This window comes from Poromitra crassiceps, assembly GCF_964638095.1.
Source record: "Poromitra crassiceps genome assembly, chromosome: 12".
Lineage (NCBI taxonomy): Eukaryota > Metazoa > Chordata > Actinopteri > Beryciformes > Melamphaidae > Poromitra > Poromitra crassiceps.
This window is the reverse complement of record NC_139632.1, coordinates 30,799,808-30,921,622: the sequence shown is the minus strand read 5'-3', so window position 1 is coordinate 30,921,622 and position 121,815 is coordinate 30,799,808. Positions and strand designations below refer to the sequence as shown.

The window sequence follows — 121,815 nt, the reverse complement described above, 5'->3', positions numbered from 1 at the left end:
TGTTTTGATATCAGTTGAGAAGAAGAAGGAAACCATCACAGAATCTGCAGGACGTCAACAGAAGAAAAAGATTGGTAAGAAGAAGAAATTCTATCCTAAGGACTGTAATCGGTCTACTTTGAATGATGGGTAATAGGACAATTTCAGTGTTTCATGGCAAGCAATCTGGTTAACCCAGAGTCAATTTTTATTTGAAAAATAGACTCTGGGGACAGCCCTACCTTTTTCCCCAGCTTCCTGTACAGTGCGCCTCTCCTGCCACCGTCACTTCCTTTTCCGCGGCCGTGCTCCACTGTTTACAGTCTGAATAGCAACTTGCACCGCAACTTTCCAGTAATTTTCCACTGTTGTTGTAAGATGAGTTGACGTCTTCTATGCAGTGTGTTTATGCGTTAACGTTATTAGCAAATAGCCTAAACGGACGCAGAAAAGGACCTAGTGATGGTGGCTTTTCCGTCACTTCCGCTTTCCTTTTCGGCTATTCACTAATAACGTTAAAACTGCATAGAAGACGTCAAGTCGTCTTACAACAACAGTGGAAAATTACTCTAAAGTCACGGTGTAAGTTGCTATTCAGACTGTAAACAGTGGAGCACGGACGCGGAAAAGGAAGTGACGGTGGCAGGAGAGGCGCGCTGTACAGGAAGCCTGGAAAAACGGCAGGGCTGTCCCAGATTGAATGACAAGTAATGTACATGCTGCTAAATGTTATTACAGAAAGACAAGAAGAGAAACTGAAGAACAACAACAGAGACCTGTCTATGGTGAGAGACAATTGTTTTGCAATGCATGTGTTGTTATATAATGATGAAATGTTATCTGCAAAGAAAAAGACTGTTTTGATTTGACATTTGTTTGTTTTTAGGTACGCATGAAGTCTATGTTTGCCATTGGCTTCTGCTTCACCGCATTGATGGGCATGTTTAACTCCATGTAAGTGTGATAGTGTTACACAGGTTTAAAGCTATATTTCACTTTTGGTCAGATGTTTACCTGTTTTAATACACGTACACTATTAGCATCAGCACATTCAGCAGTTTGAATATTTTATCAATAAGTGCCAAATGGCATCACTACTAATGACTAGAAAATATTACTTGTGTGTGTGTGTGTGTGTGTGTGTGTGTGTCTTTCTGTATTTCACAGCACTTGTAACGTTATTATACAGCACTTTGTATTACTTTAAGTGAATACAAATATAGTTATTAAATAATGAGAACTCTGACTTCCATTGGAGTCAAATATTCCTTTGAATGTAGAGTGTACGGCAAATGCTACGTCTGCTTTTAAAATTCAGTCCAGTACTTCAAAATGTCAGTGTCGATTTCTCACCACTCTGCTTCTTGTTTTTCGTTTGACTTTCAGTTTCGATGGGAGGGTCGTGGCCAAATTGCCGTTTGTCCCGCTGTCCTACATCCAGGGCCTGTCGCATCGCAACCTCCTGGGCGAGGATTACACGGACTGCTCCTTTATCTTCCTCTACATCCTGTGCACCATGTCCATCAGACAGGTAACCTTCACTGTTTACACCTATTTACACCTTTAGTCCTGGGTTGGTGTCAATGCCTTTAATACTCAGTGAAAGATTTTCATCAAGATTCATATGGGGCAGCAGAGAGCACAGGCCAGAAAGTAAGTTTTGAAATCCATTAATTTCAGCACATGGCAAAGTAATTGTTGAGTCATCATCGTTGGTATTGATCAATAACCCTATGAACCCGCCACAGATATATTATCGTGATATATATATATATATATATACATACATACATACCCGTACGTACGTATGTACGTACACACACACACACACACACACACACACACACACACACACACACACACTGGTTGCATCATTAAAGGTCCCATTCCGTGCAAAAGCTGTTTTTACTTGTAAATGCATATATACTGCTGTCAGCCCTCCCTGTAATGAGTGGTCACACGCTCAGAACTGCCACAGTTGGATTTGTCCCTATCCAGCGTCCCTCTGCAGTCTCCTCCAAGCCACACCCCCAAACGCTTCGTTTGCCCAGAGGGGAATCTGGGGGAATCGGGACGTCACTAGCTTCCTCCTGCATACTGCGCGGGTCTCTCTCACACAAGCTACCTGCACCATTTAGTCTATAGCCACAAAATTAACACTTCTAGCTGGAGCGACGCCAACTGTACGTGATCCAGCAACTGCAGAGGTGCATTCGGTAAGTCTAGGCATTTTGAGATGTCCTCTTTAGCGTAGTACCGTTTAGTTAACGATAACTCGCAACCTAGCGTGCTGGTCCACAGACGCTAATCTGATTGGCCGCTGGGAGCCTGGGGCGGGCTCTCCCTCAGCGGCCAATGGGAACTGTTAGTTCTGAATATATTATAGAAACAGGCCGTTCTTGGGAAGCGGCCAGAAGAGGGAGTGAGAACTCCGTCACAACAAACGGGTTTGCTATATTTTCGACAGATTAATCCAGAATCATGTTTTATGGACCAGAGACACACGTTTTTAAGAGGTTACAGCTGCACGAATTGGGACCTTTAAGTGTTCACATCCAATCTCCACTTGAACCTGCAGTTTCTCATGCTTTATACATTTCTGAACATTGTCACATGACCTTCAGCCAGCAAATCAGATTATTTGTACTTTTCACTTTGCTGAGAGGCAATTTTCTGCTCACTGTCTGCTTGGGGTCTCATGTTTCTCCAGAACATCCAGAAGATGCTGGGTCTTGCACCCTCCAGAGCTGCGACAAAGCAAGCTGGAGGCTTCCTGGGACCCCCTCCTCAAGCAGCCAAGTTTTCCTAATCACCTCGGACAATTTCCACAGTCCTGCTCACACTCTGTGACTGTGTGACTGGGCAGGAGCGATGGCTGGCACAGAGCTGCACTGGAATAAACATTGTTTTGACCTGTTCCAGCTACTGAGTACTGTATCACCACCTGCACACTTCAGTCTGACCCTTCATTGATTCTTGTGTTCATATTTAATATTAATATTTTTTAAGATCCTTTCACTTAGAAATTAGAAAAGAAACAAATTAAAAATCTGTCTTAATTGTTTCCATTTACAATGGGTGAGAATATACAGTTTGTACTTTTTATGCAGCAGATGTCATGTGTGGGACTTGATTATAAATTGACCATTTAATTTTCATCAGTATTATTGCATGTCATTCTCTGCATCCTCTTTTCTTACAGTTTAATAAAGTTTTATGGTCAGATTTTAGTAGTGTGTTTAATTTGGCTCAACGCTGCATTTTATTGGTTAATACCTTTTATTGATTTATGAAAGACAGTCACACACCTACTGTGGCTTCTGTCCAGCGCTGATTCTGTTCTTCATTGTTCAGCTGGTTTTATTATGCAAACGTACTTTGACATCGATGTGAAAGGTGGGTTCAGGCCAGGTATGGTAATAAATAGATTAACCCATTATTTGACTAATATTTTTGTATTTAACGTGATCTCATATTTTTCTATTGAGTTTAGTTTGGATGTTTTGGCATACTGATCATGGTGGTCTGAACCACAGTGACTTAAAGTACTGTTCAATGGTTGTAACTTCAATTGTACTTAATGTGCATAGTTTTAGAAATCGAACAAGGGAGGTGACCGTGAATGTAGCAAGCCAGTGGACATGGAGAACTGTCAAGGAGGAATGTCTTGCCGATAAATGATGAACTGCAACCTGACTCAATCCAGAAATACCATTAAACATCTCATGATCTGTATACACAGTAATAGGAAGAAGTTAACTAATAAAACAGGTTTACTGTATTTTGCAGTTGCATATATATCGGGGCTATATATGAACAAAAAGTAGCCCCTGCAGTTCTCTCTTATATTTCCATTTTTTTTCCTCGTTTCTTCTCGCCCCCAACTTATCAGCTAGTATTCTAGCACGTTTCACTGTTTCTTAAGCTTTGTTTATATGGGGACGTTTTGTTCCAGCTTTTTGGGGGGTTACAGTAAGATAATTAATTCGCCTAATCAGTTGGACCCGCCCACTGTCTTGCAGGGATGAGAATTGACATATCGCATTCCAGCAGTTTTCCCCGTTACATAATAAAAGAGGCGTGTCCTGTCCCGTGTCCCGTGTCCCGCTATGACCTGTCAGTGAATGAATAAATATCGTTCACCTTCGACCAGGGGTTGAAAGCTTCAAACCATTCCGGTGCCACCAACTTCCACGGTCAAGTAAGTTAGCTAGCTTATATTTTCTCACTTCCATTTAACGTTAACTGTGTCTGCTCTTCTTTTACCGCTGTCGGTATAACGTTATGCTGGTGCTTTTCTTTGTGCTAGCTAGCAAGCTTTTATGGCTACACACACCAATGCTAGTAACGCTAGTAGCTACATACATGCAAATGCTATCATGCTCTGACGACCACGCAGTGCAGTCACTGCAGTCGTGTCGTGTGGTTCTAACAAGAGTACCGTAACTGTGTTCTTGCAGATACTTTACAGAGGAAAATGGCCCAGTCGCTCGTTGACCAGATGCCCGGTGCCTCCACGGGGACTGTGGTTGTCACGGATCCCCTGAACTACTGGGGCGGCAGACGCGTCAGCCCCAGGGACCAGACCAACGCGGAGCCCGTGTTTGAACCTGCAACTGGTAAGGTTAACTACAGCTGGTTTTATAGGCTGAGGCCACGTCTCGTCATAGACGCTGGTTTAGCTGGCTCAGCCTGGCTGGGGGCGTGGTCAGGGTGGGGTAAAACCCCCCGTTCTATCCATTCAGCAAAGTTAGAATTTAGCCGATAGCCCAGCCCAGGCAGGCACGATCGGGGATTTAACCACCGCAGTAAACGCACATCTGAGCAGACGTCTTGTGTTCTGCTCTAGAACCCCCAACCTGTAGTTTAGAGCCGCAGCACCGTCTTTTGGTGAGTCAGCCCATGAGATATATGGGCGGTTTTACCCCACTCGCGTGCCAGCCGTTTAACATTTTGTGGGCGTTCCCAGACATGCGGACTGTCTCTATAATGTAATGCATCTCAGCACCCTCTTGTTACATCTTTCATAGATTTGAAAAATGTACTAGCCCCTGTCCAAAGATATGTAAGTCAGTGGCACGTACTGTCTAGACCAGAGCAGTGGTTAGAGCCGCCATGGGTCCTTGAGGGGGGTCCAGGGGGTCCCCACTCCCCAGCAAGAAGGGGAATAATTTATTTTCAATAGTAATCCATCCATAACGTAACACAATTACATTGTATTATTTTGGTCATGCATTTCATGCACTTTAATAAAACATCTAAAATAAAAGATCTTATGAGATGGGGCACCCTGGGACAAAATCTTATCTTATTATCCGTGATCTAATTCGTGTCAGTTTAGGGGTCCTTGACGTGAAAAAGTTGGAGAACCTCATAAAAAAGTTTCAGACCTCTATGAGTCTAGTCTAGAGTCATATAACTTTCAGACCTCTATGAGTCTAGTCTAGTCTAGAGTCATATGAGGTCAGGTTGTTATGTAACTTTCAGACCTCTATGGCTCTAGTCTAGTCTTCTAGAGTCATATGAAGTCAGGTTGTTATCAGGGCCGATTTTACCAACGGGCTTACCCGGGCTGAAGCCCGGGGCCCGGGACATCAAGGGGCCCAAAAAAAAAAAAAAAAAAAAAAAATATTTTATTTTTTGTGGGGGGGGGGGACCCTTGGATGTTTTTTTTTTGGGCCCCCTGTCCAGGGTCTTCGCAAAAAATGTTTTTTTTACTGACGCCATTCAAATTTTTTTGCAGAGTAATAACATCCACTGTGAGAGGGTGTCCACCCGCTATGCCGACCACTCGCAATGCCGACCTTAGGTTTAGGCGTGGGGGGTGGGAGAGGTTAGGTTTTGGGTTAGGGTCTGGGGGAGGTTAGGTTTAGGCGTGGGGGTGGGAGAGGTTAGGTTTTGGGTAAGGGTCTGGGGGAGGTTAGGTTTAGGGATGGGGGCTGGGAGAGGGGAGGTCGGAACAGCGAGAGGTCGGAACAACGACATGGAACCCTGTGAGAGGGCTCCCGAATTTGTAGATGAAATAGTGCAATTCAAAGAATTCATCAAAAACAAAGACAATAAAAGTGTGCGGCACTTGCTTCAAATAATAAGGAACCTGTCATCAGTTTTTCCAAATGTGGATATTGCCTTCAGGATTTACTTAACTCTCCCTGTAACAAATGCCTCTGGAGAGCGCTCCTTTTCAAAACTTGGGCTTGTCAAGAACAGGATACGGTCTACAATGGGACAAGAAAGGCTCACCCACTTGACATTGATGTCATTGGAAAGTGACATTGTTAGAACATTGGACTTCACCACTCTAGTCAAACGCTTTGCCACGGCAAAAGTCAGGAAGAAGACATTTCAGGTACGAACAGACTTGAATACTGCTTGATTGATTTGTGCAATAATTGTGAGAATGTGTGTGTGCACTGTAATAATAACAGCAATAATAAATACTAAATAATAATAATAAAAGTGCTTGTTGTGACATCTCAGTGGCAATGTTTTCTTTCCAATCAGGCTGTTTATGAAAGAACATGATGGCTAAACCTACAGTTTGTGTTTGTAAGTTAGAATGCTGACAGGAGAGCAGGTGGTGACATGAAAGTTAGTGAGAAAAGGAGAAGATACTGAATAATGACATCACAACAGTATAATCCTAATGTTGATTTAAAATGAGATATTCCTTTAAATACGGCTAAAAAGGGTTAAAAAAAACACTCAAATTTTTTGGAGCCCCCCCTTCCGCTTGAGGGGGGGGCCCTGCAGAGATGAATAGCCCAGGGGCCCATGAAGTGTAAAATCGGCCCTGGTTGTTATGTAACTCAATCCCTCCCTTCTTCTTTTTTACAGTACTGTACTACTGTACTGTAGATTGAGGTAGTTTAGTCTGTCAGCTTCATACTGGTGGAACGCTATCACCACCAGCAGCATGCATGTTTCCTCTGTGTCTCTGCAGGGCGTGTCTTGTGTCAGATGGTGCCATGCGGGGCTGAGGAGGTGGATCAGGCCATACAGAGTGCCCACGCTGCCTACCTCAAATGGAGCAAGATGTCAGGCATGGAGAGGGCTCGGGTGATGCTGGAGGCAGCACGCATCATCAGGGTACGACAGTTTGACTGACGGTTGAACTGTTTAGTTCCCACTCACATCGTGAGATAGTCGCCGGGCAGATATCACAGTGTTGCGCAACTAAATGAGATGTACACTCTTGCCAGTATGCAGGATTAGTTGTTCATTAATATACAAATGTGTTGCCTCACTGCTGGCCCATATTTGCACAGAATAACAATTAATAATTTATTGGTTGTGTCCTTCTGTAAACCCTTTTGTCACGTGGGCAAGGAGGACTTGACCCCGAATGACACTGTGATTGCATCATCTTAAAGCTATAGAGAGGCAAAGTGACCGCCTACTTCCTGCTTCAGCACTGTACCAGAGATTTTCATCTGCCATTTATTTTCCCATAGACATTTTGTAAAATGCCTATAAAAATAGTTTTGCTGGTTCAAACCAAACGGTACAGATATATTTAGAAACAGGAGAGATCGCATAACATTTCACTGGGACCAAAACGTTAAAAAAAAATGCGGGTTTAAAGAAAATATTTTTTCAATGTTTTTTTTTGCTTTGGTCCGAGTGAAATGTTCTGTGGTCTCTCCCGATCAAAGCGTTAGCTGAACCGTTTGGTTCGACGAAGTAAAACTATTTGATAAGCATTTTACGAAATGTCTATGGGAAAATAAATGGCGGATGAAAATCTCTGGTACAGTGCTGAAGCAGGAAGTGACGTTCCACTTTGCCTCTCTATACAAATGTAATACCACCAACTACCACCGTGCAATATTTTTTTTGAATAGATACAGTTTTTCCACCTTTCTGCTTTACATCCATTTTCATCTGTTTGCACATTCTCCAATGTAAACAGGAGCGAAGGGACAACATTGCCAAGCTAGAAGTGATCAACAATGGCAAGTCCATTACTGAAGCACAGGGGGACATCGATGTTGCCTGGCAGACCATCGAATACTACGCCGGCTTGGCTCCCACACTTTCAGGTGGGCACGCTGACATCTTTTTTTTCAAAAATGTATAATCATCTCTTTTCTAAATGTTTGTTATCAGATGTCAGAAGTCAGTCGTGCATTGTTGTATAAGCTGGGTTGCCCTGTCGTTTGATGTAGGCCAGCATATGCAGCTTGCCGGGGGATCGTTTGCCTACACAAGACGGGAGCCCCTTGGTGTGTGTGTGGGAATCGGCGCCTTCAACTACCCCTTCCAGATCGCGTCATGGAAGTCCGCCCCTGCCCTGGCATGTGGTGAGTGCGTGCATTACAGCCATGTGGTGTATTATGCATCACCGTGTTTGATACGTTTATTTCTGCCTGTTTTTCCCGAGAACACGTGTCTCTTCTTCTTGTGGACTTTGAAATGCTAAAACAGCGGTGTTGTTGACTTCCTGTCACTGTTAAGGTAATGCCATGGTGTTTAAGCCCTCTCCTATGACGCCTGTGACTGCCGTCATACTGGCTGAGATCTACAAAGAGGCAGGTGTGCCCGAGGGCCTCTTCAATGTGGTTCAAGGTGGAGCAGAGACTGGCACCTTGCTCTGCAACCACCCCATGGTAGCCAAAGTCTCCTTCACCGGTAGCGTTGCAACCGGCAAAAAGGTAGGCGGTCCAAAAAAAAGGGTTACGATTTCTACCGTGACATTGTCGTGCTGCAACTAAAAAGATTGAGAAACTTGCTGCACATTAGCAAAACCAAGGGTGTCTTGTTTGCTATTTATATTGCTCTGAGAAAGAATCAGCTAGCCACCTCCGTGATCACTTTTTCCAACATCAGCTGAGAATATTATCCACGAACCTCACTGAAATGAGCCTTTTTATATTGGCAACAAAGTGCTCTCCTTGATAAGACAGTGTGTCCTCCATTCACTCAGGTCATGGAGATGTCTGCAAAGGGAGTGAAGCCTGTGACTCTGGAGCTGGGGGGGAAATCTCCCCTCATCATCTTCAAGGACTGTGAGCTGGAGAATGCAGTGAAAGGAGCGCTCATGGCAAACTTCCTCACACAGGGACAGGTGAGGCAATCAGGTTTTTGTCTATTGTATCATTTACATAAGACTGCCTCCCTTTTCACATTGGGAGTAACTCATTACAAAAGTAACATATTACACGTAATATATTACATTTAGCAGTAACTTGAATCTCTTGAATCTTGAATCTTAACTCAGTAATATAACTTATTACCAATAGGATTTCAGTAATATTATACCAGTTACTTTGTCAAGTAACACAAGTTACAAATTGAGTTTGTTTATTTGTTTATTTAAAAGGATCCCCATTAGCTGCCGCCAAGACGACCACTCGTCTTCCTGGGTTTATTTTTATTTTTATCAAATTTTAAATAAAGATACAATCATTTCCTAATCAAATTGTCTGTTTTTATGCAAATAACCACTATAGATGAGAATAACAAAGGAAAAGGATAACATTTCGAATTTTGGATTGTTTACACAGACTTCAAGACGGTTGAAATTATTTTTCGGGGTGGTTCCCTCTCATTCTGCTACTGCTGTTATTTTGGGGAAAGTATTGCAAAAGTACTGTAGTAAGTAATGAGTTACTCTACACAGACAGTAATATTGTAAAGTAACGTATTACTTTCAAATGAAAGTAACTAGTAATATGTAGTATATTACATTTTGAAAGTAACTTGCCCAACACTGCTGGCTAGTAATAATCATGACTATTATAGCGCACTTTGTCAAAGCTTGACCCGATCAAAGAGCCTTTTTCATCATTTGTGACCAGTTAAAATCTTGTCTCAATTGGACAGGTTTGCTGCAACGGGACCAGAGTGTATGTGCAACGAGAGATCATGCCACGCTTCCTGGAGGAGGTGGTCAAGAGGGCCAAGGCCATCGCAGTTGGTGACCCTCTGCTGGAGGGCACACGCATGGGAGCGCTGATCAGCAAGCCGCAGCTTGAAAAAGTGCTGGGATTTGTCAATCAGGCCAAGAAGGAGGTGTGTGAATAATCTTTAATCTCATTAAATGAGATCAATCTTTAGTGTTTAATTGCTTAATCGTGGAGTCGTATAGAGAGGCAAAGTGAACGTCACTTCTTGCTTCAGCAGTGTACCAGAGATTTTCTTCCGCAATTTATTTTCCCATAGACATTTTGTTAAATGCTTATAAAAATAGTTTTACTTGGTCAAACCAAACGGTTCAGCTATATTTAGAATCGAGAGAGACCATAGAACATTTCACTCGGACCAAAACCTAAAAAAACAACATAGAAAAAATATTTTCTTTAAACCAGCATTTCTTTTACGTTTTGATCAGAGTGAAATGTTATGCGATTTCTCCTGTTTCTGAATATATCTGAACAGTTTGGTTTGAACAAGTAAAACTATTTTTATCAACATTTTACGAAATGTCTATGGGAAAATAAATGGCGGATGAAAATCTCTGGTACAGTGCTGAAGCAGGAAGTGACGTTCACTTTGGCTCTCTATTTAGCAGGGAATTCAACCTGCACATAACCCAGGTGCTGTAGCACTTAAGTACTTTTCCAAACTGTATCTTCTTACCATTATATACCTGACCTCAAAGCAACTATATCAAGTTCAGCTGTTTGCTTTAGTTATCCTTATTTTTAGTTCTTGTAGTTATTTGACCAATATCTCTGTTTCCTCAGGGAGCAAAAGTGCTTTGTGGAGGGGATCCGTTCACCCCCAGTGACCCCAAACTGAAAGGGGGCTACTTCATGTCACCGTGTGTACTTGGTGTGTCTTTTGTTATATATTTTTCCCAATAATATGATTAATTTATTCTTTTGAAACACAACTACTGACATCAAATAGTTTGAAAATAGCTTTTCTCCCATCTGCATATTTGTTGTTGTATCACACACCATACAGTATGTTACAACACAATCATTTCTGCCAACAGATGATTGCAGAGATGATATGACATGTGTGAAGCAGGAGATCTTTGGCCCCGTCATGTCCGTTATGCCTTTCGACACAGAAGAAGAGGTTCTCCAGAGGGCCAACAATACTACCTTTGGATTGGCCTCTGGAGTCTTCACCAGGTCAGCATCATAAAAAAAAAAACCGAGCGCATGCTTGAATTGGTCATAACTCTGCGGTCTGATGCAACAGCTGATACACAGCAGCACTGACCTTTTGCACTCGGAGATAAGAACGTTATTGGACCTGATTGGATGCAATCCAGGCTTTCCACAAAGCAACCATTAAAGTACGGCAATTACAAACTTGGATTTATTGCTCAAGAATGGAGCATGGTGCGAGTGTTTGTAGCCACAAGACAGATGAAGCCACCTGAGCGTTTTGGCCGTTTTTAGGAGTGTGTTGCCTGCATGCTCTTCACTCTCAGACTCCCTGTTGCCTTTCCTCTCTCCCTGTAGGGATATATCACGAGCCCACCGTGTGGCCGAGAACCTGCAGGCAGGCTCCTGCTTCATCAACAACTACAACGTCAGTCCTGTGGAGGTGCCATTTGGAGGATACAAGATGTCAGGTGGGATATTACTATCAACTTCAGTCTAAGCTCGAAGTCTAAGGGGCCAGAATAGAGATGCGCGGGCTGCAGTTATAAACGCTCTGACCGCGGATATCCCGCCCGGATCATAAACATAAACATTCTGATTAATAGCGGATGGGTTGCGGGCAGGTGAAATGATGTAATTACGTTATCTAGTCTAGGGACGTATTTTAAGCTTAATTTTTCATCAGGCACATGTTAGCTGCCTATTGTTACATAGACCCCCGAAGGACCCAAGGCAGTAGTAAACAAATAGACGGGTTTCTTGTATACAAACATTGGTGGGTGTGTACGCGCGCAGGGACAGAGGATGACGAGAAACGCATCGCGCAGGGACAGAGGATGATGAGAAACGCATCGCGCAGTGACAGAGGATGACGAGAAACGCATCGCGCAGTGACAAGAGGATGACGAGAAACGCATCGAGCTGATCGCCCATTGGTTCAACACAGGTGCATCACAAACCCACAGTGAAGTGTAGAAACTTCAATTTTCTATCTATTCCAAGCTGTCACTGTACATTTTACATAAATACCACCTGTAATGCCTACATTAACAATAAAATAAGTCATCTGAAGGGCTGGGTCATTTGAGCAGTGAGTGTTGGGTGGCGCTAATGCATGTTTTAATTTGTTTACAAACCGCTGTTAAACAAAACTGTAGAAGAAGAAACGCAGCAGTGAGTGTGCTGCGGGGGTGTTTGACTTGTTGACGCCTCACCTGACTGCGCTCGGCTGCTCTCGTCTGCTTTCCAGGCGAGGCGGCCGTCAACTCAAACGAGTGTGTGGAGCATACATGTCTAATGTGTGGAGTGGCTTTCTACCCCGGCAATGCGCGGGCATCTATGTGATGACGTTGCACAGAAACCCGTCTATAGCCACGCAACAACGTCGATGGCCTTCTTTCTTACTCCTTATATGGTCAATGATGTCACCAGAACATCAAACAGGAGTCTCCACTGACATTGGAAGAGAAGATGCGCTTGTATTATTTTCCCATACAGGTCAATCCAGTCTTGATCTAAATTTAAAGCTATAGCGTTAGCCTCGTATGCTACATGGGCAAGTGCTGGACTGGATTATAATACAGCATGGAAGTTTATTTGGAGTCGACGGCAACAGAAACAGTAAGTTCATCCACCCAAATCGCTCATTTATTGCGTTGTGAAATGTCGGGTGCACAGTGGGTACTATAAATAATACGAAATAATTTGCGCGGATTTATGGCGGGCGCATGGTTCATGCATACACGCGGATTAGGGTGGCATAAAAGCTTATCCGCGCATCTCTAGGCCAGAATAGCAAAATGTGATGAATCCCTGTGTGTGTGTGTGTGTGTGTGTTATGTGTAGAGTTGATAGTATCCCACTTTATCGCAGACTGCAATTCGCAGTGAATCCACTTAATTAGCCCTCTTTGCTGGATGAAAGTAGGACAAATCGATGAAATGTCAAGTGCTCCTATTAACGCATCTCATGATGCCCCTTGTGTCTCACCAGGCTTTGGGAGAGAGAACGGCCAAGTGACAATCGAGTACTACTCCCAGCTGAAGACTGTGGTGGTGGAGATGGGCGATGTCGACAGCCTCTTCTAAATGCAAAAATGCACCTCGCCAAATATACAGCACTGTGAACAAAGCTCTCTACACCTCCCTTCTGCTCATGTGTTTAGAAACGGCACCAAATGTGTAACACTCTTTCCTTTGTACATTCTCATGAGAGCGACTCTGTATTTTTCCCATGGGACACATGAGCAGTATTACACCCGAAGACCTAGAGAGAGCTGCCTGTATGAATAGAACCTGTAAGCGTTAATCATCTCACATCTCTCACAACCCCTTTAATAGCCTACTTCAGTCTTCAAGTGAACATAATTTGCGTATTAACATACTACATAAATAAAGGCCCTCGGCCCAGTTGCACAAAGCACCTTAGGTTAAGATTTTCCTTAGAGTCCGAGTTAAGGCGTCCATAAAATAGAATCGGCTGCACAAAACACCCTTAAATCTTCTCCATAAGGTTATAAATGTTAAGGAAAACATAAGCACAAGATTTAAGGGTGTTTTGTGCAGCCGATTCTATTTTATGGACACCTGAACTCTTGACTCTAAGGGAAATCTTAACCTAAGGTGCTTTGTGCAACTGGGCCCAGGTATCAAACACCGACTGATCCTATTCTTCCAACGAAGAAGAGCGTGGTAGTGGGTGTGGTTGTGGAAGCAGAGTCCAGAGCTGTAAGTAGAAATGTTGTGATTTCGACATCCAAGATTTTTCTTAACCTCAACACTACCAGCTTCATATTTTGTATGTTTGAATGAAATGCCACACTCTCGTAACAGACAAGCCTGTCTTTTATTGTCACACGAACACCACAATACATGCATGCGGCCACAACACACTCATGCTGACGGTGGCCGGTGAAAAGTGTCCTCTGCATTTAACCCATCCAGGCATGTCCTTTCCTCCGAGGGGCAGGCCAGGAGCAGTGGTCGCTTTCTCGTACAGCGCCCGGGGACCAACTTCGGATGTTGTCGTCACTGGTCGGATGACGATGACGATCTGATCTTCTGCATGTTTTTAGTGGGGGGGTTATATACGGAGGAACCCCCTGGGGGGTACGGGGAGAACATGCAAACTCCACACAGAGAGAAAGGCCCTTACGACGAGTTAGAACACGGCTCTCTCGAATACTCGATTCTGATTGGTCAATCAACAATATTCACCAGTCATTATTTCTCGACAACCGACCGCTGCTCTGCCACACCTGGATTAATCAGTTGATAAGAGCTTTTTGTCAGCAAACACTACTAATTAGGCCAACCAGTTGCAGCTGTGGTGTCTTGTGTGCCAATTACGAATGAAACCGCTTTGCCGTTGAAAACGCTATTCAAAAATCTATTTGAATAATTATTTTTGTCAGATTATTGAATGATTTAGTTGTAGGCCGTGTTCTAAGCGGGATAATGTATATTGAGGCGGTGATTACTGGGAAATAATGACCTTCAGGTGAATCATTAAGCCCTCCGCTGCGCGTCGGGCTCAATCATCACCTGTCGGTCATTATTTCCCCTGTAATCACCGCCTCAATATACATTATCCCTTACATAGCCCAGTAGGCACTGAAGATATGGGGGGGAACACAACCACAGCGCCCACAGTGTCCCAGGCGAGAATCGCACTCAGGACCTTCTAACTGTGAGGCGACAGCGCTACCGACTGCGCCACCGTACCCCACTGTGTAACAGCTAACCATTTTTTAAACAAAATAAATTGCCTTGTGATACAAGTAAGTAAGTAAAACTTTATTTATATAGCGCCCTTCACAGCACAAATGCACAGAGTGCTTTACATTGGTAAGAAAAGCAATACAATGCAATAAAACTATATATTAAAAAACCAACAAAGTACAATAAAAGCATGGGACAAGACAACAAATATGACAAGTAAAAAGTAAAAGCAGTGATTGTTTAACGATTGCCAAAGGCCTGTATGTAAAAGTGTGTTTTGAGCTGTTTTTTAAAATGGCTTTCTGATGGGACAGTTCGCAGGGCCAGGGGGAGGGCATTCCAGAGCCTTGGGGCCGTTACCCCAAAGGCTCGGTCCCCTTTAGTTTTGAGTTTGGTCCTGGGGACCGCCAGGAGCACCTGGTTGGATGACCTCAGTGACCGGCTGGAGGAGTATGGGAGGAGGAGGTCTGAGATGTAGGAGGGGGCGTGACCGTGGAGGACTTTGAAATCTATTCTGAAGTGTACAGGGAGCCAGTGCAGGGCGGCAAGGATGGGGGTGATGTGACATGATTTTTTTGACTTGGTGAGCAGTCTAGCAGCGGCGTTTTGAATTAACTGGAGTTGGTTGACAGATGATTTGTTGAGAAAGGAGAACAGTGAGTTACAGTAATCGATTCTGGATAAGACATGTACAGACATTTCCAGTTCGGTATGTGATATGATGGACAAAGTCTTCTGTGCCTTTTTACTTATATACTGTATTATTGCTTCTGAATAACAAACAGGGACAATAGCTTTAGTGTGTACTTTGTTGTCACTTGTTTGGTGAAACCTGACACCAATTAAAGCTGCATTCAGCGATGTTTTTGTGTTCAAATAAGTGTTAAATGACTATAGTCTGACCGCAATCACTGAAATAGAGTGTTTGGTCAGTGACTTGAACCCCCCGACCCCCCACTGTCCTCTATCTCTCCTGTTGAAAAAATACATATGGGGCATAATTGGCATTGTTATCTGTCCTTCCGTTTCCCAGAAAATGGTTCATATAGGCCAAAGTAAAAATTTCGTAATCCAATAGAGGGCATGCACACCCACTGAAACACGCCCCCTCAATCAGGAACGAGTGTCAAAATGAGTGTCAAGTTCCTCCCTGAGCAGCAGGTGTCAGTTATCTAGGCTGATTACTGCATTCAAGCTCAGTCTTGCTGTGACTCAGTGGGCGTGACCCCACAGTGACTTCTGCCTCTGACATCACATGCATACCCTCTATTAGGCTATATAATTACCTGGCGATATGATACCACTGAAAGACAACAAACGATAGTACTGAATTATCGCCCAGCCCTAGGGCAAACAGCTGCTACTCATTCCGTCTGGAAACCCTGCCGCAGCGGCCAGGGCAACAGCGGCCGATGCAGAAGCGGCACACTGGAACCGGCCAGCGCCTGGGTCAAACGAGCAACAGCTGCAGACAATCTGACTATACTCTAACGTTTAACCGGAACTAACCAGCACACAAGGAATCTACAGCCTAGTTGGCCCTGTCCTAATCTAATCTTAGCCTGAACTAACAATTAAAAAAAAAAATCTAGCTCAGAGGTTTTCAAAGTGTGAGGTGGGTCTCCCCAGGGGGGCTCCAAAGCCCAAACAGATTCAGGGGAGGCTCAGTGAGTGGGAGTGACTTAGTTTTTATTTTTTTTACTTTTTTTTTACTTTTTAATTATTTATTTTACATTACATAAGTTTTTACATTAGCTATAACAAGTTTTGAAAACACAGAATACTCTGAATGTGCATACCGTACTTTGATTAAAGAGACACTTCAGAGATACAGTACATTTGGAGATGTTTTGTAAAGGCATCTAAGAACTTAGTGAAACTAAGCAACATGTAACTAAGGAGAGGCACCTTTTTCCAAGCTTTGTCTGAGGGGAGGCCCATGGTCTCAGACTTTGATACCTCTGGTCTCGCTAATCTACAGCCTAACCTAAACTATTCTAACCTAGGGCATCCCTCAGTCAATGAAGGAGAACCTCAGCACCCCCCATCCCAGTCCCAATGGGGCCCAGGCCGAAAAATAGACTCAACAGGCAGCCAGACTGCGGGAGCTCCGCCCCGACTGATGCGTGGTGGAGGCTGCACAGCCATTGTGCAGCATGGCCAAGTTGCATGTTTGGCAATTAATGACCTAATTAAAAAATGTGTTAGGTCACCCACAGGGGTGCTCTTTACACTTCCTGAAAAATTCAGCCCGATTTCATGTAAAATGGCATAGCTGTGGCTGAACACAATTCTTCTCCCAGACAGACACTTCACCTTTATTATTATACTGTAGGCTGTAGGATGATGATGAATGATAACCCACCCTTTAAAGAATATAACATTACGAAATAAGAATTGGGAGTTGAAGGTTTGCCTCCTGAACGGATTTACACATACCCCTAGTGGTACACGTACCCCAGTTTTGGAACCACTGAGAGAACATTAAAGTGATAATCCGGAAGATTTCAGTTTTCTTGTCCCTGACGACACCTATGGCCATGAGCAGTAATTGCAGGTGAGATCCAAACAGTGTCACATTATGTGACGTGAAGGCTTGACTGCTGCGTAGGCGTGCGCAGGGCGTGTTCTGCCCAAATCTCCAGTGGGATCATAATAACGCGGAAACAACAGCGGGTGAATGGGGTGGGTGCTGGGTGATGGGAAACACGCCAAGAACTGCATTGTGATATATTTTTGTTTTGTGTGTGTTTGGGGGCGGGGAAAGTGTGGCCACAGACACAAGTTCATAAATGTTGCAATACAGAGAGATGCAAGGGCTTTCATCAATGGGCCATAGGCTCAATCATCATTATGTTAACTCAGTTGATGATATATAGTGACTTTACAGACATTTATTTACATGAAAATCTTCCGGATTATAACTTTAAGATGAAGTAGAAGACAAATGTAAATGCATCTAGTCTACCTTGAGTGAAGGGATCAACAGAGTTAGTGAAAGTAAAGGAAAGTCCTTGGCTGAGAACTGTCTTTTCATCTTCAGCTGTAAGAGAAAGAACGTTTACGTTCGAGGGTGGGATGTCCTCCTTCCTTTCGAGCCTCTTCTCGTCTTCCCCAAAAAGGAGACTTGAAGGTTTTCTTGCGACCATCTTCATCATCGGAGGATTCCCTTTTGCTGGCTGTGGAGAAACATGGGTGTATGATGTTTCTGGGCAAGGCTAAATCACTCCTAAGCTACCTGCTAGGATGTTTTAGGCCAAGTTACGAGTATAATAGCCTATCAATCACAGTTTCCAGCACTCTTCGAATTCACATGCTAATTCCAAAGAATGAATGATTTATTAATCGCCATGCAAATTAGAAGAGTGCTGAGCTAAAAATGTTCCTGAATATGGCACCAGAACGCTGTGACATCAAGTAGGCCTAAAAGAAACATAATTGACTAAAATCCATCATTTTAACAGCCACTCTAAATAAACAGTGACAAGACCAACATGGCAGCCAGGATGAGCCAGAGAATAGCTTTACCTTCCATCTGATGAGAAGCAGACTGTGGTTGACTGGAGGAAGCTCCTCTGTTCTCTGAAGTCTTCCCGACACCACCAACAACCCCTGAGAGGGAGCGAGGGAGATAGAGAGAGAGAGAGAGGGAGGGCAGCAAGGGGCGTAAGTGTGTTGCTGTAGATTTTACAGGAGAGCCAAAACAAACAGCTGCAGCCACATACTATACTAAAGCACAGTAGCTACTTTCACTTTTTTGTGTGTTCTCAGATTGAGAATTTCTATATAAACAATACTGCTACACTTTAAGTTGAAAGAATATGGCAAAGTGAATGATTTTGCCACAAACATTTTCCCAATACAGCCATGCAGAATATGGACATATGTACGTAAACAATTGCAAAACACTAATATTAATACAAATCTTACACTGAAATATAAAACAAGGTCAGAATGAAAATATGTATCTTAATAATAAGAGTAATGCTCAGCACCTGGGGCACGACATGGATGGTCATGTAATTATTCATTTAGATGTTGAAATTCACAACTTACGCTTATTTCTAAGAATCATTCTGTGAACAGCCTCTGTGAATCCGTCTCCAGGAGCTGTGGCATCAAGTAAAAGAAACATATTAACGAAATCATTCGTCATCTTAACAGCCACACTAAAATTTGAGCAGTCAATCAGACCAACATGGCAGCCAGGACAAGCCAGAGAATAACTTCACCTGACACCAAGAGAGAGAGGTTACAAGGGTTTGAATTTAACATGAGCCAATAAGCCACCAGCTTCTGCAACACATTCTCACTCTGACCGCATCCTCTTTTGTTGCTCTGTCACCAACTTTGTGCATCGGATGTTAATGAGCACGGTACCCTTGAGCACAATTCATGTATGCCCACGGGTGCACCATTAAACAAGCGTTTTGGTGGGACAGGGTCTGCGGGGGACCTGGCTGGCCAGGGTCAGGGTCTCCACTGGTTGGGTTTAAGCATTGGGTAGGGGGTCTTAGGGTTAGGCATAGGGGCAGGGGTCTTAGGGTTAGGCATAGGGGCAGGGAGTTAGGGTTAGTCATAGGGGCAGGGGTCTTAGGGTTAGGCATAGGGGCAGGGGTCTTAGGGTTAGGCATAGGGGCAGGGAGTTAGGGTTAGGCATAGGGGCAGGGGTCTTAGGGTTAGGCATAGGGGCAGGGAGTTAGGGTTAGGCATAGGGGCAGGGGTCTTAGGGTTAGGCATAGGGGCAGGGAGTTAGGGTTAGTCATAGGGGCAGGGGTATTAGGGTTAGGCATACGGGCAGGGGGTTAGGGTTAGGCATAGGGGCAGGGAGTTAGGGTTAGTCATAGGGGCAGGGGTATTAGGGTTAGGCATACGGGCAGGGGGTTAGGGTTAGGCATAGGGGCAGGGGTCTTAGGGTTAGGCATACGGGCAGGGGGTTAGGGTTAGGCATAGGGGCAGGGGTCTTAGGGTTAGGCATAGGGGCAGGGGGGTTAGGGTTAGGCATAGGGGCAGGGGTCTTAGGGTTAGGCATAGGCGCAGGGGGTTAGGGTTAGGCATAGGGGCAGGGGGGTTAGGGTCAGGCATAGGGGCAGGGGGGTTAGGCATAGGGCCAGGGGTCTTAGGGTTAGGCATAGGTGCAGGGGGTTAGGGTTAGGCATACAAACAGGGGGTTAGGGTTATGCATAGGGGCAGGGGGTTAGGATTAGGGGCAGGGGGTTAGGGTTAGGCATAGGGGCAGGGGGTTAGAGATAGGCACTGGTAGCCACTTCATTGGGGTTAGGGTTTGGATGTGGTCAGGGAGCTTAGGTTTAGGGTCTCCAGGGGAAGGCTAGGGGCTCCAATGGTGAGGGTTAGTGGGAGAGCAGATCTCCCCCTCCTTCCCCTGGAGACCCTTTTACAAGAGCTTGCTGTTACAATCACAACACAATGACACCTGCCTTTTTACGAGAGAGCATGGAACTCAAAAGAAACAGTCACAAGGCAGCCTGCCTCTCTTCACACATCTACTGTCTGAATGCAGAATAACAGCAGAGCAGAAGTTAACAAATATAGAACCGGCTGCAAAAGTCATAATTGTGTGAAGGTTCTATCGAGGCTTGAGTGTTCATCTTAGGGTTGGGGTTAGGAGCTTATAACTCACATTACATACACATAACAGACATTTCTGAAAATGATTCACTATAAACATACGGAAACGGCCTGGAACAGAGGCCATAGGGGCGCCTGCAAAACGTGAATTACGTCCTGTAAATAACTTATTATCATCAAAGTTAACATTGAAACCAATGGAAAAACAACGAAAATTACTTTGAGGCCATGAAATTTTCACCAAATATATATATATATTTTTTTTTACAATTTCAATGTCTTTGGTCCAGGATAGGATAAAAAAATAAAATGCATGACTTTCGTAAAAAATGGCTGCAAGTCAGAAAATAGCACTTTTTAGACTTTTTTTAATGAGTGAATGGAGGACAGAATGTGTCCTTAGGGTATATGTGATTATTTTGAGTACAGGGTGACCGGAAGTGTCTCTAGGATGAAGACTGTCACACTTTTGTAAAACACACACACAAAAAAACATTGGCCTAATTTCAGACTGTTGGGACTAAAAATCTCAAAATGACCGCTACGCGAATGTTACAAAAGACGGAATCTGTCACCAGGAGGACAGGAAGGTACCAGTAATTTTACTTCCACTCGATTAAAATTTCACCAAAGTAACAGTACTTCTATTTGAGCAGATCATATTATTTGTACTCTTTCCACAGCTGTTCATGTGTTTGTATCCTTATCTCCCTATGACATACCCAACCTCTGTGCTAGATCATTCCTGTTGATCATTTTCAAAATCTTCTTGGTCGCCTCCAGAGAGCGTTGGTTGTAGGTCTGCATCATCTGCTCCACTGTGTCCTCCCTGTCAGCATTCTCCAGTCGGCTCTTTGGGATGGCTCCGAAGCCTTTCAGGGTCTCAGGAGGCTTCAAAAGGAACCACTTGAATCTCTTGAAGTCTTTCTCTGCCAAAGCATCCAGTGTGCTCAAGAGTCTCTCATCAACCGTTGTCATCGTTGCTCCCTGGTAAAGTTCGACAATATTTTCAATTCAAAGGACAATTATACAATTTCACCACTGGGATGAGTAAAGAATAATCTTCATCACATAACCTTGTTATAATCTTTTAAAAGTACTTTCTCAGCCAGATCATAAAAGGTAACTGATAATGTATTTGTTCGATTGCATGATATCTAACGCTTTGGTACAAACACACTGTTATAAAGGCTTCGCGTCAATGCCTATAGGCTGGGTGGCCCCCGGATCAGATTCTGGGCCTTTGGGTCCAGCTAGGTCCCTGGAAGCTGTCCCTGGATGACACATCATGTGATGACATCATCACCGCGAAGATGACATCACAATGCAACCAGTGACATCAGACATTATGTGACATCCGACCAACGATGTCATAATCAACTAGACAATGCTAGACGTCGATGACATCACAATGCAATCTGTGACATCATCGAGGCTGTGACGGGGGTTATGACATCATGTCCTACTTCCAAAGTCATCAAGGATATAAATATGAGCACAGGACAGAGTTCTAGGTTCTGGTCTATGGCTTCGATATCCAGGATTAAGGAAGGGGACAACCAGGATGAATGGAACAGGAATCCAAGGCGGGCTTCAGCCCAAGACAACTTAGAAGGTGCTGGTCAACACCCAGTTGGCCAGCGGGTTATGGGAGAGAGGGGCCTCCATCACACTCTTGCCAGTGTGCCTGCGACATTGCGAGCTTCAAGAACTGAGCCAGGCTCAAACTTAAGGATAGAACAGACGAGTTTGCGTTCTGGCTCTGTCTTGCTGCACTAGCGCCTCCTCTGGCCACCCATTTCTGAAGCTCGACGCTCTCGGGTGAAAAGAAGCGGCTGGCAACTGCACATGTATCGGAGGAAGCTTGTGTGTGTCTACGGCTCTCCCCAGATCGGCAGAGAGAATGGGGCAGCGACAAGGTGGGGCAGCAGGGGGGAATTGGCCAAGTACAATTGAGGAGAAAATGTGGGGGAATCAGAAAACAGATAGAAAGGGGGTAAAAAACAAGATTAGAGCAGGATGATTCCCTTAAACTCTTTATGTTCATTGTATTTCTGTGAACTAGTTAAAAAGTTCTATCTTTTATTGCCTGGATGTAGCCTAACTGTTGTTTGCTGTGATGCCAGTTCTTTTGCCAGTAAATAATAATAACACTTCAGTGGTTGGTTAATACTAAGAATACTTGGTTGTAACCCTCAAGTGCCAGACAGTTAACTTTTAGGTGCCAGACGACAGTTCACCCTAAGCTGTTTTCACACATGCGTACAGGAACATTGCCTGTAAATCAATATCGGCCATTTCCCGGAAGTTCCCTTCACACCTGAGGGCTCACATGTGTGAATATAGCATTAGACCGCTTTCCGGTCATTTACCGGTAAAAAGCGCATGTGTGAAAACGGCTCTAGTGACTTCCTTCGCTGTAATGACTTCCTCTGCGTTTCTCCTTACAAAGACATTTCCTTATCTCTGTTTCATCGGGCGCCAAGTATCTAACCAAGTAAAACTACTAACCCTCTCCCTCCCTTGGGGGAACTCAGAGAATATCCATTTTCCAGCTTTAAAATAAATATAGCCGCAAGCGGCAATACCAGGGGTTCAAGCCTATTGCCTCCGAAGGGGCTTGAATATCTGTCATTGGGCCAAATTTCAGGGATTGGCCCAATGGTATGGATGCTTAGAAAAACAGGTAAATGAGGTGTTGGTTATATCGCCAAACTTTAGTAGATTGGTATATATTTTTTTCTTTCTGAGTAGTGGGTGGGTTTCCTAGCCTATGTGCAAAATTTGGTTACTGTGGGCCTTAGGGTTTCTGAGATATACACGGTTTTACGCAAGGAAAAGAGGAATTAGAATAATAAACATAGCAATTACAATAGGGTTTCCAGCCCCTTCAGGGCTTGAACCCCTAAATATAAAAGCTCCGGTTCGGTTGGTGACGTTTAGGACTAGGAACTGTCGGCCATATCAAACTAAGGGCTCTAAGACGAGTGAAGCTTAGGAAGGGTGTTTATAATGAGGCCTAGGCATATAGCAAGCCTCCAGAAAGAGATGAGGTACAATACACATAAATAATGATTTATATATTTATATATTATAATTGTATTATATATATATTTATATATGTGTGGTGGCCTGCAGAAACCCTTCACATATCGCTGCTGCACATTGTTGAGAATGAGTTTTGCAGTTATTTTGAGTGATTTGGTTAATTTAATCTCCGTAGTACATCATGGTGAATGATTATTTTCACACACAAACAAGGGAAAGTATTTATATTTATGGTTTTGGTGGAAGGCCACTGTAGAAAATACGTGATATGAATTATGTTTAAAGTCTCTTTTTATCATGTTTTACTTTTAGACACATAACAGATTAAAATACTGGTCACTTTTGATCTGAGAGAGGTATCGCACTCATTCAAAAAGTTATATGTAGGGGAGACTTTCTAATTTATGGAAAAATGAAAATGTCAAATTCCCACCAGCCGAAGAGTTTTTGCAGACCGCCACATTTTGTGCACACACCTCTCTGCTCAAAGCAATTATTACACTGTGTAAACTTATGTCGGTTACATTAACCTATTGCTTTACAATTATTTTTCTTTCTTTTATACAGTATCTTTCAATAAAGTCAGGGTCTATATCTTACTTTGAATTCCACAGTCGTTCAGAGTAATAATCCACAATCCAGGGTGGTCTGCTCTCCTGTCACTGGGTGCCGTCTCCTCTGTCTGTATCCCATGTCTGTCCCATACGTCGATGCTGAACCGTTTGTAATTCACATCCAGCCAATCAGAGGAGACTCTTTTTTAAGTCTTGACTGGAAGCCACGTCCTCCAAGGACACTCTCTAGCCAACCAGAAGTCATGTGACATTGTGTGTGTGTGTGTGTGTGTGTGTGTGTGTGTGTGTGTGTGTGTGTGTGTGTGTGTGTGTGTGTGTGTGTGTGTGTGTGTGTGTGTGTGTGTGTGTGTGTGTGTGTGTGTGAATTCTGCCTATCATAACGCTGAGGTGACAGTGACAAACTGACTGCTGTGTGTTGAAAGTTGCTGTCTTAATATCGGAATTCATTTTAAACACGGGGGTACATATGTCAGGGCAAGTCTATTTTCTTTGCAGAGATGTGATGTTTATGAGCAGAGAACATTCAGATTTATTGATGAAAAGTTTTGCTGCCATTTGAAAGGACATTGTGGCAATTTTGAAAAGATAGCCTAATTATTGCCTGGTGGTCAAATGAGTGTTCTTAGTCTACATCAGGATATAGCTACAATGTCATCCATAACTCAACTATTTATTCCACACTATGGGTTGTGGGCGATATATGACGATCTTAGATCATATACCGTTGACAATATCTCTACGATCTGCTATGACAGAGAGATTGTGAGAGTTGTGATATAACAGAGTACACATGTGTTTGCAAAATAAAATAAAATGAAATAAAATAAAAATATTAAAAGGACAAGGCACATATATCACACATCATAGTTGTGCTGACACCATTCAGATACGCCGACTTCTTCCAAACATTCATGTGTGAAGACATTATGGCCTCACAGTAACCATCGTTCTGTTCTGTTCTGTTCAGTTTATTGAAAAAAGGGGACAGAGCATATTACTCAACAATTCAATGTAAATACACCAGGTTTAGCCAAAAGGCTAGTTTCCACCCGTAGTCCCCGGCCAAGGTGTTGCAACAGGCTTCCTAAAAGAATAAAAATAGAAATAGAAGTAAACTGTAAAAACACACAGAGCAAAGCTATAGTGCAAGTTAAAAAGGACACGAGTAAAAAGACACAGCAGTCTCAACAGGTACATGCATAGGAGACAACAAAATAACAAACAGGATAAGCCAAGCAGACAAGTGTTAAAAGCAATTACACATAGGCTACAACAGTAAACAGACCAGACAACACAGAGGGACATAGACAATGTTTACAACCAAATGTACAAACATACAAACGTTGCTTTCAGTGCTGACAGGTTTGTGAGTTGAGTAGAAACTGCTTTAAGTGATGGCTGAAGGATCTGTAGGTGTTGAGATGTGTGATGCGAGTTGGAATAGAGTTCCATTCTCGTGACCCTCTGACTGACCAGGCAGACTGACTGAAAGCACTTTTCCTTTTTCTCCTCTATTAGCCCCCCTCGTGCTGTGAAATGTGCCTGTTTGTTGGTTGATGAATGCTTTGAGTGGGGGTGGAGCCAAGTCATGGATTACTTTATAGACAAGGCAGGTGTTTGTAAATGTGATATTGTTCTCCCAGCTCAGTGTGTTATATTTGTCCAGGATTGAGCAGTGGTGGAAGTGTCTTGGTTTTTTATCTAGTGTTTTGAGTGTCTGTTTGTATAATGATTCTAATGGTTTGCATGTTGTTTGGTTGGCCTGTGACCAGCTTGTCAGACAGTAGTTGAAGTGTGTGAAAATCATGGAGTGAACAAACATTTTAGCAGCTTCGGTTGACATGAAATTTCTGACAATGAATTTTTTTTGGGGGGGGGGATCCCCTGATTTTTTTTAATCCAGAATGCAACTCGGGCAAGTTATCAGATATCTGCACTGATTGCAAAGGGTGGACGAGCTTTTTCATGTGGTGACTTGTGTCTGAATGTGGCTGCGGATATACTGTGTTCACTCCTGAGATTGCATCCCTGCAAATTGTCATGGCAAATTGTTTACAAAAGATGGACAATAAAGCTGATTTTCAAAGTACCTTGAGGATTTTTCAAGTTGTGAATTAAGTTAAATTTCTCTCTTGATTACAAAGGTGGAAAATACAACTGTTTTTAACTGGGTGTTTACTGATTAAATGTTTAAGCTCCCCACAAATGCAGATGTTTTTTTAAATATATATAACCAATTGCAAATTATTACAATTACCAAACAGATGAAAAGTAGATTATTATATTGAAATGTTATTTTAGATTTAGAATGTTAATTTTCTATAAAACACAATACATTTTAATGTAATTCCACAATGTTTATTTTTGGCCCTCGGCCCTCCACCCAGATTGAGTTTTGGCCCTTCATGGGAAAGAATTTGGGCACCCCTGCTCTAGATGATTTGAGAGATGAGATGATGTTTGTGACCTCTGACTCACATATGTTCATTATGGTGAAGGCTGGTTCTATAGTAATTGCTGGACATGCACTAAACTGGTCAACTGAAAACCGTCTGTGCAATATTTGCCACAGAGTCAACAAAGTATTCATTAAAGGCCTCAGCTATTTCAGTTGGATTGGTTGTGAGGTTTCCATCAAGATTAATTTCTAGTGTATTTCTGACATCATGGTGTATTCCTGTTAGTTTTTTTAGCTGCTTCCAGATCATTTTGGCATTACCCCTGGCCTCATTAATAGCAGTAATGAAGAAGTCAGCTTTGGCTTTCCTAATCTCTCTTACCACTTTATTCCTTGCCGTGGCATAATGGAATTTAGCGTGTTGTAGTCTTGACCTGAGGGCTTGTTTTAGTGCAATATTGCACTCCTTCATTAATTGTAGAATTAAATGTGATTGCACAGACAGCATTTTTTGTTAACTTATGAAACTCTCTAGACCCTGAGCCTAGAAGACCATTCAGAAAGTGTATGGGATGTCCAGGTACATTGAAGATAATTGGGTTTTTCTGAGTCATTTTTCAGAAAATAATGCTTGTCAAAATTGTCATTGTCATTTCATTGTCTTTATTTTTTTTATTGATTAAAGTTTTTTTACAAGAAATAAAAAGACAAGAAACCACAATCTACATAAAAAAACAGCATACACATAAGAACCAGATTCACTTCATAACCACCCGCCTCACATGACCCCCCCCCCCCCCACAAACCCACAAAGATATCAGCTCACAGTATACATGTGCCCTTCAGAACATGTCAACCAAGGCAGAATCAATAAGCGGACAGTCTCCACCACACAGCAAAAAACAAAAAACAAAAAAACAGGCAATGCCCATGACCCCCACGCATGGATTCAACAAATGCATTCCACGCCATAATATTTTCTACTTTAGCACCATGCATACAGGCCACCAACATCTCTGTGACAGCCAGGTCCACAGCTGAAGATGCCCATTGTTCAAAAGGTAAAGTATGAGGAGCCTTTCATCTCTGAGCAACTTTTTTTTTTTTTTTTTTTTGCGGCAGTAAGGCCCAGCAACAGCCAACGCCTCTGCCTGAAGGATAAATTCGTTTGATTTTCAAAAGTTAGTGATACTGCATCACAGAATTAGTTTTATTTTTTACTGACTATAGGCATCGATTCCTAGGCTTGCCCACTGCGCAGGCTTGCTACACCCGCCCTGCAGCTCACCGAGCTGACCCTGCAGCTCGCACATACGCAGCTCGGCTGCTGCGTGGCCTCACCTGCTGCTCAGCTGCTGCGTGGCCTCACCTGCTGCTCAGCTGCTGCGTGGCCTCGCCTGCTCTATCAGCATGTGCAGCGCACAATTGCTCAACTTTGCATCACTGATGACATCACTCACTGATGACGTCACAATGTGACAATGTCTATGATCACTCAGTCATGATTTCACAATGCCTATGACATCATCAGTGATGTCATAAGAGGATTTTGCTCTTATGACAACACCTATGAGTTGCCTGGCCCCCCCATTAACTCCGCCCATGCCTATGATATTATCAGTGGTACAAAAATTTAAACAAACAGAACAGACAGATTGCCCACTTTCCCCTTTTATATCTACTAGGCATCTTGTGCCTATGTAATTAGAGCTATAAAATGGGTTAAAAATACAGATAAAACAATTAATCGAGTATAAAGTTAATTTTGGTCTGCATTATTAAAATTTGAATTTAAACAAATAAAAACAGACACCCCTTAATTATTTTGGTTTGATAGGCAAAGGAAATGTAATTTCATTGTACATTCTGTCAGCTGGGTTTACCCAGGCTATCGCTGGCCAGCCTCCTCAGTACATCCGTCCTCAGCGACAGCCTGGGTAAACCCTTTCTCGCCGAGAAGAGCCTGGTGACGCGAGGTTAGGTAAACCCAGCCTCCACGTGACCTCTATCCATAGACCCAGAGCCGTGTAGATCTTAATACATCCATGGTGTAGATGACCAGACCACTCTGACCAGCTCTGGACCACTCCATCAGCCAACCAGCTTACAGAGCACATGCGCAGTGCAACAGAAGGCGTCATCACTGTGTGTCTACATTATTAGCAACCTAGCACGCGATGGCTACCACCAACGTGAATGATTTTTGCAGGTTTTGCGAGAAAATCCTTCGTTTTAATGGCAAGTTAGGCAGCTGCAAACCACTCGAGAAGGGAGTGATTCTGCGCCTGGAGCGGGTTGGTGTGAAAGTGCACCAACAGGACAGCAAATCATGTCGCATTTGCCAGACTTGTTCCAACTTCATTACAAGAGCAGAGGAAACATTGAGTACTCTCCAAAAATGGAAACTGATCGAAGAATCAAGCTCAGAACAAGCGGTAGGAACGCTAACAAAACCACAAGACTCAAAGCGGGAAAGGAAAACGCCTCGGACAGTGAAAAAGAAACTGCTGCTGAAATTCCCATCCCAGAAGCGCCTCCACTCAAGAGGGACAACAACAACGCCAAAGCTCCATGATCCCAGAGGAACCACAACATCGCCGAAGCGCTTCGAGTCGAGAGGGACATCAACAACATCTAATATGCCTGGACAGAGTCTGACTGAGGTATGTCTACCATAGAGCACCAAGGTTAAACAAAATAGACTCACCAAGTCTACACTACTTTTAGATGACAAAGATTGTTTATTTAAATAAATGTCTGTTAAATCACTATCACCAAATTAGCTAACACAATGGTGATTGAGCCTATGGCCCACTGATGAAAGTTTTTATACATATTTACAGTCATATGAACTTGTGTCTGTGGTGACCTTCCAGCGAAAAATGAACATGCACAATGCAAAGTTACAGTTACATTTTAAGTTTAAGTCTAAACAAGTTTAGAACGAGTTGGTTATGTAATTCCTAGGTTTTCAGTTGTAAGTGTAATTCATTAGGTCACTAGACTAGAGGGCGCATGGCGCTTGAGAGGTAAACAAAACTACACTGAGACACCACCGTAGAATAAATTCTGCAGGCAGCCAAGCTGAAAACAACAAGCTATTCACTTGTCTCACTAGTTTTATAACTACAGGTTGGTTAAGATTCCTCCTTCAATGTAAAAACACAGTCTTGTTGGGAAGCTATTAGCATGTTGTTTGTCTCGGGAGTGTGTCAGTTTCGGTCGGAGTAGTGTTAGTGGAGATTGTTTTGTGTTTATGTGTCTGGTCGGGAGCTGCATGCTAATGTGCTAAGGTAAGCGGACCTGGCGAGTTTAATGCTATTAGGTACATGCTAGAAGATACTACAGTAGCTGTTGTTGCGTGGGGTTTGACATGGTGCCTTTGCCCGAAGAGTGCGCATTGAAACTTTGCTCATGACTAAAGGCACATTCCGTACTTTTATGAAAGGTTGCTGTTGATGGATGCTGGATTGAGTTAGACTGACAGGATTGTTGCACTTTTTGTATTATTTTTCTAGTGTATGAATGTTATTGTATATTGAATGTAATTGAAGAGTTTACTGTTTAAGAACTTTATTATTTTTGATATTTTGTTTTAACGGGACATTTCAAATGGAAAACAAACTATTATAGACATTTGTTTTTGATACAATGTTTATCTTGACATAGCTGCATTGGAACTCTGTCTTTCGGCTAGCTATGCTACCCTAGAAAGAGTTATGCCTGCCTACCCTACATAGACTTGCATGCGACTTTCGCTCCCAAGCTGTCTAAATCAGCGATACGGACGTATTTACAAGAGTCACAGAAACATTTCAAAGCCACATACTTGAGAAGAAGGGTTCATAGCTTCTCGACATCGGGGTTAGAAAGCTTGACGCTGCTCATAAATGCCTCTTTTCATCCGAAGGCAGAAAATCAGGACGTGAAGGAGACTGTGGAGAAGCTTAAAGACGAGCTTCATGCAGGCGAGATGGAGTGTCGCCAGGCCGACAATACTATCCAGGCAGAAAATCAGGGCCTGAAGGAGACCGTGGAGAAGCTTAAAGACGAGCTTCATGCAGGCGAGATGGAGTGTTGCCAGTCCGACAATACTATCCAGGCAGAAAATCAGGACCTGAAGGAGACCGTGGAGAAGCTTAAAGACGAGCTTCATGCAGGCGAGATGGAGTGTTGCCAGGCCGACAATACTATCCAGGCAGAAAATCAGGGCCTGGAGGAGACCGTGGAGAATCTTAAAGATGAGGTTCATGCAGGCGAGATGGAGTGTTGCCAGACCGACAATACTATCCAGGCAGAAAATCAGGTCCTGAAGGAGACCGTGGAGAATCTTAAAGACAAGCTTCATGTCGGCGAGATGGAGCGTCACCAGGCCGACAATACCATCCAGGAGCTCAAAGCAAGTTACCATGTCTAATTTTGGGGTTTCATGAACTTAACATCCCTGAAATTAACTCATCTGCTAGCTTGTATTATGTGTGTTGTTATTCTCTCATTCTGACTTCATGCTCTGCCTCTGCTACTTGAACCTTTTCAGACTATCAAACCAGTGCAGTCAGTGGCTGTGGGAAGTGTAGCTGGCCCCCAGTACAAAATCATCATCCCCCTGGCCACCCAGCCCAACGTGCAGCAGATCCAGGTGCCAGGCAGCAGGTTCCACTATGTCCAGCTGGTCACGGCATCCGCAGCCAGCAGCACAGGACACACGGCTGGTCCCAGCAGCACAGGACACACGGCTGGTCCTAGCAGCACAGGACACACGGCTGGTCCTAGCAGCACAGGACACACGGCTGGTCCCAGCAGCACAGGACACACGGCTGTTCCCAGCAGCACAGGACACACGGCTGGTCCTAGCAGCACAGGACACACGGCTGGTCCCAGCAGCAACACCATGCAAACAGGTCACACATGCACACAGACCTCTCCACAGTAACAGTTGCCTCTGTCTCTCCAAATATAACTGGGCCAGATTGTGCTTACAGTATTACAGTATTGCCACTGACAACATGATTCTTATGTCCCACAGCTAAACTTATGGTGGTCAATACAGGAGCAATTAGGATGTCTGCCCCAGTCGTCGCAGCACAAACCATGACACAGGTGACTTGGTTGTTAATCAGATATTGTTTAGGGGGTCCGGGTAGTGTAGCGGTAGATTCCCTGCCTACCAACACGAGGGTCGCAGGTTCGCGCCCCTGTGTTACCTCCGGCTTGCTCGTGCGTCCATACGGGCACGATTGTGGGTACGTGTCCTGGTCGCTGCACTAGCGCTTCCTCTGGTCGGTGGTCGGGGCGGAAGGGAACTGGTGGGAATAGCGTGATCCTCCCGCGTGCTACGTCCTGCTGGTGAAGTTCCACGCTGTCAGGTGAAAAGAAGCGGCTGGCAACTGTGCGTGTGTCGGAGGAAGCATGGTGCTAGTCTACAGCTCTCCCTAGATCAGCAGAGGGTGGAGCAATGACCAGGGCAGCAGGGGGAAATTGGCCAAGTACAATTAATTGCAATTGGGGAGAAAATGGGGGGGGGGGGTCAGTAAAAGACATATAGTTGGTGTCGCGGCGAAAACTCGAATCTCCAAAACAGCAACTTTTCAGGAAGTTAAAAAAAAAAGAAGACAAAAAGTGTGCTACATACACCACGTCGTCAAAGTTGGCACATGTCTTCATTATAGTCAGTTTCCCGCTGGATGTGTCATTACATTTATCAGATAAGATATTAATAATGATTATTAATATCTTACCTGATTAAGCTCAAATTATGTTGTTTATGTTATCAGTCCGATTTGGAGGCACTCTCTACCGGCCGAGCAGCCGCGCATGGGCGCCTCCCTTATGGAGCGCACAGGCATGCACCACTGAAGTTCCAGCAGCGGGGGTGCCCGGATCAGCATGAGCGGAGTTTCCCACTCTCCCAGGCCGATAGAGATGCTCTGTCATGTAGATGAGACGAATCTCACTAACGTAACCATTATTCTTGTCAGAAACCACTTTGATTTGCATAGTTTAAACAAGTTTGCAGCCTAGGGATAACTCGAAAATATGTTATTGATCAGATCTATTTACATCAGAGGAAGCCAGGATTAAACAAAACGATATCAGAAATACACAGCCTGTCTGCCCGTGGTGGGGTACAGACCTGGGTATGGGAGGAACTTTGAGTGACAGATTGAGGGCGAATGGTGTTACGAGAATTACTCAGAAGATCGTTTTAATACTTTTCCATTGGTTAAATTTAGTAAAACCCACACAGACGTGAAGGGTGGACAGTGGCATTGATTTATGACAAAAAATAAAAATGTAAACAAAATGGTCATTCAAGGTCCTGCCCCGACAGTGACGAGATATATATATATATAGATATATAGATATATAGATATATAGATATAGAGAGAGAGATATTATACTGTACACACACATTTTAATTTTGATTTATTTATTCATTTTTTTTAATATTGTCTGTATGAATTCAAAGAGCATTCTGTAACATGTGTGTATGTCCTTGGACCTTGTCAGGTGGTGCCTAAGCCCCTGACATCAGCAGCCCAGGTAGTGACCAGCAGTCCACAGCAACTTGTGATCATGCCTGCATCTCCGCTACCCCAGATCCAGCCCGACCTCAGCAAGCTCCCTCCTGGCACCATGCTGGTACCAGCTCCTGGGGGCGGGAACATGGCTTATCATGTAGTTATGCCAGCACAATATGTCATGCAGGTTAGTGGTGTTTTATCTAATATACTTGGTTAATTGTTCTTGATAGTTACTGTGTGCAAAAGTAGTTTGAGTCTCTATGATATTCCTTAGCTGTTGCTTTCTTTGTCCCTCCTGTAGCTCCAGCAGTCACCGGTTGTGCCCGTGGCCAGCAGCTCGGGTTTTCCAGTTTCCTCCAGCATCCAGTCTCAGACCAGACTGCCCTTCAGTGGGTAAGGAGGCACACACAGATAGTTAGCATTGGAATATACTATAATATAGGTTATAAAATGGCTCTCTCAAATCAAGCAATCTGATTAGCTTACAACTGTCATATATTTAGCGTATACCACTCTAATATACCAGGGTTATCCACCTTATTTTTGGCGGCCATGATGCATCATGGGTGCTGCTTCCTTCTGCTGTCCTCTTCCCCCATTACGTCTAGCTTGACACAAACAGCCCGTCTAATGTACCCGTCAGAGGCAGAGAGTGGGTCACTACCATTGACCTATACAGTATATAATGGACCAACATAGCTCATTGACTTTGACACAGCAAAATGAAGCTCACTTCCGGATATTGTTTGATTTCGTTTGATTGGTTGAATGAATTATGCTACACGGAAGTACGAGGGGAGGGGGCGGCTGCCGGGGGAGTTTCCGAATTTGCCCTGTCTACCTTATCGCCGTAATGCATTATGGGTAGTCAGCTACTTTGGCTAATGTAGGGGCTAACGCTACTTACTTTACATTGCAGTAAAACGGCACTGAATGACCAAATTGATTTAACTTTTAACCATTTCGAGTAACACTGTTTCCATACGGACCCCCAGCGTTGGTTAGTTGTTTATAACGTGACTCTATTTAAAACGTTATAACGTACTCCGGTTTCTGTGCTGAATCCAATGGTCTGAATGGTCTGAATACAGAGAAGGCTTAGGCTTCATCTAATGGTATAAATAACGTTAAATGGTCCGCCATGTTATGGACGTTAGATGTATGGTATCTATATAGTTACGTGTGTCTACTAACATTATTAAAATATCATAAAGTAACGCTATTTTCGCATAATTTGCTCAACTATTACTTGCTACCTGATGCCTTGCGGCACATTGCTGTTCTTATTATCCGATGGTTGTCGTCAATTTTCCTCGAAATGGGGCTATAATTTGGAAAACGGAGCGCGTTAGAGCATGAAAAAGACTTGAAATTGTTTTTTCAGACCATAAACTAATTTGGAAAGTGTTTATTTAAGACATAGACCGAGAGAGAAGTTGGCTCGTTTCCCATATAGTTGAATGGATGTTCCCGGGAGTGCTACACAAGCTGCGACCCCCACTGGCCATTTGAAAGAATGCAATTTCCGCATAGGCATCAAAAATAGGCAGGCTGAATTGGGCACTGGTCACTACCCTAAATATCCTATGGCTCTGGGCACTTTGGGCAGCAGAAAGCAGATGAAAAATGCCAGCGCCGAAGACAGAGAAGGGCCGTGCTGTGTATATTGTATAGTGCTTTACTTCAATGTCCTGATTTTGGAAGGAATAACGTTAAATTTTGATGTGCGAGTCATTAATCTTGGTGTGGCACACTGATTGACAAGCAAAATTGAAAATGGCACTTCATATCAAAAAGGTTGCCGACCCCTGGTCTAAATTACTTTACTTTACTTTATTGATATTTAGCAGACGCCTTTATCCAAAGCGACATACAACCAGGTTATAACACAGTACAGCAATAAGAAAAATACATAACAGTTTTAGCGAACAAATGTATAAACAGCAATTTAAATTAAAACATATTTACAGACAATAGAGCATAGGACAATAGAGCGTAGGAGCTAGAGAGGGTTTACAGGGGGGCAACATGAAGACTGAAAAGATGGGTTTTTAACTGTTTTTTGAAAATGGGTAGTGATTTGGCCGTTGTTATTGAAGAGGGGAGCTCGTTCCACCATTTTGGTGCAAGATGGGGAAAAGTCGTGATCGGGAGCTGTTAAAACCACGTGGGGGGGGAGGGGCAAGGCGTCCTGAGCTAGTGGAGGGTCGGAGTGTGCGATGAGGGCTCTGGAACTTGACCATAGGTTGTAGGTATGGTGGGGCTGTGAGGTGAACTGATGAGTAGGCCAGAACAAGTGTTTTGAATTTGATCCGTGCAGTGATGGGAAGCCAGTGAAGTTCATGGAAAAGGGGGGTGATGTGGGAGAATTTTGGTAGGTTGAACACTAGACGGGCTGCAGCATTTTGAATAAGTTGGAGTGGTTGTATGACAGAAACAGGGAGACCGGCCAGTAGAACATTGCAGTAGTCCAGACGCGACAGGATGAGTGACTGAGTGAGAAGTTGAGCTGCTTGTCTGGAGAGGAACGGGCGGATTTTACGAATGTTGAAAAGGGCGAATCTGCAGGACCGGGCTATTGCTGCGATGTGGGTAGTGAAGGACAGTTGGTTGTCAAGAGTGACTCCAAGGTTTCTAGCTGTTTGTGAGGGAAAGACAGTAGTGTTGTTGAAGGAGATGGAGAGGTCAGTTACAGGACAGTCTTTGCCAGGGAAAAGGAGAAGCTCGGTTTTTGCTAAGTTGAGTTTGAGGTGGTGGTTGGACATCCAAGTGCCAATGTCTGTGTAAATGATGATATCCATTGGTTCACAGCTTGTCAACGGCAGAATCAACCACAAGACTAATGAAACCATGCAACTGTCCCAAGTCACAGTGTCTTAAGCTGTAAGTATAACTGTGGTTGAGACAGTTTATTTTTTTGTCTTTACTAGTGTTATATTTGACAAACCTTTCTATAAATGAAGCCTGGCCGTATCAATGTACATTCTGCTTATATGTATTGTAGTAGCAGCAGTAACAGGCAATGTACACCGGATACGTTACGGCTGCGTTGCAGATCCGGTAAAACTGCCGGATCGACTCTCGCCCATGTTAATAGATGGGCACTACGGAAAAATTATGCCCCGGTTCTATTTTTGTCGGATCCCGCATCCGTCTGACAGATCACATGAGTGTGGGTCTGTTCACAGCCGTACCACATCTGTTCCGGAGGCGGTGTACATTAGCCCTAACACAACAGTGTTCTTAATCTCAGCAAACCCTCCTGTGTGGTTGTAATATGTAGAGTTCTGCCCCCCCCCCTTCCCTTCCAGATACTGTACATGCTTTGCAAATGGAGAGTTCTGCAAGAACTGCAATTGCAATAATTGCTTCAATAACCTGGAACATCAAACGGAACGATTTGAAGCCATTGAGGTGAGGTTGAACTTTGGAAGTTGAGTTGTGTTATTGGACTGAATTGCTTCATGTCAGACAGGTGAAACAGTGAAAATGACTCTGTTTACAGACGTGTCTGGACCAGAATCCAAAGGCCTTCAAACCTAAAATTGGCAAAGGCAAAAAGAGAGTGAGAGACCGTAGACTCCGCAAAGGCTGCACCTGCGAAAAAATGGGTTGCCTAAAGATCAAGTGCAAGTGCTACAAGGTGTGTTTTCTCTTTCCCAGGTTATCTTCGGTAGCAGTCATTTCTTTATTATGCCTCCGCCGGCGATAGCCAGGCGGAGGCATTATGGATCCGGGTTGTCCGTCCGTACGATGTTTAACGCAATATCTGAGGAACGCTTGGACGGAATTTCATCAAATTTGCCTCAAACATCGACTTACACTCAAGGATGATCTGATTAGATTTTGGTGGTCAAAGGTCAAAGGTCAAGGTCACTGTGACCTCTCGAACGCCATTTTCAAGCTTGTTAACGCGATATCTCAGGAATGCCTTGACGGAATTTAATCAAACTTGTCTCAAACATTGACTTGGACTCAAGGATGAACTGATTAGATTTTGGTGGTCAAAGGTCAAGGTCACTGTGACCTCTCGAACGCCATTTTCAAGCTTGTTAACGCGATATCTCAGGAATGCCTTGACGGAATTTAATCAAACTTGTCTCAAACATCGACTTGGACTCAAGGATGAACTGATTAGATTTTGGTGGTCAAAAGTCAAAGGTCAAGGTCACTGTGACCTCTCAAACGCCATTTTCCAGCTTGTTAACGCGATATCTCATGAATACCTTGACGGAATTTCATCAAATTTGCCTCAAACATCTACTTAGACTCAAGGATGAACTGATTAGATTTTGGTGGTCAAAGGTCAAGGTCACTGTGACCTCTCAAATGCCATTTTCAAGCTTGTTAACGTGATATCTCAGGAATGCCTTGGCTTGACGGAAATTAATCAAACTTGTCTCAAACATCGACTTGGACTCATGGATGAACTGATTAGATTTTGCTGGTCAAAGGTCAAGGTCACTGTGACCTCTCAAACGCCATTTTCCAGCTTGTTAACGCGATATCTCACAAATGCCTTGACAAAATTTCATCAAATTTATACTGCCTCTGATTGGCTTATCAACCTAAACCAACCAATCGTCACTCCTCATGCCTAAACAACACTTGTCCGTCATATGGAAGTGGTTGCTTCTATCGGCTACACTTGACAGAATTGTCTCCTCCTGTACTATTCCAGACCGCAGCAGAATCTCTGCGCTGCCTGGGAGCTTTGCTCATGTGTTTCCTCTGGGGAAAGTAACTTGTAGCGTTTGTCGGATGCTACCACGCTACTTGGTCTATAAATGGCTTCGCTACTGAAAACGCTAATTGATTGAAAAGGAGCAACGCTACCACCAAGCTACTGAGAAATGTAATGTAAATAGCTTCGCTACTTGTTTGCAAACTACTGCCCAACACTGCTAGTTCTGCATAAGCACCTGCAGATTTCTCCTTCTTTTACCGACTTTCTCACTAATCACACGGCTGTTTACATGGTAAAATGGTAAATGGGCTGCATTTATATAGCGCTTTTATCCAAAGCGCTTTACAATCAGTAGGTACATTCACCCATTCATACACCGATGGTGGCAGGCTGCCACGCAGGGTGCTGGCACACCATCAGGAGCAATTTGGGGTTCAGTGTCTTGCCCAAGGACACTTTGACATGCAGACTGGAGGAGGCGGGACTCGAACTACCGACCTCTTTTATCCAAAGCAATTAGTGGACGACCTGCTCTACCTCCTGAGCTACAGGCACCCCTAATGCTTACATGCTTTTCTGACTGGCTAGTTGGCTAGTTATTAGCTTAGCTGTTATGGCTCATCTGATCTCAGCTCAGCTGATCATGGCTGCTCTCTCTCCCTCTCGGTAAGATGTTATATCTTTGTTAATGTGCGCATAACATTACTTATTTGGGGAGTGGGAGAAGTCTCCCACTAGTGTTGATGTCCAGTGTGATGACAGAGAAACGTGTGTTTGTTTATTTGCTGCGTTGCGTACAACGTTTCTTAGATGAGGCACACACACAGACGCTTTTGTTTTATATATATATATATACTGTATATACCGTATATATACTGTATATAATCGCATGTGCTGACATCGCCATTGGGATTCTATTAATCGTGCAGCACTACCGGACGCCCACCGGTAGCAGTATTAATGTAACTGTTCATATTGACACAATGGACTGTTTGCATGCAACCTGATGGCTCTCCTGATTCTGATTCTCTCCCTTCATATTGAAGGCACAGAGCATGTGCTCGTCCCTTTGTAAGTGTGTCGGCTGCAAGAACTTTGAGGACAGCGTGGAGAGGAAGACGTTGATGCACTCGGCTCGTGCAGCAGAGGTTCGAGTACAGCAGCAGATAAGAAATATGGGCCGTCCTGTAAATATCAATACAGCTGAGGCCAAGCTGCCTTCACAAATCTCATACACGCTTCTGCGGACCCCACCTGTCATTTCAAGTGGAGGCGGGAGGTAATACTTTTCTCTATTATATTAATATATATGATATATTATTATAATACTATATTAAATGATCAAATTCAATGTATCATGTTTGCACAAAATCTTGAAAAAATAAAGTTAGGAAATATACATATTTGTATACATTCATATTATCTGAATCAATTTAACCAACATACCGTTAACATTTGGAATAATTTCCCAAAGAATTTAGGCCACAAATGTATAATAAAATTGTATGAGACTTATTTAATTTAACCCTGCTTTACCTACAGAGCTGCTGGGCAGGAAGAGAGACATCTGGCAGAGGAGGGGAGGGACATTGTCAAAACGAGTTCTTCAGAAGAGGTGAGGAAAGAATACCATTGTTGTGTCTCTGATGTTGCATCACACACACACTCACTCTGTCCTAATTTTCTATATCTTTCTTTATGGAAACAGAGAGACACCAACGGACCCAAACGGCACCGTTGTCAGCAGTGTGACAAAACATTCACAACACTTCGAAACTTGAGGCATCATCAGAGTGTTCACTCAGCAAAGAGAGCGTACCCCTGTCAGCTGTGTAAGAAAACCTTCAGGTGGTTATGTGACCTAAAAAAACATCAATACATTCACACTAGAGAGAAGCCTCACAACTGTGACCAATGTGGAAGCATTTTCAACCGGTTAGATAATCTAAGAACACACCAACGCATTCACACTGGAGAGAAGCCCTACAACTGTGACCAATGTGGGATCCGTTTCAGGCAGTTAGGCACCCTAACAGCACATCAACGCATTCACAATGGAACGGGCTACTGCTGTGTCCGTTGTAAGAAAATCTTCACTCAGTTAACGCATCTGAAGAAACACCGCTGCGTGCCCGCCCGACCGTTACCCTTAATGATCTCAAAATCAAAACAGGCCCCACCCAGACCCGTTAATATAAGACCCGCTAATATAAGACCCCGACCTGTTAACCCGTGATTAATCACACTCGCTCACTTTAAACCAAACCAAACTGCCACTGTTTCACACGGGAGGCGAATAGCAGTCTTTCTGGCTAGAACGTTAGCATTTAGCAGCAGCTAAAGTTACTATTAAGGTTTAATCCCTAATTCCCAGAAATTGCCATCCAACCCGTTTCCCGGGAAATTAATGACGGGAAACCGGGATTTTTATTTTTATTTTTTTACATGTAGAACATATTGCAGGGATTCAAGTTCTCAGTTGCTAGAAGGATTTCAGTCAATTGGAGTCAGATATGAAATGTGAAAAGTATGTCTATGTTGGAAACTACAGCATACTGATTCAGCTTGGAACACAATCCATGCGTCATTACTGGGTGTTTTGGAAGTTTAGAGTGTAATGAGCGTGATATGTACACACTGTTAGGGCTGGGTATTGGCAAGGACCTCACGATACGATACGTATCACGATACATGGGTCGCGATACGATTGTATCACGATACATTGCGATACAATACATATTGCGATATATTGCAATACTCTAAACAATTTACTCAAAATTAAATAATAGAGCTAAAGATACAACACACTGTGTACCACCGAGGTAGTGTAATAATATGTACATCACCTTGTACCAGTGTTTCTCAAACAGTGGTCCGGACCGCGGATACAAGATCCAAGATACTTGAAGACTAAACCCAACTTGTGCCACTGGAAGAATGAGCTTAAGCTTCTGACTATGTCTCTGAAAGTCATGAAGGACAAGAAAGCTCTGAAGTTTCTGTCCTTGCTGGATAAGCTTAAATTAATCTGAGCTAGCTCTCTCGTTATTTAATTTTGGTATAGGTTTTATTCATTAGTGGCCGGGCCAGCGAAGCGGCAGGGCCACTTATTGTATTTGCCTGTATTATTATTATTCTTCTCCCGGGAAGTTGGACTTCCCATGCATGAAAATAAACCAAAGCACAAAGGTCCAGTCCCATGTCAAATGTCTATGATGCAAATTTGGCGCCAATAGTCCTAATGGTGGCACTACAGCGACCGTCTAAAGTTTCAAACTTTGAAAATTCATAAAAAATCAGGCATACGTGCTACACCTTTGCAACTTTCACCGAAATGTGGGCCCAAATGAGGAGAAACCTTTGTATGCAACCTATGGCCAATTATGAAGTCTAAAGACCGCAAAAACTGTAAAACTAATGAAACCCTACTCCCACATTTTTTCTTCAAACGACACCAAACTTCAGCATCTGCATCGTTAGACTGTCCTACACAAAAGTATCAAACAGATTCTTGATTGGCCAAAAATTGAGCCCACAGTGTTGATGCACTGCCTAAAGAGCATCTTAATTGCCCTAATTACCTAGGGCAATTAGGTTGTATTTGTGATGTCATCAGTCACTCGAGCAATTGTGATGCCATCAGTGATGTCACTCGAGCAATTGTGATTCAAGATTCAATCAATTTATTGCCATGTCAACAAAATTGATAGGAATTTGTCTTGGTTCGCTCTGAGACAAAAAAGACAAGACAGTGCAGCAGCACACCATACAATAACACAAAAACAAAATATCATTCAGGAACAATATCCAGCAGCATCGTAGTCAGCAGTAGTGCATACAGTTTAAAGTGCTATGTGATGTCATCATTGATGTCATAAATGCTTCCTGGCTCACCCTATATAAGTGAAAGCAGTGTGTGTTTTTACACGCAAGCATCCACTCCCATAAAACACCACCAGCAAGCATCCAGTCAGCAATGGGTCGTGCCCGGCCATGACCCATTGCTGTGCAGCAGCTATAATTGTAGTTATTAATTTTATTGTCTTAATGGTCGTTTTTTGTCTTTGTATTAATGCTCATACTGCTGGTTCTGATTGTGATGTTTGATGTGCCTCGTTTGTTTGTATACTTTGTTAATAAAAAAAAACGTTGTTATGGAAACCAGACAATGTCTCGTTGCCTCTAGTTTAACACGTTGACTCCGCGGCTGAATTTTGAATGACTATGTTGTGCAGTCCGTAGCATCAAACTATGCAGTATGCACACTTGAAACATGTCGGTTATGTAGAAACAAAGCGTAAAACTGACAGGGAGGGAAACTTAATCTCGCCTGTGTGCCTAACCAGACTGGCTTCCGCCATCAACACACACGGCCCACGTCATGCGCCAGATTACCGTAAGTGACTGTGAAGTAAGTCTGAGCGCAACACAAAACATACATGGCTCTATGTTGTTCTCAAGCACGGCCCGGCCACGTTTTTACCCGCGCCCGTACCTGTGAATTTATAGAAGTATATTTTTTACCCGTTACACAAGCTTTTTGCGGGTTACATTGGGTAGGTGGTCTTCATGTTAGGGATGGGTTAGGGTCTCCAGGGACAGGGGTCTTCAAGCCCCTAACCTAAAACCAGGGAGAGAGAGAGGGTCACTCACATGAAAGCCACCCCCCCCCCCCTCCACACACACACACACCCACAATCATAGGCACGTCCCGCATCATTGCTCTCTGACCAGAGGATAGCAAATCTTGACAGATGAGCCAGCTTCAGAGTGGATAAACACTTGAAAGCAGTGTCCTGTCTTGTCTGAGGTGAAATGCAAATGAACTAGAGTCACATGATCAACTGTTTCATGTCCTCTTTAAGCCTCACCCCACACCTTTGCTCTGAATGCCGAAGCTTTCCGTCCGTGTCCTTGAAGAGTGACGCGTCGGGTTGCTGTGCTGGAAAGCTCACAGCTTCTAAAGCCACAAGACCTTCAGTAAACCTCTAAGTCGCCGTTGTTCCTGCCTCAGCCCGTGGAGATTAGCGGCGACTCACCTGCGGCCGCGTGCAGTCGAGGGATCGGCCTCTGCGCCTCACGCTCCCTTCATTGGATTAATGACGGGATGGAGAGCGAGAAGATAGATCAGGATGTGTCGGGGCTACAACCTGAACGTTCACCTACTTTACTTGTCTCAACTGGTAGACTGTGTGTGTGCCATGATAAAAAAGAGAATCACTACTGAGTATGATGCACCACTTTACAATAGGGTACACAAAAAGAGTAACTAATGGACAGGTAATAATTAAGTAATGATTAACTATATACTCACAAACTGACCATTGACTAACCATTAACTAATGAGTAATTACTCTACTAAGGAACTAACTAACTAGGCTACTATACTCACAATGTGACTTTAACTAATGATTAATATATTCACAAATTGGCATTTATTAATCATTAACGAACAATTAACTATACTCATGGAACTGACCAACTAATCAGTAACTATTAATGATTAACTACTATATTCACGAGCTGACATTTAGTAATCATTAAGTAATGGCTAACTACTCTACTTAGGAACTTAGATACTAATCATTAACTAATGGCTACCTACTCATTAACTATGATTAACTAGTGATTGACATGATGAATTATTCATTAACTACTCATTAACTAATTATTAGTTTATTAGTAACTACTACATTATTTGTGTACGTTATTGTAAAGGGTTACCCAACTTGGCTATTTCATGATGATCTTATGATTTTGGAATAGTGCTAACTGGTAGATGTAATTACAACAATAGAAGTTGAAGAAAAGGCACCGTGAGGATATAGAGAGGGGTGGGCTCCTTTTAATGTGACAGATACACATATTTTAGATAATTACAATCCACACACACATACACCTCACAAACGTATTGTGTATGCATGTGAGTATTATAATCAAATGTTTTATTGAATTCAAGTACATAATTAAATAATTATTTTCTAGGGCTTTCTTACCATACTGATTTTCCATTATATCCTTCATACTTTTGCCACTGACAGACCTTCCCATTAACAGCTGCTACAGCCAACAGACTCATCAATGCTTTTCTGCGCTGGCCATATGCTAGGTTTAGACCTAGCCGTTTTTTTTCCCCATCACTGATGTAAAAATGAGCTTCCACAGAACGAGAACAAGAAAAATGTTTTTCACATCATTATATATTATGTTACCAGGGTGTTTAATTTCACATACAAATACACACAAATCGCACAAGTTCAAAAAACGCACGCAAACTTCATATAAAAATAAAGACAGAATATATACATGACACAGTTGGTGAGAAATCTGCTTTGGTACTTCATGAAAATGAGACAGTTGGCAGACAAAGAGGTGTTAAAGAGCAGTCAGAGATTAATTTAAGGCAAGTCGACGTTTTCATGTCTAACTAGCTGCAGTTGAAACTGCTATGATGCCCATAATAATCCCAACAGCACTTTGTTCAGAGATGAGCAGCGTTCAAGTTAAAACACCACCGAAGAAGATAATGCACATAGACTTCAAATGAAGCCAATCAGAAGGCATGCCAGCATGCTGTTGCTGTCACATACAAATGAAACAGATGGAGGTGAGTCTGCTTGATGAAGAGCACTTTGAGACGTTCAGCCATCAGTTTCAACAGGATTCCACTTCAACTAATCAGAGCAGCAGCAGCGGTGAGCACCAGCCAATCAGCTTCATGGAACACCACAGTCTTGTAACACCTGAGAGGGCGTAACTGCCTGTGATTATGGCTCGGCACGAGCGGCAGCACCAAAGTCTCCATAACCCAGTGAAGAATTCCCTTTAGTACAGTATGGCTTTCATAGAGAACCAAAGTCACACCCACTTCCGGGGCAAGCATCCAAACCAAGGGATTTCATCCTCCATTTTATTTTCTATAGACATTTTGTAAAATGTTTATAAAAATAGTTTTACTTTGTCAAACCAAGCGATTCAGCTATATTTATTTATTATTTATTTATATGAGGAGAGACTATATAACATTTCATTTCCACCAAAACAAACAAAAAACCTGGGGGGGAAATCCACTAGGCTATTTTTTTTTGTTTTTGTCCAAGTGAAAAATGCTCTATGCCTATGGTCTCTTCTGACTATAAATATAGCTGAATCACTTGGTTTCACCAAGTAAAACGATTTTCATAAGCATTTTACGAAATGTCTTTGGGAAAATAAATGGCGGATGAAATCCCTTCGTTCTTATGCCTAACCAGAAAGTGGGCGTAACTTTGGCTCTATACAAAAGTTGCCAACACTTGAATTCTGTCTGGTTTGCCTTAATGTTGTAGATAGATAAGAATGCACTGCGCTCTCTTTTCAGGGAATCCTTCTCCCAGAAGTCCAAAGTAAAGAAAGAAAACAGTAAATTCCTTCACACATTAAAGTCCTGCCATCATTGAGGTGTATCCGTTACTTCAACTCGTCTTCAAAAAGGTCTGAAACCTTGAGTGTAAACCGAGCGATGTTGCTGTTCTCCTGTGTGAGGGCGTTCCCTTTGTTCTGTGGGCTAACAATAATGCTACGTTTCCACAGGATCCATCCTTTCCACGCGTCCCATTCATTGTCTATGTAAGCAGGCGTGCAATGCATTCTGGTAGCGCCGCTGTGCATCACGTTGGCCGCTCCACATTTGCACACTGTAAAGATGACGTCCAACGTAAAGGTTGGTCCAGAGGTTGGAGGCGAGTGTTCTCCCGCCGGGTGTCACACTTGGCAGATGTTGTAGTAGACGGTGTGCATGTGCCGCTCGTCGTCCAGCAGCTCCGACATGCAGTCTTTGTGCGTGTGCATCTCCGTCATCGGCACGGTGACGCTGTGCGAGTTGTTGGCCGTGTGTGGAGTCCGAGTGCCGTACGACGGTACAGGCTTTGGAGGAAACACACACACACGAAAGTCAACTTCACACAGATACATACTTTGTTTTGTTGAAAACAAATAACTTTTATGACTTTTATAACATAAATGCGTTTTTTTACGCGATTTTTAGAAAACGCTTCAAAAGTCATAAAAGTGATTAACGTTTGTGAAGATTATCCTGCTGAACCCAAATTCGCGTTCCCATAAACTTTTCTTAACCACTATAGTCTCGCTAGTCAGCCTCCTCTCCCTTCCGTCCGAGGAGTTTGGCGCCGCAGGTCTCCATAGTGGGATTGCGATGGGCGGCGCTTAGCGGCAGTGCCCTTGGAAAATAGTTTCAAACAATCCAACTTGCCGTTTTCAGCGTGTAGCAACAAGCTAGCGTGTAGATTTCTGCCGTTAGCTTGCTAGCTATTTAGCGTTGTTTTCACTGAGGGGCACTATTTACAGCCACACCCACGGAGGAGGGAGCGGAAGCCGCTCTGATTGACATGGTCTTAAGTGGGGAGCGGAAATCCGGCAGCGTCTGAAATCGACGCTTCCAATGGGAGAGCAGAGTAGAGCACGGGAGGGTTTATCCCAGTTATGGAGACCTGCGGCGCCAGACTCCTCGGACGGAAGGGAGAGGAGGCTGGCCAGCGAGACTACTTAACCACAGACCTTATTTTATGCATTTAAGTGAAATCCCCATAGACTTTTCCACTGACGAACCAAAATGGCGGCAATTTCTGGTGAAGCCTACAAAAATATGTCATCCCTGGCTGCGGGACTCTATGAGATTCTACTGTCGGTATGAGTGGGGTCTCTCTGGACAGTCCCGGCATCACGAGGGGGCATGAGGGGGCGTTGCCCCCTCACCCAGACTATCCCACCCCCTCAGTCAAGACATGGGCGTTTACTCTTTTTTGTTTGTTTGTTTTCCCAGGACGGCGAAGGTAGATTTTCTTTCCCCAGGATGCCCAAGCATGTCACACCCTACTCTACCTGTGATTGGTTGTGTGTAGGCATGAGGCAGAGCATTTTGTAAAGCAGGCACTTGGTGCTGTTTGATTAAATAACTTGTCTGTAATGATCTCAAAGAGGAGAGGCTCTTTGGAAGAGTGTTATATTGGCATAGCAGGCACAATGAATCGCTTGGTGGCTGTGTCTGTAGCTTGTCTAGTAACGTGTCTGTAATCACGGTAAAATTGCTGAATTGGTGCCTAGATAAGTCAACTGCCCTGCTCGTGTTTTTTTTAGCTGGGAATAGTGCGCTACATTGTCGCCCCCTCTTGGAATTTCAAGAATCTCCTATAGTGGGCTGTAGCCGGGACTGTCTCTGGATCAGAGTCAGACACAAAGTGAACAGGAATGCTTCACCTTCCCCGTGCCGCCCAGCGGGAAGTCTTTCCGACAGAGGTGGGCAATGATCCCGGCTGCCAGTGCATCGCCCAGCACGTTGATCATGGTGCGGAATCTGTCTCTGCAGCAACAGGAGAAGCATCACGTTAAACCAGACTATTTTATTACATTGATTTATTTTGAACCAAAATACTCGGCATTACTCATTAAAACATTGAAAACTAAACATTTTATTTATTGTTGTTTGTGGGTACACATAGAACCCATTTTCATTCAGATATCTTGATGTGATCGGTCAAGGGCTTAGGTCAGTGGTTCTCAAACAGGTCAAGGACCCCTAAATTTACACAAATTAGACCATGGACTCCATGGAATCTGATAAGATTTTTGCTTTTAGATGTTGTATTACAGAAAGTATATGAAACCCATGACCAAAATGGTCATACATTATTATGTTACTTATCTATGGAATTATAGTCAAAATATATTATCCCTTTTTGCTGGAGACCCCCTGGAACGCCCTCAAGGACCCCTAGATCCCCCTTTGAGAACCACTGGCTTAGATCATCTAGTTCAGGGGTGGGTAACATGCGGCCCCCGACCTCACTCAGTGTGGCCCCTGGGTCCATTTCTTCTTCTTTTTTTACAAGGCGGATGTTTTTGGTTAGGTTAGGTTAGACCCAAATCTGTGTTTTTATTTTACTGTACAGCCAAGAACATGGCGCTAATGGCGTTAGCATCGTCCATCCACATACTGTTTAACATTTGGATTTGAGCGAACACTATTGTAACAAACTATATCCAGGATGCACATTGCACAGGCAACATTACTAATCTGATTAATATCACATATTTGGGTGATGTACCTCATCAAATTGCTGTAACGGGCTGTTTTAAAGCTAGAGCAAAGTTTCTGGTGTCATCTGAATGGAATAATTACTAAATTTGAATATGAAGAATATAAATGTTGGTATAATAAACTTTGATTACCAGTCCTTTTCATCAAATTAATAGCTATAATTGGGAGTGATGGTGTTACAGTATAGGCTACTGGTGGCAGTGCACGGTCGCAATCTGGCCCTCTGGTAGCGAGGATTTTTTGTTGTTGACCACTATCATCAAAGTTGCCCATCCCTGATCTAGTTTCATATGATACCAGCAACTTCACTCTAGCTTTAAAACAAATCCGCTACAGCCATTTGTATCACTATGAAATCGTGAGATTAACGGGTGAAATTCCCAGATCGGGAGGACAGCGGGAGAAAGGATTAAGAATAGGGAGACTCCCGTGAAATTGGTAGGCAGGCAAGGCGTCCTACAGAAATGGCTGGGCCCCTGCTTTACTCATATTATCATGTAACAATACATCGCGGACAGTTAAAAATCGAATGTGTATTCAAATGTTTGAGATTCAAATCAATGAGATGAAATTAATCGTGATGCTTTTTTCCACTGTTTTTCTTTTACAAAGAAAAGGAAATATGAATCCATTGCAAAGTTTGTGTTTTGCAGTTTAGAAATAAAGAGATTCTTTAATTTGATAAAGAAAAGATATGAAAAAATACAGTTTGTCTTTTTTTGTCTAAGAAATAATTAAAGGGATGTTTTTCAGTCATAAATTGTCTATAATCTCATTTTGTAAAAAAAAAAAAATCGTATCATGAACTCAGTATTGTGAATCGTATGGAATCGTGAGTTGAGTGTATTGTTACATCCCTAACGCATGCATCGAATCACTTACAGCAGTGGTTCCCAAAGTTCCCAAACCCTTGACTTACAGGACCCAATCAACGGCCACGATGAGTGTGATGTCATCTGGCGGCAGGCCAACTGATGTCAGCACGATCACCATGGTAACCAGACCAGCCTGGGGGATCCCGGCTGCTCCGATGCTGGCGGCCGTAGCTGTGATGCTGCCATAACAGAACATAATCACATATCATGACAAAATATGAGCTAATATGTTCTTGTTCTGGTTGAGGAGAAGAGATGCACTGGTCCTGCTGTACTGTGGCTGGTCGGACTCTTGGACCTCTTAGTCTGGCAGAACCTTACGTGGGGTTCGCTTCGGAGTATACAGGGATGTTGGAATAGAGGTGCTTAGGGGGTGCAGCGCCACCTCCTGGCGGGGAGCTGTAACTGCAAGGCTAAAGGGTTTACTTAACAAATCGATAAAAAAACGTCTATTTTCTCTATTTGTTTTCTATTTCTACTAGCAATTGCACAGATTTACCGCATTGTTTCCTCTCAATGTGAAAAATTTGGCTGATACCGATAACCGATATTAACATCAACATCGGTCAGATGCCGATATGTAAAAAAAAATAGACTAACATCTGCCGATACGATATGATTGCCGATATATTGTGCATCCCTACTTATTTTGTCAGTTTTTAAATAAAACGTGCTTGTTCTCAGTTCAGACAGCAAAATTGTGTCATTATTTCGCGAAATCATCAGATCATCACATGATTCAGAATTTAGAAATCTAGAATAACGAATTGTTTTCAACATGGTGCTCTTTTCAGATAAGCCTGTAGTGGGTTTCTACCTCACCTGCACATTTTATTTTCTGTATACATTTTTCTCTGTTTGACCTTTCTTTTAAAAATGTGCAACTAAAGTAAAGTAAACTAAACACTGAATGACCATAAACGATAGTGAATTATCGCTCGCCCTAGTTTGAGTGCGTTGTTGTCAGTTTACCTGATGGTGACCAGCTGGCCCAAGTCCAGTTCGTAGTCGTTGACCTGGGCGATGAAGATAGCCGCCACGGCCTCGTACAGCGCCGTGCCGTCCATGTTGATGGTGGCGCCCACGGGGAGGACGAAGCGAGCAATCTGCCGGTCCACACTGCAGTTCTCCAACAAACACTTCATGGTGATGGGCAGAGTGGCCGAGCTGTGCAGAGAGAGCCGCAGGTTAGAGAGCCGGCTCGCTCGGGCCACATCTAAGGTCACGTTCACACCGGGAAATCCGGTTGCTTGGGTCGGGCCAGATGCGAGCCGCGGCTCTGTGCAGGCGTTTAGCGGAGGAATACGGTAGTTCTACGGTTGGGAGGAAATGTAGTGCCAAATAAGAGGGCTGTTTGACGCTAAAGTAAAGCGATGAAAATTGTCAAAATAGAGCGTACATGTACACTGACATTGATTTGTTTAGGTGAGCGTTCTTTTAGGTGGCTAAGTTACAGGGAAACAGCTCTGAGCCTGATGCATTGAGAGCGTCGGATCTCCAAACACGGTGCGCGATGGCCCTGACTGTATGCAAGTACCTCATAGTGATGGGTCCAGAGTGCTTTACCCAGTACACTGACTGTATGTAAGTACCTCATAGTGATGGGTCCAGAGTGCTTTACCCAGTACACTGACTGTATGTAAGTACCTCATAGTGATGGGTCCAGAGTGCTTTACCCAGTACACTGACTGTATGTAAGTACCTCATAGTGATGGGTCCAGAGTGCTTTACCCAGTACACTGACTGTATGTAAGTACCTCATAGTGATGGGTCCAGAGTGCTTTACCCAGTACACTGACTGTATGTAAGTACCTCATAGTGATGGGTCCAGAGTGCTTTACCCAGTACACTGACTGTATGCAAGTACCTCATAGGACCCCACTTCAAACAAACCCAAATGAGAACAAAACTCATCCTTCAGGCTAAAACTACTCTTCCCAGCATGCCGAGTGGCGCCTGCGTCTGACCTGGAGGAGGTGGCCAGGGCGACGACCATGGCCTGCAGCAGGCCTTTGATGAAGGTGAAGGGGTTCTTGCCGGTGAGGATGAAGTAGAAGAGCGGGAGGAGGATGAGACCATGGACGAACAGCCCGGCCATCACTGTGATCGTGTACCAGCCCAGCTTCTTGGTCAGCGTGCTGGGGTCCTGCATGTCCAGGATCTTACCCGCCACCAGGAAGATGATCCCGAACGGGAAGTACCTGATGACAGAGATGCATGTCTTTTTTTAATATATATTTCCGATTTTATCCCCAATTGTACTTTGCCAATTATTCCCCCTGCTGCCCCGGTCGCTGCTCCACCCTCTGCTGATCTGGGGAGAGCAGAGACTAGCACCATGCTTCCTCCGAGACATGAGCAGTAGCCAGCCCCTTCTTTTCTCCTGACAGCGGGAGCCTCACCGGTAGGACATAGCACGTGGGAGGATCACGCTATTCCAACCAGTTCCCTTCCCTCCGAACAGGCGCTCCGCCTCCGACCGACCAGAGGAGGTGCAGCGACCAGGACAATACCCTCAATCCCGCAGACACCAGCCAATTGTGCCTGTATGGACGCCCGACCAAGCTGGAGGTAACACGAGGATATGAACCGTCGTGTTGGTAGGCAGGGATTGAACAGTCTCCTAAGTGGACGTGGCAGTGGCGAAAACTCCATGGCACAGATACAGGAAGTGACTGGAAGTTTGGGTGTCTCTCTATATTAAATGAAAATTCCAGTTTCTTTACACCCTGGACCTTATTTCCAGCTTTAAATATGATTTTTAAGTCACCCTGACAACTATGGTTTGATTAGGATCAGCAGAAACGATCATCAGTTTTGAACTGCGACCTGAAAACGAGGCATCTGAAATGATTGTATTTATGTCTTGTCAAAAGCTTATTCCTAGGCTAGGCTAGGCTGCTACACAACAAACTGAGTCTACTATGAGCTGCCCCGGATGTGCTTCTCTTCTTCTAGAAGAAGAGAAGCACAGAAGAAGAAGAGAAGCACATCCGGGGCAGCTCATAGTAGACACAGTTTGTTGTGTAGCTAAACCTAGCAGATATGATCTGATTTCAAGATTATGGACGATTCATTTGAATTCATTTGCCATCTGTATGGAATCACGTCATATATGGATTACAAACAGCAGCGGGAGATACAGCAGGAGCTGCGATCTACGTGACGGACAGCAAACTGCTGTCAGCAGCACGGAGGTACGTTACATCGCAAATGTTCTCTCTATGATATAATAAGCATATGAGCATATGGGTTGCGAGATGATTTCCAGAATGTGTGAAATTGGTCTAAAGAATATGTGAACTACAAAATGTGTGAAATACAATTTAACCACATTTTAACCGTAATTGTTTGTTTTGTTTACAGAATTCTCATGTGCACACCAACCCAACGTTTGTATGTTTCAACCACCTCCGGGGATATTGGGGGTCATGAGGTTCCGGCACCGTTATTTTGGGGATTGGGAGCTGAAAAGTTTGGGAACCCTTGGTATAGATCAAGGGTGGGCAATCATTTTTCCTGGGGGGGGACATGAGAAACCCAGATTATTGCCAAGGGCCAGGAAAATGTTGTCATAACATCTAATCTTATCACTAGATGAAGTTATAGAAAAGATACTGTGCACTTATTCTTCAGAATTTATTATATTGAAAGTCTCATTCAAAGTTTTTCTGAGACCTCCCGGGCTAGGCAGAACCATCATGAGGGCCGGTTCTGGCCCCCGTGCCATATAGTGCCCAGGTATGAAGATTGTTCTTCATAGCCACAAATAACAGAATAGAGATGATTGACAGGGTTCCTACACGCTTTCCATTTTAAAATTGCATATGTATTTCTCCAGGCAGACCTGTGTGGGTTTCAGCTCACCAGACAGCAGCATTGATAATCTTCATGACGCACTCGTTGATGCACTGACACACGTTGACCAGCGGGGCTCCTCTCTCGCCCATCCTGCCTAGCAGCAGACCTGCAGCAAAGAGCGTGGAAGGAAAGAGCCGACACTGATGCATTTTTGGAAACAGACGCTAGAGGTGCTGCGCTAGCGCCAAAGCAGCACCGCCGCCATATAGAGCAGGGGAAACTACGTCAAGTCTGGCCAAGCAACGCAAGGCATTGTGGGTAAATACAATAAACTCCTGTACACTAGTGCCACTCGCCATGAACTTCAATGTAAACTAGCGGTACAAAAAAAACAGTCATTTATGAATGGTCATTTATAAATGACCCAAAGACAGCATGACATGATGATACAGTATATTACAACTTCGCCGGCCATAGATTGTGCAAGTTACAGTACATCGAAAATAGTAATTTGATCCATCTTCAGTCATGTGACGATCATGTCCCTTATGTGACCTAGTTAGAGCCCGCTGTCCGCCTGGCATTTGAGTAGGGCTCTGCACTGTGGGTATTTTACAGTGGACTATATAGTGAATCAAATTAACAGTTGAGAATTCGGACAGTAGTACAAAATGGCCAACACTATATAGTCCACTATTTCTGGAATAGGGACCAGTTTCGAACAGGGCTAAAGACTCTTGTGATTTGGTGCTATATAAATACAACTGACTTGACTTGATATTTTCATTTGGGCGTTCAGGCCCAGCAAGGGCAATTAGTCTTTCTCACGCATGGTGGCCGACTAGCCGGCCGGCCCCACCCCGCCCCGCCCGCTCACCCATGGTGGCGGAGAAGATGACGATGCCCAGGACGTTCATCTGGTGGCTGGTGCCGGCGCTGGTCTTGTAGGTGATGTCTGGAGCCGGGGTCAGCTCCAGGTACACCGTCCGCCCGGCCGGGTCAGCGTCGTCAGGTATGACATACACGAAGTTGGGCTGCACGGTTCTGGTCGGGAGCCGCAGAATGGGAATCAGGTCCGTTTTGTACTGAAAAATGAAACCAAGAGGAGAAGACCAATCACATTTCTTTACGTTTAATATATATATTTTAAGACAGGCTGGGTGATAATTCAATATTATCATTCATCGTCCTTCAGTGAAATTATATTGTGATATGAAGATTATATTTTAATATTGTGACACATTTCTGCTGTCTAAATTGATGACGACAAGCAAATGTTACTTAAAAACATATAAAATTAGGTATGGTAGAAATATTATTTGAAATGTTCTGTTTTGTTTGACATCACACCTAACATAACCATTCAGTTCAATGAGATAAACATTAATTTGATTATTTAACATTATTGTGCGCACATAAACCATATCGTGATATATATCGAGAAAAATCCTTATGATCATATATTGATTTAAACCATAGACCGTCCACATTTTCGCAGATCCAGTTCCATAAGAGAATTCCCCATTCAATTTCTCCATAGATGTTTTGAAAAATCCTTATATAAAGAGTTTTAAGCCTGGAACCAAGCCAAGCAGCCAGCCACTGAATCGTGACCGACCATAAAACATTTAAACAAAAAATAAAAACAGGGGGAAAAGATCGAAAGTATATTTTTCACACTTTTTAATTGTTGTTTTGTTGTCATTCTGTCAGCCTAGCTCTTGTTATATAGTTTCCTTTAAAATGTGTCAGATAGATAAATATCTTTGTTATTAATCATTCCACTAGTGTCACATTTTTCAGATCTGCTTTGTGCTGTGAGAGCAGTGAACTGGAAACGTTTGGTTGCTGGCTGTTGGCTGACCTGTTGAAACGTGGCCTCCATGATGTTGGATGGGACCATGTTTCTGTGAAGAGAAGGGCAAATTATGAGGAAAAATACACCTCCAGCTGAAAGTTTCACATCTGAATCCACCAATCACGTGCCTCTTCTGTCTTCATAAAGCCATGTCATAGTTGGTCATGTCAGTGGCCTTTCAGTCGACTCCATTTCATTTTCCTGCAAACTGTCAGATGTGATTGAGACTGGAGAAGGAAAGCTAAATATGATGGAATAAAAGTGAAGATAATAAAGTTGGCATGATGTTAGGGATGCACGATATTGGACTTTTTGCTGATATTTTCCAATTCTTTTGGCAGATTGCCAACACTGATAATGACACGTTCTGGTTTTTCCAGTACAAACTCGGCAGCCTTGAAATCACGCAAATTGAGGGAAAAGGTTTTTTTGTGATTTTTTTTTTTTTTCGGTTTTGTTTTCCGTTAGTACACAAAAAAGAGGATGAACTATCCATTCCACATAAAACGCAGACGTTTTTGGATCAGTAAATAGGTGTATTTTGTAAGATAAAAATGGACAGAGAGAAGTTACTGCGCTCTGGAGGCGGCTGGTATTTTTATGTTTATGTTTATTTGCACATTAAAGGAAAACAGAAACAAAATAAAAAATGTTTACAACATTGGAGAAAAAAACATGTGCAGGTGAGATAGAAACCCACTACGGGTTTATATAAAGATCTCACCTCAAGAGAAAAACATAATAATACAAGTTACTCAATTAACATTGAACAAACATTACAATGCAATGATAACTCAGATTAGTGAAAAAAAAAAAAAAATCAAAAAAAAAAAAAATAGGAATAAAAAAAGAAATAAAAATGAGAATGAGGTTTAGACCTCTCTCAGAAATGCCATAGCTCACTCAGTGCTAAATTTACCAGACATTAGAAAACCTTTTAGTTTCTTTTTGTACACAGACAGGGATAGAGAAACAGTCAATAAATGTAAGTTTGAATTCCATATTTTGGCTCCATGATATTTTAACGAAAATTGACCTCTGGATGTACGATACAATGGTATATTAAGGTTATTGCTTTGTCTAGTAGGATAAGAATGAATTTGTGAATTACAGATGAAAAATGATTTACAATTTTCTGGTAAGTCAGTATTCATGTACTTCAATTTGAAAATGAAAATGCAGGTTTGAAAAATGTTGATATCAAAAACTGACATCACACCACATTTACAAAAGCCACATTTATTCATTGGCATGCGGCAGTTCACTGCCGAGTCAGCATGGTAGATCGTGGGGATGGGGGGTGCAGCTTTCTGTTTACAAGAGCAGTGTTGGGGGTACCTCGTTACAAAAGTAACATATTACATGTAATATATTACTTTTAGCAGTAACTCAGTAATATAACTTATCACCAACTAGTGCAGTGCCCGTTCCCACCCCCATCCCACACTGCACTCAGTCAGGTTCCCCTAAGCGCACTCCCCAACTGTGGCTGTAAAGCATAATAGGCTACTCAAAATTAAAATGAATTGTTAACATTACAAGGGTTTTATTTTGAAAGAGCTAAAGTGGATGACCTACTTACTTATACATTCTGGCTGACTTGACGCAGTATGCACCTGCCGCCTGGCGCTTGTGCATGCACCATGAGAGAGATGCATGCTTTGTTCTGTCGGCATATTCCATCAATGTAAAGTAATTAACTGTTAAGAACGCTGAATTTCAGCCTGTGGGAATCACTGAATCTCACTGACTCATGGTGGGAAAGGGGCGGCAACTCAGGAGGAAGAGAAGCAGGGTCGGAAAATCGTGCGTTGGACCACCGCCAAGATTTATATCGCCATGGCGTGCAGAGCCATCGCGTAAAAACCCACCTCACTTGCAGGGTCGCTCTATCAGCTAAACGGCCCGGCTTGGCAACTTTTAGAGTGGAGAAAATGCCACTAGTTTGTGGATATTAGTGGGATTTTTGGCCAGTCTAAAAGGGGCTTACCTTTCAGGCTGATTTTCTCTGAATGTTGAGTTTAGGTGTACTAACATTCAAATAAGCATATCTTCTTCAATTATTTTCAGATTTCAACGTGTGACACATCAGTTGAAAGCTTACAATCTGCACTTTCATAATCTATAAAAAATTGAAAAATGACCTCGGCCCACTTTGTACACAGATTATCGGTGCCTGTCGCAGTATTATGCGCACCCCCCCCCCCCCCCCCATTTCAGACAACATGAAGTCTAAATATGCCATATTTTATTTATTTATGTAACATTTTCTTTCAAAACAGACTTGGATGATGCTCTCCCTGAGACAATCCTGACAATGGCCACCACAACCAGTGCAAACCAGTGATGTCATTCATGCACAAGACATCGCTGGTCCACAACTTAACTCAAATCAACTCTCAATAACTGTTCAACTCAATGAATGCCTGCAAAACTGTAAACAGGTGTGACATCATGCAAAATAAATCTACATTGTTTTTCTGTGGAGTGTCCCTTTAAAGGTCAAGAGGACGATGTGGACAACCTGGCTCATGAGGTTGTTTACAAAGGGGGTGGGGCCTGTGTGTGTGTGTGTGTGTGTGTGTGTGTGTGTGTGTGTGTGTGCGTGTGTGTGTGTGTGTGTGTCACGAGACCGGCGGTCTGCAAACGTGCGGCAGGCAGCACAGATCACTGTCTACGCCGCCATTCACTGCTTAATCTGTCAGTCACCTGCCCACCGGGATTACTAAAAATAGACTAATCACCCTGTCCTTTAATTGGATCGCTGTGTGGTGTGTGTCAGAGCCGTGTATATAAGAAGAGTCGCGACATCTACTCCCTCCTCACTGGCATCACCTCCCGCTCCCTCCATAGACTCCAGATGGTTCAGAACTCAGCCGCCCGCCTGCTCACAAACACCTGGTCCCGTGACCACATCACTCCTGTCCTCCATTCCCTCCACTGGCTCCACGTCAAAGAACGCATCAACCTCAAATGACTCCTCCTCACCTTTAAAGCCCTCCACAGCCTGGCCCCCCCTTATCTGACTGACCTCAGCTCTGCCCAGTCTCACCTGATGAGGTCATATAATAACAGCTGTCCCTGTCTCCAGCTCTGCCCAGTCTCACCTGATGAGGTCATATAATAACAGCTGTCCCTGTCTCCAGCTCTGCCCAGTCTCACCTGATGAGGTCATATAATAACAGCTGTCCCTGTCTCCAGCTCTGCCCAGTCTCACCTGATGAGGTCATATAATAACAGCTGTCCCTGTCTCCAGCTCTGCCCAGTCTCACCTGATGAGGTCATATAATAACAGCTGTCCCTGTCTCCAGCTCTGCCCAGTCTCACCTGATGGGGTCATATAATAACAGCTGTCCCTGGTCTCCAGCTCTGCCCAGTCTCACCTGATGAGGTCATATAATAACAGCTGTCCCTGTCTCCAGCTCTGTCCGGTCTCACCTGATGAGGTCATATAATAACAGCTGTCCCTGTCTCCAGCTCTGCCCAGTCTCACCTGATGAGGTCATATAATAACAGCTGTCCCTGTCTCCAGCTCTGTCCGGTCTCACCTGATGGGGTCATATAATAACAGCTGTCCCTGTCTCCAGCTCTGTCCGGTCTCACCTGATGAGGTCATATAATAACAGCTGTCCCTGTCTCCAGCTCTGCCCAGTCTCACCTGATGAGGTCGAGCAGGGCGTCGGCTGAGGTCATGACTGGCCCACCTCCCAGCCTGTTGCTGTCCATCTCCGTGCCCACGCCGGGCTTGATGATGATGACAAGCACAATGCCCACCACCACGGCAATGAAGGTGGTCCACAGGTAGTAGGTGACGGTCAGGACGCCCATCCTGCAGCACGCTTTGGACTCCATCGACGACAGACCCGACATCAAACTGAGGAGGCAACCAGAGACCACTGAGCATTTTCTTATGTTCAACTTGGAGAGGGCAGAACTCAAATCAGTTCATGAACAAACTGCACAGTCTCACTTCATTTAGTGAAATGAGCTCGATCTGTGAAGCTCAGCCTCCATGTTTCTGACAGGAATCCAGTTCAGACCAGGTTCTTCCTCCAGTAAAGGATTCTGGTCCAACAGCAGGAACTAGACTGGATTTTTTCATGTGAAAAACTTTAGTGATTTTTTTATCGTTCAAAGTCGAGAGACACGGGGAAGACTGAGAGAGACACGGAGATGATGTGCATCAGGTCTTCAGTGTACCCAAGATGTTTGGTTTATAGCCCACGAAGCCACCATGACCACCAGGACGTTTCACAAACTAAACGTACAGCTTTTTCCACCAGAGCTATCGAGGCTCTAAACTCCTCCCTGTAGTCCCCTCCTGTACTGTATGTATTATGTACTGTTCATGATCATTTGTGATTGTGTGCTGTTGTTCATGCATGTATTGTGCTGCAGAGTTGAAACATGCTATACCAAAAACAAATTACATGACCTTGGTCGTGTGGCTAATATACAATCTATCTATCTAGCTTAACGTTACACAAAGTTACACGCTCAAGTCCATGTTCGTCCCAGGCTTCACCCAAACATTTTACCTCACAGAATCCTCCTTTTACAAAAGGTGTTCGATCACCTGACCAACTCAAAGGCTCCTGCCATGTGATTTGATGTGATTTGACGCCTGTCTGCCGTGTGATTGGACGCCTGTCTGTCATGTGATTGGACGCCTGTCTGCCGTGTGATTGGACTGTTGTCTACCGTGTGATTTGACACCTGTCTGCCGTGTGATTTGACACCTGTCTGCCGTGTGATTGGACGCCTGTCTGTCGTGTGATTGGACGCCTGTCTGCCATGTGATTGGACGCCTGTCTGCTGTGTGATTGGACGCCTGTCTGCCGTGTGATTTGAGCCTGTCTGCCTTGTGATTGGACGCCTGTCTGTCATGTGATTGGACGCCTGTCTGTCATGTGATTGGACGCCTGTCTGCCGTGTGATTGGACGCATGTCTGCCGTGTGATTGGACGCCTGTCTGACGTGTGATTGGACGCCTGTCTGCCGTGTGATTGGACGCCTGTCTGCCATGTGATTTGACACCTGTCTGCCTTGTGATTGGACGCCTGTCTGTCATGTGATTGGACGCCTGTCTGCCATGTGATTGGATGCATGTCTGCCGTGTGATTGGACGCCTGTCTGTCTTGTGATTGGACGCCTGTCTGCCGTGTGATTGGACGCCTGTCCGCCGTGTGATTGGACATCTGTCTGCTGTTTACCTGGATGTGATGAGAGGAAGGATGAGCATCTTCAGCATCCTCATCAGCAGCTCTCCAGGAAAGGAGAAATAGATCTTCGCCTGGAACGAAAAAGCACAAAATGCCCTAAAGAATATCTGTCTGCTGTGGTCATTTCACTGTCAGGTGAGATCAGAGGTGAGACCAAGTCTACTCTGCTCCAGTCACAAGTCTACTCTGCTCCAGTCACAAGTCTACTCTGCTCCAGTCACAAGTCTACTCTGCTCCAGTCACAAGTCTACTCTGCTCCAGTCACAAGTCTACTCTGCTCCAGTCACAAGTCTACTCTGCTCCAGTCACAAGTCTACTCTGCTCCAGTCACAAGTCTACTCTGCTCCAGTCACAGGTCTACTCTGCTCCAGTCACAAGTCTACTCTGCTCCAGTCACAGGTCTACTCTGCTCCAGTCACAAGTCTACTCTGCTCCAGTCACAACTCTACTCTGCTCCAGTCACAAGTCTACTCTGCTCCAGTCACAAGTCTACTCTGCTCCAGTCACAAGTCAGTCTCTCAAGTCTTGAAGCACAAGTCTCAAGTCAAGTCCCAAGTCGATTACAAGTCAAGTCCACGTCATCAATGTCAAGTCTCAAATCTAAAGGTAGAACAGCAAGACAAGCCAGAACAATCTAAATATCTAGGACTTTTCGATGCAATACGGATTTAATATGATAAAAAAGTTGGTAAGATCATCATGAGTTTGATTTCTATAATCAGTTTCAACTTCAATGAATTCAATCATTAGCTACATAAAATTCAGAAAAAAGTCCCATGCTTCAGGTCAAATCTCGTACAATTAAAACGGAATCAGATCAGATCACAGCCTGCTATGGGCCAAATGTGCCTCTGTAAAACATTTCTTCCCCTTTTACAGATTTTTGTCATTTCTGCCTTACTGTGTGTGCACAGCTCCCCCAAATCCTCCAGAGTTTAAAGAAAGCCACAGGATATATATTTGATCTGATTAGAGAATAAAGTGTGCAATTCCTACGCATTACATTTCTGAGTAATCAATGTCCAGTACCATCTGTTCATAGACAGATGACAGGCCCCTGGGCCTGGACACATAACCCCCCCCCCCCCCCCCCCCCCGCCCCCCTCAAAGCACACATGCACAATAACCCTCTAATTGTCGATGAAGTTATGGAACATTTTGTCAAAATAAAGGGTTGTGGCCCTAAGACAGGGGTCCTGTGTGGCCCACGCTGGAATCGCAAAAAAATAAAGTAAATAGCCAGCAGAGGAAAGCCAGCAGAGGAAAGAGTTCCACAATATGCTCCTCAACCATTAGTACTATATAAATCTACTGTACATCTGTAGATAACAACATTCGGTCTGATGTGTCATTATACCAGACAGAGACATTACTTGAGACTGATGATTTTGGAGTTGCACTCAACCTTGCCCTACTCAGGAGCCACATTGACATTTTATATACTAGGCAACTTGCGCACTAGGCACGCTCCATTCCTAGGCTCGCTCGCTGCCTGTGCTCACTAGCTCGGCCTCGCCCGCCCTGCAACTCACCAAGCCACTTTATGGCTGTTTAAACTCAATGAACGTTGACATTACTGCTCGATGCGGACAGCCACGGAGGCAGCCATTACCATTTTGCCAGCGGCATTCCTGATTGGCCAGTTACGATGTCAACTACGAGGCGGGTCACTGATTGGCTAGTCTCGCTGGCCAGCCTCCCCTCCCTTCCGTGAGAGGAGTCTGGCTGCACGGGAACAGGCTGCTGGCATAAGCCCTCCCCTGCTCTACAGCTGCTCTCCCATTGGAGTGACTGTTTCAGTGGCTGCCGGATGTCCGCTCCCCGCTTATTACAAGCTCTGTCATTGGCTCTGACCATGTCAATCAGAGCGGCTTCCGCTCCCTCCTCCCTGTGTGTCGCTGTAAATAGTCCCCTGCCGCCGCAGTGAAAACAACAATGCTAACTAGCTAGCAAGCTAACGGCAGAAACCTACACACTAGCTAGCTCGTTGCTACACGCTGAAAATGGCAAGTTGGATTGTTGGAAACTATTTTCCAAGGGCACTGCCGCTAAGCGCCGCCCATCGCAATTCCAGAATGGTGACTAGTGCTGCCAGACTCCTCTCATGGAAGGGAGGGGAGGCTGGCCAGCGAGACTACTGATTGGCTAGAGCACTTTATAATTTCTGAAAACACCCTCTCAAGGCTGGAGGCCAGACGGTCTGGTAGAATGAAATGAAATGTGAGTTCACGTGACCGGCTGGTTTACCAGGCTAGTTTGCATCCCCCTCCTTTCTCAAACCAGGTGAGTTTATGAGATTCTCAATGTCAAGTCAAAACAGCCCAAAATACGGAGGCTCGGTCCTTCGCGCGGCCGACGCGGGTTCGAATCCGACCGCGGGTTCGAACCTGACCTGAGGTCCTTTGCCGCATGTCATCCCCTCTCTCTCCCCACCTTTCCTGTCTGCCTACTGTCCTGTCTAATAAAAGCAAAAATGCCCCAAAAATAATCTAAAACAAAACAAACAAACAAACAAAAAGAGCCCAAAATGTGAGCTGGTGACAGTGTTTGACCCTAAAGTGCCTGAAAAGAAACTTAAAAGGGGGATGCATTATTCGGCATAACAGATTTTGTATCTGCCGAGATTTGCATCCACCCGTTTCTAAGTCAAAATTGTCCAAAATATGGTGGGGATGCAATTCTCGGGGGGGATACAGAATTCAGCATGACATCTGTAAGCTGGTAGGTTGATGATTTGAGATGTACAGATCCACAGCAGACAGACAGATGCTCGTGCACAAGACGACACGAGGATGCTGCATTTCAGAAAGTATCACAGTGACCTCCTGTCCCCTCCCCCTCCTGTCCCCTCCCCCTCCCCACTAGTCACTCCCAACCAGTTCTCACTCTCAACTCAAATATGGTCAGGACCCAATAGCGTCACCTTTTAACACACTGGGTCTGGGACCCCTTTTTACTCATGTTTCAATGTGCAGGGTAGTCCAATAGACTTCTATAGAAATCCCACAACATGCAGGTTAGTCCAATAGACTTCTATAGAATTCCCACAACATGCAGGGTAGTCCAGTAGACTTCTATAGAACTCCCACAACATGCAGGGTAGTCCAATAGACTTCTATAGAAATCCCACAACATGCAGGGTAGTCCAATAGACTTCTATAGAACTCCCACAACATGCAGGGTAGTCCAGTAGACTTCTATAGAAATCCCACAACATGCAGGGTAGTCCCATAGACTTCTATAGAAATCCCACAATGTGCAGTCCAATAGACTTCTATAGAACTCCCTCAACATGCAGGGTAGTCCAACAGACTTCTATAGAAATCCTACAACGTGCAGGGTAGGCCAATAGACTTCTATAGAACTCCTACAACGTGCAGGGTAGTCCAACAGACTCCTATAGAACTCCCTCAACATGCAGGGTAGTCCAATAGACTTAGAACTCCCACAATGTGCAGGGTAGGTCAATAGACTTCTATAGGACGCCTACAACGTGCAGGGTAGTCCAATAGACTTCTATAGAACTCCTACAACGTGCAGGGTAGTCCAATAGACTTCTATAGAACTCCCACAACGTGCAGGGTAGTCCAATAGACTTCTATAGAACTCCTACAACATGCAGGGTAGTCCAATAGACTTATATAGAACTCCTACAACATGCAGGGTAGTCCAATAGACTTCTATAGAACTCCCACAACATCTGAAATCGATGCCAGGGTAGTGTGACAATGAAATAAAACACGGTGGTCAGTAAGGGCATTTACATTTGCCTTGGAGACCGGGGTTTGATTCCCAGTGTGTTCATATTTCATGTCAAAGTCTACATTTGAACTATAAGCCATATTTCATGTTTTCCTTAACTCTAACATTTCACTAACCTTAACCAAGTTGTTTTAGTTGCGTAACCATTCCCCATTCACCCCCATGTTAAAATGCCCGACTTTGTATGTTTGCTTGTGTAGGCTACAGCCTGGTTCAAAACACTTATATCTTTAATTTCACCTTCAACTGTACGGGGGTGAAATTTTATATCGCTCGCCTGCTTAGAGTAAAATAGACAATAGAAAAGACAATGCTTTAGGGGTGATTGAGAGCTTGCCTATCACGGACCAATGGCAGGCGGACTTGCGGCTCTGGAAAAGCCCTCGTCTCGTGCCGTCTCGCACGAGCTGTGCAAGATGGTGACGGCCACACTAAGCTTCAAAACGGGAGTTAAAAAACCAATGGGTGACATCACGGTAGCTACGTCCATAGTATTCACGGCCCATGGCTGCAACCTATTCCACATCTGTCTACCTGCCCAGGTGTGACATACCTGTGTAGAGAGCGAACTTCCCCTCAGCATAAAGCCCAGGATGCAGCCGGTGAGCACGGCCAGCAGAGAGAGGCTCAGCAGCCCGTTGCGCTTGCAGAATTTTCTCAAGCGCCGTTTGAGGTCCGTATCCCGGAGGAACTTGTTGAAGCGGTCGGCCCTGGTTTTCCCCGCATCTCCCGGAGCGTACGACGAGCTGTGTTCGGAGCGCGCCTCCTCTTCCCTGGTCGGTATCAGCAGCTCCTCCATGGCTCCCAGTTCTCCTCCTGGCAGAATGACGAGCCGTGAGAGCATCAAAGACAGCCTAACCTTTTCCACTGAGGGGATTAAACCACCAACCTCCAAGGAGACTTAGAGGGACTAACAGGCTTACCGGTGTGGAATCAAATCCCACACGCCTTTGTTGTTGTAGGTGGCGTCCGGCCGTGCTGCTGCATCTGGACCATGGGTTTTCAAAGTCTGAGACTGTGGGCCTCCCATAAGACAAAGCTTGGGAGAAGCCTGCCCCCTTTAGTTTACTTGTTTAGTTTCCCTCCGTTCCTGGATGCCTACACTGGCATGAGGGGGATGAGATGACACAATTTTCAGTTTTGGGTGAACTATTCCTTTAAACAGAATCTCTAATGCAGAGCGGCTTGAGCAAGAGAGCAGGTCGAGGGTCCGGCATCTTGCTCAAGGGCACTAAAGATGACCAGGACTCACCGCTCAGACACACAGTCAGTCCCAGTTTGCATATTGGTTGCTGGATCGAATCCCAGACTGATCAGCTGCTCTGAAGCCCTTCAGCAAGGCACTCCACCCTCAGCTGACTGGCTGAAATGGTCCACTCCCAGTCGACTTTACCTGGAGAGATAAGACACAATCTGCACAACAACTTGACCAACAAAAGTTTCAACAAGTTAAATTTAAGCATTTTTAAGAAGAGGAAGATTATGAATGCAATTTAAGTCATATTTCACATCCATACTGGAAGGGGGGGGGAGTACAAAGGATATGAAGGAAAGTCTGACTCCCAAAATTACTTGGAAAGTAAAATAATTTATTAACTTTAATGGATGAATAACAGTTTTGCATGGGAATTTTTTATGAATTGCTTACAAAGTGTTTTTATTCATTAGCTAAAAAAGAAATGAGGAAAAAAGACCAGGAATAGCCTCAATAAACCACCAGCTTTTGTTAACAAGCAGCATGTCTTATTTGCTGGTTATATTTGCAAGTTAAAATAAATTGTTTATAAAGTTTAGGATTTAGGGAAGAATTATTTTGAGAAAATTACCATTAAGGGTAAAAGGCAAATTGTGTGCTTGCCATACACAATGTAGGCAATATTATAAAAGTGTATAAATTAACTGTTTAACATTGATTTTCATGATTGTTTTGTAAAATACCATTAAATGTCCTCAGATGATTCCTAACTTCAACACTAACCAAGAGCGCACTTATGTTTCCTGATAAATAGATAAAGCAAGATTTAATTTAAAGCGGTCACTACTTCCCAACAGAGACATACTGTATGTGAAACATTGAAATATGAGACAAGGTGGAGAGAGAAACAAACACAAGACACACCAAAATGACACAAACGGTCAAACATACAAAATCCTTCAAGATCACAATATCATCACATCATAACTATAACAGCTAGTGGACGTCTTGACCAGTGTTTAAAGGGCTCCAGTGTGTTTACTCACAAGTTCATAACTTCTTGTAGCTGCAGAAAACACAGTGGCAGTTATTATAACTAATCTGAACTTCAAATATTTATATAATTCAAGGACAAATATGATTATTGTGGAGTTTCAGTGTCACTACCCGCAGTATTGTAGCTGCTACCAGGCGGGTTTCCAGATTTTGAATAAGCTTTGGTGATTTGAATGATATAATGCTAACAATGTTGAGTCATAAGGTTGAAACAGCGGGATTACCCCAAATTAACTTAGGGCTGGACGATAATTCAATATTATCGTCTTTCAGTGGAATCATATCGTGATGATATGAGATATTTTAATATCGTGACACACATTTCTGCTGTCTAAATTGATGATGACAAGCAAATTTAACTTAAAAACTATTTTAAAATGGAGGTATGGTAGGACTATTATTTGAAAATTTCAGTTTTGTTTGACATCACACCTAACATTACCATTCAGTTCAATGAGATGAACATTAATTTGATTATTTAATGTAATTTTACATACATGAACCATATTTATATATATATTATATTATTGATATTGAGAAAAATCGTTTTGATTATTGATTTCAACCATATCGTCCAGCCTTAATCTCTCCCTTTGGAACTCAGTGGAGGTAAACAAAAAAGTGAACTTAGTGTAAATATGTTTTATGGAAGCTATGACCGAAAATACGGTCGCATCGCACCAACAGATTAAAAAAAACACTCCTGCGTTCTAGAAAACACACCGATCGTCTTCACTAAAGGCAAATTTATGGTTGGCCGTTCACCACAGGAAATAAATAGGTTCTGCTCAGTCAGCGGAAAAGGATTGTGGGGCAGAAAAAGCAAATCAACAACAGAACATTTACAAAAAAAACAAGGTCAGTCTCCCTTTGGTTTAGCAGCGATCGTGCACGTGGTGCCGCCGTGACTCCCTGCGCGGCGCCCGGCGGTGTCACCACTTGACGAGGACGAGCGCGGCCAGAGAGCCATAGCCCAGCACGAGGAACAGCACTTTGAGCAGCCGGTCCCGCTTGTCCTCCAGCTCGCGGGACAGGATCTCGAAGAAGGTGACGAAGAGGAAGGTGCCCGCAGCCAGACCCTGCAGCACCACCGACACCAGGCCGGCCGCCAGCGTCTGGGCTGACTCGATGCCCGCGCCGACCAGCATGCCCAGCGGGATGGTGAGGCTCACGGCCACCGCCAGCTTCACTGCATCCCTCATGGACAGAGCGGCTTTGGCCACGCTCACGCCCAGCGCCACGGCCGCCAGCGTCTCGTGCACGGCCACGCCCAGGAACAGGCTGCCCAGCTTGGCACCGTCCTCCTGCAGGTACGGACGGACAATGAATAAATATGACTAAAATGGCGTTCATGAGGTCACAGTGACCTTGAACTTTGACCACACAAAATCTAATCAGTTCATCCTTGCGTCCAAGTCGACATTTGAGCCAAATTAGAAGAAATCCCGTCAAGGTGTTCCTGAGATATCGCGTTAACGAACTTGGGAATGGCGTTCGTGAGGCCACAGTGACCTTGAACTTTGACCACCAAAATCTAATCAGTTCATCCTTGCGTCCAAGTTGACATTTGAGCCAAATGTCAAATGTCAATGCCAATGCAAGGAATTTGCATTGCAATGCCATATGGCAACACCATGCAATCATTATCTATCAAGTTGACCGATATGAAGAAGTATTATTGCGATAATAGATTTTGGTCATATCGCCCAACCCTACCTGCAGGCCGAGCGCCAGGCCCTCGAACACGGAATGCGCCGACAGAGCAAGGACCAGGCTGGCCAGCCGCAGAGGCCCCGCCCCCGCCAGCTCTGCCGGGCTGAAGTGGGCGTGGCCGTGGCTGTGGCCGTGGCGCGGCGGGATGAAGGGCGTGTCGTACTCTGAGTCGCTGCCCGCCTCCGAGCCGCCGCCTGCGTTAAACGTCTCCAGGTCGATGAAGGACGGCTTCTCCTTCCTGAAGGTCAGGACCACCTGCTCCACCAGCACTGTGAGGAAGAAGCCCACCATCATCATCGTCTCTGCCACCGGGTAGTCACTGCTGATCTGCAGCTGCCGGAACACTTCGTCCACCTGAGCAAAGATACACAGCTTTTTCACTTATCGTCACTGTGTCATACTCGTGACACTCGTGTCATGCTGAGATATCGCGTTGACGAACTTGGGAATGGCGTTTCGTGAGGTCGCAGTGACCTTGAACTTTGATCTTCGACCACCAAAATCTAATCAGTTCATCCTTGAGTCCAAGTCGACGTTTAGATGAAATTCTGTCAAGGCGTTGCTCAGATATCGTGTTAATGAACATCGGACGGACCTGGCTATCACCGGCAGAGGCATAAAAATAAGAATTCAACTGAATGAAGAGGTACCGGTAGTTAAGGTACGACATGAACAGAACAAAAGAGGGGCTGAACTGAGAAGGTGTGAAGAAAAGATCAGCATTTCATTGATCAAGCTCTGCAGTATATCGGCAGTGGTAAACTTATCTTAACATGGAAAATTATTGATCAATCTAAAATGATCTATATATGATCTAAAACTGACGTGATAACAAAACTCAAACATAAGCCCTGTGAGAAAAAGAGACAAGGTTTACCCGCATCGACCGTGAGAAGAGTTTCTACTGCAATGTATTTATAACTCGCATTGTTTTGCGTGGTTTTAGGAACTCACAGGGTTTGTAACTTAACTTGCAAAGTGTGTGAGAGCCTTCTCCTTTGAGAGAGAGCCTGGTGACGTGAGGTTAGTGTGAGCCTGAGCTGTCAAAAATGTGACTGTGGCGTATTGGCTGGCTCGAGGCCAATCCCGGCGCTTGAATCCTGCGTAGGCGGGTGCAGGGCGTGTTCTGCCCAAAACCCCAGTGGGATCCATAATAACGCGTCCCTTCCCTCTCGCACGGTGTCTCGTTGTGTCACCTTGTCTCTGACGGCGGGCAGCAGGGCGTTGAAGCAGGTGGCCAGGAACACGCCGCCCCCGAAAGCGTTGCAGAGAGCCAGAGGCTTCCTGTACCTCTGGGCCTTCTCCTGGTCCACCAGCAGGAGGCGCACCGGGACCAGGACCCCCGTCAGCATCAAGCCAAAGACCCCCAGCAGGCATAGCAGCTTGGCTACCAGGATCTGCATCCCCACGCTCTCTGTTCATACCAAGGTTATTATTGTTAAGGAAAACTAGGGGTGAAGAAATAACACTTTTGTTAACTAAACGGAAATCAAATATTTGGCTTTACACACGCGCACGCACACACGCACGCACACGCACACACACACACACACACACACACACACCCACACAAATGATAATGACAGAAACACTGACTGACACACATCTTTTATAGTTGTCTTTTGTGAATAGTTGTTCATCTGACGTACTGTAAGTCCCAAAACAATGGTGTGATGTTTTGTTGAGTTTTTATTACACAATACTTCTTTTTTCCGCACAATTTTTTTGTGCCATTTTTATCCCCCATTGGTGCTAATTTTAATGTATTTATCCTGGTTGCTGCTCCACCCTCTGCCGATCTGGGGAGAGCCGAAACTGGCTCCATGCTTCCCCCAAGACATGGGCAGTTAGCCAGCCGTTTCTTTTCACCTGACAGGGGAAGCTTCACCGGTAGGACATAGCACGTGGGAGGATCACGCTATTCCAACGAGTTCCCCTCCCTCCGAACAGGCGCCCCGAACGACCAGAGGAGGCACCACATCAGCAACCAGGATATTGCATGTTTTGGTGAGGGGTTCCTATATGAAGGAAACCCCCAGGGTACACGGGGAGAAGATGCAAACTCCACACAGAAAGGCCCTTTTGACGACCCCACCCGAGCGGTGGGCACTCGAGGACATGCGGACGGGCACGCACTCCTTCAGCGCTCACAGGTGGGAATCGAACCCAGGACCTTCTATCTGTGAGGCGACAGCGCTTACCACTGCGCCACCGTGCACCAGTGCACCTTACACAATACTTTTTCTGACCTTTTTGAATCTCACCCGACAAATATCGCATATTACATAAAAGACTAAGAAGTTAAATTAAAGGGGCCATATTATGCATTTCTTAATTTTGTATCATATATACGTTGTTACAATCTTGGATGGTCATATTAAACATGGGCTAAGCTTCAAATAAATATGTGAAAGTGTTTTAATGTTACCCCCATGAACCCCCCCTCTCGCCCATGAACTCTCGTAGACGAGATGACATGGATTTATGCCGATTTTGTGCGAGAACCATAGTTCTAGTGACGTCAGTAGGACTTGTTACCATGGTGATGCCAACTTTGCCAAGCTTAGCCCGGGCCCGCGGCGCGAGCGCCCTGCCCCTCCCTTCCCTGTTCTGACATGCCAGTAGACTGCCGCATTTCAATCTAGTATTAAACATACTATTGGTTCATGTTGGAATAAAAACACTGCTTTATCGATAAATATGCACCATTACTACTACAAAATGAAAAAATAATTTTGAAAAAGACCGAAATAACAACTTAAATCGAGCTCTGTTTAGAGGGGGGAAATCAGCGTCAGGCTGCTTGGAGGAAAACGGCACACCAAAGAAATCGTCACTCCTCGACTTTGAGAGGCTGTGAGGAGTGAGGACGCTGTGTTTGCTCCAGCCAAACACAGCGTCCCCTCCGTCTCCCTCTCCCTCTCCCTCTCTCTCTCTCCCTCTCTCTCTCTCTCTCCCTCTCTCCCTCTCTGCATGATTGTGGTTTGCAGTGGTTCTCAACGTGGGGTCCGGGTCCTCTGTCTGGGCAGAGGTTTGCGCAAACAAACTTTCACCCCGCTGCCCGCCTTGAGTATTTTGGAGGGTGGGGGTTCTTAAAGGGACAGGACCTAAAAACAGAGCGTTTCATACAGAGGCTGAACTGAAGGGGGCAGTGAGAGCCAGTACAAGATAAACTGATTTTTTTAAACTATGAATGATGCAATAAGTTACTCTACTGGAGGCCAACAATAAAATAATAATACATTATATTAGCAAAATATGGGCCCTTTAAACCACTTAAAAAAAACAAATTGAAACGAAAAACTGAAAATAAAGACAAAAAGACAAAACTAATGTGAAACGATAATAACCTTGGTTCACACCACAGCAGCTACAGCAACCAGGCTGGCATCACACACAGCGCTCCTCAGCTCCTCTGCTCTCCACTGGTTTCTACTGCACTCCTGACATGGTGCCAGTGTGTACCCAGCTGTTTACACTGGAAGACAAAGTCGTGATTTGATTTGATGTGATTTATTGTGGATTATAAAAGACAACACAATCCAAGGGATAAAACATGTGAAAGTATGAACACTTATTTCCAACATCGTCCCTGGTCTTATAAAAACAGGACATACAAAGACATACATCATAAAAACAATACAGGTCAATCAAGTGTAAAAGAAACAGACACAATCAACGCAAGTCCTAGAAGAACCATGACAATGTTAGATTCAGAGAACTACTCAGAAACACAAGTCAAATTAAAACAGAAAAGATAAGCAGAAGGGAAATCTACATAGAACCTTATGAATCAGCCATGCTTTGGTTAACCGCTTAAAGCTATGAAGGGAGTTGGATGATTTAATAAGCAAATCCAAACTATTCCACTCTGAAGCTCCAATGTAAGAAGAGAAGAGGTACCCTTATCAGCCAGACTTTTAAATCGGAACAAACACAAGTTAGCAATACTAGATCTAGTAAAAACACTATGAGCTTCCCTGACATGCATAAAATAATGAACTAAAAACTCAGGGACAGCAGCATGGATGATGTTGTGAACCAGGCTAAGTCTGGACAGAGTGGTGAAAATGGTCTTGAAAATGGCCCTTGCCAATATGTGACCGGGAGCTCAGATTAAATTACCCTCATCAATTTATTTTGAGCCGTCTGAAACCTGCCTTTGAGAAGTTTAGTTCAACTCTCAAACCAGGAAGTGCAAGCAAAGTCAAAGTGACATCAAATTAACGAGTTGGCTAAAGACTCAAATTTAATCTCTATCGAGAAATTTGGAGGTTCTAGCTAAAAATTTGGTCAAAGCTGTGACCCTACTTATTACTTTGTTGTTACTTTGTTTGTTGTTACTTTTGTTGTTCATGACAAGTCATGATTGTGATGTTGAAAACTAAGAGAAGTCAGACATCATACAACAGTAGGGAACAACTACTTCCCTGTCCACATAGTGGACAGGGAAGTAGTGCGGAGGATAAACCAGTTTTCCCTTGTTATTGTCATCTCTAGTGGTTATTTGGTTATTTGCATAAAAACACACAATTTGTTTAGGAGATGATTGTATCTTTATTTATTTATTTATTTTGTGCTTTGATTTAAAAAAATCAATTTGTAACTTGTGTTACTTGACAAAGTAACTGGTATAATATTACTGAAATCCTATTGGTAATAAGTTATATTACTGAGTTACTGCCAAAAGTAATATATTACATGTAATAAGTTACTTTTGTAATGAGTTACCCCCAACACTGGTCTTAATTGGCGTGAGAATTGTTTGGGCAGAGTGAGCATGTGAGATTGAAGGTGTGTCCCAGTTGGCAACCCTGTTGACAGACTGTTACAAAATCTATAACGATTCACATATATCTTATGTATTGATTCACATATCTCCATTATGTCTTATATGATTCACCTATCTTTTATGTCTTATATGACTGTACTTGTATTTTAACTGATTTGTGAATAAACTGAACTGAAATTGTGACCACACCACAGGCGACAACTGTCAAACCAACCAGAATGTACAACTTCCTGTCAAAACATGCAAAAATAAAACCCTTACTACCACGCTCCGTAAGTGTATAGTCTTTTTTTAGAAAGTATTTAAGCAGCTGTTCGACTCCAAATTTAACCAATGATTGTAATGAGTCTTAAAACAGGGTTTGTCCCTTATTATTCGTACATTATTAAAGTCAAAGTATCCGTACTTCCTGTCTAACTCTAGCTAGCCTGACATAGCTAGCTAATGTTAACTATCGTTAGCTTCCCAGCAGCAGCTGAAGGAGCTAGCTAGCTGCGACATTCAGAGGGAAAACGACTCTGTTATATCAACCAATTCAAATACGCATACACTTATGAAACAACAAACATCGATTGAAGTTAACGCCTTGTTTACCTTTACCACTCTGTACGCTCCCTGTAGTGTTACTTCCTGGAGTGACGTCACTCAGCAAGCATTCCGGGACGCTGATTGGTGCGTCTCTGACATGCGCAAGGTGAGGGAACCCCTGCATGTCCACAACATGATGGATGAACTCCTCAATCACAACAGAAGCTGACTGCTGCCTTTTATAAAATGTGTCATTAACTCCCTTGGCTCGTTCAGTTTCCACCTACACTCATTTTACACACACACACACACACACACACACACACACACTTAGGGGTGTAGTGGTAAATATAGAGGTGGGTAAACTATCCTCCCTGCATTGATTGATGTGTCTTCAGCTGACCTAAATTTAACAACATTCAGTGTTGTACATATTAGTTCTCCCTTTAAAATACCCTATTTGTTGCTTTTATTACAGTTCATGAGTGACTACTTTCAATAAACCACACGTTTCTTTCTGAAGAGAAATCTGTAAACATGTTAAGTGTGAACTTTGTATCCTATCTAACAGGGATGAAAAGTCATGGATAGTGAAAACGGTGACAGAAATGGCAAACACAAAATCATTCACTTAAGTGCCCTATTTTGGAATGAAAAGGGTGACTGTTACCTAAAGGAGACTAGTTTGCATCCCTGATATAAGAAACTTGTGTTTATAGGTTAATTTTCTAATTATAATTAATATTTCTAATTAATTGATTAACTGACATGTAAATGCACTAGTCACACCACCACACATTTCAGACTTTGGAACACCAAAACTCCAAATATGAACGGCATTCCACATTCCATTGTAGTTCCTTATGAAGCAGATATTGTAGAATATTTCAAGCAATGTTTGTATTGCTTTGACGTGTTATGTTGCTTGTAAAGAATGGATGACTTTGGACACCAACAATTACCGTTAATCGCATTTACTCCTTAACTTCAGGAAAATGTGTAATAGCCACAGATATTTCAGATGTTTGTTACAGCAGATTCTCAACAACCTGAATGAACAACCTTAGAGAGCTGCTTGGCTTGAAACAGACTGAGCAAGCCTGTGAATCCACACAAAGCCTCCAAGTCGTCCTCCAGTCAGGAAGGAGGGAGACGATCTGAATGAGAAGCGTAAACTGGTTCCACAACAAAACACCTTAAACGTTTTCTCTTTAACTATGACACTTGGCACGCACTACTCGATGGTTGTCAGTCGTCATCAATCTGCTCTCTTCAGATACACAAATTGCAGTCTTGGAATCTGGAGTCTTTGGGGTTTTCACACTATATGACTGAGAACGACAGGGGATCACACATTAAAAGTCTTTTAATCTCTTTAAGATCTTTTAATAAAATATGTTTCACCAGGAGAATCCCCAACCAGTCCACAAACCCAGTCTCACACAGGTCTGCTCACGGCATTATTTCTAAACACGCAGACTCCCAACAACATATGGGTCATTCTACACAACTGGTTCAAAGAGTTATTAAGTCAGAGTTATTAAGTTTAGTGCCATCTCAAATATTATTTTGGGTTTCAATAGATAATAGAATGATCTTAGTAAACATCTAAGATTTTTAAATTAATTTTTTGGTTGTGGGAAAGCAGTTTGGACCAATCTGGTATAATGGCCCATATACTTTCTCAGTCAGACCCCTTGCCTGCCTGCAGCCTGCTGCTGTTTGGTGCAACCGATTTCATTTGAAGTCAAACTGTAACTTAAGGTGTTTTGTGTTTTTACTGGAAGCTTTAGGGGAGCTGGTGAACAAATACTACAGGAGGCTCCGGTGCTGAGACACAACAGACATAAAAACAGGAAGTTGTAAAATTTAGCAATTCTCCTTTAATTCCCATCATGTCCACAGTCCTGCCTGCCGCTGCAGCAAATAACTCCCATTAATATGATTCGCCCCTGCGCTACACTGCAGTACAACCATGGCTCTCCTGCACACACACACACACGCGCGCACACATCCATGTCCATCACAAACACCTGAACCTTGAACAGGCTACTGAAAGGAAAATGCATTTAAAGTTGCACTGTGTAGTTTTAGGATGAAAGAAAAATAGTTTGCGAACATGTTTTGAATCTGGTGGCGTTTGCTTCAGACCACTTCGGCTTCAGATCCAGATCCAGATCCACCTCCCTGTTAGTACACTTTATTTATTCATGACTAATGTGATAAACTGTTGTTTTGCTCAGGTCAGAGGGTTCAAAAAGTTCTTCCTAAAACTACACAGAGCAGCGGGAAGTGGGGAGGTGTTTTGGCTGATCTGGTTCCTGAATCGGGAGGAGGCCGCTCATGCAGTAAATATTCAGTGATGAAAAACTTCCATTTTGTCCCTTGAGTTGCAACGATACGAATCAGAACGAAGGACAGCCGGTCTTCTGCTTCTTCTTCCTCTTCTTCTTCTCCACACACACACACGTCTCTGTGGGACCTGCAGACAGAGACAAGAAGACCACACGCTGTCAAACACCCAAATCAACCCATCACTGCTGTTCATTCTTTGTCAGCTAACAGCCCACAGAGACACTGGAAACAGATCCGACACAACGCGCAGGCAGTTTCCTTTCGGTGTCCTTGTTAACAGTTTAGAGCACCGATCACACCGGCCGCGACCCGTCCTGCAGCGATAGTTTCTGCGTCTGATCTATTTTTGACGCAAGCCGCGAGCGGCCAGGCATGAAGTCAGTACAAGTTGTTTATTGTTTATTGTTTATTTAGATCCCCATTAGCTGCCACACATGGAAGCAGCTATTCTTCCTGGGGTCCACAATATAAAAGTTAAAAAAAAAGACATACGGTACATTTGATGGATACAATTATTCAAATACAGTTTGTACAACTTAATTCATGAAAAAATTAGGTAATGCTATGTAAGCTTTCTTAAAATATAACCACAACCCAACTATGGTTGCTTTTGATTAAAACAGTTTACAGATAAACATTAAAAAAAAAAAGTAATAAAAAATTTACGAATACCGACACCAAATTCAGATTCACATGAACCAATGTTCAATCAATAGACTCTTTTTAAGATGTTTTTTTAACAGACTTAAAGACTGGGTGTGTCTCATACCATCAGACAGCTTGTTCCATAATGCAGTGGCTCTATACATAACAGATTTTTGAGTAGATATTAAATTTGTGGAAGGCAATACAAGTAATCTCCTAGACACTTGTCTTGTTGAATAATCATGAATATCTTCAATATGACAGATCCTAGAGTATAAAGATGTAGGCTTGGCCTGTATACAAATTTTATGAAAAAAGGAGAGAAGATTATAAGAAAGCCTATCCCCAACCTTTAACCACTGAAGCTTACTTATGCATAACATTAACATTAGCTTTGACAAACAAAAGCATTAACAAGCATTAACAAAAAGCATCAACATTTCAACACAAATTCTTTTTGTGTTAGAATTTCTAACACAAAAAGCATTAACATTTCAGCATCTAAATAGACACTCCTTGTTTGGGCATGAGCTCATTGAGTAAATAGACAATTTTTTTTTTTTTTTTTTTTTTTTTAATATTAACACGTTCACTGCCATTGACGAGATATCTCGGCTTACAAAATCCAACGGTTGACTGCCAATGACGAGATATCTCGGCTTAAATTTTTTTTTTTTTTTTTTGACGGTGGGACGTGGATCAACGCTCCCCACGTCTCCTATAAAAATATTGGAGCCACCAACGTGTACAACCCATTCCACCGACCCACTAAGTGGCGACAGTGTTCTCCAGACTAGAGGAAGGCAAGCAAAAAGCAGTGTGAGGAAGCCATTCTCATGAAAATGGATTGGCGAAAACGCTTTCACTTTCGCGCTTGGGAGCTGGCGGTGGGGGTTTGCAAATTTGCATAATAGATTACGGGTGGAACACACTTTGAAACACGCAGCATAAATAAGACCAGAATCGCAAAAGCTTCATCAAAGCTCTCAACACAAACCCCAAGAAACGAGCGAGCCCATCCAGACTTGCCCAGCGGCCGCCAGCAGACAGGCACAGCAGCAGCAAAGCAGTGAGCCTGGTGACGCGAGGTTACAGCAGCAACAGAAACGAGCTTGTGACACGCCCGCTGCAGCCAAGAAGAACACACACGGAGGGAGGAGTTTGAAGGAGAGGGGTGTTTCCTGCTGTTATGGAGGAAATTACTGTTCAAAACTATTGTTTAGATGTCTGACGTCTTACTGATGCCAAAAATGAATGGTTAAAGTGACTGTTCTATCGAATTTCACAAAAAGCCGTTTATCTCAGAATAAATTTTCAGACGCTGAAACCATGCTGTATTCAACTGCTAATGCTTACATAACTACTAACTCTACAAACTAACTCTTTTAGACAGAGAAAGCACACATTCTATTAGTTCTTTTGAGATATTGTGTGTTCACAAAATCCTAACAGAAACGAATCCTCGGCTCTTGAAAGATGAACCAGAATCCTCAAAAAAAAAACCTTGGCAGAAGCTAACTACAGTATTGAAAAACGGCTGGCAGTGAATGTGTTAACTGATAGACCGACAGCAATAACCGAACGACGACGTTAGCGACGGTTAATCAATTAACGGTTAACCGTTGACATCCCTAGTTTTAGCTACATTAAGTACTAATTTATTGTGTTCCACCCATTTAGATACAAGATCAAGTTCACTTTGCAAACCGAGCGGTGCGGAGCAGAATAGAGTGCTTCTGGTGTGAATGGCCAGGCTCCTGCTCGACGTTTCCATTTCATGTGTGTGTAAGGGGCCCTTTACACGAGGACAGTTTCTGAAAGAAACGACACAATAGCGTTTCCTTCACACCTTTTCCTTCACACCTTCTCCCTGTTTACATGAGCGCTGTTGAATTTTTAAAACGCCGTAATGTACATGCCAGGTCGCTAGGTGGCAGTGTGATCACCTTATTCTTTACCCATACAAGGACGCTGGGGCATGACGTAATTTCGTAATCGTCTTTCCGGTTTTTAAACACGGAAGTAGAGTCCGCCTTCCGCAGTCATTTAGACTTGCCAAAAAGCTTTTTTCAAGCTAAAAAAAAAAAAAAAAAAAATGTTTTAAAGTTTTAATATTTGTCGGGTGAGAATGTAACATACATGTGACCAGTTTATCAGAATAACGCCTATTGGAAATCTTTAACGAGCAGCGATGACCGGGAGCGCTGACTGTGATCTGTCAAACCCTACTGTAGTTAGGCTACTGGCAGTGAGAAAACACTGTCGACGTGCTTTTGTAACTAACGTTAAATGCCGACCGGGTACAGCCATCGGCTCCTCGCAGCAGTAACGTTCTGAACATGTAACTGAAGTTGGCCGCAGTGTAGCTTAATTCTGAATGTTGCCAAACTTCATTCATACTGACGTTTTATTTGGTTGCCAACTCGCGCACGGCTATGGCGTAATCGCGTGTGTCGCGTGTGCAGGCACGTCAGAGTTTCTGAAATGTGCCGTTCCAAAGCGATTACATGGAGCCCTCAGCCCCGCTCAGCGGGAAGCGTCTCAAACAATTTCACTCTGGAGGGTGGTTCCAAAATGTCTCGTTTCCTAAGCGCGAATTTGCCGTCGCCGTCTAAAAGGGAGGCACTAATGATAAAATAATTCCCCGTTTCCATAGGAAACCGTCCTCGTGTAAAGTGCCCCTAAGAAGACAATTTTTATAATTTGAAAGGAACACTGGTAGGGGACTCAGGTCACATTAGTTGTACTTGAGTCAGACCATGGGGCAACCTCCGGGACTGAAGCCAACCGACCCAGGCTAACGCAGAAGTGCATTAAAGCTGCATTCTTTCTAATGGCCAGCAGGGGGCATGTGTATTTAACGGCCACATGTGTGCGTTTACCAGCTGTGTGTCATGGCTGCTCCTCGTTGCTGGCGCTGGGCGTCCGGCTGCGGATCTGACTCCTCAGCTGCTCGATGAGTTCTGGGTTTTGCTGCTGCATCTGCTGAGCTAACTGCTGACCTCTGCAAGAAGAAAAACAAAAAACACAGCATATCAGTGATCACACACGACACTCAACAACTTGTTGGCCGTGTGCTTGTTTTCGCCCTCGTTTATTTGTGTTTGTCAGCAGGATATCTCAAAAAGTTATGAATGGATTTGGTAATGGGGCCAACTTAGCACTTCCCACGCCAACTGGCCAATGGCTGTGGCCAATCACCATGGGCATTAGGCCAAGGACGAACTGATGAACCACGCCCACTAGCCAAAAGGGGGCGTGGCAAAGGACATGGGCAATCACACACAAAAAACCTCCACAGCAGCGGTACGTACGCCTGGATCAGTCCTGATATGTCTCCAGGTCCGGCGCCCGTGGCGGCAGGCCCGGGGGCTGCGGCGGCTCCGGGGGGCGCGGCAGTCGCTCCCATGGCGCCGTATTGTCCTGACATCATCCCTGACATCCTGAAACACAGGAAGCAGACGGTCAATCAGCCGCACCACGTGCCCCATACCGCACCACACAACACAACGACGCATCAATGAGACGCACAGACGCATATCTACTCACAGCTGCTGGACCTGTGGGTTGTTCATCAGAGAGGACGCCTGGGGGGGAACACAGAGACACGTGTCAACAAATACAATACAAACAACAACAACACAGTGGGTGGAGCAGCAACTAACTGACTGCAACCCACAATTACAACCGCAGAATGTATCGGGCGTCTGGGTAGTGTACAGGTAAACAGTAAAGTTGAAAAATAGATCACAGTTCATTAACACAAAACTCAGACTGCAGTGGAATTTATTTATGGACACTTCAAATGAAATGAATAATCCTTGCAAAGTGTTTGTTTTGACGGGAGATAGGCTACCTCATTTCAAGTGTTTCCACCACGTGTCTTTTTACCACACTAGGCATTAGGGATGCTGCCGTTCATACTTGCTGCCAAACCAAAACACCCTGGAGGACAAATACAGTTCAAACCTGAGCTGACATGAACAGCACCGGACCTCACTCACCATGTTCATGAAGCCAGGGTTACTGAGCAGACCGGCCAGGTCCACTCCTCCCATCCCCGCTGTCTGGAGAGAGAGAGAGAGCGAGAGACAGACAGACAGAGTGTATTAAATACACTGTATTGCTTTGAGAAAATAGGACACATCATGCCAATAAGGCTAATTGAGACACACAGAGAGAGAGAGAGAGAGAGAGAGAGAGAGAGCTCACTGGACTGGCTGTCTCCATCTTCTGCTCTGCGATCTTCAGGTTGGACTTGTACGTGTCGTTGTCGGGGTCGAGCTCCAGAGCTTTCTGATAGTAGCTCACTGCCTCTGTGTGTTTGTTCAGGCTGGCCAGAGCCAAGCTGAGGAGACAACAAGGCAGCGGTCAGTCAGCACCCAAAACTCATCAAAACACAACAAGATCAGATTTATTGGCAGTTATTGTTAGGATCAATCAGACATAATGCCTTCTGCTAGCCTACCCCATCACCTAACCATATATCAGACATAATGCCTTCTGCTAGCCTACCCCATCACCTAACCATCTATCAGACATAATGCCTTCTGCTAAGCCTACCCCATCACCTAAGCATCTATCAGACATAATGCCTTCTGCTAAGCCTACCCCATCACCTAACCATCTATCAGATATAATGCCTTCTGCTAGCCTACCCCATCACCTAACCATCTATCAGACATAATGCCTTCTGCTAAGCCTACCCCATCACCTAACCATCTATCAGATATAATGCCTTCTGCTAGCCTACCCCATCACCTAACCATCTATCAGATATAATGCCTTCTGCTAAGCCTACCCCATCACCTAACCATCTATCAGATATAATGCCTTCTGCTAGCCTACCCCATCACCTAACCATCTATCAGACATAATGCCTTCTGCTAGCCTACCCCATCACCTAACCATCTATCAGACATAATGCCTTCTGCTAGCCTACCCCATCACCTAACCATCTATCAGATATAATGCCTTCTGCTAGCCTACCCCATCACCTAACCATCTATCAGACATAATGCCTTCTGCTAAGCCTACCCCATCACCTAACCATCTATCAGACATAATGCCTTCTGCTAAGCCTACCCCATCACCTAACCACCTATCAGACATAATGCCTTCTGCTAGCCTACCCCATCACCTAACCATCTATCATAATGCCTTCTGCTAGCCTACCCCATCACCTAACCATCTATCATAATGCCTTCTGCTAAGCCTACCCCATCACCTAACCATCTATCAGACATAATGCCTTCTGCTAGCCTACCCCATCACCTAACCATCTATCAGACATAATGCCTTCTGCTAGCCTACCCCATCACCTAACCATCTATCAGACATAATGCCTTCTGCTAAGCCTACCCCATCACCTAACCATCTATCAGACATAATGCCTTCTGCTAGCCTACCCCATCACCTAACCATCTATCAGACATAATGCCTTCTGCTAAGCCTACCCCATCACCTAACCATCTATCAGACATAATGCCTTCTGCTAGCCTACCCCATCACCTAACCATCTATCAGACATAATGCCTTCTGCTAGCCTACCCCATCACCTAACCATCTATCAGACATAATGCCTTCTGCTAAGCCTACCCCATCACCTAACCATCTATCAGACATAATGCCTTCTGCTAGCCTACCCCATCACCTAACCATCTATCAGACATAATGCCTTCTGCTAGCCTACCCCATCACCTAACCATCTATCAGACATAATGCCTTCTGCTAGCCTACCCCATCACCTAACCATCTATCAGACATAATGCCTTCTGCTAAGCCTACCCCATCACCTAACCATCTATCAGACATAATGCCTTCTGCTAAGCCTACCCCATCCGTCCGTAGGCTTTGCTGTAGTTGGGGTCGATGCCGATGGCCAGCTCACAGTCCTGCACGGCTCCGGCATAGTTACCCAGTTTGCTGTATGCTGCAGCCCTGCACACACACACACACACACACACACAAACAAACTGTGAGCAAAATGGGGACAGACACCTGCAGAGACCAGGGTGTCTGCAGGTTTCATAGAGGACTGGTTCAGATATTTTCGTGGCAGTTTGAATGAAATATCAGATCCGGTTTAATGAAATATCAGACAATTGGAAATGAAGTGGGAAGTGAAAAGAGAGCAGTCAGGATCCAGATCTGAGAGACTAGGAAGACCAGCGCAACAAGAAAACGGCATTTGACCTCAGAAGCTGAATTTAATACTTAAAAATACTTTTAACAGTATTTGAGATACTTTACGGCCTTGAGTTTAGATTACATGATTTAAGAAATGTTTAAGCCTTCCAGAACCTGCAGACACTCTGACACCAGGCAGGAGTCCAACACAATCCACACTTTACATTTCCAAACCATAACGGCTCGACTTGATGTGGAGATTTATGATGGTCTACTGCTGTAGATCACATCGCTGTGTAGCGGTAGGGCTGGGCAATATAGCCCTCAAATTTATCGACATAAAATATTTCACACCACTCAATATTGATAATTATTGATCATTTTTAATTACCTATTTCTAATAAACGTTGCATTTAACCACTTTATTTTGAACCAGCTTATTTATCAAGGCACACATTTGAATGTTAACACAACAATTAAAAACACAAATTGAGTGTTGCAGCTGTGTAATAAATATGTTCGGGTGGGAACTTTAGGATTTGTCGGTTTGATTGACTGTTTGAGTGTCACTCATAACACGCTCAATTATCAAGGGACATATATGGATATGTCCCTTGATAATTGAGCGTGTTACGAGTCCAGCAGGACATTATTCTACCCCACCTTATATCACTTTGTGAAATGACAGCGGATCCAACATGTGTAGTCACCTCTAGCTGATTTCCTATCCCCCCCCCCCATTTATTTATCCTGGTTGCTGCTCCACCCTCTGTCAATCTGGGGAGAGCCGAAACTGGCTCCATGCTTCCTCCGAGACATGGGCAGTAGCCAGCCGCTTCTTTTCACCTGACAGGGGAAGCTTCACCGGTAGGACATAGCACGTGGGAGGATCACGCTATTCCAACCAGTTCCCCTCCCTCCAAACAGGCGCCCCTAACAACCAGAGGAGGAACCACATCAGCGACCAGGATATTGCATGTTTTGGTGAAGGGGTTGCTATATGAAGGAAATCCCCAGGGGGCATGGGGAGAACATGCAAACTGCACACAGAAAGGCCCTTTTGACGAGCCCACCCGGGCGGCGGGCACTCGAGGACACGCGGACGGGCACGCACTCCTTCAGCGCTCACAGCGTCCCAGGTGAGAATCTAACCCAGGACCTTCTAGCTGTGAGGCGACAGCGCTTACCACTGCACCACCATGCTCCCCTGATTTCCTATTTCTGAACACATTTTACAACTTGACCATATGAATGATCCTAAACTTGTCCAGATTTCCTGAGCTGAACCCTGTGAAGGAAAGTGCTCGCGTCAGGAACACCTCACCTGTTGCAGTAGTAGACGGCGTTCTGGGGGTTGACGGCGATGGCCTTGGAGTAAAACTCAACAGCCGCTGCAAAGTTCTCCACTTTCATTTGGTCGTTACCTGAAGTTCAGACAAACAGGATTTGTGAAGGGCTTGAACTCAGCCTGTCGCTGCAGTGCAAACACAAGACTATGGTAATAATTGGTGGTAATAATTCCACTCATACCTTTATATGCCAGGGGCTAGTTGCACAAAGCATCTTAAATTAAGATTTTTCCTTAGGGTCAGATTTTATGGTGTACATAAAATAAAATCGGTTGCACAAGACACCCGTTAAATCTTCTCCTTAACTCATTCATGGCCAGTTTAGGACTGCCAATATTTAGCACAGGCCAAAGATTTTCATAATTGTTGGTCATCTTTCAAGACCCACAGTAAATTATCTATTAGCACCAAAGTGATTTGCAATACCTCAAAATGAAGATGTGCATCTCTGGGTTCACCAGGAAAAAAAAAGTGAGCTTTTAGCATGTTCTGTACTCTACTTATAGCCATTTATATACACCCTGTTTTCACCCAAAAGGTCTCTCTGAGAAAAGAAATTGCAGAAAATGGCATTTATGTACAGCACACAATCTCAGGCAGAACTCGCTCTCAATTCTTTTATTTTGAACTGTATTGACATCAGACATGTAAATATTATTCATTATGACACAAATGACAAAAAATATATATATATATATATATATGAAGTGCTTTTTTTACATTCAACAATACAGTTTGCTCAGTGTGAGTGAGTGTGCAGACAGACAGACAGACAGACAGACACACAGACAGACAGACAGACAGACACAGACACACACACACACACACAGAGAGAGAGAGAGTTCTGTCCACAGCTGCTGCTAGATCGCACCTCCTTCCCCCACACCTCCTTCCCCCTCCTTCCCCATCAGCGTTTTGCCTCCTCTGCCTCTGCTCGTTTTCCTCCTCTCGTTCGGGCTGGGACGAATGCTGCGACACGACACAGGAACGTGTCCGGCTTGGCTTTGGGACCAGGCGCTGCTGGAACCGGATCGATCATGTTCGTCACCGGTTTGACTAGGCAATCCAGGTTCGCCCTGCACTGCTCGCCTTGCTGCAGGCTGCAGCAAGGCGAGCAGTGCAGCGCGCCGAGGGGTGTTTCAATGGCGTTTCTCCTCTTTACAAGGAAGCGCATTTCTCTGTTTTTCCTCCTTTCCTCCTTCTTCCTTATTTCAAACAACAGCTGCGGTATGTGTTTGATAACGTGCTGTCGGCTTGACTTTGAGGTTAGGGACCTGTGTCTGTGTCACAGGCCGGGGAAGTGTTTGAACTAAGCGCTGCTCTAATAAAAACAAAAACACGTCAAACACGTCTTTGGCGTGGATGGCTATTTCTGATAACACGTCAAAGACGTCTTTGGCGGTGAATGAGTTAAGGTTAAACATTTTAAGGAAAACGTAAGCACAAGATTTAAGGGTGTTTTGTGCAACCGATTTTATTTTATGGACACCTTAACTCAAGGAAAATGTTAACTTAAGGTCCTTTGTGCACAAGATGTACCCCTCTGTCTCACCACTGTGTGTCAGGTGTCGTATATCGGAGAGCACTCTGTCTCATGCTTTCTGGAGCTGCCCTTCACTGACTGGTTTCTGGGCCAGGATATTTGACTGGTACTCTTAAGGCCTACAGGATAGCCCTTCAGCCAGAGGCAGAACTTGCCATTTTTGGCTGCTCGGAGTCCTCTTTGGACTTCTCTACAGCTGTGCAGCAATCTCTGACGCAGGGAACAATCGTTGCCAAGAAACTCATCTTGCAGGAGTGGAAGTCCCCTTCTCCACCCTCTTTCCAGCTGTGGTTGGCGGACATGACCTCTGTAATACGGATGGAGAGACTCAGGTACCTGAGGACCAACTCACTCGGGAGATTTCTAGTCGTCTGGGAGCCGTCTCTGGCCTACCTCGACGAAGTCGGGAGTGGTGGGTGATTCGCTTGGTTGATCTCCTCTTGTGCAGGACCCAATGCACAATATGTGTATATATATATACAGTATATATTTCCTTTTTTGCAAGTACCCTCAACACATTGTAAACTCGGAGTGTGAGTGTGTGTGATTTTTGCTTTTGTTTGTTTGTTTCGCCTTGTTTTTTTTTGTTTTTTTTGTTTATTTTATTATCTGTTTGTTCAGCCTTGTGTGTTATAAAAAAAAAAGGGAGGGGGGGAGATAACTGTACATTCTAACCTGTAATATTGTTTCTGTAAAAATATGTTCACTTGACTATGCACCAATGTGGACTGTACTCCGCCTCGCAATAAAAAAACAAAAAACAAAAAACAAAAGGTCCTTTGTGCAACCGGCCCCAGGGGTTCCCACACTCTCTTTAAGGAACACGCCAATTTTCAACCAGCTTTGTATCATTACAAAATCAGTAGTACATCAGAAAACTGTAAACAGTTGTGAGTGAAGTTGTGGACCAGTGATGTCATTTGTGCATGAATGACATCACTGGTCCACAACTTCACTCAAATCAACTTTCAATAACTGTCAAACTAAACGAATGCCTGCAAAACTGTTTACACTTTTCAGATATGTGTGAGATTCTGTGGAAAATAAATCAGTATTGAAAATTGGTGGCGTGTCCCTTTAAACATCATCAAATTCAAGGACATTTATATTCTTGCACAAAATATAAATCCAAGCACTTTCAATGACCCACGTCTGTGTGTATTTTGAAAAATGTCATGGAGCCGTGGCAACCCTGACATGTACAGTGCTCTCTCTAGTAGTGTGATAACATCGAAAACCACTTGACACGATTCAGTCAGTTGATTTAAATTATGTGAAACTCCAACGCTTCCTGGTTCATTACTTTGCACACCAGTTTAACAAACGCTCCCTGTTTCCTGTCCTAACGGGCTGCTTCCTGGACAAGCTTCTGTCCGCTTATGTTTTAGAAATGAACCACTGTCGTATCAGATGGCTCGGACACATACTACGAATTCCCCCCAACGTGGCCCTCCACACCAACAGGGAAATGGGGCCGACCTAAGATCACCTGGTGAAGAACGGTAGAGGTCCTGGAGATGGAGGAACAGGAACATTATCAATGCCTTATGCCCCATAGGGGGCAGAGAGCATAAGTAAGTCATATATTTCATCACAAGACTAGATAGGTACGTCTTAGATTTTGTACTTCATAATATGGTGATATGGATACAAGTGTTCCTGAGTTTTAAAGGCTGCATTACAGTAAAGTGGTCATCTTCTGAACTTACCAGACTGTTCTAGCTGTTCTATAATTTGCCTTTACCCACTTAGTCATTATATCTACATTACTAATGATTATTTATCAAAAATCTCATTGTGTCAATATTTTGTGAAAGCATCAGTAGTCATCCCTACAATATGGTTGTAATATCAATATCGTGGTTTCACAGAAGGGCGGGGGCTGGGGGCGTTATGACATAGATAAGTCAGAAACGGTTGAATCTACGGTATGTCAGCATTGGCCCCGCCTTTTCAGGGCTGATTTTTAAACAGATGTTGAGTCATTTCCAAGATATGATGATGTGTCAATGCAGCATCGATGTGTTCGCAGTACAGTCATATCATTGAGTTGACAGCTGAAAATACACGTGTTAGTGTGTGTACCTCTTTAATGTGCTCGTTTGAACAGCCTGGATATTCGAGCATGTGTAAAGGCAACAGTAGTGCTTGTTAACCCTGTGACAGATTGTTTCTTGTGCATTTTAAACCATCTGACAGAGGGGAAATGAACACTGGCCAACTGATCAACTTGACCAGTGGCTGGTAAGTCGATGACTTCAGCGTTGGCCACTTTGACAGATCGCTCCTTTCTCTGCTCAAAGTTACTGCAGCTCAACTCTGAATCCACTGAGCCTCTATGACCAACAGCTTCAAGTAGTCTTACGCTTCGTGCACACCATGAAACGCTCGGCGGCATGCCTCCTGTGAAAGCCTCTTTGACGCTGCATCTTGATAGGCTGTCTTGCTCTATTTCCGCGTCTGATTGGTCCATTTCAACCTCGCGCCCCCTGCCGCAGGAACCGCCCAGCGTTTCGCTGTCGCAGACTAGAGGCGGCTTGTCTCTGAGCGGCTTAGCGCTCGCGGGGCGGGACTAGGGCGGGACCTTTCGTTAAGCTACCCAATGACAGCTCTTCCTACACATTTCGTCCCCCCACCCTTCTGTGTACATCTACCATGAAAACGTTTCTACAGCTCCAAGATGTCCAGAAGTCCAGAGGGTTGGGGCAGCGATGGCGAAGGCTCTGACCCCCAAGGTGCGGTACTTGGTCTTGCTTGGTGATGGGGGTGACAAGGTCGGCATCGGCAGATCGGAGGTGGCGAGTGGGGGAGTGGCGATGGAGGAGATGTCAGAAAACGGTAACCACAGGTAGCGATAGGGGAGGCCCCTCTTCTGCGGTTGGCGCAGTCAGAAATGGATAGCACCAATGCCTTATATACCCCACAGCCTAAATTACATTGCGTCCTTTAGCAGACGCTTTTTATCCAAAGCGACTTACAAGATCACATTTTGTCAACGGTAGAGAAATCAACTATGGAACACAGCTAAGACTTTTTGAAGGGATGCTGGTCACTTTTGTTGAGTCAAGACGAGGTGAAGCGTTAAACTGCTGCCGGTCTTACCGTCGGTTTTGAGTAGCTCCGCCTCGGCGAGCTGGTCCTCGGTGGGGGAGTCGAGGGGCGTGTCTATCTTCACCTGGGGCGGGTCGCTGTGCTGCAGCCACACAATGACAACACTGTGAGTCATCCACTTCCTGGACCATGTCAGCTGACAGTATGACAGCGGTCTGGATGATGTCACCTCACTGACACTCGACAATCTCGCAGTTAAGAATTTGATTGATCAAACATAATATTAACCGATTCATCGACAATGTAGGCTATGTGCTATTTTCTAATTTTTTGCTGAAATGATTTGCAAACAAAGGTGAAATTTTAATTTCACCGCTTATTCACCTTATGTAGCCCCGCCTTCCTGTTCAAAACGAAGTCTGTTTCAAACCTAGTCTGACTCTGGCTTTTAGGGGTCTGCACACACCTTAATTCCCAATTTGGTTTGACTCTGAGGAAGACACTTGTAGTGTCAAAAACGTCTGTCTCTGTTTGCTCCTGAATTAAATTCCTGAATTTGACCGTGTGCTCCAGATCTCATCTTTCATCACACCTTCATTCCCATCAGCAGCAGTGTTGGCCACAGTTAACACAACATAAGTACTGTACTGTCACAGGAAGTGTAAAAAACACAATAGGAAGTCATTGGCTGACCCCTGCATTGGAACATAAGGTGAATACAGAGGAAGAAGAAAGCCAAGCAAGCGGGCAAAAAGTCCAGTGTGGGAGAATTACACCCAAAAAGACAACAGGATTCATCGTAAACATTGTAATACAATGTTGAAATACAGCAACGTCTACAAGCACAATGGCAGCTAATGCAGGAAGTTGGTTTGGTTGATTAACCACATTTTGTATGTTCTATTTTGTATGTGAAAAGCTGTTTTTTTTATAGAATGATTAATCGATGAATGAAATTGATTAAAATTTGCATCCCTACTCAAAATTCAACATCATGGCCTAATTCACAATTAGGATGCGCGTGCAGCAGCTGTCAACAGGTGGAGTGTGGCTCTACGACGGTACCGCGCCACATCGGCATGCAGAGAGAGGGAGAGAGAGATTAAACGTGAATCAAACTTTAAAAAGTGTTTTCTGAAACCAAGCGGGTCTAACGTTATTGTCAATGACGACGATAATGTTATTAAAAGCAGACTATAGCTGATTGACACGCGGTGCCTCCAACTTGCGTTCCGAAACGGACAATAGGCTATTTCAACTTCACAAGCGCAGCTGGGAATATTTGCTTGATGTACGTCGCTTTGGATAAAAGCGTCTGCTAAGTGAAATTGTAACGTTGTAAACCTTGGGCGTGGCCGAGGCGAAGATCTCCGGTAACGTCTCGGTGACGGCGAGGCTCTGATCGTCGGTCGAAACTTCGAAGGCCGTCTCCAAACACTGGACAGCAACTGCAAAACAAAAAGGGAACGTGTGTAAATTAAATATACTTACCAGCCTCAAATGAATTATAGTAGTGACATTCAGCACTGCATTTCATTATTTATTCTCACATGCTTTTTATGCTTAGCTTACCGATTAAACAATGAGTGCTTAGATTTAATGGGTAATAGAACTGCATTAGCATGTGTGTTGTCACAGCAAATTTCACTTTCATAAAGTGAAATCTTTGTTCTGTGATGAAAAAACTGATTTTTTCTTCCATCACAGAACAAAGATTTCCTCCCATCCCAAACCCTGAGCCAACACATGACCATAGAAACGTAGATACCGGCTTGGGCTGTGGATTGAACGTCAACGTCGCCACCATATTGGTCCGGCCAAGCTGCTGCGGTTTTTCTGGATAAAAAGCACTATATAGTTTACATTTCTCTCCCAATTTCAATTAGTTGTTTTTATAGTCAAGGTTTATGATCATATTATATGCTCATTCATCTTGAAATACTGGAGGGGGGGACTTATTATTAGTACCGCGCTATTTACATTTTTTCTGTATTTCAAAGTGAATGAGCATAATTATCATAAACCCTAAATATGAAACGACTAGTTGAAATCGGTTGCGGAATGTAAACGATATAGTGCCTTTTATCCAGAAGACCCACAGCTCCCGTTCACTTCCATTCGTTAAAAGAGCAGGCTTGAGTGGACTAGTATGGCTGCCGTGTACGCGAATGACTGTGAGTCCTGGTACGTTCCGAGTGGTAGTGAGTAGGTTGGTTAAACTCACTGCCTTGTATAAATGCCTGTTAACCAGCTCCATCAAGGGAGCTTAGCTAGCTTAGCGGTTAGCGCGTGCACTTTGGAAGTGGGCGCATCAAATCCCACTCCACCCCTGTGCAAGCTCTTAACATGGGTTGCTGCTAGGGGTGTCAAAATTACTCTCTTTTTTTTCAGCTGCATGTGGAATCTAATCGAATTAATTTATTAAAAAGTAGCCATGTGCAGTAAGTAATAATATAGAAAATTGAGGATGTGATGCTTAGAGAGCTGTGATACTTTGAGCTGTATCGAGATGCATTTTGGAATCGAAGGAAGATAAACCATAATCAAATCGAATTGTGAGGCCAGTGAAGATTCACAGTCCTAGTTGCTGCCAGTGCTGTCAACACAATGCCGGTTACACACATCGTTCTTCCAATTAACGGCAAGGCAGTATCTACGTGTATATATCTACAGTATGAGACAAGACGAGCTGCGGTCGGTCAGTAGCCTTCCGTCACCTTCTAGACTTTCCTGGGCGTCTGAGCTCAGGTCCCCAGAGCCCAGCTGCTCGTGGAGGAACTGGATGATGGAGAAGGCGAGGCGCTTCGTGTCTGTCATGGTGATGGTGGAGGCTCAAACCTCTGCGCTCTGGGATGGAATAAAGACCCTGAGACAGAGACACACATAGGGCAGACTTATTAGCTACCTAGCAAGTTATGCACAAAATGTCAGTAGCTGTCTACAATATTTGGCTTTGAAGCAAAGTGACCGCTTACAGATTCCTTACTCATGTCATCTAATTAACTTTCGTCCCATCCTAACGACTAACATAGCGACAGAGGCACACTTCTCAGACCAAGTTAAGCCACCTAAATTAGCATTAGCTTATCGAATATTCTACACACCCAAGCTAATATGTCGAGGCACTGATATCTTAATAAAGCTAACAACTGCCAGCTAACATGATCTTTGTCACGTTACTTTCATAATCATGCGAGCTTGATGCTAACGTGATAGCTACGCTACTTAGTCAACGTTGAACAGTGCTAAATTACATAGCAGGTGGCTGGCTATCTGTTAGATCAAAGCTAACTCAAATTAAACATCACGAGCTGGTAGACTCGTACTGAGGAGGTCGATTTGAACTGGAACTCTATTCATCAATCAAGTTAGCTAGGTAACGTTAACTGTAGCTACTTTTAGCTTAGCCAGCTATCATGCCAACAAAAGGCTTAACTTACGCTAGCGCCACGATACGTTCCGTTCAATGTTGTGTTGTGTAGAGAACGTCACGCCAAAAGGTGGAAACTGTTAATTGAGCTGCAGTAAGCAGCAGTTTCACTTCCGGTTTAGTCATTTCGCCTTCAAAATAAAAATGTGAGGTTTGGTTTTACACTAAAAATTAAAGCAGTAATGAGCCCCACATATTATGGCCATAAGAACAGAACACTAACGTAAAGGTCCTGTTCATACCTGGTATTTAAATGGCCAAGTCAATGGCCAGATTTAATGTTTGAATGAAAATAGACCAGCAGAAATACAAAGTAGACGGTGTGTTATTTCTTGAAACGCCTTCTACACACAGTACTGTCTATGTACTGAGTTTGATTTGCGTCGATTGAGTTTGAAGTGAGTTTTTACAGAGCTTTGATAATGGCCCGTTTAATGGCCTTCTGATTGATGAGAGCAAGCTAGTTAGTACAATTTAATTTGTGTGGCATCGGTTCAATCTGTATTTTATCGACTTTAAATGAAAGCTTTTATTTTGGAAAATTCTGATCGGAAAGTCAAATTATTCTGCCGCTCACTTTATCCAGCCAAAGTCCAATCACAACCCCGAGTATTGACCGCTGACGTGCAAGTTATCAGCGGAGGCACGGACCTGTCACAACACTGACAGACCCGGCCGGGTTACCAGTCAACGGTACCGTGTTCTGCTCAATTCGGCACAGACGTGATTCACCGAGCAGGCTTTCACCAACATTGAACCTGAAACCTGAGTCCTCATTGCTCGCTAGCGCCCACCACTGTGTAATAAAGGGCAAACACATTGTAATTTTATTGGAATTAAGTAGGCCTGCTGCTTGGTGTACGCCGAATTGAACAGTTGCTAACCTATCATTAAAAAAAGTTTGTTATGTTCTAGTTGGCGTGACGAGAATGAAGCAACACAAATCCGCGACAGCTAATTAGCAGAGAAGCTAACGGTTAGCTACTTGACATTCGTGGACACTCCGTAACAGTGCTGTATTTAATATATGAATATGTCATGCCACCAAATCTGTTAGAATCAGGTTACGTGTTTTCCTACCAGCTCTCTCTCTGTGTTTCAGGTCTGGATTAGCGTGGTATGGGTGTTGTCCAGTGTATTAACAATTTAGCAATAGCAACCAGCTAGCTGGCTTGTCGCCTAGTTAAGTCGTCACACGACGTGCCGTTGGAAAGCTGCTGCGTCAAGCTATCACGGGAGGGGAGGAAGGACCGGAAATAGCAGTTTTGTCTCCAGAATAAAATCATTAAATTGACGCGATACAGGCCTATTATTATTACAGTAGAGTAGTGTAATGTACACTTTGTTAATAAAACAATACACGAGAGAGACAGGCTGTAACGTTAGGAAACGCATCCACATTTATTCTCAGACAGAGGACACATGTCAACAATGGAAGCCTCACTCTCCCCCCTCCAGATTTGAACAGATATCCCACAATGCTCCAGGAAGACGTCACGCTCAAAGTATGTCCCTCCTTTTTACAGTCTATGGATTGGGCTGAAAATTTGCATGGTAGGGGAAGGTCATGGGCAGGTTGTACTGGAACCACCTGGAAAGTCCTGGAAACCACCCCACGCCCACACCCCAAAAGCAAGTACATCTTCGGCCTTCGTGTTATCACACACCGTCCAGTACTAGGTTCGACCTAGTCTTGTTTTATAATGCGGACACAAATTGTGAAGCCCTTTGAAAACTACACAAATAAACGTGACCTACAGTATCTCTCGTGTGGCTGAGTATATCCTCCTATCCTATTCACCTTATGTAGCCCTCCACTTGACCCAGTTGTGTTACGACTTCCTGTTCAAAACGCCGTCTGTTTTACCTGGTCAACCTAGTCTGACTCACTGGCTGCAATTTCGAATAGAGAGCCAAAGTGAAATGTCACTTCCTGCTTTCTCCCTGTACCAGCGCTGCGAAAAATATTGTAGCGATCCGGGGTTTTGACATGTAATGTGGTGATGCGGTGTTTAGATAGGAACTGATGTGTGGGGGTTGTTCCTGGGGGGAACGGTGTGTAAGTGGGCTTCCTGTCTCGTGGTGTTGTCAGTCTGAAGATACGAGGGAGCTGGCTGGTCGTGTGTAGAGCTAGGAGAGTAGCCGTGTGTGGCTAAGAGCTAGGAGCTATGAGAATGAGCCTCTGAATAAAAGCCTGTACCAACGATAAGTCTTCCTTGGACGAATACCTGAAACGTTACAATATGAATAGCGGTGGACGGAGAATAAGATTAGCCTACTTTTTTGATCCCGTTTGAATTGTGCCACGGGGTGCCAACGCTAATTTTGTTAATTTAAAACAAAACTTTGCATGTCAAGAAAGTCACAGTTTGTCGTCAAACTGAAACGTAGGGGTTAGTTTTGTAGTCTATAAAAACTACATAGCTTGTGGAAGCTTGTGGCATGTCGCCGGTCTTCAGCTTTGCCGGTAGAGAAAGTGACGTCACTTAGGTGACAGTGTACTATGTAGTCTTTCTGATTTATAACTTCTAGTGCAACAGTTTGGCGACAAACTGCGACTTTCTTGACATGCAAAGTTACGTTTTAAATTGACAAAATTAGCATTGGCACCCCTTCGCACAATTCAAACGGGATCAAAAAAGTTACCTTATTCTCCGTCCACCGCCATTCATATTTTTTGCTGCGCTGGTACAGGGAGAAAGCAGGAAGTGATGTTTCACTTTGGCTCTCTGAGTGGCAGATGATTCTAGAGGCTGATAACACAATGAACACAATATAAACTACTATACTGTTACAGGAAGTGTAAACACAATAGGAAGTAGCCTAATTGGCTGACCCCCATGTTGGAACATAAGGGGAATCTTATAATAAGAGTGAGAAGTGTCCGTGTGTGTGTGTGTGTGTGTGTGTGTGTGTGTGTGTGTGTGTGTGTGTGTGTGTGTGTGTGTGTGTGTGGGCAGAATTTTGGCCTGCCAGTGCCACACTAGCTATGCCGTTTTAGGTGCGATCGAGCTGAAACTTTCAGGAGGTGTAAAGAGCACCCGTGCAGGTGACCTGACGGAGCCAGATTTTTTTATTGCCATAATTACATCATCAGTGATGATGTCATCAGTGAGACAGTGATGTCATCCTTTCTGGCTGAGGCTATAAGTTCAGTGATGATGTCATCAGTGATTATGTCATCAGTGATGTAATCCGTGATGATGTAATCAGTGATGATGTCGTCAGTGTCGTCATCCTTCCTGGGTGAGGCTATTGCAGGCCAAGCACGGCCTCACTGCGTATGTGACCCGTAGTGGGCGAGCTGCAGGGCGGGCGAGGCCGAGGCGATGCCCAATCTCACGCGCTACATGCGAGTTTTCTATAAGAATGAGAAGCGTCCATGTGTGTGTGAGTGAGCAGAATTTTGTCCAGCCACAGCTATGCTGTGTTACGTGCGATCGGGCTGTGGGTGACCTGACAGGCTAATTAGGCTAGGTGATTTCCCTAATTACCTAATGATGATCATATGATGTCATCAGTGGTGATGTCATCAGTGATGTCATCCTTCCTGGTGCCAAGAAAGCGGCCGAGCTGCGTATGCGACGCGTGTGCAAGCTGACACGTTCGTCATAAGGGCTTTATTTTGGAAAATGATGACCGGAAGTTTTATATTGTTTTATTCTAACTGCCTTGACACACCCGCAGACCTGACAGAGCCAGACCACACGCGCACTCACTAACTAACGTTGTTGTGATTAATCTTTCTGCACTATGGGAACGACAGGTGAGTGATGTGCATTATCATGTGTTTACGCTCTATCAATATCGTGTAAAGTAGTGAGTGAGCAGCGTCTGGACAAACTGTCGGCTCTCATTTTGGCTTTTTACTCAATGAATGAGAGTCATCTCTAACGTTAGCTAGTTGCTATTAGCTGCCTAAAGTTGCAGTCAACAGCTCATGTTAGCTGCATGTCGGTTCAGTGAACAAATATAACATTATATTTTTTTCTTTGCTCGTTTCTCGGTAGTTGAACTTGTGACAGGTCCAAGCCGCCTGTTGGCTTTAGCATGTTAGCATGTTAGGTTAGCATGTTAGCGCGTTCTGCTTATTCACTGAGCTAGAGCAGAGACAGCACGGGGAGAGGAGAGCAGGCTGCATGGGCAGGATGGATTATCAAAGCAGTTGGTTTGGATTATCGTTAGCTCACAACACCAATCTATCTAGCCTCGATGCATTCTGGCTAGAGCTGAGCAACATATCGATATTATATCGTGATATGAGACGGATATGACATGACATAAGTGATGTCATGTTCTGAACTTTACCCAATTAGCGGTTAGTCATTATATCCACATTACTGGTAATTATTTATGAAAAATCTCATTTGTGTAATAAAAGGACAAATAAGTCATCCCTACAATATTTTCGCAATATCAATAGGGGTATTTGGTCAAAAATATTGTGATACTTTGATTGATAATTGATTGTGTGTGTGTGTTGCAGAAGAGGCGGTGGTGTCGTCTGGCCCGGGGGCGGTCTGCTCAGAGAACCGTCTGCGCTGGGACCTGACCCCGGATCAGATCCACACGCTGACCCAGGAGCTCATCACCCAGACCAAGCAGGTGTACGACGCTGTGGGCAGCCTGGAGCTCGAACACGTCACCTTCCACAACACCCTGAAGGCCCTCGCCGACGTGGAGGTGGATTACACAGGTCAGCCTCTCCTCTGCCTCTGCTGGGGCTGTTCCAAGACCAATACTCATCTTGTGTTGAAGCTGCTGATAGCGGATATTTTCTGCTGGTATATTTATTTAATATCTTTAATATTATGTTTTATAATATAAGATATCGTATACAGAGGTGGAAAAGTCCTCACCGATGAAAATCCCGGGGGCGGTCCTCTTCAACTCCTTTAGTTTATGAAAGACTAGTTCTCTATTCTTGAAGTTCAGAAATTTGACCACAATGAGTCGGTGGTGCCTGTCGGCTCTTTGATCATGCTTGCCATTACGGTGTGCCCTGTCTATAGGCATGGCTCCAGCATCTAGTTTCAGTTCATATTCGATTAGCTCTGCCCTCTTTAGGCTTCGCATAATGGACATATATCCTCCCGCGACAGCGTTGGACTGAAGACTTTTCATATTTGGTGCTATTAGCCACTAACACGCCCCTTGAGGTGTTCCTCATTTAGGTCCGTAGGCGGGGTATAAAACCCCGCTTGCCCATCTATCTGCTCCCAGATTCTTCACCAGCTTGAAGAGACAAGACTCACAACGAAGAACGAAGGGCATGATGAGCCAGCGAGAAGAGCGGAGTGGAGCAGCTGGCGAGGACCCGTCCCGCAACGGCGAGAACCCCTCAGCGGGCAGCGGGAGAAATAAATTGAAAACTCAGATATGACGAATGCCACTTGTAAAATCAATCCACCGGTTTAACGTTAGTGCGACCACTATTTTGAGGCTTTTGGGCGATGTAACAACAAGGCAGGCGCTCACTTTTTGGCACATTGCCACCCCACCCACGTTATCGCCTGAATGTGTCAGAATGCATCGGGAACTTCGCAGTGAGACATGTGCGTTACGGAGTAGGGGAGAAAAGTGTTGGGCAGAGATCTCGTGTTGTGGATGCAGTGTATGGAGACCTGTGCGCGGGTTTTGGGCATTGCCAGTTCCTGCCTCAGGCTCTCCTCCGCAGAACCCCACTCCATAACTCGCCTTCCCCCGCCCGCTCTACTCGCCATCGGCTAGAACAAACGGAGCATTTCTTCATGTTCCTAAACAAAGATCCCTCATGTCTAGACGGGTAACCCCGGGAAATATCCTGCCTAGACTAACCGGCCATGGTCCAGACTTCATGTTTGGCACTGGCATAGGTGTCAGTTTGCCTGTCCAGCAACTCAACATAGTGGGCTTGCCCAGCAGAGAGCTGGGCAAGCATTTGGGATAGAAGCTTGCTAACGGCGACCATGGTGAGCTATTCAGTCTCCAGCTCCATTTGGGCAGGGGTAACGGGAGGAGTAGCCTCTCCTTCACAGCCACTGGCCTGGACATCGCTCTTGCCCACGTTCTTCCTCCCCTGCTGCAGAACTGTGTCGGGTCACTAAGTCTGACATGGTGGCTAAAACAGTCATCTAAACAAAAACGGAAAAATAGCGCGAACAATGCTTTTCTCTGGTTCTGGTCCAGACTCTGGTCTTGGTCCAGGTTGTGGCTCTGGTTCTGGTCTGGCATCTGGTCCGGGTTCTGGTCCAGGTCCTGGTTCTGGCTCGGGTTCTTTCCCAGGTTCCGGTCCTGGTTCTGGCCCACGTTCTTGTTTCGGTTCAAATCCAAACAAAAACTGAGAAATGATGCTAACAACGTTCTTCTCCGGTTCTGCTCCAGACTCTGGTCCGGGTTCTGGTCCGCGTTCCAGTTCTGGCCCTAGTTTTGGTCCAGGTCCTGGTCCTGGTTCTGGCTCGGGTTCTTGCCCGGTTTCCGGTCCTGGTTCTGGCCCACGTTCTTGTTTCGGTTCAGATCTAAACAAAAACTGAGAAATGATGCTAACAACGTTCTTCTCCGGTTCTGCTCCAGACTCTTTCCCGGGTTCTGGTCCGCGTTCCAGTTCTGGCCCTAGTTCTGGTCCAGGTCCTGGTTCTGGCTCGGGTTCTTGCCCGGTTTCCGGTCCTGGTTCTGGCCCACGTCCTTGTTTCGGTTCAGATCCAAACAAAAACTGAGAAATGATGCTAACAACGTTCTTCTCCGGTTCTGCTCCAGACTCTGGTCCGGGTTCTGGTCCGCGTTCCAGTTCTGGCCCTAGTTTTGGTCCTGGTCCTGGTTCTGGCTCGGGTTCTTGCCCGGTTTCCGGTCCTGGTTCTGGCCCACGTTCTTGTTTCGGTTCAGATCCAAACAAAAACTGAGAAATTTTGCTAACAACGTTCTTCTCCGGTTCTGCTCCAGACTCTTTCCCGGGTTCTGGTCCGCGTTCCGGTCCAGGTCCTGGTTCTGGCTCGGGTTCTTGCCCGGTTTCCGGTCCTGGTTCTGGCCCACGTTCTTGTTTCGGTTCAGATCCAAACAAAAACTGAGAAATGATGCTAACAACGTTCTTCTCCGGTTCTGCTCCAGACTCTGGTCTTGGCCCGGGTTCTGGTCTGGGTTCTTGTCCGGGTTCTGGTGCAGCCTCTGGCCCCTGTTCCGGTCCGGGAACCTGCAGCAGCCGGGCTCGGTCCAGCAACCACTCCAGCAGCTGGTCTGCATGGTCCTGCTGAGTTCTGATGGTCAGGATCAGTCCAGATTGGTCCAGTCCAGAATCAGCGGAGCGGATCTGCAGCACGGTCATGGTCCTGGATGTGACTCTGTGGAGGACACAGCAGAGCAGCATCAGGACCAGCAGAACCAGCACCAACACCACCAGAGATACGATGAAGAGTTCCCAGGTCATTACCACAGGGGGGCCCAACAGAGCTACACATCATACACACACAGGGCAACATCCAGGTCTAGTTTTTCTTGGTCTTGAGGCTGACCAGGGGGAGCCGGGATCAATGTCTGACATCATTAGCCCAGAGGGTTATGACATCACTGATGATGTCATAGCTTGAGATGTCCCAATGGTGTTTTATGACATCACGGGATTATGTCACCGTCTACGACAACACTAATGTTGGGCCATCTGCAACTACCCACCTAACTGGAACCTTTCTAACATCATCAATGATCACTGATTATGTCATAGAGACACTGCGGAACGCGTCATCATTCAGAAACCACGCCCAACACGGGGGAAAGCACAAAGAACTAGACGGGACCAACAATCGTGCCAACTTCTAGCCAAACAAACCGTGGCTAACCGGGCGAACAAAGGAACGCTCGTCAGATACAGATAGTTTTGCAGATATCTAGGAGGAATTGGCTAGTGTCAAATAATGAGACGTTGTGTGCGTTTACTTCATTCATTTGAACTGCGAACGAGACGTGAGCTGATCACGTTTGTCTGCTGACTTTCTGCTGCCTGAAACTCCCCCCCAATCCTGGCGTTCTCCTATGTTGCGTGCTGCACACAAAGATCTTATATACGTAAAATGAACACTCCAACTTACTTCATTGACAGCTAGATCCACATTTTTCTTCTCAACGGCTTCCTTGTTTTGCTCGTGAGTACAAAAAAAAACTTTAATTGGAGATTTTTTACATTTGTTGTGTGTGCAGCCCCACCACACAACAGCTTTTAGCTATGTTTAATTCAAGGAAAATGACGCTGGTGGGAGTGAACAGAGTTATTTCCCCGATGGGCGTGGCTTATCTCATGCAGTGTCTCTATACCCACTGATGATGCCATGGTATAGACCAGGGGTGTCAGACTCATATTAGGTAGAGGGCCAGATTTGTTCAACTGAGACCTCATGGGGGCCGGATTTTTTTTTTACTAAAATCAATTCGTCTCATTTACCCATTTACTTCACAAAAGAAATACCGGTACTGCTCTTTCCATTTCTCTTGAAACTGCCTGCATTCCGTGTCAACCTTTCTCTTTTTCGACAGCATCTTGTTGATTCCTTTGTTTTTTGGTAGGTAGCCGAATGCGCGATTCAATTCCAGCTTGGCATCATGGCGTCTTTGTTTACACCTGATGACCTACTGACATACTTCCTTGTAGTGCAGGTTAATTAACTTATGAATGAACTCTTAGCTTGCTTATTAGCCACACGTAGTTCATGATAATGGGGTGCAAATTTAATAATAATAATAATTCAATTAAAAAAAAATATATATATATATATATATATATATTCCAAAACATCTCGCGGGCCGGATGAAACCTGCCCGCGGGCCGGATCCGGGCGGCGGGCCGTATCTCTGACATCCCTGGTATAGACATTGTGACATAGAATTGAATACCTTTGCTGTTATTGTAACTTGTACAATGAAATTCAGTGTGCAGTACTAAGCTACATAGGAGGAATAAAAAAAAAATCAAAAAAAAATCCCACATATACCACATACGTATAAATAAAAGTATAAAAAGATAATCTATCTTATCTATCTATCCAGGGCTTGATCGGGGGCCGGGTCGGGGTGGCAACCTGGCAAGGAGCTTTTGGTTGCCAAAATAGAAATATGGTTGCCATTTTTAGTCTCCTTATATTTTGAGAAATTAAGATACTATGCAGTCATAAGTCGGCTTAATAATGAAAATGTCACAGAAAAGTATAATACCCTATAGTATAATAGTCTAATATGTATGCTTGTAATTATGGAATATTTTTTATCTTATTACAGCACTAACCCAGCACATTTTTCCGTGTTGATTTTTTTAAATGGCAAGGTAGTTAAGACTATAGTTAGTTGTTTTGCAGCTAAAGTGACTGCAGTCTTGTTTGATTTTCAGTCGGTTTTATTGTAGCATGCAATATAGGCTATTATATTTCTATGTAATGAAATGCTTATAAAATGCATTTGAAGTGGGATATATTACCAAGATGCAGATACAGTCCCCTCCGAAACTATTGGAACAGCGAGGCCAATTCCTTTATTCTTGCTGTACATTGAAAACATTTGGGTTTGACATCAAAAGATGAATATGAGACAAGAGGAACCCCCAATTTTTAGGTGAGCAAAAGTATAGGAACAGATAGACTTAAATTAGATTAAAGTGAATAATACTTAATATTTAGTTGCAAATCCTTTGCTTGCAATAACTGCATCAAGCCTGTCTCAAATCTCAGATTTTTTCTCTCAAAATTCCATTTTCCATTTCAATTCGATTTTTTAATACTATTACTTCTCTAACCATTTGTTGCCCTGCACAGCAAAAAAAACAACAACTCTTAAGTGACACAATTCATGCTTTTACTCTGAAGGCTCCGATGACTCTGTGGGCACAGTTGATAACCTGCTGCAGAGCTTTTCTCTCTGCGGCGGTGCAGCTGGAGTACCATGTGGAGTCAACATGGTACCGGGGCTACAAATTTAGCCCCGGAGGTTTCGGTGCCCATGACTAGTGGCGACCTGCCTTGTCGCCTCTGGCTACGGATACTATTCCTTCGACGCTCAAATCTATTTCTGGGCTAGCACAAGGCAACAGAGGCAGCACTGATGGGATAGAGCAGTGCTCCATGTTGCTCTTCCAACCCATCCATCAGATGTCAACGTTTCCCGGCCGGAAGGGAAGTCCTCACGGTGCAAAGCTGCTGCTGGGCCGCGGGTCCATCTCTGCTGTCGGCGCCGATGGTGCTGCTCCTGGTTTGCCTCCCGGGGATGACGCCCGGAGCTGCTCTTTGTTCGCCCACCGGGGGTGCTGCCAGGGCTCCCACTGGGTTTTGCTCCGGTGCTGACACCGGTCTACTCGCCGGGGGGAGCGAGGCTGTTGGTACAATCCACTCTCACGTCGTTTCCCCCGCTGATGCTGATATTATGGACGCTCCGGTATGTGAAACCCTCATTCTTGGTCACTTGGTGCGTCATGTCTCTGTGAATAAAAGAGAAGAATGCATCATGTGTCTGTGAATACAAGAGAAGAAGAAGAACTGGACAGATAAACCCGTCTTTATTTGTCACATGAACACACCCAACACACGCATGCGGCCAGCCACACACACACCCATGCTGACGGTGGCCGGTGAAACAGTCTCTGCATTTATCCCATCCGGGTTTGTCCGTCCTCCGGGGGGCAGCCAGGAGGAGTGGGCAGCTTTCTTGTGTACAGCACCCGGGGACCAACTTCAAATGTTGTCGTCACTGGTCAGATGACCATCTTCTGCGTGTTTTTTTTTTGTGAGGGGGGGTCCTGGTCCATATCGATGTTGTTGGGGAGGAACCCCAGGGGAGCACGGGGAGAACATGCAAACTCCACTCAGAAAGGCCCTTTTTGACGAGATAGCCCACCTGAGCATGGGCACTGAAGACATGGGGGTGGGGGACACACCCTCAGCGCCCACAGCTTCCCAGGTGGGAATCGAACCCAGGACCTTCTAGCTGTGAGGCGACAGCGCTACTACCACTGCGCCACCATGCCAAGTATACAAGTCAAAGAAAGCATTGCCTGCTGCTGCATCAGGAGAGGTGTGGCTTTCCCAGTGGGATGGGTATGGTGGGTAGGACGTGGTTCTGGAAAACAAAGGTCTGGATGCGCTTAAAGACCCAGCGGAAGATGAGCAGAACACTGAGGTACTGGATCCAGGCAAACTTGATGGTCTCCCAGAACCCGGGCCGATAGCTAATGACCTCCGTAGGGTAGCGGATCTCCACGTTAAGCTGGAAGGGCGAGCCGGCGGCTCGTCCCACGGTCCAAACCGGACTGGGACAGGACAGAACTGTGGTCAAGTTTCTGTCCTGGTAGGCCCCAATGATGTTGACCAGATCGTACGTACCAGCAAAGGGGCTGGAGCCGTCAATCACTGACACATTGTAAACATCGTAGAGTCCGCGGTGAGGCAGGGGCATCCTCTGCTGCAGCCTCAGGTCTCCGCTGACGAACAGCTGGGCGCCGGGGACACAGGACAAGTGCTGCAGGTAGGCCAGGCTCTGCATCACCACCGTGGACATCCTAAACAGCTGGTAGCTGAAGGTGAGCAGCAGCTGCACACCGTGCAGATGTTCCTCATGCTTCAGAGGGAGCTGCAGGCGAAAGGTGAGGCGGTCCAGCTTCCCGTCCTGGTTCTGGTCTTCCTCTCTCACAGAGACAGCTGGGATCCGGAGGTTGGCCCCCTGCATGCTGTTAAAATGTGGAAAGGTGCTCCAGGCAACATAGTCTCCCTTGGTACTGGTTGCTGCGACCAGGAGTATCTGGTACTGGAAGCTCACCACAGGCTGCTCCTCATAGGTGCTCCTCTTTATCCAGAAACCTTGGCTCCTGTAAGCGACCAGCAGAGGTGGGATGTGTGTCAGGCACAAAACAGACACCAGGAACAGAGTGGCTTTCGTGCAAATGCTGGTTTTGTACTGAATCAAAGTTGGGTGAGAATAGACTTCATAGAAAGCCATGACAAAATACACAGTTGTGTAGAAAAGGAAGCTTTTGTTCCCGGAATTAGTTGGGAGTAGTGCTGTGTGGATCAAGACCAACACTCAGTCAGTTAGGAAACGTTTGAGCTGGCATGGATGCTAACACGGAGGACTAATGTTAGCAAACGGTCACAGACTACAGAATGAGGACAAAACACGAGCTAACTCGGACCGAGTAACCGTCATCTATTAGCTTATGAAATTAAATTGTGTATGATGAGGCTTATTAAGACAACCAAGTTGTTTGTTTTGCTAGTTATATTAGCTTGTTACTGTAGTAGCGTGTTTCGGCAACTTCCTGTCTTGTTAGCTTTGTTGACATCATCAGTGATGTCATAAAGTGCTGATAATGTCATAGATATTGACATCTTCAGTGATGTCATAGACATTGTGACATCTCTGATGATGTCTTATAAAGAGAAAACATCGCATGGATGCAACTGGGACATATCCTCAGTGATGTACCCTGGGTACCAACGTCATAGGATGTTTCGGGTCTCGCAACATCATACACCCTCGCCCAGGTGACCCAGCCGGGGCTGGCCAAGCCCCAACTTACGTCCCAGTAGCTACCCACGGTCAGCCCTCTAGGAAGGGTCGAAGGTGGTCAGGGCCACGCAATCCGCTGCTCCGGAACTACTCTGCCGGGACCGGGGGGGAGAAGGGCTCTGGTACGTAGAGGGACTGGGCTCTGTGGGTTGCCACCCGGCCGGGCTCCTCCCTCGTCTCACCAGGTCTAGGACCTGTGCGCTGCACCAGACTCCCCCGCTCCAAACATCTCATTCTGACGTGATGGTATCTTGGTGGATACCATGCAGTACCAGTAGATATTGTGACATCTTCAGTGATGATGTCATAGACCAGTGATTCCCAAACTGTTGGCAGATACTGCAGGTGGGCCGCGAGTGGTCTGCCAACACTCCCGATTTTCGCAGGCAATCAAATGGCTGGTGCAGGGTTATTTTTAAAGCTACGGTGGCAGTTTGTCCGCATCGTTTATACTAAACGTTATACTAGAGCTACAATATCGTTATAGATATCAACAACTAGCCCCCGCTGGTGGCTGGTTGATCAATCAATGGTTATATCAATCTCGTCATTCAGTGGCGTTTTACTGCCATGTAACTAACGCTAGCCTACAACTAACAGCTAGCATTAGCCACAGTACCAGAACGGATCATGATTACCCACAATGCCCAGCTCTCTCCTCTCCTCTCCTTCTCCTCTCCTCTCCTTCTCCTCTCCTCTCCTTCTCCTCTCCTCTCCTTCTCCTCTCCTCTCCTCTCTGCATTGTGCGTGCATATGGAAAGGTCTGAGTTGGCAGGTTGGAGGTATGTGGTCGTACGGCACGTCAGCAGTTTGCACAGAAAGCCGCTGAACCAGCCGTTGCTCCTACAATAGAGTGGCAGGCTTTGTGTTGCAGCAGGCTGTGAGAGAGAGAGCCACAGGTCAAGCTGGCACCAGGTGACTGGTGCCTTTTGTCCACAGTTCCTACGCAGGTCTGGAAAGTCTGGAAAAGTATTAAAAATGAATTAGATAATTTCCAGGTCTTGAATAGTAAAAAATAGTTTCAAGTCTAGAAAATGTTGTGGTTCAAGTCCGATACACACATAATTCTAGCTTTTATGTTGTTGTAGTGTAGACCCACTTTGAGTCCACGTTTTTTTTCCAAATTACATTTTACCTTTTTCCAAATTCTGTTTTTCCCATTTTATTTTTTAATTTAGAGGTTAGGCTCAGAATCAGAATCAGAATCAGAAAGACTTTAATGATCCCCGGGGGGAAATTGGGACAAGTTACAGTTGCTCGTTCACATAACACAGATAGCATAAAATAAAATACACAGTAGTAATGCGATAGTAATAAGCAGAATAAGAAGAAGAAGAAAGAACACAACATAGCATAGTATAAACAGTATAAACAAACAGTATAAACAGTAAACAGTATTAAATGCAATAGGAGCAAAATAGTGGAGTACGTCTAAGTAAGCAATACATAGAGTAAGTATACCTTACGTGCCAATTGTCTTTATTGCACACTGAACTTATATTATTCGGCTTGCCCCATACGTTACACGTGGCTCAGCCAGGCACTTTTCCAGTTAGCCTATCTTAATTGCACACTGAACTTATATTATTCGGCTTGCCCTATACGTTACACGTGGCTCAGCCAGGCACTTTTCCAGTTAGCCTATCGGCTGGCTCAGTCTCAGGGAGACTGAGCCCGATATTTTTTGTTTTCGATGTCTTGGCTCTCGTAGACAGCCTCTTCCACATGTTTCTCAAAGTGAAAAACCAAGTTGTGAGGCGACGTAAGGGTCCCACGCAAGACCAACCCCCCTCTCAAAACACCCCAATCAAAATCCCCCCCTGGGAACTTTATTTTTCAAAGGCCGCTTAGCAACAAATCTGGTGACTTGAGCATGGGAAGCAATATGAGACTAGATTTGGTTTTAGATGTTGGATATGGGGCGGCATTAGCTCAGGAGGTAGAGCTGTCGCCTGGGAATCGGAAGGCTCCCGGTTCGAGGCTGGCTCCTCCGACAGTGTGCCGAAGTGTCCTTGAGCAAGACACTGAACCCCTAACTGCTCCCGACGAGCAGTTAGCGCCCTGCATGGCTGCAGACACCATCGGTGTGTGAATGGGTGAATGTGAGGTATTCATGTAAAAGCGCTTTGGGTAGTCGATAAGACTATATAAAATGCGCTCTATAAATACAGTCCATTTACCATATGGTAATATGGTGATACGGCATAAATGTTGTCTTTTCCTGTTTTTGGGGTTTTTCTTTATAGAATAGTCGAATATTCGTATTGGACAGTTGAATCCGAGTCGACTGGCAGAATCCTGAGTCGAGGACAGCCCTATACTCGCGACATCCATATTTGTTTTAAAAAGTTCTCTCTGTTACAAAGTGATTATGTCTCCATTTTGTTTCACTACAGAGGATAATGGGGACGGGGAGGGACAGCGTCATTCCCGGTATCTTGACACGGGGGCGTGGGTTTGTTAGCGGCCGTTCAAGAAACTATTCTCGACAAGGAGTTTCCCAGACTAAGAATCACATAATAGTGTTTTTTTGAGTGCTGTCTAAATAAATAAAGAGTATTATTATTAAGAGTATTGTCAGGATTTTCTCCACCTATTCACGAGTTTCCTAGTGAGACAGTGGGCGCTTCCATGACACCCTCCCTCCCTGTTTCCAGCTGCCGGTTGCCTGTTTCCGCCCAGGACCGTTCATAGCGAAAGAGACTTAAAATAATCATAATAATTGTTGTGACTTTGTACCTACCTAGCTATGTCTTGTAATGGAGCCCCCCAGCACAATAATTTCACACGTGCATAATAGTACAACAGAGTTACAATATCTTGAATCTTGAAAGAGAGAGACCGCTAAAGCTACGTTCAATGACCAAATAATAGGAGTTCCGGTTTGGACGTTTAGACTTCAAAACAAAAGCGCCGCTATGCAACCACATACTATTTTTAGCCATTTCGGCTAAAATAAGCCCATACAGTACCAGTGAATTGACATTCACCTCGTTTTTGTAAAATATTGCCGCTATGCAACCACACAACGTTACTATTTTTAGCCTTGCTAGTGAAAAAAATGTAAACAGGAAGTCGACAACTGGCAACCGCTGAGAATCATGGGAAACATAGGTCCAGGAATAAGGTGAATAGAGGAGAATGGAATAATTTAAATTCAAGCTAAAATGATTGAAATGTGATTGGAGTGACGTCTCTCCGCCTCCCTCTCTCAGTGCAGAGGAACATGCTGGACTTCCCGCAGCACGTGTCTCCCTGTAAGGAGGTGCGGACAGCGAGCACCGACGCAGACAAGAAGCTGTCCGAGTTCGACGTGGAGATGAGCATGAGGGAGGACGTCTACCAGAGGATCATCGCTCTGGAGGTGAACTGAGGGCATGCATAGATAGATGATGGCTAGATAGTACACACTGCCGGACACACCCATCTGCTGGTGTAGATGAATAGTAAGTAGAATCAAACTGATGCTAGTTAAATGAAGAGTTTATTTTATTTTATTTAATCTACATTGATCATAGACGTACTGTATGCAGGATCGTTAAGGAGTTTTTGACACCAATGAGGATTTGCTCATCCAGCAGGACAGTCTGCAGAAACCAGGAAGTAACGTGTTTCCGCCACAAGGTGGAGTCAGTTAATTTGGTTAGAAACGAACAAAATTGACCAAACATTTTGACTGCAGTCATGTTAGATGCAGGGTTCCTACGCAAGAATGGCTGGGAAAGTATTAAATGGTCTGCACCAAAATTACATCCAGTCAAGAACATAGGCTCTGCCTGGAAAAATATGGAATTTTAAAATGGAAAATGTGTAGGAACCCTGCCAATCAATCATCTCACATATTCTGCTGTGAAGAAAAATAATCTATACAGTGATATGACCTACTTAGCAGGGGCAAGATGTCCATCTGTGTAAATGACTGAAGACCAGACAAAACAAAAACAAAGGTCTTGGGAAAGTATGGAATCTTTTTATTGAAAATGTGTCTGATCAGAATTGAGTATTCAAAAAGCCATGCAGTAATTTCTATTATCTGCTTGTTTCTGTAAAGAGGAAGAAGATGAATCATTTAGAATAGATTGAGTGGACCTCCTGGCATACATCATGTGTTGCGGGACTTCATTGCGTTGCGTGCTCATGTCGTGGTGTCCTTTCTCTCTGCAGAAGAAGGTGGACGCTGACAGCCTCAGCACAGAGTCCAGGAGGTACATGGAGCGACTGGTCAAACTGGGCAAGAGGAATGGCCTGCACCTGCCCAAAGAGACGCAAGAGGTGACGCCTCCCTCCTGCTGTAACATCTGCATGTGCTGCTCATAAGACCTTTGTATTCATTATTACGGGGAAGAAAGATTTCCCAAATGTGACATCTTGAAATTCATCAAGTTTTTCCAAAATACAGAATATCCAATCAGTAAAAGTGCTTGTTGCGTTCAGTCAACCAGTGACTCAAGTTCTCTACTGTCCTTTTTGAAAAAGTATCATCTCTTGTTTTAATTTGCTGTCGATCCTTCAGTCAGAGAAACTGGAGCTTCAGATAGTGGAGATCTGACTGTGTTAATTAAAAGAAAAATGGAGATTTTGAGTGCTAGAAACTAGCAATGACCATGCATGCCCTTGCACCAGGCGTAAGATAGAGCCCCCTGAATTTGATGCTTAAGAAGATGTGGGCACCTTCTATATCTCTGCATCACATATCAGCCTCTCACTCCTCACTCTGCTGACAGGAGATCAAGACTATTAAGAAGAAGCTGAGCAACCTCTGCATCGACTTCAACAAATATCTGAACGAAGACACCACCAGTCTGTCCTTCAGCCGAGACGAGCTGGGTGAGTGCTGCTCGCCTGGCTGCACTACATGAAAGCAATGGATGAAAGAATGAATGAAGGAACTTCTTTATTTGAACAGGGACAATGTACAAAGAGCATTAACCCTATAAAACAAGGAGATGTGATGTACTGTACCAGGTTTTAACTAATTACCATTTTCCGCATGTAGTCCCTGGGTAGTTAAGTAAAATGATAAAATAGTAAGAAAATTACACATAAAAAGTGTACAAAACACTGTCGTAGTCCCCCCCCCCCCCACACACACACACACACTATTAGTGATCTATAGTGATCCGTACTGATCTGTCTTGATCATCTGGAAAAGGTGGTGTGGTTGGTCGGGGGGTCTTCTTGGCTCCGTAAATCCAAACCTTTCAGCATTTTTTTTTTTTAATTACAAAATCACTTGTCTTCAAATGATTTGAAAGTTATAAAATGTTTATGACAAGAAAAACTTGTGATGATATGAATGATGCATCACAGTTTAATTTGCAATTACAAGGTTCTGTGAAATAATCAGAATGACATGTTTCTTTTTTTCTGCCCGACCACCAGCTGAAAACACCTAAACCCGTAATCGGCGTCACTGGACGTCTTGTTCTAATTGGCATCTTGATTTCCCCCCCTGCCGCTGTGTGTCACATGACCTGACACCGGTCTGTCTGCGTCACATGACCTGACACCGGTCTGTCTGCAGGCGGTCTCCCTGAAGACTTCCTGGGCTCTCTGGAGGCGGATGGAGACAAGCTGAAGGTCACCCTGAAGTACCCTCACTACTTCCCCACCATGAAGAAGTGCTTTGTCCCAGAGACCCGCAAGAAGCTGGAGGAGGCCTTCAACTCCCGCTGCAAAGAGGTGAGGAAAAACACATCAGTAAACGGAGAGAGAGGAAAAGAAAACCAATCACAGGGTTCCCACAGCAACAGCAGCCCCTGCTGCCACAGCAGGTATGATGTCATAAATCACGATGTCATAAATCACTCATGATGTCATCAGTGATGCCATAAGATGCGAAGTTGTGACATCATCAGTGATGTCATTCATCAGTGATGTCATAAGAGCAAGTGAGCCCGCACAGTGGTCGAGCTGCGGGGCGAGTGCACGTAGCGCGCAAGATGCCTAGTATCCAAAATATCCCCAAATGTTGTGTTGACTTGTGTTAGTCAAGATTAGCGCCACTAATCAATCTTGCTAACTCAGAGCGAACACATTTCACTTTCTATACGATCTTCACAATAAAAGTGTACAGTTTGTCAGCAGAAATCTTTTAATATGAAGGAGCTGCAGCAAGAAATGGAGTTACATCCAGGCAACTTCGATGCTCTGGGATGCAACATCAAAGTTCCATAATGCAGAAACAGGTGACCCGGGCGCACAGTGGGAATGATAGAGGTGCCATTCTCCATATTAGAAGTCATTGTACCATCCAAATGATTTAGAAGCTGTTATATTGTATATCCGGGTAGTGTAGCGGTAGATTCCCTGCCTACCAACACGACGGTTGCAGGTCCCCCCCCCCGTGTTACCGCTTATATTAAGGTGAAATACCGTAGTTGCATATTGGGTCTTTAATTAATTTGTAAAGTCAAGAATAAAATGTGTTGTGGCTGCAGGAGAACTCGTCCATCCTGAAGGAGCTGGTGCAGCTGCGGGCGCAGAAGAGCGCTCTGCTGGGCTTCAGTACGCACGCTGACTTCGTCCTGGAGATGAACATGGCCAAGTCCGGCCGCAAGGTGGCCGGCTTCCTGGGTGGGTGCTGCAGACGTCACTCACATCACAACCCTCCCGCCTTTAGCCTGCCAGCCCTGCAGGAGGACTGTGGAGGAACTATTATGAACATACAATTGCATTTTTATTTAAAGGAAATTTTTCAAAAATGTGTGTGTATGCTGTCAAACTCTCTGTGACCCTGCTCTCTCTGCGCTCCTCACTCTCTGTTTCTCTCTCTCGTTCTCTCTATGCTGCTCTCTGCTCTCTCCGCTGCTCTTTCTCACTCTGCTGCACTCTCTTTGTCTCTCTGTCTCTCTCTCTTTCTCTCCGCTGCTGCTTCTCTCTCTTCCAGAGGACCTGGGTCGGAAGCTGAAGCCGCTGGGTGATGAAGAACGGATAGTCATCCGCAAGCTGAAGGAGAAAGAATGTCAGAAGAGAAGTTTGCCCTTCAATGGCGAGCTTCACGCCTGGGACACCCGCTACTTCATGACCCAGGTGACACTGTCACTGTCCGATTTGCACCGCGCATGCACGAGCGGGTCGGCCATCTTGGCAGGCTACGTGAACAGCACTTAGACAAACCACATTAGAGTCGAGTTTGCCATGACTCATTTGGCGTAGAGTCGAGGCTTCTGAAATCAACTTAATGCTCTAATTCACAAACCTCTGTTGTAGAACAGTTTCAAAATCACAATTTAATTCATAATCATAACCAACCAAAATAATTAGTAGAGATAATACTTGTAGTAAAACTCAATTGCAGCTAGCAGAATTTTAGATTGCCAACACTTTTAGCATAACTTGATGGAATTGAGCGTAGCGAAAATAGCATCACGGCTAGTGAACTTTTAGAGTCACAGAGACTTTTCTTCTTTTTTTTCTTTTTCTTTTTTTTCTTCCCAATTGTATTTGGTAAATTCCCCCTGCTCTCCCGGTTGTTGCTCCACCCCCTCTGCCGATCTGGGGAGAGCCACAGCATGCTTCCTCCGATACATGTGCAGTTTCACACGGCAGGACGTACAGTAGTGCGTGGGAGGATCATGCCAGAGGAGGCGCTAGTGCAGCGACCAGGACTCATACCCCACTGGCTTCACACCTGGAGACACAACCAATTGCATCTGGAGGAATGTCTAACCAAGCTGGAAGTACCGGGAATTGAACCCGGGTCTCCGGTAGGCGAGTGTTTTTAACTCTCGACTACCCAGACACCTCGCAGAGACTTTTCTTGGGACCTCTTCCTTTTCCACTTCTTCCTCCCTCTCAGTTGCTCTCTCTCTCTACCGCCCCCTTCAGGTGGAGGAGACGCAGTACGCTGTGGACCAGAACCTGCTGAAGGAGTACTTCCCCATGGAGGTGGTGACACAGGGTCTGCTGGACATCTACCAGGAGCTGCTGGGCCTGTCGTTCCAGCTGGTGGAGGGCGCCCCCGTGTGGCACCCCGACATCACGCTCTACTGCGTCAAGGACGGCACCTCCGGCCAGACCGTGGGCCAGTTCTACCTCGACCTGTTCCCCAGGTGAGGGCGGGGCCACGCTTTATTGGCTGTCAAGCAATTTGTCACTGTTTAGAAAAGTGTAGAGCGGCAACTAATGATTCTTTTCATTGTTGATTAATCTGTCAATTATTCATCGATTAGTTGTTTGGTCGATAAAATTGTGAACATGTCAATCAGCGTTTTCCAAAGCCCACGATGACATGCTCAACTGTCTTGTTTTGTCCACCACAACCCAAAGATATTCAGTTTACTGTGAAGAGAAGAGTAAAGAGAATATTCACTATACTGTAGTTTGAATTGAATTGAATTTTAAGAAGCTGGACTCAGTGAATCCCCCCCATTAAACAACACTCATGATGTCACTGCAGAATCTTGCTGCATTTGATTATAACTTGGAGGTCAGAATTCCCACTTCCTACTAGGAAAAATCGAATAAAATGGTGCTCATCAACTCGGAGTTCCTAGTCGGAAACTCGGGTATGACTTCTCAACCCCTACTTGTTCCCACCTCGTCATTTGACGTGATTTCAACATGGCCACCCACATTGTATATGGTGAAAAAAAATAACATTGTATGAAATTAAAACACATTTTTGGCACATTTGTTATTTTCAACTTAGTATGCTTTCAGACCAGTCAGCATACTGTACTTGGATATACCCATACGATGAAATGTTCATGTTAGCTGTTAGCTGTCTAATAGCTGATACTATTATCCATGGTATGCGACTTGAAGCTTGAACGCACGTAGGTCAGATATCACACGTTTCCCACTTCCCGCCTCCGACCATAAAAGAATGCAGCAGGTCTCACCTCTGAACAACAGGAGTCAGACTCTCTCCACATCTTTATTGTTTCTTGCCCCCTGTCTGCAGGGAGGGGAAGTACGGCCACGCAGCGTGCTTCGGCCTGCAGCCCGGCTGTCTGCTGAGTGACGGCACGCGGCAGATGTCGGTGGCGGCCATGGTGGCCAACTTCAGCAAGCCCACAGCCGACGCCCCCTCCCTGCTGCAGCACGACGAGGTGGAGACGTACTTCCACGAGTTCGGACACGTGATGCACCAGCTCTGTGCCCAGGTCAGTTCCCCACCTGTAGTCTTACTTACTGATCCGTTTAGGAAAAATATCTGTTGCGAGATACTCCAAGCCAATACAGTGCCAAACTGGGAACCCAGAGTCTTATCAGTTTGACACACTTTTCATTTTTCATCTCACCGATTTGAGTCTTCACACATTTGTGTTGATTTCTGTCTGGCGATGTATTGTTGCATCCTAGTATTTTATAATAAATCTGTGTCACCATTTCTGTGTGTGCGTGTGCGCAGGCGGACTATGCCATGTTCTCTGGGACCCACGTGGAGCGGGACTTTGTGGAGGCCCCCTCTCAGATGCTGGAGAACTGGGTGTGGGAGAAGGAGCCTCTGCAGAGGATGTCCCGTCACTACAAGACAGGAAGTCCCATCCCTGATGATCTGCTGGACAAGCTCATCAAGTCCCGCCTCGCCAACACCGGTGAGCAGCACCGCCACCGCCGCACCTAACCTCAGGACTGCAGTAACATACTGTACTGCTGCACCTGACCTCAGGACTGCAGTAACATACTGTACTGCTGCACCTGACCTCAGGACTGCAGTAACATACTGTACTGCTGCACCTGACCTCAGGACTGCAGTAACATACTGTACTGCTGCACCTGACCTCAGGACTGCAGTAACATACTGTACTGCTGCACCTGACCTCAGGACTGCAGTAACATACTGTACTGCTGCACCTGACCTCAGGACTGCAGTAACATACTGTACTGCTGCACCTGACCTCAGGACTGCAGTAACATACTGTACTGCTGCACCTGACCTCAGGACTGCAGTAACATACTGTACTGCTGCACCTGACCTCAGGACTGCAGTAACATACCACACTGCTGCACCTGACCTCAGGACTGCAGTAACATACCACACTGCTGCACATGACCTCAGGACTGCAGTAACATACCACACTGCTGCACATGACCTCAGGACTGCAGTAACATACTGTACTGCTGCACATGACCTCAGGACTGCAGTAACATACTGCACTTCTGCACCTAACCTCAGGACTGCAGTAACATACCACACTGCTGCACCTGACCTCAGGACTGCAGTAACATACTGCACTGCTGCACCTAACCTCAGGACTGCAGTACCATACCACACTGCTGCACCTGACCTCAGGACTGCAGTAACATACTGTACTGCTGCACCTGACCTCAGGACTGCAGTAACATACTGCACTGCTGCACCTGACCTCAGGACTGCAGTAACATACCACACTGCTGCACCTGACCTCAGGACTGCAGTAACATACTGCACTGCTACACCTGACCTCAGGACTGCAGTACCATACCACACTGCTGCACCTGACCTCAGGACTGCAGTAACATACCACACTGCTGCACCTGACCTCAGGACTGCAGTAACATACTGTACTGCTGCACCTGACCTCAGGACTGCAGTACCATACCACACTGCTGCACCTGACCTCAGGACTGCAGTAACATACTGCACTGCTACACCTGACCTCAGGACTGCAGTACCATACCACACTGCTGCACCTGACCTCAGGACTGCAGTAACATACTGCACTGCTGCACCTGACCTCAGGACTGCAGTAACATACTGTACTGCTGCACCTGACCTCAGGACTGCAGTAACATACCACACTGCTGCACCTGACCTCAGGACTGCAGTAACATACTGTACTGCTGCACCTGACCTCAGGACTGCAGTAACATACTGTACTGCTGCACCTGACCTCAGGACTGCAGTACCATAGCCTAGTAAACCAGCCGGTCACGTGAACTCACATTTCATTTAGTTCTACCAAGACCATCTGGCCTCAACTCTGGGAGGGCTTTCTGCAGAAACTGCAAAGTGGACAAGCCAATCAGCGACCCACCTCATAGTTGACATCGTAACTGGCCAATCAGGAACGTCGCTAGCAAAACAGTAATGGCTGCCTCCTTGACTGTCCGCCTCGAGGAGTAATGTCTACCTTAAAAAGTCTGCAAAGAGTACTCATTAATTTACTCACTCTTTTGAGTTTCAGAATCAGAATTCTTTTATTTGCCAATGTATGTTTTCACATACTAGGAAATTGTCGGTGTGGTTAGTGCTCATCATGTAACATTGATAAGAACAAATATACGAGACATAAACAAATAAGATATAAAGAATCTAAAGAGATTATAAAATATTATAATGAATGATTCACAAAATGCAAAAACAGGATTTGGCTGGGCTAATCAATCAAAAACTAAATATAAATACAGTGACCCTCTCTCCCCTCACCTCTCTCTCTCACTCTCTCTCAGGTCTGTTTAACCTCAGGCAAATCGTCCTGGCCAAGGTGGACCAGGCTCTCCACACCAGGTCTGGTCTGGACCCGGCTGAGGAGTACGCCCGTCTTTGCCAGGAGATCCTGGGGGTTCCTGCTTCACCAGGTCACACGCACACACATACCGTACACACACACCCGTTTCTAGCCTACCTCGTTGAGGTTGGGGGCGACGGGTGATTCGCCAGACTGGTTCCCCATGGATCCCCTGTGTGGGATCCCAGGCACAATTATACCTCTTATAAGCATATAAGCACCTTACGCGACTGGTAGCACGATTTAATACTGAATGTTGATAATGTGTTTTTTTTCTTTGTTTTTTCTTTTGTTTTCCTGTGTCTGAGCCTGTTTGTCTTGTTCGTATGTTGTTCCGAAAATTTTAAAATAAAATATTGAGGGGAAAAAAGGAGCATTCCAAGCTTAATATTTATGACCACACAATGGGTGTCCTGTGGCAATAAATATTCAAATTGGAGTGCTGTCCTTGTCCTTTTTTGAATTACGGTATGTTTTAAAAGTAGCAAGTTGTCACACTGAGAAAAAATCAATCATGTATACATTGTATTGCGTCAAGATGTATCGATAATTGCACCATAGCCCTCCGAATTGTAATTAAATTGTGAGAAAAAATCAAAGATAGCGCGCTCAACTCCTTACTTTAAGGCAGGCTGTATAAACTGGGTGCTGGATCCCTAAAACAAGTCTAATAAAAAAAAACGAAAAGGACAGCACTCAGAGTTTAAAGATTTATTGCCACACAATGGACGTTTCGGGCAACAGCCCTTCTTCAGCGTGTAATGGCAATTACTTATTAATTCAATTAATAAGCCTTAATTAAATTAAAATGAATAGCCTCACAATTATTAATTAAATTGGGAGGCCAGTGACTATTCACACCTCTAATTGTTTGTAATAGCGGTCAATCTTACGAGCAATATTGGTAGCAGTAATAGCAGTAGTACTTTCCATCAGAATACCTAACACACTTTGTTAGGACACAACTTGTAATCCTCCACCTGGTGTCTCCTCTGACCTCTGACAGAGACCTTTAATATTAAATAGACAACACCCCACTCCAGGCTCCGTCAACTGTAAGAAAATGTTGGTACTCTATCCCTAAATGGGCATGGTTATCAGCTTGTGATTGGCTGTCTGTCAATGGTATGAAACTTAATTGGCTAACCAGTCTCCTAAGGGGGCGTGGCAGTGGCACCGATATAGGAAGTGACTGGAAGTTGGGGTGTCTCTATATTAAAGGTCTCTGCCTCTGAGCTCTCCTGGTGTCTCCTCTGACCTCTGACCCTCACCTGGTGCTGTCCTGTAGGGACCAACATGCCGGCCACCTTCAGCCACCTGGCCGGAGGATACGATGCTCAGTACTACGGCTACCTGTGGAGCGAGGTCTTCTCCATGGACATGTTCTTCGCTCGCTTCAAGCAGGAGGGCATCATGAACCCCAAGGTCAGGTCACATCCACATCACCAGCAAATTAAATCAAAATAGAAGAATTAGAGGATATTAATAGAGGCTAATAAACAGTAATGGAAAGTAACTACGTACATTACCTCAGTACAATTTTGAAGTGCTTGTACTTTACAGTACTTGAGTGTTTCCATTAGATGCTACCTTATACTTCCACGCCACTACATAGTATGTAGGTGGGTCTGGACTACATGTTCAAATGTGTTTTGGTGGCGTAGGTGGGTCTGGACTACATGTTAAAATGTGTTTTGGTGGCGTAGGTGGGTCTGGACTACATGTTAAAATGTGTTTTGGTGGTGTAGATGGGTCTGGACTACATCTTAAAATGTGGTTTGGTGGCGTAGGTGGGTCTGGACTACATGTTAAAATGTGTTTTGGTGGCGTAGGTGGGTCTGGACTACATGTTAAAATGTGTTTTGGTGGCACAGGTGGGTCTGGACTACATGTTAAAATGTGTTTTGGTGGTGTAAGTGGGTCTGGACTACATGTTAAAATGTGTTTTGTTTTGTTGGCGTAGGTGGGTCTGGACTACAGGAAGTTCATCCTGCGGCCCGGCGGCTCTGAGGACGCCACGGAGATGCTCAGGAAGTTCCTGGGGCGTGAGCCCAAGCAGGAAGCCTTCCTCCTGAGTAAAGGACTGACGGTGGAGCTGGAGGAGTCCACACCCACTCCGTGTTGACCAATGAGGTCGGCCGGCAGGAAGGCGTGACACCCCCCCCGCAAAGAATCCACCAACCAACCGCTGGGCTCGACGGGAACAAAGGACTGAGGTTTTCCAGAAAAAATATGAAACGGTTACGCAAGATGGACAAAATTACCAATTCATCAAAGAATTGCTGCAGATTCTAACAAAAATACATCATTAAGAATTGAATCAAACCTGTTTGTCAGCATTTGTTGGCTTACAATTGTTTTGTTTTTTTAAGATGTTGAACTAAAGGTCAAAATGATATGTTAACAGCTTGCTGCTGTTGTCACATCAAAACCACATTTCTTCCAAGAATAATAAACAGAATGCCTCTTTTCTCAATGACGACATGTATTTTTGAAATGACACAATGAGGTTTTCACTTGTTTTAAATGGTCCTGAAAAACTGTCACACATTAATAACCACAGTCCTTTAATTTCATGTATAGAAAAACACAAAACTGCAGTGATGAACAGATATAGAATAGGGCTTGATTTGACCTTTCACAGATATCTGATATGCGCAGATATGGAAAAAAAAGTAATGTTGCTGGAGGTGATTTAGAAATGGTGTAATCACATACTTTGTCCAGCAGAGCATGCTCTGAGCTTGCACTCCATTGTCTCTGCACTGTCTCTCTGCAGTAGGCTGCAGCAGGCCACAGCAGACTAGCTACCACTAACGCTAGCTACACATCGCAGCTGAGCAGATATGTGGGTTTACGGTGTATGGTGCAGACCCGAGAGTCAAGTGGTATCTTCACGGTAAGCTGCTAACTAATTTGTGAAATACACAATAGTTACTGGAAACTTTAATAAACAATGAGCCTATCATTGTCCCTTTTCAATCTAACTAAAAAAAATCCCCCATGTCCCTGATTGCCTTTACTCATGCTCATGCCTTTTGCTCATATATATATATGTATGTATATGTGTATATATATCATCTATATATATAGATAATATATCATCTATATATATAGATAATATATACAGATCCTTTCCAAAAGATTAGAATATCATGGAAAAGTTCGTTTTTTTCTATAATTCCTTTCAAAAAGGGAAACTTTCATAGATTATAGATTCATTACACAAAGTGAAATATTTCTAGCCTTTATTTGTTTAATTTTTCATAATTTTAGCCTACAGCTCCAGAAAACCCCCAAAACAGTATTTCAAGAAATTAGAATAGTGTGAAGAAAATCAGCAGTTCTCAGTTATGACTGATTTCAGCCTCAGTCCACTCCTTCTGAATCTCCGCCAAATTTTTGAATCGTCTTTGCTTGACAATCCGCTGAAGCCCACGGTTATCCATGGTATTTCCACGATATTATTTTTTTTTGGAAAGGATCTGTATATATGTATATATATATATATATCTACATATATATATACATATATGTGTGTGTGTGTGTGTGTGTGTGTGTGTATATATATATAGCGATATATGTGTGTGTATATATATATATGTACATATATATATATATATATATAGATATATTACAGTGTCATAATTTGGCGGGCCACTTGCAATACATCCATGGCCCTCTGGTGGGCCACGGCCCACAGGTTGGGAGTCACTGCTCTAAATTCCCCTGCCTGCAGCAATGAGGTGGGTGTGAGGGAGAGGCGGTGTGTCAGAGATGATGAAATCCTCCTGACACCCGCAGCCTCAAAACAGCTCCGGGCTAAAATGCTGCAGAACAAACAGCGGCCAAAACAAGCGTCCACGGATTCGACTCCACCATCCTCACATGTTCACATTAACAGATCCTTTATGTTTGGGATCCGATGGAAAATTTAAACCTACAAAAAAAAAAAATGTGTTATCCAAGTTTATACTTCAGAACATCCGCAGGTAACACAGCAGTTAGTCAGTAATGAAGAAATAACCAATAAAAAGTTAAATGTTAAACTTCACCATTCTTTCATTTTCAACATTTTAACACAAACAACGTAGAATAATAATATAATGACTGTTCTGATCAAAAGTTCACTGTTCTATATCAATCTACAATATAATTTAGATATTTTTCTGGTCAAAATCATATCTAACAACAAAAATATTCTCCGATTTGGGTCTGGATGCTGCTTGAACAGGTCGCACTTGAAAATGAGATCCAGGTCTCAAGGTGATTCACCTGTATAAATAAAGGTTAAATAAAAAATAAAAAGAGAGACAAAAACGTATCAAATGGGGGTCTGTAGCTCTAAAGTGGACTACATTAGGGTCCTTTGCTTTAGAGGGCTGTGTGTAGTAAAAATAAAGAAAAATGCTTTCTCCAACTCTTTGACGGGTGGTGTCCATGACACTGGGTTTACTGCTCTTCTGATGGCTGTTTGTCCTTTAGTGAACCCAGTGTGATGTAAGTAACCCATTGTTTTGACTTGTGTTTGTTGTTGGACAGTCATCATCACATCAGCTGGTCTCTCCTACGACTAGACTCAGTTCTCAGTGGCGCTGTTGACGCCGCTCACCAAAATGTCTGGGAGCCGAGACTCCTACGACATACAGTGTCTTTGTTCAGTAATAATAATGTAACTTGACACCTCCCACAAATTGCAACAAAAACAAACTCCATGGATTTTGTGTCCTCGTTATGTTCTGAATGAGAGGGAAAAGTGTTCAAAGTTGGCATAGTTTGAACAGTCGTCCCATAGACTTACATGGTAAAAAAGAAACTAAGGATAAAACTGCATTTTGTTGGGATCATATTTAGGAGATTTTTAAAACGTTCCCTTCACACCATTCCTTGGGAGTTTTTTCTCTCATTCAGAACATATTGAGGACACAAAATCCATTGAGTTTGTTTTTGTTGCAGTTGGTCCACAGCTTTAAGACAAAATGTCGACTATCTCCCTCTCTCTACTTTGAGTTTCTGAATCATTCACAAGATGCAAATGTGGATTTGGCAGGGGTAATCAATAAAAAAGCTACAATATACCCTCACCTCCCCAGTCTTCAATGAATCGATATTGATATTGGAAATGTCTCCAGCTGTCTCCCATGACATTTTAATCCCGCTGTACAAAAAGCAAAGTCACAACAAAGATGTCCTACTGCTCTAACACTGCCCAGAGCAATTTAGAGAGAGAGTGGCGTCAGCGGAGGACCAAAATGTGTGACTCATTAGCCAATGAACAGCCAGGAAGGGCTCTCGCGCTACTTTTGAATGCTAAAATAAAGCTGATAATGTACAATTTGATTTAAAAACACACACACACACACTTTCAAAGTACAACACAAACTGTCCATTTTGCTGCAACTCGACAGTGCTGCTTAATCCAGGGCCTTACTTCCTGGAACTCTCGAGAGTAAAAAACGGGTCCATTCGAGTGATTGGAGATGTCGCGACTCTTCTATATACACGGCTCTGACACTGCCTTATTAGTGTTGTTTGCACTGTATCCCTCCACCTCGGTATAGCTGCAGGTGAGGCCCAGCTGTGAGCCACGCCCCCCGGAGGCCAGCTGTGAGCCACGCCCCCCGGAGGCCCGGGGGGCGTAACACACAGCGGACTGTAAGGAGAGAGCTGTGCTGTAACAGTTACAGCTAGCTGCCTCTGTCATGCATTTATATACTCTTTTCTTTTCTTTTCTTTTCTTTTCTAGCAGCTGATCCTGCTATTGAAGATAAAACATGAAAAACAAGGTTTCCATCCGACAGCAACAAATAAGCTTTATGGTGCTGAAATACTACCAGAGACATACTGTGTGGGATGAGTATCACTATGGTACTGTACCACTGACCATAGAATCAGCAGTAGGCCTAGGCTATGACCATACTGCCCTACAAAAGTAAACAGCATAACTGTTTTTGAATATTATCAGTAAAATTTAGATTTAATTTGAACAGATGCTGTTTTATCGAATCATTTAGACCAATTTTCAGCAGATAAAAAATGCAAAAATTATCTGGTTCCAGTTTATGTGAATATTTTCTGGTTTCTATAGCCTAGTCTTCTGTCACAGTAAACTGATTTTCTTTTCTTTTCTTTGGATTCTCTCTGGGTTGTGGACTGTTGGTCAGGACAAAAGAAAACATTTGTGGTTGTCATCATGAGCTTTGGGGGAAAAGTGATCAACATTTTTCACCATTTCATGACATTTTATAGACCAAATAAATGACTAATCGTTTATTTGAGAAAATAATCCACAGATTAATTGATAATGAGTTAGTTGCAGCCCTACAGTACTAAGAATCCTTTCATCAGGACAGGAGGAGATGAACATGAAGCGATTTGTGTCAGTGTCTTGGTGTCAGTTCAGGTGCTGCTGTGTGGAAACACTGGTTGTGTCAGTGTCTTGGTGTCAGTTCAGGTGCTGCTGTGTGGAAACACTGCTTGTTACATTATTCCCTGTAGGCTCCTAAATGGAGCATAGGGCCAAAACCACCCTAAGCCATTGGGCTCCAGGCAGCGATTGCGGTTTCTGTAGCTTTTATTTTTATTTTTATTTTAATGGGTTGGGTTTGCTAGTCCCACGCCCCCCATTAACCCTAACATACATGTCTTTGATAGTGGGAGGGATGTCACGTCACCTCACAGCAAGAAGGTTGTGGGTTCAAACCCCGGTCCATCCCACGTCATTTCTGTGTGGAGTTTGCATGTTTGTGTGGGTTTCCTCCAGGTGCTCCGGTTTCCTCCCACTCTGGTTGTCTTGGAGGAAAGTCTCTTGAGGGAAACAAACCAGGCAGGCAGAGAAAAACAGGTCAGACACAGAGAGAGAGGGACCAGGGAGAGCGAGAG

General features: G+C 44.4%; 8 protein-coding genes and 1 pseudogene across 12 annotated transcripts in view; 4 read left to right on the top strand and 5 right to left on the bottom strand.

Annotated features, from left to right (window-relative positions):
- tmco1 (transmembrane and coiled-coil domains 1) overlaps positions 1 to 3,366 on the top strand; it is a 4,738-nt gene extending 1,372 nt beyond the window's left edge. Inside the window, exons 3-7 of the mRNA XM_083647786.1 lie at positions 15 to 74; positions 718 to 764; positions 866 to 933; positions 1,366 to 1,510; positions 2,690 to 3,366. Of these exons, the coding sequence (XP_083503912.1) occupies positions 15 to 74; positions 718 to 764; positions 866 to 933; positions 1,366 to 1,510; positions 2,690 to 2,788 (419 nt within the window). The 3' untranslated portion in view covers positions 2,789 to 3,366. The remainder of the gene's footprint in view (positions 1 to 14; positions 75 to 717; positions 765 to 865; positions 934 to 1,365; positions 1,511 to 2,689) is intronic.
- Positions 3,367 to 4,068: 702 nt separating this feature from the next.
- aldh9a1a.1 (aldehyde dehydrogenase 9 family, member A1a, tandem duplicate 1) lies at positions 4,069 to 15,733 on the top strand. The gene is made up of 12 exons (XM_083648128.1): positions 4,069 to 4,180; positions 4,440 to 4,598; positions 6,923 to 7,068; positions 7,892 to 8,021; positions 8,148 to 8,282; positions 8,437 to 8,633; positions 8,906 to 9,046; positions 9,805 to 9,993; positions 10,668 to 10,755; positions 10,922 to 11,063; positions 11,400 to 11,512; positions 13,035 to 15,733. Exons 2-12 carry the CDS (start codon positions 4,457 to 4,459, stop codon positions 13,127 to 13,129), a joined length of 1,518 nt encoding a protein of 505 aa, XP_083504254.1. The 5' UTR covers positions 4,069 to 4,180; positions 4,440 to 4,456; the 3' UTR covers positions 13,130 to 15,733.
- Positions 15,734 to 16,447: 714 nt separating this feature from the next.
- Positions 16,448 to 24,082, bottom strand: LOC310786821 (uncharacterized protein). Its single transcript, XM_083648129.1, has 5 exons — positions 23,999 to 24,082; positions 21,073 to 21,337; positions 18,818 to 18,871; positions 18,290 to 18,373; positions 16,448 to 17,940 (listed from the first exon to the last, which is right to left on the bottom strand). The coding sequence occupies exons 2-5, from the start codon at positions 21,326 to 21,328 to the stop codon at positions 17,801 to 17,803; spliced, it is 534 nt and encodes a 177-aa protein (XP_083504255.1). The 5' UTR covers positions 21,329 to 21,337; positions 23,999 to 24,082; the 3' UTR covers positions 16,448 to 17,800.
- A 6,454-nt stretch (positions 24,083 to 30,536) lies between these two features.
- Positions 30,537 to 41,694, top strand: LOC310786151 (protein lin-54 homolog; the record flags this gene model as incomplete). Its single annotated transcript, XM_083647324.1, has 11 exons — positions 30,537 to 30,770; positions 30,909 to 31,272; positions 31,398 to 31,471; positions 32,882 to 33,079; positions 33,197 to 33,288; positions 35,707 to 35,778; positions 36,207 to 36,309; positions 36,401 to 36,538; positions 38,629 to 38,861; positions 39,125 to 39,197; positions 39,291 to 41,694. The coding sequence occupies 11 exons, from the start codon at positions 30,537 to 30,539 to the stop codon at positions 39,816 to 39,818; spliced, it is 2,109 nt and encodes a 702-aa protein (XP_083503450.1). The 3' UTR covers positions 39,819 to 41,694.
- Positions 41,695 to 45,325: 3,631 nt separating this feature from the next.
- On the bottom strand, positions 45,326 to 63,995 carry LOC310786388 (excitatory amino acid transporter 5-like; the record flags this gene model as incomplete). The annotated part of the gene is made up of 11 exons (XM_083647595.1): positions 45,326 to 45,487; positions 46,838 to 46,940; positions 48,598 to 48,732; positions 49,526 to 49,720; positions 50,521 to 50,754; positions 52,421 to 52,520; positions 53,232 to 53,439; positions 54,219 to 54,261; positions 57,871 to 58,086; positions 59,426 to 59,505; positions 63,750 to 63,995. The coding sequence occupies 11 exons, from the start codon at positions 63,993 to 63,995 to the stop codon at positions 45,326 to 45,328; spliced, it is 1,722 nt and encodes a 573-aa protein (XP_083503721.1).
- An 810-nt stretch (positions 63,996 to 64,805) lies between these two features.
- LOC310786391 (zinc transporter ZIP3-like) lies at positions 64,806 to 72,597 on the bottom strand. The gene is made up of 5 exons (XM_083647598.1): positions 72,547 to 72,597; positions 70,511 to 70,638; positions 68,357 to 68,574; positions 67,164 to 67,514; positions 64,806 to 66,751 (listed from the first exon to the last, which is right to left on the bottom strand). Exons 3-5 carry the CDS (start codon positions 68,561 to 68,563, stop codon positions 66,380 to 66,382), a joined length of 930 nt encoding a protein of 309 aa, XP_083503724.1. The 5' UTR covers positions 68,564 to 68,574; positions 70,511 to 70,638; positions 72,547 to 72,597; the 3' UTR covers positions 64,806 to 66,379.
- An 868-nt stretch (positions 72,598 to 73,465) lies between these two features.
- Positions 73,466 to 92,172, bottom strand: sgta (small glutamine rich tetratricopeptide repeat co-chaperone alpha). Of its 4 annotated transcripts, none has more exons than XM_083647165.1 (12): positions 92,063 to 92,172; positions 90,270 to 90,418; positions 88,897 to 89,000; positions 87,604 to 87,694; positions 82,934 to 83,033; positions 81,316 to 81,420; positions 79,693 to 79,828; positions 79,485 to 79,547; positions 79,030 to 79,067; positions 78,795 to 78,923; positions 78,363 to 78,484; positions 73,466 to 74,962 (listed from the first exon to the last, which is right to left on the bottom strand). In XM_083647165.1, the coding sequence occupies exons 2-11, from the start codon at positions 90,367 to 90,369 to the stop codon at positions 78,373 to 78,375; spliced, it is 978 nt and encodes a 325-aa protein (XP_083503291.1). In that variant the 5' UTR covers positions 90,370 to 90,418; positions 92,063 to 92,172; the 3' UTR covers positions 73,466 to 74,962; positions 78,363 to 78,372. The 4 variants fall into 4 exon arrangements, with proteins under 4 accessions (XP_083503291.1, XP_083503290.1, XP_083503292.1 ...); XM_083647164.1 differs by lacking the exon at positions 92,063 to 92,172 and adding an exon at positions 90,993 to 91,099; XM_083647166.1 differs by lacking the exon at positions 92,063 to 92,172 and adding an exon at positions 90,879 to 90,938.
- A 2,491-nt stretch (positions 92,173 to 94,663) lies between these two features.
- Positions 94,664 to 117,410, top strand: thop1 (thimet oligopeptidase 1). The gene is made up of 14 exons (XM_083648378.1): positions 94,664 to 94,748; positions 95,469 to 95,678; positions 106,708 to 106,856; positions 107,657 to 107,764; positions 108,217 to 108,319; positions 109,017 to 109,174; positions 109,933 to 110,068; positions 110,382 to 110,524; positions 111,323 to 111,546; positions 112,401 to 112,602; positions 112,851 to 113,037; positions 114,875 to 115,003; positions 116,222 to 116,358; positions 116,897 to 117,410. The coding sequence occupies exons 1-14, from the start codon at positions 94,736 to 94,738 to the stop codon at positions 117,056 to 117,058; spliced, it is 2,061 nt and encodes a 686-aa protein (XP_083504504.1). The 5' UTR covers positions 94,664 to 94,735; the 3' UTR covers positions 117,059 to 117,410.
- LOC310787045 (transmembrane protein 231 pseudogene) lies at positions 101,993 to 102,922 on the bottom strand (annotated as a pseudogene). Its single transcript has one exon. The product of its transcript is annotated as a transmembrane protein 231 pseudogene (transcript).
- Positions 117,411 to 121,815: the final 4,405 nt, after the last annotated feature.

Bases quoted from the DNA above. Each gene is read 5' to 3' on its own strand.
- sgta (XM_083647165.1), bottom strand. From the start codon at position 90,369: ATGACAGACACGAAGCGCCTCGCCTTCTCCATCATCCAGTTCCTCCAC. The intron at 89,001-90,269 runs GTGACGGAAGGC...TTTGTTTTGCAG, and splicing joins CGCCCAGGAAAGTCTAGAAG to TTGCTGTCCAGTGTTTGGAG. The intron at 78,924-79,029 runs GTGAGTAGATAT...CCTGTGTTTCAG, and splicing joins AACCCACAGGTCCAGCAGCT to GATGTCAGGGATGATGTCAG.
- aldh9a1a.1 (XM_083648128.1), top strand. From the start codon at position 4,457: ATGGCCCAGTCGCTCGTTGACCAGATGCCCGGTGCCTCCACGGGGACT. The intron at 8,022-8,147 runs GTGGGCACGCTG...CGTTTGATGTAG, and splicing joins CTTGGCTCCCACACTTTCAG to GCCAGCATATGCAGCTTGCC. The intron at 8,283-8,436 runs GTGAGTGCGTGC...GTCACTGTTAAG, and splicing joins CGCCCCTGCCCTGGCATGTG to GTAATGCCATGGTGTTTAAG.
- LOC310786391 (XM_083647598.1), bottom strand. From the start codon at position 68,563: ATGCAGATCCTGGTAGCCAAGCTGCTATGCCTGCTGGGGGTCTTTGGC. The intron at 67,515-68,356 runs GTGACACAACGA...ATCTTTGCTCAG, and splicing joins TGCCCGCCGTCAGAGACAAG to GTGGACGAAGTGTTCCGGCA. The intron at 66,752-67,163 runs GTAGGGTTGGGC...CCGTACCTGCAG, and splicing joins GCCTGGCGCTCGGCCTGCAG to GAGGACGGTGCCAAGCTGGG.
- thop1 (XM_083648378.1), top strand. The intron at 107,765-108,216 runs GTGACGCCTCCC...CTCTGCTGACAG, and splicing joins TGCCCAAAGAGACGCAAGAG to GAGATCAAGACTATTAAGAA. The intron at 110,525-111,322 runs GTGACACTGTCA...CGCCCCCTTCAG, and splicing joins CCCGCTACTTCATGACCCAG to GTGGAGGAGACGCAGTACGC.
- LOC310786821 (XM_083648129.1), bottom strand. From the start codon at position 21,328: ATGACAACGGTTGATGAGAGACTCTTGAGCACACTGGATGCTTTGGCA. The intron at 18,872-21,072 runs GTATGTCATAGG...TTGATGCCACAG, and splicing joins TGATCTAGCACAGAGGTTGG to CTCCTGGAGACGGATTCACA. The intron at 18,374-18,817 runs GTAAGTTGTGAA...GCTCCCTCTCAG, and splicing joins AATGATTCTTAGAAATAAGC to GGGTTGTTGGTGGTGTCGGG.